Raw genomic sequence first — 128,071 nt, forward strand, 5'->3', positions numbered from 1 at the left:
CAGACATTGCTAAATGTCCCCCGAGAGACAAAAATCACTCCTGAACCACTGATCTAGACAGTCAATATTTTCTTAATATAAAAAGTGGGGCTGGGCGCGGTGGCTCATGCCTGTAATCCCAGCACTTTGGGAGGCCGAGGCAGGTGGATCACGAGGTCAGGAGATCGAGACTATCATGGCTAACACAGTGAAACCCCGTCTCTACTAAAAATACAAAAAATTAGCCAGGCATGGTGGCGGGCACCTGTACTTCCAGCTACTTGGGAGGCTGAGGCAGGAGAATGGCATGAACCAGGGAGGCGGAGGCTGCAGTGAGCAGAGATCGTGCCACTGCACTCCAGCCTGGGCGACAGAGCGAGACTCCGTCTCAACAACAACAAAAGGGCGGGGGGAGCAACAAGCAACTTCAGAAAACGAAGTCCCTTTCAATGAGTACCCACCTTCTGTGGAAAAACCTCAAGCTCACTACTCAAATGCAGCCTGGAACAAAGGCCCTGGCAACCCTGCCATCCAGCTGGCTTCTCTCAGTGAGTCACACTCAGAGATTTCTGGCGCCGCTGCCACTCTCCCCACCCCCTCTCATGCAGAACAATGGGTCTCACTCTGGCTCTGACCTTCTTCACACCCAGCACTTTACTCCATTTTCCTGGACTGGGAAAGCCCTTTATGTTGTGGGCAACTTTGTTTGTGCTAAGTCAACAGAAAATGCTTCTTGGCCTCTACCCTCCTGAGAGCACATGGTGCATTAATAAGTTTAACCCAGAGTTTCCCAACCTTGGCGCTACTGACATTTTGGGCTGGCTCATTCTTTGCTTCGGGGGCTGTCCTGTGTGTTGTCTGATGTTTAGCAACATCCCTGGCCTCCATTCACAGATGCCAGGGGTAACACCACACCTGGTTGTAACCAAAACTTTCTCCAGACATTGTCAAATATCCTCTGGGGAAAAAAATCACCCTCGGTTGAGAACCATCGTCAACTCCTACTAGGAACCACTGAGGTTAGTAATATTTTTATTATTATTTTTATTTTTTATTTTTTTATTTTTTGAGACAGTCTTGCTCTGGTACCCAGGCTGGAGTGCAGTGGCACTATCTTGGCTCACTGCAACTTCTGCCTGCTGGATTCAAGCGATTCTCCTGCCTCATCCTCCCGAGTAGCTGGAATTACAGATGCCCGCCACCACGCCCGGCTAATTATTTTGTATTTTTAGTAGAGACAGGGTTTCACCATGTTGCCCAGGCTGGTCTCGAAATTCTGACCTCAAGTGATCCACCTGCCTCGGCCTTCCAAAGTGTTAGGATTACAGGTGTGAGCCACTGTGTCCAGCCATATTATTATTATTTTAGAGATGAGGAAATCAGGATTATGGAAGTGTGATGACTTGTTCGGGTATAAGGGGCAAAGTCAGGAATTGGAATTTCTCCCAAGCCAGTGATTTTCTTTTCCTTTTTTTTTTTTTTTTTTTTTTGAGACGGAGTTTCGCTCTTGTTGCCTAGGCTGGAGTGCAGTGTCATGATCTTGGCTCACTGCAACCTCGGCCTCCCAGGTTCAAGCAATTCTCCTGCCTCAGCCTCCCGAGTAGCTGGGATTATAGATGCCTGCCACCACACCCAGCTAATTTTTTGTATTTTTAGTAGAGACGGGGTATCACTGTGTTGACCAGGCTGATCTGGAACTCCTGACCTCAGGTGATCCACCTGCCTCGGCCTCTCAAAGTGCTGGGATTACAGACATGAGCCACTGCGCCCGGCCTAAGACAGTGATTTTCAAATTCACTAGCTGATAAACGTCACTGGGGCCCTTGCTAACAGAGGCCTGGCCCCATGCCAGACCCACTGCATCAGAACCTTTAGGAAAGGGGCCAGGAGTTCTATACTCCCTACAAGATTCCTTTCCTGACAACCTGCAAGCATCAATATTTAACAGCCAATATTCTCTGTTTTTATAGCTTTTCTCACATGAGCCCCCACTGTTTATTTTTTACCTTTTGTTGTTGTTGTTATAAATGAGACAGAGTCTCATTATGTTGCCAGGTTGGTCTCCAACTCCTGGGCTCAAGTGATCCTCTCACCTTGGCCTCCCAAAGTACTGGGATTATAGGTGTGAGCCACTATGCCTGGTCTTTTAAATTTTTTTAGAGTTGGGGTGCACTGCCTATTCGTAGGAGTGATCATGGCACAGTATAGCCTTGAACCCCTGGCCTCAGCCTCAGAAGCTGGGACTACAGACACACTCAGGGTGTCCAGCTTGCCATTCCCACTTCAGAGAAGAAACTGAAGCACACAGAGATTGTGACTTGCCCAAAGCCTTTCAAAAAGTGAGAATAGGCCGGGTGCAGTGGCTCAAGACTGTAATCCCAGCAGTTTGGGAGGCTGAGGTCGGAGGATCACTTGAGCCCAGGAGTTGGAGACCAGCCTGGGCAACATGGCAAAACTCCGTCTCTACAAAAAATACAAAAATTAGTCAGGTATGGTGGCACTCACCTGTAGTCCCAGCTACATGGGAGGCTGAGGTGGGAGGATTGCTTGAGCTTGGGAGGTCATGGCTGCAGTGAGCCATTATTGCACCAGTGCATTCCAACCTAGGTGACAGAGGGAGACCATCTCAAAAAAAAGAAAAAAAAAATGAGGCTGGGCACGGTGGCTTAGGCCTGTAATCCTAGCACTTTAGGAGGCTGAGGCAGGCGATTGCCCAAGGTCAGGAGTTTAAGACCAGCCTGGCAAACATGGTGAAACCCTGTCTCTACTAAAAATACAAAAATTAGCTGGGCGCGGTGGCACCTGCCTGTAAATCCCAGCTACTCGGGAGGCTGAGGCAGGAGAATCACTTGAACCTGGGAGGCAGAAGTTACAATGAGCCGAGATTGGACCACTGCACTCCAGCTTGGGTGACAGGGTGAGACTCTGTCTCCAAAATAAAAAAGTGAGAAGAAAAATAAATAAAATTTAAAATAACAAAAAGTAAGAAACAGAAACATACACACACACAAAACCAAACAAAAGAAAACAAGAAAAGGGAAAAATGAAACAAACCAGAAAAAACAAAATGAGAAGAATGTAGACTGTCATCATGTGCCTCGGCCATCCCTCCGGGAAAATGTCTTGGAGCTGGGATTCGTGGATAAACAAGATAAACAAGATGTATACATTTTCCTGTGTGCTTGCAGCTACACACACACACACACACACACACACTTGTGCATGCATTTGGACACACAACCACTGGGGCCAGAGAGAGGCCCAGCCTCCCCTTAGACACATTGTTGTCCAATGTCCCCCACCCCCAGTTGGGGTTCTGTAAGTAAAAAAGAAGGAACAGGATGAGTATTCAACAGGCAACCTTTAGGTTTTCCATGGACCTCACCTCATTTGATAGAAAAGTTTCTACAGCAAGTTCATTGGCAGGACTAGGCCTTGAGCCCGCTCCCTGGGCCAGCGGACTCCACACCACCTGTTACAACTGGAGATTGAGTGTCTGCCGGAAGCTGTTTCCTGGGGAACTGCAGCCAGCTGCTGGCCGCGTAGGAGCTCTTTATCCCCCACCAACTCACCTCCCTGGGATCTACCCAGGACCTGCCTGCACCAGGGCACTTGCTGCCCATTGAAAGTCCTCATGAGTCATTCTCCAAGGTTCCAAGGGAAAAAAACCTCCTAGATAGGGGCCCATCCCAGAAAGAAATAAAACGTTGGCCCAGGGCCGAGACTTTCAGAGAAACCAGCTGGCCTGCTTGTGAGTGGGAGGTTGGGGGGGTCACCTTGAACCGAGGTCTCTCTGGACAGAACTGTTTTCTTATTCAATCATTCATTCATCATCTATTTATAGACATGACATTTATTCGTGGATTCAGCTAATATTTATTAGGAGGGGCAAAATAACTCTCACTTCTAACCTGCACATTTTTGAGTTGTTTACATTCATTATTACACAAGTATGTGCTGCTTTCATTTTTTTAAGCTTTGCTTTTAATTAATTAATTAATTTATTTATTTAGCAATCCCAGGATGGAGACAGATTTAATTATTTTAAAATAACAGGCCAGGCGTGGTGGCACACACTTGTAATCCCAGCTACTCAGGAGGCTGAGGCAGGAGAATCGCTTGAACGCAGGAGGTAGAGGTTGCAGTGAGCCGAGATCATGCCACTGCACTCCAGCCTCAGCCACAGCCTGTCTCAAAAATTAAAAAGAGAGAGAGAGAGAGATGCTGCTTTCTGATCCAGAGGACATACATGCCCCACTGGCAAGACAGAAGATCCTCAATTCGGACAGCTACCTGGAGAAGTTGACCTCTAAGCTGAAAACTCAAGGATGAACGTTGCCAGGTGACAGGGAGGAAATTACCAGAAATGGTGCTCTGGGCAAAGGGAACAGCATGTACAAAGGTCAGGAGATCATGCTTTTTTCCGAAAATGCAAGTGTTTGAGACCATACTGTAGGAAGTGGGAGAGGAAGTGATGAGCTCAGAGAAAAAGACAGAAAGGCAGGGAGCCCACTTAAAGGAATTGCTAATTAACCACCCCCATTCCACTCTTCCCGCCCACCTCCCCACCCTCATCCCACTCCTAGGACCATGACTCAGTCATGAGGTTTTCACACTCTCTCACTTTAAGCTGGGCAGTTTCTGTTTCTCAGCCAATGTGTCATTCATCAGCAGATCATGTCATCCCCCCCAATCCACAGCATGGTTCCAGAATATCAGCTGATCCTCATGAATTGGACCACAAATCTTCCAGAGTTTTTTTTTTTTTTATTTCTTTATTTTTTGAGACGAGGTCTTGCTCTTGTCACCCAGGCTGGAGTGCAGTGGCGCGATCTCAGCTCACTGCCTCCGCCTCCCGAGTTCAAGCAATTCTCCTGTCTCAGCCTCCTGAGTAGCTGGGATTACAGGTGCCTGCCACCTACACCCAGCTAATTTTTGTAGTTTTAGTAGAGACGGGGTTTTGCCATGTTGGCCAGGCTAGTCTCAAACTCCTGACCTTTTGATCTGCCCTCCTCAGCCTCCCAAAGTGCTGGGACTATAGACGTGAGCCACCATACCCGGCCACTTCCAGGGTTTTACAAGGCGAAAAAAATCTTACATTGAAAATCAAGGGAGCATTAATAAATACTATAGCACTGGGTGCATTGCCCACAGATAGGCAGGCAAGTTTTGTTCAACTGGAGGCACTTTATGACTAGGTCTAAAGTCGCCATTTATCTGACATTGTCCTATCTCTAGCAGCTGGGTCTCATTTCATGCTCAGAGGAAACTTACGAGGAAAATGCTTTTGCTATCCCCACTTCACAGAAGAGAACTGAAGCCTAGAATGTAAGACACTCACCTCAAATCTCATATACCCGATCACTTTTTTTTTGGAAACAGGGTCTCAAGCAGCCACCCCGACTGGAGTGCAGAGGCTGGAACACAGTTCACTGCAGCCTTGACCTCCCTGGGATCAGGTGATCCTCCCACCTTAGCCTCCCGATTAGCTAGGACTACAGGTATGCACCACCACACCTAGCTAATTTCTGTATTTTTTTTTCCGAGACGGAGTCTTACTAAGTTGCCCAGGCTGCAGTGCAGTGGTGCAATCTCAGCTCACTGCATGAGATTGTCTGCTGGGTTCAAGTGATTGTCTTGCCTCAGCCTCCCAAGTAGCTGGGATTACAGGCATGTGCCACCACACCCGACTAATTTTTGTATTTTTAGGTATTTTTAGGAGAGACGGGGTTTCGCCATGTTGACCAGGCTGGTGTCAAACTCCTGACTTCAGGTGATCCACACACTTTGGCCTCCCAAAGTGCTGGGATTACAGGTGTGAGCCACTGCACCCGGCCGCCTGGCTAATTTTTAAAAATTATTTGTAGAAATGAGGTCCTGCTATGTTGTCTAAGCTGGTCTCTAACTCCTGGGCTCAAGAGATCCTCTCATCTCGGCCTCCCAAAATGCTAGGAGTATAGGCGTGAGCCACTGTGCCCAGTCATGGTCTTTGTTTAATCTTTACAATAGAGCATCCCCATTTACGATATGGGAAAACAGAGGCCCAGAGAGTTGAAGCAACTTGCCAGAGACATAGCAAAAGTAAGGGAGTGCTCCTACACTGCTGATAGGAATGTAAAGTGGGGCAGCCACTTTAGAAAACAGGGTAGTAGTTCCTCAAAAGGCTAAACAAGCCGGGTGCAGTGATCCAAGTGCCTGTAATCCCAGCACTTTGGGAAACTGAGATGGGAGGATCACTTGAACTTGGGAGTTCGAGACCAGCCTGGGCAACCTCGATAGTGAGACTCCGTCTCTATTGAAAAAAGAAAAAAAAGTGTAAACATAGGGTTACCATATCATCCAGCAATTTTCCCCCTAGGTATATGTCCAAGCATTGAAAACATACGTCCTCACAAAATTTGTACATGAAAGTTCACTGCAGTATTATTCATTATAGCTCAAAGTGAAACCAATCCAAATGTCCAACAACTGATAGATGGATATATATATTTTAGACAGAGTCTCCCTCTGTCACTCAGGCTGGAGTGCAGTGGTGCAGTCTCAGCTCACTGCAGCCTCCACCTCCTGGGTTCAATCAATTTTCCTGTCTCAGCTTCCCAAGTAGCTGGTATTACAGGTGCCCACCACCACACCCAGCTAATTTTTCTATTTTTAGTAGAGACGGGGTTTCACCACATTGACCAGACCGGTCTTGAACTCTTGACCTCAGGTGATCCGCCTGCCTCAGCTACCCAAAGTGCTGGGATTACAGGTGTGCGCCACCACGCCCAGCCTATAAATGAGTAAATAAATGTATGTATCCATACAATGGAGTCTTACTGAGCAATAAAAAGAAATAGAGGCTGACACTTACTACAATACAGATTAACTGGAAAAACATGTTAAACAAAAGAACTGGCCGGGTGAGGTGGCTCATGCCTGTAATCCTAGCACTTTGGGAGGCAGAGGTGGGCAAGAGTTCAAGACCAGCATGGGCGACACAGTGAAACCCCATCTCTACTAAAATACAAAACATTAGCTGGGCGTGGCAGCGCGCACCTGTAGTCCCAACTACTTGGGAGGCTGAGGCAGGAGAATTGCTCGAACCTGGGAGGTGGAGGTTGCAGTGAGCTGAGATCGTACCACTGCACTCCAGCCTGGGCGACAGAGCGAGACTCCGTCTCCATAAAACAAACAAAAAAACGAGCAAAACACAAAAAACAAATGAACAGCGTAAAGGAGCATATGTTACATGATTTCATTTATGTGAGATGTCCAGTATAAGCAAATCTGTAGAGGCAGAAAGTAGATTAGTGGTTGCCAGGGCAGGGGGACTTGGGAGAAAATGGGGATTGACTGCTAACGTGTATGGGGTTTCTTTTGGGAGTGGTGAAAATGCTCTAAAATTGATTGGGGACTTGGTTGCTCAACTCCAAATGTATGAAAATGAAAACCCATGAAATCATACACTTTAAATAGGTAAATTATGTGGTATCTGAATTATATCTCAGTAAAGCTCTTACAGGAAAATGTTTTAAAAAGTAATAATAATAGGGGCCGGGTGCACTGGCTCACGCCTGTAATCCCAGCACTTTGGGAGGCCGAGGTGGGTGGATCACCTGAGGTCAGGAGTTCAAGACCAGCCTGACCAACATGGAGAAACCCCATCTCTACTAAAAGTGCAAAATTAGCCGGACGTGGTGGCACACACCTGTAATCCCAGCTACTTGGGAGGCTGAGGCATGAGAATCGCTTGAACCCAGAAGGTGGAGGTTGCAGCAAGCCGAGACAGCACCACTGCACTCCAGCGTGGAAAACAAGAGGAAAACTTTGTCTCAAAATAATAATAATAATAATAATAATAATAATAGGCCCCAGCACAATGGCTCACGCCTGTAATCCCAGCACTTCGGGAGGCCAAGGCAGGTGGATGACTTGAGGTCAGGAGTTCGAGATCAGCCTGGCCAGCATGGCGAAACCTGGTCTCCACTAAAAATACAAAAATTAGCCTGGTGTGGTGGTGCATGCCTGTGGTCCCAGCTACTTGGGAGGCTGAGACAGAAGAATCTCTTGAACCCGGGAGGTAGAGGCCACAGTGAGCCGAGATCACACCACTGCACTCCAGGCTGGGTGACAGGGCAAGACTCCATCTTAATAATAATAATAATAATAATGGGGTAGGCTGTGATCATGACCTAAACCATGATCTATGTTTGAACATCTGCACTTACTATGTACTCAACTAGCCTGAGCCAAAATGAGCAAGGAGGGGAACAGAATATATTAGCTCACACAGTTGAAAAATCCAGGAGTATTTCAGGCATGGCTGGATCCAGGAGCTTAAGTAATGTCAGTGGGACTTTGTCTTGCTCTTTTTCAGATTTGCCCTGTGCTGCCTTCCTTTTCAAGTAGGTGACAAAAATGGCCTTGGCAGGTCTAGACTGCTGAGCTCTTACTACCCTGAGGGAGTATCTTTTTCCTTATAGTGTTTAGTAAAGATCTGATGGAAGGTTCACACTGATCTGACTGGGGTCACTTTTGAATTAATCGCCATAGCCAGGATAATTTTCTGCTCTGGTGGGCTAAGACTGGGTGATACGACCCATTCTAGAGCCAGGTTTGTGGTCAGCTTCACCCAAACCATATAGATTATAGGGGTGGGGTAGTTCCCCAAGGGAAAATTAGGATTCTGGGCAGGCTCAAGTCACAGATACCCACAGTATTTGGACACTGTGGACCCTGCTGCCCAGGTTTGACCCTTGCTTTTTCCACATGCCAGCTATGTGACCTTGGCGAAGTTCTTTTTTTTTTTTTCTTTTTCTTTTTTTTTTTTCCTGAGATGGAGTCTCATTCTGTCACCCAGGCTGGAGTGCAGTTGTGTGATCTTGGCTCACTGCGACCTCTGCCTCCGGGGTTCAAACGATTCTCCTGCCTCAACCTCTCAAGTAGCTGGATTACAGGTGCCTGCCACCACACCTGGCTAATTTTTGTATTTTTTGGTAGAGACGGTGTTTCACCATGTTGGGCAGGCTGGTCTCAAACCCCTGACCTCAGGTAATCTGCTCGCCTCAGCCTCCCAAAGTGCTGGTATTACAGGTGTGAGCCACTGTGCCCAGCCTCCCCAGATTATTATTATTGTTATTATTTTTTTGAGATGTAGTCTCACTGTGTCACCCAGGCTAGAGTACAGTGGCGCAATCTTGGTTTACTGCAACCTCCGCCTCCCAGGTTCAAGCGATTCTCCTGCCTCAGGCTCCTGGGTAGCCGGGATTACAGGCGCAAGCCACCACGCCAGGCTAATTTTTGTATTTTAGTTAGAGACGGGGTTTCACCATGTTGGCCAGGATGGTCGCGATCTCCTGACCTCGTGATCCACCGCCTTGGCCTCCCAAAGTGCTGGGATTACAGGTGTGAGCCACCGCACCCGGCCCCCCAGATTATTCTTTACAATGGACAATCCACAGCCACAAAGCTAAGAGCCAGGTGCTTGGTTTTTCAATTTTTTTTTCTTTTCTTTTCTTTTTTTTTTTTTTTTTTTGAGACGGAGTCTCGCTCTGTCACCCAGGCTGGAGTGCAGTGGCGCGATCTCGGCTCACTGCAAGCTCCGCCTCCCGGGTTCACACCATTCTCCTGCCTCAGCCTCCCGAGTAGCTGGGACTACAGGCGCCTGCCATCACGCTCGCCTAATTTTTTGTATTTTTAGTAGAGACGGGGTTTCACCGTGTTAGCCAGGATGGTCTCAATCTCCTGACCTCATGATCTGCCCGCCTCGGCCTCCCAAAGTGCTGGGATTACAGGCGTGAGCCACCGTGCCCGGCCTGTTATTTTTTCTTTAAACAGTTAAGAGGGTTTCAAGGAATCTCTCCTTAAAGGCAAAGACCCTGCCCAACTGAGTGTTGAGGCCTTTGTAGTGGACTGACCTGGGTTAATTTCTGGCTCTGGGTTCTGCCTTGGGCAAATCACTTTCTTTCTCTAAGCCTCAGTTTCCTCCTCCATGCAATGGGCAGAGTAGAGGGGAATAAATGAGAATCATCTCAAGTATTGACTAGCTCAGCACAGTGCCTAGAATCTGTGTCTAATAAGTGAACTTTTATTTTCCCTTTTTTTTTACTTGTTTATTTGACTACATGAATACCTTCAAAAAGTACAGAGTGAAAGTAAAGAGTGAAAAATGGATGGGTCTCCCTTCCTCCCTGTTCCTTTACCCACCCACTTCCCTTTCAGAGATATAATCAGGATTACAGGTTTCAAAACGGTTTTGAATTTATAGGACTATAACAAGAATAATTCAGAGAATTCCATATACCCTTTACCCAGAATCACCTGTCTTTACTACTTTGCCATGTTTGTTTTATTATCTTTTCTTTCTTCATGTGACTATGTTTATTATTTATTTTTCTGAACTGTTAGAGTATAGTTTTCATACATCACGCCACATTTACCTCTTAATATTTCCACATATGTTTACTAAGAACACGATATTATTTGCTGTAACCACAGCACTGTTACCAAATTCAAAAAATTTACCTTGATGCCCCATTTACCTCATAATATTTCAGCATGTATTTCCTAAGAACAAGATATTATTTGCTATAGGCTGGGCGCAGTGGCTCACTCCTGTGATCCCAGCACTTTGGGAGGCTGAGGTGGGTGGATCACCTGAGGTCAGGAGTTTGAGACCAGCCTGACCAACATGGCGAAACCCTGTCTCTACTAAAAATACAAAACTAGCTGGGTGTGGTGGTGCACACCTGTAACCCCAGCTACTTGGGAGGCTGAGGCAGGAGAATCGCTTGAACCCAGGAGGTAGAGGTTGCAGTGAGCTGAGATTGCACCACTGCACTCCAGCCTGGGCAACAGAGTGAGACTGTCTCAAAAATAAAATAAAATAAAATAGATATTATTTGCTGTAATCACAGCAGTGTTACCAAAAAATTTACCTTGATTACCATCCATACGCCAATTTTGTCATTTGTGGTAAAAAAAAAAAAAAAAAAAAAAAAAAAAAAAAAAAAAATTCCTTACAGCTTTTTCCCGCCTAGTGCAGGATCCAGTTCAGGACCATGTTTTGTCTGTCTTTTTTTTTTTTTTTTCTTGAGACGGAGTCTTGCTCCGTCACCCAGGCTGGAGTGCGGTGGCACAATCCTGGCTCACTGCAACCTCCACCTCCTGGGTTCAAGCAATTCTCCTGTCTCAGCCTCCCGAGTAGCTAGGACTGCAGGCGCCTGCCACCACGCCCTGCTAATTTTTGTATTTTTAGTAGAGATGGGATTTCACCTTGTTGATCAGGCTGGTCACAAACTCTTGACCTCAAGTGATCCACCCACCTCGGCCTCCCAAAGTGCTGGGATTACAGGCGTGAGTCACCGCGCCTGGCCTAATTGTCTCTCATCTGAAATGATACCTCTGCTTTGCTTTGTCTTTTATGACCTTGACATTTTTTGAAGAATACAGGCCAGTTATTTCATAGAATGTTCCTCATTTGGGGTTTGTTTAACAGATTACCCCAAATTTCTGTAGGATAGGAATTCAGGAAGGGCATAGTGGGGAAAAATTCTATCTGCTCTAAGGCTCACTCCTGTAATGCCAGCACTGAGGCCTCAGCTGGAAAACTCAAAGGCTAGAAGCGAGAGTTACCTGAAGTCTCACTGTCTGGCAGCTAATGCAGGCTGCTGGCTGGGGCTTAGCTGAGGCTCCACACACAGCCTCTCTACGTATCCTGAGCTTCTTTCCAACTATGGCGGCTGGGATGGAAGGGCAAGCATCCAAATGGAGAAAGCCATACTGTTTTTTTTTTTTTTTTTTTTTTTTTGAGACGGAGCCTCGCTCTATCGCCCAGGCTGGAGTGCAGTGGTGAGATCTCAGCTCACTGCAACCTGTGCCCTCAGGGTTCAAGTGATTCACGTGTCTCAGCCTCCCAAGTAGCTGGGATTACAGACACCCGTCATCATGACCAGCTAATTTTTTTGGAGACAGAGTTTTGCTCAGTCTCCCAGGCTGGAGTGCAGTGGCGTCATCTCAGCTCACTGCAACCTCCACCTTCTGAGTTCAAGTGATTCTCCTGCCTTAGCCTCTCGAGTAGCTGGGATTACAGGTATGTGCCACCACGCCCAGCTAATTTTTGTATTATTACTAGAGATTGGGTTTCACCATGTTGGCCAGGCTGGTCTCGATCTCCTGATCTCAGGTGATCCACCTGCCTCAGCCTCCCAAAGTGCTGGGATTACAGGTGTGAGCCACCGCACCCAGCCACTAATTTTTATATTTTTAGTAGAAATGGGATTTTGACATGTTGGCCAGGCTGGGTTTGAACTCCTGACCTCAAGTGATCTGCCCATCTCGGCCTCCAAAGTGTTGGCATTACAGGCGTGAGCCGCCACACCTGGCCTGTCAATATTGTTTTAATGATGGTTGCTCCTTCTCAGGCTTTCCTCACATACTTTTTTTTTTTTTTAGACAGGTTCTGGTTCTGTCACCTAAGCCTCCTGAGTAGCTGACATTACAGGTGTGTGCCATGAGCTTGGCTAATTTATTTATTGTTTTGTAGAGATGGAAGTCTCACTATATTGCCCAGGCTCATCTCAAACTCCTGGCCTCAAGCATTCCTTCCACCTCAGCCTCCCAAACGGCTAGGATTACAGGTGTGAGCCACCACACCCAGCCCTCCCTCATACATTCAAATGGCCAACTCCCTTGGCTTCCTCAAGTCTTTGCTTAAATGCCACCTTCTCAGGAAGTCATTTTCTGAACACTCTATTAAAAATTGCAACCTGCCCCCAAACACGTCTTGCACTCACCATCCCTGTCTCTGCTTAAATTTTCTCTGTAGCACTCATACCATCTAACATACTGTGCATTTACTTGTTTATTTTTATTTTTTTGAGACAGGGTCTCACTCTGTTGCCGAGGCTGGAGTGCAGTAGTGTGATCATGGTTCATTGTAACCTCTGTCTCCTGGACTCAAGCAATCCTCTCACCTTAGCCTCCCAAGTAGCTGGTACCACAAGTGCACATAATCACACCTGGCTAATTTTTGTATTTTTTGTACAGAAGGGGTTTCGCCATGTTGACCAGGCTCATCTCAAACTCCTGGGTTCCAGCGATCCACCCGCCTCAGCCTCCCAAAGTGCTGGGATTATAAGTGAACCATCATGCTGGGCAATTTATTTATTTATTTTCTGTTTCCCTCTACTAATGAATCAGCTCCAGGAGTGCAGGGACCTTGTCTGTTTTCTACACAGATGCGTTCCCAGCACCTAGCACAGTGCCTAGCAGGTACGTGAATGAATGAATGAATGAATCCATGCATGCATGAATGAAGTATCTTTGTACAAACCATGAACCATGTACATGTTAGGTGTCTACAACTTGTTTGAATTAATGAATAAAAGAACAGGCAAGGCGCGGTGGCTACACCTGCAATCCCAGCACTTTGGGAGGCCAAGGTGGGCGGATCATCTGAGGTTGGGAGTTCAAGACCAGCCTGACTAACATGGAGAAACCCTGTCTCTACTGAAAATAGAAAATTAGCCAGGCCTGGTGGCGCATGCCTGTAATCCCAGCTTGGGAAGCTGAGACAGGAGAATCACTTGAACTCGGGAGGCAGATGTTGCGGTGAGCCGAGATCGTGCCATTGCGCTCCAGCCTGGGCAACAAGAGTGAAACTCCGTCTCAAAAAAAAAAAAAAGAAAGAACAGACAGCACCAACCCTCCTTGTAAGTTCAATATGAGGTTGATCTGAAGCTGCCACCCAAGGCTACTGATCAAAATATCCTTCTAAACAAGTCTGTCCCACAGTCCCGGCGTCTGATAATATGGACAGTCAGGCTGGCTGGCACCAGACTGGACCCAGATGAAGGAATGGAATCAGGCCACATTACAGGGGCAAGAGGAGCCTTGTGGCCAGAGGCTCTAGAGGTCAGCAGCAAGTCATGCATCTGAAGAGGAAGTTGATTGCTGTACCTCAAGCTGAAACAGAAACTGCGGTGGCTAGCAAGGAAGGGTCCCCACCTGTGCGCCTCAGCCCCTCGGCCATTGCCAGCTTCCAACAGACCACAGAGACTTTTGGGGGAAAACTTTTTTATTGAAGTGTAACAGACATACAGAAAAGTGCACAAATAAGGAAAGTGCACAGGGGAGCGATGGCTCGATACATTTTCACAAAGGCAGACAGCGGGGTAACCAGCCCCCAGCTCAAGGAACAGAACATTCCCCACCCCGGAGAAGTTCCCTTCAAGTCTTTCCCATCCTAAGCGATAACCGTTATCCTGATTCCAACAGCAGTGACGATTTTTGCCGTTTTTTGAACTTGATGAAATGGCAGCACGTAACATGTATTCTTTTGTGTAAGACTTACTTACTACAAATTTTGTATGTTTGTAGCAACAGCCTTTTGACCCTGTCTCTTCCTCCATGCCCTCAAAGAGAAAAAGGAACCTAATAATAACACAAAATAAAGCGAAAGAATACTTGCTTGACTGGTTTAAATGTGCCATCTGGCTGGGCACGGTGGCTCACGCCCGTAATCCCAACACTTTTGGAGGCCGAGGCGGGTGGATCACTTGAAGTCAGGATTTCGAGACTACCCTGGCCAACATGGTGAAACCCCATCTCTACTAAAAGTACAAAAATTAGCCAGGCATGGTGGTGGGCACTTGTAATCCCAGCTACTTGGGAGGCTGAGGAAGGAGAATCGCTTGAACCTGGGAGGCGGAGGTTGCAGTGAGCAGAGATCGTGCCACTGCACTCCTGCCTGGATGACAGAGGGTGACTCCATCTCTCAAAAAATAAAATAAAATAAAATAAAATAAAATGTGCCATCCATTCTTTCATGCTTCAGCCACCCAGTGGGCTGGAACTGTTACTGCTTCCATTTCAAATATTGGGAGGCTGAGGCACAGAGAGGTTAAATAATTTGCTCAGCCAGGAAGTGAAGGTCTGTATTTAAAGCCAGGTCTCTCTGATCTCCAAGCTCATGTTCTAACCCAGCATACACTCCTTATCAATAAAATGACCATGTATTGAACACCCTCTTTGGACTGAATACTATACTTCAACTTTATGTCCATTGTCTTATTTGATTTTCCCAGCCGTTGATGAGTAATATACCATTATCCTTGCTTAGCAAATGATGAAAGCAGGGTTCAGAGAGGTTAAGGAACTTTCCTAACGTCATACAGCCCAGGAAGGCATGAAATAAAAATTTAAACTCTATTTTATTGATTCCAAAGTCCAGTGCAGAACGATATCAGTACCCAGCATTTATGCGCATCTTTCAAATATGCCTTCTGAGGCCCTGCAGGGTGGCTTATGACTGTAATCCCAGCACTTTGGGAGGCCGAGGTGGGTGGATCAGTTGAGGTCGGGAGTTCAAGACTAGCCTGGCCAATATGGTGAAACCCCATTTCTATTAAAACTACAAAAATTAGCTGGGTGTGGTGGCACACACCTGTAATCCCAGTTACTTGGGAGGCTGAAACAGGAGAATTGCTTAAACCCCGGAGGCAGAGGTTGCAGTGAGCCGAGATTGCACCACTGTACTCCAGCCTGGGTGACAGAGCAAGATTCTGTCTCAACAGAAACAAACAAACAAAAACAAATATACCTTCTGAGTTTTTCAAAAAAGAGACAACAATAGCAGTTACCTTTTATGGATCATCTCAGAGTCAGTTGTTTTGGTCAAAGATTGCAAATGATCCCTTAATTTGTGTTCTTGTCTTCTCTCTCCTAGTAAGAGTATACCTGATTTTTAGCTTGGCACATGGCTTCCCATGGCTTTACTACCTATCTCAGCCTTCCTTGCAGCTAGGGGTAGCCACATGACTAACTTATAGCCAGTGAAGAACTGTTCCCCGACATGCCCACATGGCTCATGTCAACCCCAGCATTACATCATTTGTTTAACCTCTCAGTTTCTCTGTCTTGGAAATAGGGATTTAAATATTTATTTAAGCCAGGTGTGGCTGAGGTGAGAGGATCACTTGAGGCCAGGAGTTCGAGACCAGCCTGGGCCACACAGTGAGACCCCTGCCTTTACAAAACAATTTTTTAAAAAAATTAGCTGGGCATGGTGGCGTGTGCCTGTAGCCCCAGCTACTCAGGAGGCTGAGGTGGGAGGATTACTTAAGCCTGAGAGGTTGAGGCTGCAGTGAGCCTTGATTGTGCCATTGTGCTGCAGCCTGGATGACAGAGTAAGACCCCATCTCAACATATGTGTATACATCTATCTATCTATCTATCTATCTATAGCTATATCTGTCTCATCTCTCTCTCTCTCTGTCTATATATATATATATATATATATATATAAATATGTTCTTTTTTTTAAATTTAACAAAAGCAGGAAGTAGACAGACACAGTGGGTGGTTCATGCCAGTAATCCCAGCACTTTGGGAGGCCAAGGCGGGAGGATTGATTGAAGCCAGAAGTTTGAGACCAGCCTGGGCAATATAGTGAGACCCCTAACTCTACAGAAAGTTTTAAAAAAAAAATCAGCTGGGTGTGGTGGTATATGCCTGTAGTCCCAGCTTCTTCACATCACTGCACTCCAGCCTGGGCAATAGAGCATAACCCTGTCTCTTAAAAACAAAAAACAGGAATATATGTATTAGAGTCACCTTGAGTGTGGATTGGGAGAAGAAGCTAGGACAGGAAGGACACTAATGGGTTTGTGTTGGGTAAACAAACCCTGTTTATTGGGAGACCACCTGCTCCAGAAGAAAAGACACCAGGTGAAGACAGGAAGCTGGGTGCTGCTAACTGAATGAGCTGGGACAAGGCCCTTCCCTTACCTAGGGATAGATAATAAAAAATATTTTATTGTATATTTTTAAGGTAGTAGTTCCTTGTCTGCAGAGTGGGGATTTAGATTACATCTATCCTTTTGGTTTTGTCTACTCACTATGAATTCCCCTATCATAACAGCATCCTAATTTCTCTGGGAGCCCCCTTCTTTACTCCCTGTCCATGTGAAAGGCATGCAGCACTAATTTTATCCTTGGTTCCAGGAAGGCCAAATGCTCCATGCTGGCCAATCAGCACCCCTCATTTCTCTGCCCATAGGGATTGGCTCAGAAATGGGCACCTGCCCCAAGTGGACCAGTGAGTTATCCCTCAGGTTTTTACTGGGATTGTTTTGCTTCTGCTGCGCTAGGCTGGTGTGAAGAGGGTCTGAAGCTCAAAGGTAGCCACCATTGTGAGAGTGAGAGAAAGACTGAGCCCTGATAACTTATGAACCCCTGAATCCAGCTGTACCTGAAGGCAGCCACATATTCCTGAACATGTTATTCTCCATGAGTCAATATGGTTCCTCTTTGTTGTTTTTTTGTTTTTTGTTTTTGAAATGGAGTCTCGCTGTCACCCAGGCTAGAGTGCAGTGGCACCATCTCAGCTCACTGCAACCTCCACCTCCCGGGTTCAAGCAATTCTCCTGCTTCAGCTTCCTGAGTAGCTGGGACTATGGGCACGTATCACCACGCCCAGCTAACTTTTTTGAATTTTTAGTAGCAACAGGATTTTGTCATGTTGGCCAGGCTGGTCTGGAACTCCTGACCTCAAGTGATCCACCTGTCTTGGCCTCCCAAAGTGCTGGGATTACAGGCATGAGCCACTGCGCCCATCCTCAATATGGTTCCTCTTTGGACTTAAGTCACTGTAGCAGATGACGTGGCTTCTGTGTCCATATCCCCTTGGCATTCATCCTTTTGACCCACAGTGAGTGGATGGCTTCAAATTTCCACGCCTATGTTTGCAGCCTGAGGGCTTTGCTCTCATATACACTCTGCATACACAGTCTGAGAATGCTGGGGGCTTCACCCTCCCCTACAAGCAGCCCTTAACCAATGAGTGACAGGGGCTGGTGGATAAATGTCCCCACTCCCTTGCCCTTCACCTGGATAATTCTGAGGTGTATTGCACTCTGTGTCCCACAGTTCCCCAGCAGGGTTGAGCCCCAGCTGCCCAGAGTGATAACCTGCTCAGTAACTTACCTTCTATTGGCTTCTTTCCCTTCCCTGTCCTACTTCCCTCCCCGACCAGAGCTTCCTGGGATCATTTCTCAAGTAAACAATTTAATATCTGCACACAAATCCTTGTCTCAGATCTGCTTCTGCAGGAAACCAACCTAAACGTTTCATAAGATTGGTTTTCTGTCACGCACAGCTAAAGCTGCTCTGGCAGACGCATGGTTCAAGAATTCTTTTAAAATATTTGCCTCATAACTGTATTTTTCCAGCCTGCTTTTCAGCTCAAAGGAAGTATATGCACTGTGAGTTGACTTATCAGTGTGCATAGCAGAAAGGGACCCAGTAAGAGAAAGCCCCCTGAGAGGCCCTGGGACAGGTGAGTGATCCACCCTGGCTGCCTCCTCTCCACCTCATTCTCACACACTAACCTTTCCCAAGCCTTTTCATTCCAAGGCTCCTAGCCAGCGCCCCCCACCTGCCTTAGGAGATAACCCCAGTTCCTTCCTCGGATTCTTTCATCTGCAAGGCCTCAGTGTTCTTGTCTGGCCAGTGATAAGGACATTCAACGTCATTTTCCTGTCCCTGACCTTTGAAAGAACCCTACCCATCCGGGGCCTGTGATGTAGACTCAGACTGAGATGTTCCATCTTGGGGATATAATCAGTGGGAAAGAGAGAGATTCCTAAGAGGTCATCATTCATTCATTCATTCATTCATTCAACAAATATTTATGGAGTGCTTGGGCAAGGAATTCTAAATTGCAGAGTCAACTAGAGCCAGCTTAAGCAGATAAGGATTTTTTTTTTTTTTTCTAAGATGGAGTCTTGTTGCCCAGGCTGGACTGCAGTGGCACAATCTCGGCTCACTGCAACCTCCCTCTCCAGGGCTCAAGTGATTCTCCTGCCTCAGCCTCCCAAGTAGCTGGGATTACAGGTATGCACCACCACGCCTGGCTAATTTTTTGTATTTTTAGTAGAGATGGGGTTTCACCATGTTAGCCAGGCTGGTCTCAAACTCCTGGCCTCAAGTGATCCACCTGCCTCGGCCTTCCAAAGTGCTGGAATTATAGGCATAAGCCACCGTGCCTGGCCCACAAAGGGATTTATGAAAGGTAGGAAGTACTCTAGATGTTAAATAGCCACAAACGGTGCAGCCAGGAGCATCGATGCCAGGAGCAACACTCACCTTCACTGTTGAACTGTTCTAATCAGAATATCACTGCTGCTGCTGCCCCCCTCTCCCCAAACTCAGGACCTAGGTAGCTAGAGACAGGCTGCTAGAATTGCCGCATGCTTCCCCAGAAGGACCAGATACCTCTCCCACTGTGCTTGCCAGAAGACTCCACCACTTGGCATCCTTCTGCTTGCTTCTGTCTCCAAGGCTTACTAGGGGAACCCAGATCACATAAGGCACTCTTGCTGCAAAGAAATCTCAGAATGTAGTTTTTCTCTGTCTGGCCTTTACAGTACAGGAGGTCACATTAAAGGGGAATGGGATAGGTGAGTGAGCCAATCTGTAGTATCTGCCATAGGCTCACAACAATGATAAAGTCAGGGCTGGGCACAGTGGCTCATGCCTGTAATCTCAGCACTTTGGGAGACCAATGTGGGAGGCTCCCTTGAGGCCAGGAGTTTGAGACCAGCCTAGGTAACAGTGGGAGACCACTCCATCTCTACCAAAAAGAAAAAAATTAAGTGGTGGTGTGTGCCTGTAGTCCCGGGCTGAGGAGGGAGGATTGCTTAAGCCCAGGAGTTCGAGGCTACAGTGAGCTACGATCGCACCACTGTACTCCAGCCTGAGCGACAGAGCAAGACCCTGCTCTAAAAAAGAAAAATTAAAATAAAAAAATTTTAATGATAAAATCAGAAGAGTCCCCTGCTTTCCAGGAGCTCACCATTGAGAGGAGGATATCAACACCAAGCAATTCCAGGAGGGAGAGCATTCCAAAAGGGAAATTATAGACAGTTACACACACATAGACCAAGAAAACTCAACCTATTCTAACAGGACCTCCTGAAACAGGTGCCGTTGTACATGATGTGTGAAGGTGTTTAGAGGCTAACCAGGCAAAAGAAGGGCAAGAGGGAACAGCACTTCAGGCAAGGGAAAATCTCATATGCAAAGGTCCAGTGGCAGGGAAGGTGAGGGGTGCAGGAGGAAGTGAGAGAAGGCCACTTCTCTCTGACTGGAGAACAGAGAACAAGGGGAACAGAGGGAAGGAAGAGGGGCGGTAAGGGAATAGACCATGACCTTGTGGTCCATGATGTGGAATTCAAACTGTCTCCTAAGGCCAGTGGTGACCACTGAAGGCTTATGAGTAAGGCAGTGACATAATAGCAACTGCTACTATTTATTTATTTATTATTTTGAGACGGAGTTTCACTCTTGCTACCCAGGCTGGAGTGCAATGGTGTGATCTTGGCTCACTACAACCTCTGCCTCCCAGTTCAAGCGATTCTCCTGCCTCAGCCTCCCAAGTAGCTAGGATTACAGGAGCCTGCCACCACGCCCAGCTAATTTTTTGTATTTTTAGTAGAGATGGGGTTTCGCCATGTTGGCCAATCTGGCCTTGAACTCCTGACCTCAGGTAATCCCCCCACCGTGGCCTCCCAAAGTGCTGGGATTACAGGTGTGAGCCACCGTGCCCTGCCTGCTGATATTTATTGACCACTTATTCAGTGCCAGACTTTTTTCTAAGCTGCTAACATGTATCATTTAGTATGTATTTGCAACAACCCTGTAATTAAGGTTCTCCAGACCACGAGCAAATTACTCAGCCATTCTGTGCCTCAGTTTCCTCATATGCACAATGGGAGTAATCATAGAACCTACCACAAAGAGTTAGTATGAGGGTTACAATGAGTGCTTGGCACATGGGAAATGCTGTGTATGTATTAGCTTTTGCTACTATTATTCCCATTTTATAGATGAAAAAGCTGAAGCCCAGAGAGATGAATCAGTTTGTCTGAGGTCACACAGCTAATGCTAATAAGGCATAGAATGAACAGGACAGGTGTGGGTGGAAGTGCTGGTGGGCGTGGAGAAGCCACATCTTCATCCTAGGAGTGATGGAAGTGTGGACCACCCATTGGGACCCATGTGGCCAGCCTCTGTTCTGACTGGTCAGTGCCTAGGTCATGCCAGTTCTTAAATATTTCATTATCACCCCGTTATTACCACATATATGACATTGTTTTGTGGATTTAATATTTACACAAATGGTATCATACTAAATGTTAACTTCTGCAAGTTCCTTTTCTCACTCAACATTATTGTATGTTTAAGATCTGTTTAGATCTAGTTCATTCATTTTATTTTCTTTTTTAGAGATGGGGTGTCACTATGCTGGCCAGTCTGGTCTTGAAATCCTGGGCTTAAGTGATCCTCCCACCTCGGCTTCCCAAAATGTTGGGATGACAGGCGTGAGCCACCGTGCCCAGCCATTCATTCATTGTTTTTTTTTTTTTTTTTTTTTTTTTTGAGACAGAGTCTCGCTCTGTCACCCAGGCTGGAGTGCAGTGGCTCACTGCAACCTCTGCCTCCTGGGTTCAAGCGATTCTGCCTCAGCCTCCTGAGTAGCTGGGACTACAGGCACATGGCACCACACCTGGCTAATTTTGTATTTTTAATAGAGAAGGGGTTTTGCCATGTTGGCCAGGCTAGTCTCAAACTCCTGACCTCTCAGCTGATCCACCTGCCTTGGCCTCCCAAAGTGTTGGGATTACAGGCGCGAGCCACGCCATTCATTGATTTTAATTGCTCACTAGTATTCCTTTACAGGAACACGTCATGGTCTCCTTGCCCACTATCCCATGGATGCCTATTTAGTCCACTGCACTTTGGACCCATTGTAGGCAAAGCTGCCACACCCAACTTTGCATATGTTGGAGCTTCTCTAGGGTGAATACCAGGAAGTGGGATCACTGGTCTCAGAGTTCATACGTTTCAACTGCCAAGCAGCAGTGCATGAAGAGTTCTTGTTTCTGCACTTCCTTACCGATGAAAATAATACCACTACCCCACATGACACTTACTATATACCAGGCATCTTTCTAAACATCTAACATGAAATAACTCATTTAACCTCTCAAAAAACTTTGAGGTGAGGTACTATCATCATCTCCACTAGATAGATGGAGAATGAAGACACAGAGAGGGCAAATAACTAGCCCAAGGTCACTCAGCTAGGAATAGTAGAGCATGGCATGAACCCAGAGAGGCTGGTTCCAGAGCCTGGGCTGTTCATCACTCTTGTAGGCCTTGGAATTTTCTGGTTTTCAAGTTGCTGCCAGTTTATGGCTGTGAAATGTCTCTAAGTGCTTTAAGTTGCATTGCCTGCTTAGAAGGGACCTTGAGGACCTTTCCATCCATTTTTTGGCCAATCCAGCATCCTCTTCAGAAAAATGCCTCTTTCTAGCCTTGGCTGTCCCTGAGTTTCTGATCTTTTCTGCAAGTATGCCTGGAGGCCAGGACTTGGGGCGGGGCCTGGCACAGTGAGGGCACTTGGTAAAAATGTACCAGATTCACCAGGCGTGGTGGCTCATGCCTGTAATCTCAGCATTTTGGAAGGCTGAAGCAGGCAGACTGCTTGAGCCCAGGAGTTCAAAACCAGACTGGTCAGTGTAGTGAGACCCTATCTCTACAAAATAAAAATTAAAAATTAGCTGGGCGTGGTGGCACATGCTTGTAGTCCCAGCTACTCAAGAGGCCTCTGAGATGGGAGGATGGCTTGAGCCCAAGAGGTCGAGGCTGCTGTGAGCTACGATTGCACCACAGCACTCCAGCCTGAGTGACAGGGCAAGACCTTGTCTTTGGGAAAAAAAAAAAGTGTTCACTTTGGCAGCGCATATACTAAAATTGGAACAATACAGAGATTAGCATGGCCCCTGTGCAAGAATGACATATAAATTTGTGAGGTGTTCGATATACAAAAGAAAAAAGAAAAAAAAGTGCCAGACTGACTGGTGGTGTCTTTCACGTCTTTCACCCTCTCTTCCTCCTGGGAGGCCAATGCTGATGAATAAAGCTTCTGCTTAAGTCACTGGCCCACATCTGTGCTGTGCTGGGCACGCACAGTGGCCCTTTTGCCTCAAGCTCATTTCCTCTTCTGTTATCTGACCCTAATCTAGTTCATGATCTGACCTCATCTCCTTCGACTCTCCTTGTCTCTTGTTTCTCATGAACCCCACTGGCTGTCCTCCTGTCTCTTCAGTGGCCAAGTTCATTTCTACCTCAGGACTTTTGCATGTGCTGTTTCCTCTGCCTGGAACACTCTTCCCGTAGTGGCTCCAACTCATCCTTCAGGCCTCAACTCAAATGCCACCTCCTCAGAGAGACTTTCCTGATCACTCTGTTTAGAAGAAACAGAGGCATGAAGAGATTGAGCATAGTTGTCAAAAATTGTACAGCTGGTTTATTGATGAGATTTTTGAATTATGTTATCTTATTATGTGCCTATATTTCTAAATTTTTTCTACAGTGGTGATGTATTCCCTGTGTGAATTTTTTAAACCTCAAATTTAGGCTGGACATTGAGGCTCATGACTATAATCCCAGCACTTTGGGAGGCTGAGGCAATAGGATCGCTTGAGCTCAGGAGTTCAAGACCAGCCTGGGCAACATAGTGAGACCCCATCTCTACAAACGATTTTAAAATTAGCCAGGAATGGTGGCATGCACCTGTAGTCCCAGGTACTGAGGAAGAAGAGGTGGGAGGATGTCTTGAGGCTAAGAGTTGGAGGCTGGAGTGAGCTATGATCACACCACTGCACTCCGGCTGGGATAATAGAGCAAGACTGACTCTTAAAAAAAAAAAACAGGCCAGGCGTGGTGGCTCACGCCTGTAATCCCAGCACTTTGGGAGGCTGAGGTGGGCAGATCACGAGGTCAGGAGATCGAGACCAACTTGGCTAACACGGTGAAACCCCGTCTCTACTAAAAATATTTAAAAATTAGCCAGGTGTGGTGGCGGGCACCTGTAGTCCCAGCTGCTCAGGAGGCTGAGGCAGGAGAATGGTGTGAACCCAGGAGGTGGAGCTTGCAGTGAGCTGAGATCGCGCCACTGCACTCCACCCTGGGCAACAGAGCGAGATTCCGTCTCAAAACAAAAACAAAACAAAACAAACAAAAAAAGCAAAAAAGAAAGACCTCAATTGTTGTTGTTGTTGTTGTTTTGAGATGGAGTCTTGCTCTGTTGCCTAGGCTGGAGTGCAGTGGCACGATCTTGGTTTACTGCAACCTCCGCCTCCCAGGTTCAAGCAATTCTCCTGCCTCCGCCTCGAGAGTAGCTGGGATTACAGGTGCCCGTCACCATGCCTGGCTAATTTTTGTGTTTTTAGTAGAAACAGGGTTTCTCCCTGTTGGCCAGGCTGGTCTCAAACTCCTGACCTCAGGTGATCCGCCCACCTTGGCCTCACAAAGTTCTGGGATTACAGGTGTGAGCCACCACACCCAGCCAAGACCTCAAATTTAAAATGAATTAAGAGCCAATCCTGAGAGAATACGAATGAGTGTCTGGGGCTCTGTTTCTCAAGCCTCCTGGGTCAGGATAAGATCATAGCATTCTTCATCCTCCGTGATTTCCTTACTGCCCACTTTCCCACGCCTTTCCATCTGACGATCGTCCCTCTTGGCTCTGAATCAGAAGGCTGAAAGCAAAGCGTAGGTCCACAATCCTCTCTGATAATCAGCCTCGCCTTCCCTACAGATGTTTCTCATTGCAAAATGGGAATAATGCCAGGTGTGGTAGCTCACACCTGTAATCCCAACACTTTGGGAGGCCGAGGAGGGAGGATCACTTGAGGTCAGGACTTCAAGACCAGCCTAGCCAACATGGTGGAGCCCCATCTCTACTAAAAATACAAAAATTAGTTAGGTGTGGTGGCGTGCACCTATAATCCCAGCTACTTGGGAGGCTGAGACAGGAGAATCACTTGAACCTGGGAGGTGGAGGTTGCAGTGAGCTGAGATTGTGCCACTGCACTCCAGCCTGGGTGACAGAGGGAGACTCCATCTCAGAAACAAAAGGGATAATAAAAGACCTACTTCACAGGGATTCAGCATGATGGGGCTGAAAGACATTTGGCGGAAGGAAGACTATTGCTGTGTGGGAACCGTACTGTGTGGTGAGTTTGGAGTCAGATAAACTCTGGATCAAAGGCCAGCTCACTGTGTGATCTCAGGCAACTCAATCTCTGAGCCTCACTCTCTCTGTAAAATAAGGACAATAAAAATACCTACTGAGTTATTTAGAATGCCTTTCACCAGAAAGAAGTGGGTAATAAAACTCAAGCGTGCTTTACTGGAACAGGCTCCCCTGGCTCCCCACACAGGACACTTCTAGGACTGGGGAGCAGGAGATCCAGCAGCCTAGTGATCTCATCCTGGAGCCAGGCTTTTTCCATGTCTCCGTCCACAGTGTTGGTTTCATCCTCAGGCTGGTCCTCCTCGTGATCGCAGGATGACTGCCAGGAGCTATCAGGGCCACGGGCATCCTCTTTCATGTCTGGTAGGAAAATAGATTCACTTCCAGGCCATCTTCCTGGAAGAGTGAGGAAGAACTTTCCCAGAAGCGTCTGGCAAACTTCTCTCCACTTCTCATTAGCCTGAGGTAGGTCAGAGGCCCATTCCGAAACCAAACTCTGGCAAAAAGATGCAAGTCTCATGATTGGCTTAGACTCATTGGTTCCAGTGCCTGTGGCTGGGCTGGGATGGAGGTCGAGGAGTCAGTCAACAACATTGTCCTCTCTACCTGCCTCAAACGGTTACTGGGAGAAGAAAATGAGATCATGCTTGCAAAGCTTAGCATACAGTAGGCGCTCAACTAATAATAGCTCTTATTACTATTACAGGCTAAGTATCCCTCATCCGAAATGCTTGGGACCAGAAGTGTGTCAGAATTCAGATTGTTTTGGATTTTGGAATATTTGCATTATATTTACCAGTTGAGCATTCCTAATCTGAAAATATGAAATCCAAAATGCTCCAGTGAGCATTTCTGTTGAGCATTACATCAATGCTCAAAAAGTTTGGGATTTTGGCACATTTCAGATTTCAGATTTTCAGATTAGGGATACTCAACCATATTATTATTATTTTCTTTTTTGAGACAAGGTCTTGCTGTGTCTCCCAGGCTGAGTACAGCAGTGCGATCTTGGTTCACTACAGCCTCAACTTCCCAGGCTGAAGTGATCCTCCTGCCTCAGCCTCCCGAGTAGCTACCTGGGACCGCAGGTGCCACCACACCAGGCTAATTTTGTTTAGTTTTTGTAGAGAGGAAGTCTCACTATGTTTGCCAGGCTGGTCTTGAACTCCTGGACTGAAGCGATCCTCCTGCCTGGGCCTCCCAAAGTGCTGGGATTACAGACATGAGCCACCGCACCCAGGCTTCAACAGTATTCTGATTATTATCAACATCACCATCATCCTTTGGGGGCTTTGATGTCAGGCAGGCTCTGATCAAATCCCAGTTTCTCCACTTCTTAGCTGTGTGGCCTTATGCAAGTTGCTGAGCTTCAGTTCCACCCTGCAAAATGGGAATGATAAGTGCTCCTATCTCTTGTCATTACTGTATGGCAATAGTTAATGCTCCGTATGTGCCGATAATGCATTCCTTTGGCCTTCCCATTAGGAATTTGGGTGGCCTTTTCCTGCCCTCAGTAGATGTGATTCAGGTGAGGGAGACTCTCCCTTCTATTCCAGAAGTGGGCACATTCTCCTCACTTGAATTCCTGAATCCCTCAGGTCGATATGATTGGTTCAGGGAGCCAGAGAAAGAGAGTCTGTCTATCCTCTAGAATTGCTGGCTGGAAAAGTGGAAGCTAGGAGCTGCGGGAAACCATCTTGGGGAGAGCTGGCTCGAAGTGGAGCCAACAAGAGAGGAAGCAGAGATGAGAGATGGAGAGAGGCAGAGGACTGTTGACTCTGTTGAGCTCCTGGATCCAGCCATGCCTGAATCGGATTTACCACTGGACTTTTCATTATGTGAGCCAATAAATTCCCTTTTTTTTGTAGAAGAAGCCAGTTTGAGGCGGGGGTTCTGTCACTTGCAGTGATGTGTGTGGAGTCTAGTCCAGACCAGGCAGGATGGGGAATTAGAAAAGGAGATAGTCCTCTGAGGGCAGAATTATGCCTACCTAAATCAGCTTGGTATTCCAAGAGTTTTGCCCAGGCCAATGCATAGAATGGAACTCCAGAAGTATTAGGAGTTAAAAGCATAAATAGGCTGGGCCTATTTGTGCCCTATAATCCCAGTACTTTGGGAGGCCTAGGTGGGAGGTTCGCTTGAGTCCAGGAGTTCAAGAGCAACGACAACAGCCTGAACAACACAGTGAGACCCCATCTCTGCAAAAACAAAAATAAAAAATTAGCTGCGAATGGTGGTGTGCACCTGTAGTCCCAGCTACTGGGGAGGCTGAGGTAGGAGGATCGCTTGAGCCCAGGAGTTTGAGGTTGCAGTGAGCCACTGCACTCTAGTCCGGGTGACTGAGCAAAACCTCATCTCTAAAAGTAAAAAAAATAAAAATAAGAACACAAATAGAGTCTAGTGAGTATCCCTCCAGACTTCTTCTCTGTGCTTAAATAGTCATATACAAACACAGAAGAATATTTTTACAAAAATGGAAGCACACTCTACATTTTCAGTTCAAACACTCCCTCCCCAGTGACCACCCCATCTGAAGTGGCTCCATCTCCATCATGCTTTCTTGCATGCTAGCATTTTTCATTCCCTAAATTAACTTATTCAGAGCAGACATTTTTCTCTGTTTGCCACTGCTGTGTCATCAGTACCTTTCACAACTGGCCAAGTATCCAATACACATTTGTTGAGTAAGTATCACTCTGTAGTTTGTGTGTTTGTTTTAACTTGTAGCGAAGTAGACATGGATCTGCTTTGACCTTTGAGACGAATGCATGGAGATCTATTGATCGGATGGGCCACGTTTGTTTCCCACACTTCGTTGAAAAATTGGGGGTGAAAAAAACTGGGAGTGAAAAAATGGCCAAACCAAAAGAAGGGTGAGTCATTCCCTCCTACCCCAAAATACAGAGGAGAGGGTGAAGAAGGAGGACCGCCCCTCCTCGCTCCAATAAAGCCTTTAACAGGCCCATCCTGATTTACAGGGAGCGGGCTTGGTTTCCTGTTCAAGAATTTCCAAGGCGAAAACAATCCTCAAACACATGAAAATGAGGTTGGGCAAATAACTCATTGATGGTCTCAACGCTGGAGGGCAAAGTTGTTTATTAAGCTCCCGACCCTCAAAGGGAATTACTCACATTTTTTTCTTGATTATAAAAGTAGTATTCCAGCCTGGGCAACAAGAGCGAGACTCCATCTCAAAAAAAAAAAAAAGTATTGGCTCATCACTATGAAAAAGCATTTTCAGAGAATACAGAAAAGTGTGAGGAATAGAATAAAAAACAGTCATAATTTTGGAGCATTTTGTAAGTTAGCCCATAGATTTTTTAAATGCATACACGTGTACTTAATTCTAAAGTGAACCTGTGCTATCTTTTTATTTAACAGTAATCCTAAGATTTATTGAGTATGTACAATGCATATGCTAGTTGCTCTCTGTGTATTAATCCATTTTATATTTACAGTAGTCCTGTGTGATAAGCACTATTATTAACTCAATTTTATAGATGGGGAAACTGAGGCAGAGAGTGGTTAAGTGATTTACCCAAGATCACACAAGGTGGCCAAGCTGGAATTCAGAAACAAGTAATCTGGCTTCAAGGCCCATGACGTTAACTGTTATACTACATTGCTAAGGCAGAGCAGAGACCCCTCCCAAGTTAATACCCATAGATATGAGTCATCCTTTTTAGTGCCTGCACTTATTCTTCTATTACTAGATAATTGGGTTTTTTCTAGTTTCCCCCTCCTAGGAAACAGAGAGAAACTTCCCTTTTGGGCTTTAAATTAGACAAGAAAATATGCGGTTAGATGTCACCACAACTTGTACTTCTTTTTTTTTTTTTTTTTTTTGAGACAGGGCTCGCTCCGTCACCCAGGCTGGAGTGCAGTGGTGCGATCACAGCTCACTGCAGCTTTGACCTCCCAGGCTCAATCTATTCTCCCGCCTCAATCTATTCTCCCACTTCAGCCTTCTGAGTAGTTGGGACTACAAGTGCACACCACCGTGCCTGACTATTTATTTTTCTTTTCTGTAGACATGGGGTCTCACTGTGTTGCCCAGGCTAACAACTGCTATTTCTAACCCAGGAGAAGCAATGAAGGGCTCAGCCCTACTTTGAAGCAATCGCCCCATTATGCACATATATATTGACTGGGGGAGGTTATTTTATTTAAGAAACATCCATGAAGTACTTATGTGCCAGGCAGACATGGCTTCAAGAATTTCTGAATAGGCTGGGCACGGTGGCTCATGCCTGTAATCCCAACACTTTGGGAGGCCGAGGCGGGCGGATCACGAGGTCAGGAATTCGAGACCAGCCTGGCCAACATGGTGAAACCCCGTCCCTACTAAAAATACAAAAACTTAGCTGGGCGTGGTGGTGGGCGCCTGTAATTCCAGCTACTTGGGAGGCTGAGGCAGGAGAATTGCTTGAACCCAGGAGGCAGAGGTTGCAGTGCAGTGATCCGAGGTCACGCCATTGCACTCCAGCCTGGGCAACAAGAGTGAAACTCTGTCTTAAAAAAAGAAAAAAAAAAGAAAAGAAAAAAGAACTTCTGAATATTAGCTCACTTCACCCAAAAATAATACTCTGAAATACATACCAGGGAAACTGGGGCACAAGGGGGTTAACTTGCCCAACATGACAGAGGCAGTAAGTGGCAGTGCTGAGATCTGAACCCCGGAAGCTTGGCTCCAGTGTCTGGGTTCTTAACTCCCAATCAGCCTCTCTGTCTACCCCTTGGCCCAAGAGAGCTGGCCCGCCCTGGGGTACTCAAAGCAAACCCACTTTCAGCTGAGGACTGAAGGCAGCAAGGTGAATATATCTATTTTTCCTTTTAAGTGATACTCATATATTAGCTCACAGTTCTGTAGGTCCTAAGCTCATGCAGGCTCTGCTGTGTTATACGTTCAGGGCATCACATGGCTGAAGCAGAGATGTCAGCTCACTGGAGTCCTCATCTGGAGGCTATGGGAGGAATTGGACTCTTTTCAGATTGTTGGCAGAATTCAGTTCCTTGCAGTTGTAGAACTGAAGCCCCCATTTCCTTACTTGCGATTCTCTCTGCAACTAGAAGCTTCCTGCATTCCTTGTCCTGTGGCCCCTTCTTTTTTTTTTTTTTTTGAGACGCGTCTCGCTCTGTTGCCCAGGCTGGAGTGCAGTGGCGCGATCTCGGCTCACTGCAAGCTCCGCCTCCCGGGTTCACGCCATTCTCCTGCCTCAGCCTCCCGAGTGAGTGGTGCCCGCCACCACGCCCAGCTAATTTTTTTTTTTTTTTTTTGTAGTAGAGACGGGGTTTCACCATGTTAGCCAGAATGGTCTTGATCTCCTGACCTCGTGATCCACCCATCTCGGCCTCCCAAAGTGCTGGGATTACAGGCATGAGCCACCGCGCCCAGCCTATATCTTTTTATTTATGGCAAATATTTTAACTGTCCCACAGATTTGTCTTGAATAAGAAGCAAAGAGACGGGAAAACCCCTTAGAAACAGGTGTGTAATGGGACTTTTCTTTTGTTTCCGTTTTGGTTAAGGGCTCCGTGCTGAGGTACTGTGGCTCTCTCTAGAGACAGCTAAATGTCTGCTGAGTTAGAAAAGGGGAGACTTCCCCAAACCGTCTATGAACCCTTAGCCCATCACCTGTCTTGAGGGTGTACCGGGAAGACTTGAGGATTACTGAGGGGAAAATAGAGGTTATGGAGAAAGTTTCCCCTTCATTGAAAATGCCTGGGCCGGGTGCGGTGGCTCACGCCTGTAATCCCAGAACTTTGGGAGGCCGAGGCGGGTGGATCACCTGAGATTAGGAGTTCGTGACCAGCCTGGCCAACGTGGTGAAACCCCATCTCTACTAAAAATACAAAAAATTAGCTGGGCATGGTGGTAGGCGCCTGTAATGCCAGCCACTTGGGAGGCTGAGGCAAGGAGAACCCAGGAGGCAGAGATTGTGGTGAGCCAAGATCGCGCCATTGCACTCCAGCCTGGGCAACAAGAGTGAAACTCCATCTCAAAAAAAAAAAAAGTTTGCAAAAATAAAAAAATAAAAAATAAATAAAGGGCCGGGGACAGTGGCTCACTCCTATAATCTCAGCACTTTGGATGACAGAGGCTGGCAGATCCCTTGAGCCAAAGAGTTCAAGACCAGCCTGAACAACATGGCGAAAACCCGCCTCTACAAAAAAATACAAAAATTAGCCAGGCACAGTGGTTGTGCCTGTAGTCTCAGCTACTTGGGAGGCTGAGGTGGGAGGATCACCTGAGCCCAGGAGGTTGAGGCCAAAGTGAGCAGTGATTGCACCACTGTACTCCAGCCTGGGTAACAGAGTGAGAACCTGTCTCAAAAATAAAATACAATAAATAAAAATTAGAAGAAGAAATAATTGAAAATTCTGAAAAACATAAAATAAAAAAGACAGTTTCCTTGGAGTTTTCTGTGCTACTGTGGACATAGTACATAGTAGGTGCTTAATCCATACTTAATGATTTATGTCAGGTGCTAGTCTAGGTACTAGACCCCCTGTGAGCCTAATGGGGATGACAGGTCACAAGGAAGTAAATTTGAAAAAGAAACAACATTGTTCTAAGTGAAAGAAGCCAGTCATAAAATGCCACAGATTTTATTCCACTTACATGAAATGTTCAGAATCCGTAAATCCATAGAGACAGAAAATAAAGTAATGATTGCCAGGGGATGGGGCAGCAGGGAGTGACTGCTGATAGGTGCAGAGGTTCTTGTTGGGGTGCCAGAAATGTTTGGGAATCAGACAGTTGTGATGGTTGCGTAACACAGTGAATACACTAAATCCCACTGAATTGCACATGTAAAAATGAAGTTTTTGTTATATGAGTTATATTTCAATATTTATTTAATTTAATTTAATTAATTAATTTATTTTTTGAGACAGTCTTACTCTGTCACCCAGACTGGAATGCGGTGGTACGATCTCGGCTCATTGCAATCTCCACCTCCCAAGTTCAAGTGATTCTCGTGCTTCAGCCTCCCAAGCAGCTGGGATTACAGGTGTGCACCAATACACCTGGCTAATTTTTGTATTTGTAGTAGAGATGGGGTTTTGCCATGTTGGCCAGGTTGGTCTCGAACTCCTGACCTCAAATGATCCGCCTGCTTTGGCCTCCCAAAGTGTTGGGATCACAGGCATGAGCCACCGTGCCGGGGCCATATTTCAATAATAATTTCAAATATGTTTTTTTAAAAAGGACAAAACAGAGTAACTTCACATAATAGGTACCATGAGGACAAGAGAGTGAAATGCTGGAAGATGCAGTGGCTGGCTGGGGCAGGTGGGAGACGGCCTCAGTCAGGTTGCTTCCATTGTATGGGATCTGAATTATGACTAGGAGGCAGCTCTATGTATATCTAGAAGGTGATAGACAAAGGAACAGCAAGTGCAAAGGTCCTGAGGTGGGGAGGAGCATGGCATGTTCAAGGAGCAGATAAGTGAGTTGGGATGCAGGGGAAAAGGGACAAGAGACCCCTTCAGGGAAAGGGAGCTGACCAAACAGGGCCTTGCAGACTGCCAAGAGGAGTTTGGGTTTTGTTTGCAGTAAAATGGGGAGCCGTGGGATGATTTTGAGCAGAAGAGTAACATGATCTGATACATACTTCAAAAAGACTGCTTGGGCCAGGCACCGTGGCTCATGTCTATAATCCCAGCACTTTGGGAGGCTGAGGTGGGAGAATCACTTGATTGAGCCCAGGAGTTCAAGATCAGCCTAGGCAACATAGCAAGACCCCGTTTCTACAAAAAATAAAATAAAACAAAAAATTAGCCAGGAACGGTGGCACATGCCTGTAATCCCAGTTACTTGGGAGGCTGAGGTAGGAGGATGGCTTGAGCCAGAGAGGTTGAGGCTGCAGGGAGCTGTGATCCCACAACTGCACTGTAGCCTGGGGACAGAATGAGACCCTGTCTCTCAAAAAAAAAAAAAAAAAAAAAAAAAAGACTGCTTGCACTGTCATTGTAAGGTAAATACAGCTACAGACATACAGATATTTTGGTCAAAGATAAACCACAAATACAATGGTGGTGTCATGAGGTTATAATATGATACTTTTACTGTGCCTTTTTTGTGTTTAGATATGTTTAGACACACAAAATCTTGCCATTGTGTTACCATTGCCTGGAGTACCCAGTACAGTAACATGCCGTACGGGTGTGTAGCCTACGAGCAATAGGCCATACCATAAAAGCCTGGGTGTGTCATAGGCAACATCATCTGGGTTTGAAGAAGTCTGCTCTAGGATGTTCGCACATCAAGATCGCCTGACCACACGTTTCTCACAATGGATTCCTGTCCTTAGGTGATGCATGACTGTGGTAGGCAGGTAGGAGTAGAAGCAGAAAATGTAAGTAAATCCGTTTGACACTGTGCTTGTGACCTGCAACACTCAGTTACTGCCAGTCATCTTTCATAAACTAGAAACAAGCCAGCTTGTCATATTTATTTCAATACAGAAAGTCAAGGCCGTGGGTATTTTAATCTTTCTGTCTTGATGCTGCCTCACCTCCCTGTTCTGAGTCACCAGCCCTGTGGATTCTTCCTCCTCCACCCTCACCCGCTTTGTGTCCTCCACACTGTCCCCACCCTAAGACCTGATGACCGATAGAAACACTTGCATCCTTGGCTTACCTTTTTTCTTTCCCCCTTTAAAAAATATCATAGTTTTGGCTGGGTGCAGTGGCTCACGCCTGTCATTCCAGCACTTTGGGAGGCCGAGGCAGGAGGATCACTTGCACCCAGGAGTCTGAGGCCAGCCTGGGCAACATAGTGACACACTGTCTCTATTTTTATTTTGTATTTATTTATTTATTTATTTTTGAGACAGAGTCTCGCTGTATTGCCAGGCTGGAGTGCAGTGGCATGATCTCGGCTCACTGCAACCTCTGCCTCCCAGATTCAAACAATTCTCCTGCCTCAGCCTCCCAAGTAGCTGGGACTACAGGTGCACACCACCATGCCCGGCTAATTTTTGTATTTTTAGTGGAGACGGGGTTTCAACATGTTGGCCAGGATGGTCTCAATCTCTTGACCTCATGATCCACCTGCTGCAGCCTCCCAAAGTGCTGGGATTACAGGCGTGAGCCACCGCACCTCGCCTATTTTAATTTTTTTAAAAAAATCATATTTTAGTACCTGTAGTCCCAGCTACTTGGGAGGCTGAGGCAGGAGAATTGCTTGAATCTGGGAGGCAGAGGTTTCAGTGAGCCAAGATCACGCCACTGCACTCCAGCCTGGCAATAGAGCGAGACTCCGTCTCAAAAATAAATAAATAAATACAAAATAAAAATAGAGACAGTGTGTCACTATGTTGCCCAGGCTGGCCTCAGACTCCTGGGTGCAAGTGATCCTCCTGCCTCGGCCTCCCAAAGTGCTGGAATGACAGGCGTGAGCCACTGCACCCAGCCAAAACTATGATATTTTTTAAAGGGGGAAAGAAAAAAGGTAAGCCAAGGATGCAAGTGTTTCTATCGGTCATCAGGTCTTAGGGTGGGGACAGTGTGGAGGACACAAAGCGGGTGAGGGTGGAGGAGGAAGAATCCACAGGGCTGGTGACTCAGAACAGGGAGGTGAGGCAGCATCAAGACAGAAAGATCAAAATACCCACGGCCTTGACTTTCTGTATTGAAATAAATATGACAAGCTGGTCTGTTTCTAGTTTATGAAAGATGACTGGCAGTCACTGAGTGTTGCAGGTCACAAGCACAGTGTCAAAGGGATTTACTTACATTTCAAATGACGTGTCATTTGCAGAAAAAAAATATTAAAAATACAAATAAGCAAAAGGAAAAACAATATCCATGACCCACAATTGAGAAATAACCATTATCGAAACAATATTTCAATATGTTACTCCTGTCCTTTTTTATTTCTTGGTTTAAATTTTATTTGTATTGAGGTCATACATGCACATAAATTGAAGAGTCAAATTTTCTAAAAATAGGAATCCCCACTTCACTCTCTCCTCTCATTTCTGCCTCCCCAAAGATAATCACTTTGAGCTGATTTTTTGGGTATTTAACTCCATGTCTTGGAATAACATGCTTCTATCGCCACTTCTTAGTTTTTCTGTTTTCAGTAAAATCTGCTTTCCCACTCTGGGCAATAAGGGTTCTGCCCTCTTTCCCTCCCCTCACCTGCCCAGCCCATGCAGAGACCCTTCCCATCCTTTATTCTCTCAATATAGTTATATGGTTATTCTTGTGAGATTGACATTTACAGTCTACATTATTGTGACTATGTAAATGCCATTCACAGCTGAGCTCCGTGGTAAACTATGATGACCTTTACTTTTCTCCTTTTCTGCAACTTTTCATTTTTCTTTTCTTTTTTTTTTTTTTTGAGATGGAGTCGCCCTCTGTCGCCCAGGCTGGAGTGCAGTGGTGCGATCTAGGCTCAAGGCAACCTCCACCTCCCAGGTTCAAGTGATTCTTCTGCCTCAGCCTCCCAAGTAGTTGAGATTACAGGTGTGTGCCACCACGCCCGGCCAAAACTATGATTTTTTTTTTTAAAGGGAGAAAGAAAAAAAGTAAGCCAAGGAAGCAAGTGTTTCTATCGGTCACCAAGTCTTAGGGTGGGGACAGTGGGGAGGACACAAGGCGGGTGAGGGTGAAGGAGGTTTTGAACTCCTGACCTCAGGTGATCTACCTACCTCGGCCTCCCAAAGTGCTGGGATTACAGCTGTGAGTCACCATGCATGGCCTGGAATCTGGATTTTTTTCACAAACTTTCTCAGAGAATTACACCTGACTCCACTGAATTCTACAAGCCCAGATTTTCTATTTTTGCTTAGTAATTCTAGTGCCTGTTACGTGCTAAGTGGCCAGGGCCAGATTAAAATGTTAGCATCCAAAGGTATTAAAGAAATTATGCCCCACTCGTTCCCATGTATAAATCAATATGAAATGATAATAAATAGCAAAAATACATGAAGAGGGCTGGGTGTGGTGGCTCACGCCTGTAGTCCCAGCACTATGGGAGGCCAAGGCGAGCAGATCACCTGAGGTCGGGAGTTCGAGACCAGCCTGACCAACGTGGAGAAACCCCATCTGTACTAAAAATACAAAATTAGCCGGGTGTGGTGGCATATGCCTGTAATCCCAGCTACTCAGGAGGCTGAGGCAGGAGAATCACTTGAACCCAGGAGGTGGAGGTTGCAGTGAGCCGAGATTGTGCCATTGCACTCCAGCCTGGGCAACAAGAGTGAAACTCCGTCTCAAAAAAAGAAAAAAAAATACATGAGGAGAAGTCCAACAGATCTTATTTTTCCTATGGCGTGGTGGGTAGGATAATGGCCCTCCAAAGATGGCCACGTGCTAATTGCTGGTCCCTGTGAATATGTTACAGGGCAAGGACGAATTAAGATTGCAGATGGAAATAGGGTGCTAATCAGCTGACTTTGAGATGGGCAGATTATTCTGATTATGTAGGTGGGTCCAATGTAGTCAGAAGGGTCCTAATAAGAGAAAGAGGGGCTGGGCACAGTGGCTCATGCCTGTAATCCAAGCACTTTGGGAGGCCAAGGTGGGTGGATCACCTGAGGTCAGAAGTTCAAGACCAGCCTGGCCAACATGGTGAAACCCCATCTCTACTAAAACTACAAAAATGAGCTGGTGTGGTGGTGGGCACCTGTAACCCCATCTACTTGGGAGGCTGAGACGGGAATCGCTTGAACCCCGGAGGCGGAGGTTGTAGTGAGCCGAGATCATGCCACTGCACTTGAGCATGGGCGACAGAGCAAGACTCAGTCTCAAAAAAAAAAAAAAAAGGGGGGGTGGAGGGGAAGAGGAAGAGGAAGACAAGAGAGTCAGAATCAGAAGCAGAGCATGGGGTGAGGCAGTCCTTGGCTTTAAAGATAGCGAGTGGGCCATGAGACATGGGATGCAAGCAGCCTCTAGGAGCTGGAAAAGGCAAGAAAGTTTATTCTCCCCTAGGGCCTCCAGAATGAATGTGACCCTGCCAACACCTTGATTTTAGCCCAGTGAAAATCTTTATCTTCTAACCTACAGAACTATAAGATAATTCATTTGTGTTGTTTTAAGCCAATTCCTTGCCATAAAGCTCTTAAAATATATCCCCTTTTGGTTCTGCTTCCCTGATTGAATCCTGACTGATACACATGGTAACCAATTTGATTCCCTGTTTAATAAAAGCATTAAAGATCAAATTCTTAGCCAGGCACAGTGGCTCATGCCTGTTATCCCAGCACTTTGGGAGGCTGAGGCAGGTGGATCACTTGAGGTCAGGAGTTTGAGACCAGCCTGGCCAATATGGCGAAACCCTGTCTCTACTAAAAATACAAAAATTAGCTGGGCATGGTGGCACACGCCTGTAATTCCAGCTACTTGGGAGGCTGAAGCAGGAATCGCTTGAACCCAGGAGGCAGAGGTTGCAGTGAGCCGAGATCGTGCCACTGCACTCCAGCCTGAGTGACAGAGTGAGACTCCATCTTAAAATACAACAACAGGCCAGGCCTGGTGGCTCATGCCTGTGATCCCAGCACTTGGGGAGGCCAAGGCAGGCCGATCACGAGGTCAAGAGATTGAGACCATGCTGGCCAACATGGTGAAACCCTATCTCCACTAAAAATACAAAAATTAGCTGGGCATGGTGGCGCATACCTGTAGTCTCAGCTACTTGGGAGGCTGAGGCAGGAGAATTGCTTGAACCTGGGAGGTGGAGGTTGTAATGAGCCGAGATCGTGCCATTGCACTCCAGCCTGGGCGACAGACACTCCATCTCAAAAAAAAAAAAAAAAAAAAAAAAAAAAAAAAAAAAATCCAAAGAAGAATGGTATTTCATGACATGTGAAAGTAATGCAAAATTCAAATTTCAGTATCCATAAAGTTTTGTTGGAACACAGCTATGCCTATTTATATTATTTATGCTGCATGCAAACTACAGAGTTGATTTGTTGCTACAGAGATAGTAAGGCCCACAAAGCCTTCAGTATTTACTGTCTGACTCTTTACAGAGACTGGTCAGGGAGGGCTTCCCTGAGGAGGGGACATTTAAGCTGAGACATGAATAACAAGAAGACTGGAGGTAGCGGGCAGAGCTGTCTAGGCAGAGACAACGGAGAGCAAAGGCAGTTTTCTCTCTAATCTTGTAACAGTCTTCTAAAGAGAAGCGTTATTAAAGAAAAAAAGAAAAAAAAATTGAGGGGGCCCTGAGGCTCTGAGGGTGCTGTAGTCTCTCAGGGTCACGGAGACTGTAGGTCCTGAGGAGGGGTTGGGAACCAGCACTGTCTGGCACCAGAATTTGTGCTGCCTTATGCTGCCTCCTTCTCGGCCTGACACAGCACTGGAGCCCAGAAACTGCATGTTGAATGGCTTTATTTACCTTCCTTGGGGAAGGACCAGGGATTTTAGATTCATTTTCAGGAATAGGTGAGAAGAGCCAAGGACTCACCCATGGGCATGAGAGCATGTTCTCTGCAGCCTCATGGTTAGTGGTAGGCCCAGAGGAGGCCAAGGGCAGTAGGCAAGACAACAGATAGAGAAGAGTAGTGAATTCCAGCTATGTGGAGTTTCCAGCTTGGCGAATTCCAGCCATGTGGGGTTTATTGGTGCTGGTAGAAAATGGTAGCCTCAAGCCCTCAGTTGACAAGTGTGGCCAGAGAGAACCCCACTCTCAATCCTTTGTAGACCAGGTCATTCCCGCCAGGCTCTGTGCTAACGGAGGAGAGTAGGTTATTAGTCCCATTTAAGAGCCAGAGAAATTAAGGCAGTGGAGAGTAGCAGGGCTACTGGTTTGAAAACACTGGCTCTGTGCCTGAATCCCAGCCTTGTCATTTGCTAGCTGTGGGACCGCAGGCAAGTGCCTTGATTTCTCTATGTCTGTGGATAATGATGGTATCTACCTCAAAGCTATGTAAAGAATTAAGGAAACAATAGCCCAACACCACACCTGCAGGAAGGAAGCAAGTTTATTATTACTCAATAAACATTGGTGGATCCTGATGACATTCTCTCAGTCAGCTTTAGCAGTCTTACGAGACTGCAGAGGATGGAGAACCCAAGGTTAGAGCCAGATTTCTTCTCTACCCAGTTCCTTGGGGCCAAAACCCTGACACCATGCTTAACTCCTCTTTTATACGCCATAGTCCGTCAGCAAACCTTGTCTTCAGTATGCGTCCAGGAGTCCAACCATTCCTGCCACCTCCACCGTATTACTTTCATCCAGACTGCCATCAGCTGTCACCTAGATTATTGCAAAAGCCTCCTTGCTGGCTTTGGGGCTTCCATCTTCTCTCTCTCGCCAACCCCCAGTCAACTCCTAACAGGCAGCAAAGCTTAGGTTACTTCTCAGTTCAAAACCCTTCTAGGTGTGCTAGAATTAACTGATTTATTTACTCAATGATTATTTATTATTGAGTGTCTACTATGTGCCAGGTACTGTTGTAGGCATTGCAGATAAAATGGAGAACAAAACAGACAAAAATTTCTGCATTCATGAAGCTTCCGTTCTCATGGAGGGAGATGGTTAACAAACAAGTGTATGAGTAAAACATATGGTAGGTTAGGTGTCATGTGGAAAAATAGTTTAGGGAAGGCGGGGGGCCTTGGATTTTAAGTAGGGTGGTCAAGGAGGTCTAACACACAAGATAAGGGTTAAATAAAAGGCCAAACGTAGGAGAGGTGGGAGCCAAAGAGCTACCCAGAAGAAGAGCATTCTAGATAAAGGCTCAGTAAGTGCAACGGTGGAAGTATTCCTGGTGAGTCTGGGACAATAGTGGAAAGTCAAAGTGTGTGGGAGGGGAGATATAGAGCCCCATGCCCCCCTCCCACACACTTCAGAGGGGAAAAGGGGGAAGGATTGAGTCCTGTACATTCCCCAAGTTTTTTTTTTCTCTGGAGATTGGAAGCCATTGGAGGGTCTAAGCAGAGGAGTGATGAGTTAAGGGATCACTCCAGCTGCTGTGTGGAAGTCCGTAAGGAACAGGGGTGAGTCAGAGACCCTGAATGGAGCCGTTGCAATTATCCAGATGAGACAGAGTGCCTTGGATCAGGAAGGGAGGTAGCAACAGAAGCGGCCAATAAAGTTCAAAGTCCTCAGCCCCAGTCCTCCCGATGGGGGTCTCACCTACCCCTCTCACCTCACCTTGTTCCTCCCTGCATCCCCACCCCACCGGTCACTGCTAGGCACATAGAAGCATCTACTAAGCATGTGGTGAATCAATGAACTGCTTAATGAATGGTCCACCCCTAGATCATCAGCACCCATTTTAACGCTAGGCATATAGTCTGAACTCAACACATGTTTACAGATGGAATGCTGCACAGTCCTGCCAAGTCCAGGCGGTTGGTTATTCCTCTCCACAGCCGAAGGAAACTAAGGCTCGGGTTGGGGAAGTGTCCCCCTGGGGTCTCTCCGCTTAGGCTGCAGGCTGGGCATCCTTTTTCAAACTCTTTGAGCACAGCGAAGTCGAGGGCACTGGGTGGAAGGTGCTTGCTTGCCCTCAGGGTGAGTCACAGTGACCTCAGAGGAGTTTCCCCAAAACGTCCCCGCCCTGTGATGGGGAAAAGCCGGAATCTCTCGGTCCCAGGTGGTCATGTGGCCCAGGCCGGACAAGCGTCCCGAAAGCCCCGGGAGAGACTAAGAAGCAATCCTCCCACGCGCTTTCTCCCACCCTCGGGCCACTGAGACGGAGGGACAGAGGGCCGCCCTCGCGCGGCCGAGGCCCCGCCTCCCGCTCGCCCGCCCGCGCCTCCAGCGGAAGCCGGAAGCAAAAGCGGGTCCTGCTAGCCCCGCGGCTCCGAACTCGGTGGTCCCGGAAGCTCCGCAGGATGGGGGAGAAGATGGCGGAAGAGGAGTGAGTGGGCTTTTTCCCGGGCGGCGGAGGCGGCAGGGCTGGGCCCCGGCGGGTGACAGCGAGCGCCTCAGGCCGCCCTCCGGCCCCGGAAGGCGGAGCCTCTTTTGCTGGTTGGCCAGGACTGACCAAGCCGGTGCCTACGAGGAGGGCGGGATGGGCGGGCCTGGGCCCAGGTGGGCCTTGCTTTCCCCTGGAGGTCGGTCCCTCGAGCTGGGAATCTACTGCCCAGCGCAGGCCCGGAGAGCCGTCTTGCGGAAAATACAAACCATATTTACTTTCCCAGTTTTCGGTAATCTCATGGTTACTGAGCTCTCTTCCGCCTCCTCCAGGAAGTCGTCCGGGTTCTCCACACCCACCTCCTACGTAGCCAGTCGCCTCCTCTATAACGATCAGTTTTCATGTCTTTCTCCTTCACTAAGTTTCATTTAGTCATTAACTGTTAGCCATCTACTCAATTCCAGGCTCTGGGCAGGTGGTAGGAAAGGAGGCCGACCAGGAGCCGCTCTCTGGGAGCTTCCATTCTAGTGGGAAAAGAAGACCATAATTAGTCAAGGTGGTTTCAGATCGTGATTAATTAACGTTCTTTGTGCCTAGTGTTCCATTATTGGAACGCTAAGCATGTGGGAGTTATTTATATCCTACTGCTCAAGGTCATCGCCAAGGTCTGATTTTTCTCACGTCTGCAGTTCTAAAAATTGCAACCTCTGGCATGAATGGGTTAAGTGTTCTGAAGGAAGCAAAATAGAGTTAAGGTTGGGGAGTCCACTCAGGAAAAAGTGACATTCAGCAGAAACTTGAATGACCAGAAGGAGGGATAGGAGAAATAACATCAGGTTCAAAAGGCCTGGCTCAAGAAAGAGTTTAGTGCTTTTGAGTGACAGGCAGCATGGCTGGTGTGTAGAGAGGAAGGGGGTTAGCTGGACAAGGGGAGATGGGGAAGGACGGGCTGTGTCCTCCAGGTACTTTTGGGCAAGTCCAAAAGTCATCTCCATACCTGCAGGGCAGAGTCTGTTGCAGATTGTAGATGCGCTCTCACTGTTTGTGGAATGAGTATGTGAAGATGAATAAGGAACCCCTTCATTGATACTGGAGTCCTTCACCTGATAACTTTTCAAATATATTTCTTGGCCATGTGGGGGTCATTTCATGTAATCAGTTATTTATTGAGCAGCTGCTCCATCCCAGACTAAACGGCCTCAGCAGCACAAAATAAAAGAGGCAATATAGCCCAGCGATTTCAAGTTTGGGTTTTCAGCTTGATTCTGCCACTCACTGAGATGTTGGTGAAGTTTTGCAACCTCCCTGAGCCTTAGTTATGCGTGAGTAAAAAACGGAAAGTAATCATACCCAATCAGACATGTTATACCTATTAAATGAGAGGTAGTGTGTTACCTAGTTTCTGGAATAAAGCAATGCTCAGAAAATAATAACTTTTGTAGTCACAGTAACAGTTATTATAGCAATATTGTAGTAGTTCACAATCCCAGCACAGTGTGAAAGAGCTGTGGGAACATACGCAGTGGAGTGGGTAAATTCGGGTGTGGTAAGATGGGGTAATAGGAGGTGACATTTGAGCCGTTTGAAATCTGAGAGGGATTTTGTAAAGTAGGGTAGGGCATGCCCAGATCAACAACTGGGCAAATTCAGGTGGCTTCTTCAACTTGCAGAAATAATGCCAGGAAAATAATGTAAATTGGAGAAACAAAGGTGCTAAGTAAACAGTGTTGGACCTTGGAAAGTGATGAGACTCCAGTTTGCCTCCCTTTAAATCCCCCAGTATTTGCCAAAGAGCAGGCAGCATTTCATTTCTATACGAGCTCTGATTCCCTACCGTTCTTGTCCTCTAAGTGGCTGTATTCAAAAGCACCAGAGGCCACTGGTACCCTTGTGCTGTGCAGGCAGGGATTTTCTTAGTAAGTTTCTCTCGAAGGCCTGCCTGTTAAAGACTTCTGAATCCCATAAAGTTCTTGGACAGCTTCTCTTTCTGGTGTGAGGTGTGTGAATTGATGTTTTGGGACCCTTTTCCATTATCTAATTATGCTTTCTATGTCCTCCAGGAGGTTCCCCAATACTACTCATGAGGGTTTCAATGTCACCCTCCACACCACCCTGGTTGTCACGACGAAACTGGTGCTCCCGACCCCTGGCAAGCCCATCCTCCCCGTGCAGACAGGGGAGCAGGCCCAGCAAGAGGAGCAGTCCAGCGGCATGACCATTTTCTTCAGCCTCCTTGTCCTAGGTGAATATGGACACTGTCATCCCCATCATCTGCCATCCCGTGTCTGTGTGCTCGGTCTGTGTGTTTAACCCTGTCACTCCACTTGACTGTCAAGTTTTCCTCCCATTTGGTTTTCATATCAAACACTGAGGGAACATGATCAGTTTATAACATCATTAACAGGAAACTCTCTTCTTTATAAAATCATGGTGCTTAGCAAGTTCTGAAGAGCTCTTAATGTAATATCTTAGCCTTTGAAAGAAGGATTAAAAAAATTTTGGCCTAGAAAGAATCTTGAGGCCTGGCGCGGTGGCTCAAGCCTGACATTTCAGCACTTTGGGAGACTTGGGTGGATCACTTGAGGTTAGGAGTTCAAGACCAGCCTGGCCAACATGGTGAAACTCTGTCTTCACTAAAAATACAAAAATTAGCTAGGCGTAGTGGTGTATGCCTGTAATCACAGCTACTCAGGAGGCTGAGGCACGAGATCACTTGAACCTGAGAGGCAGAGGTTGCAGTGAGCCGAAATCACGCCACTGCACTCCAGCCTGGATGACAGAGTAAGACTGTCTGGAAAAAAAAAAAAAAAAAAAAAAAAAAAAGAATCTTGAACATCTAGTTTAATGGATTTCAAGTTCTACTCAAAGGAGTATGCGCCTGTGCAGGGGATGAAGGAGCAGGGGGTGGGGTGGCAGGAGGTGGGAGGAGTCAGATGGGAGAATATCTGACCCCCTGCTCCTGGCTTCAATCAGAGCAGCATTTTGTGTTCATATTTATTTGACTTCCATGTGAATTTTATTTAATGGTTTTGCTGCTGATTGAAAGAGCAGAAACCCTTGCCCCAGCACCCTGTTTTCCTTAACCTCTGTCATTCTCATTAACCATGGTCATGACTTTTGCCATATCTATGCACCACCTGTATTGTTAATTTAGTTATGTACTATTTTTGATTAAATGCATTCACTCTCTGAAAACCTCATTTTGGGCCGAGTTTGGTGGCTCATGCTGGTAATACCAACACTTTGGGAGGCCAAGGCAGATGGATCACTTGAGGTCAGGAGTTCCAGACCAGCCTGGCCAACATGGTGAAACCCTGTCTCTACTGAAATTACAAAAATTAGCTGGGCGTGGTGGTATGTGCCTGTAATCCCCGCTACTCAGGAGGCTGAGGCAGGAGAATTGCTTGAACCTGGGAGGCGGAGGCTGCGGTGAGCCAAGATCGTGCTACTGTACTGTAGCCTGGGCGACAGAGTGAGACACTGTCTTAAAAAAAAAAAACAAAAAAAACCAAAAAACTAATTTTGTTCAACCTTCTCTTTTAGTGTGTGAGGAAATTTCAGCATAGAGAAGTCAGGTGGTTGTCATACCGGGCTGATATAAGACTAGAGACTGATAACCAGGTTACCAGATACCAGTTGAGAGGTTTAGATAAAAGACAAAAACTTAAATGCCTCCCAGTGTGCCTCCATCTCAAAAAACAAACAAACAGACAAAAAAGAAATCCAGTTGAAACTACACAACCACTTTTGATTAGCTAAGGAATAAATAGCTTTGAGTTTGACCCAAGTTCAAATTCTTTTTTTTTTCTTGAGATGGAGTCTTGCTCTGTCGCCCAGGCTGGAGTGCAGTGGCATTATCTCGGCTCACTGCAAGCTCTGCCTCCCGGGTTCACGCCGTTCTCCTGCCTCAGCCTCCCAAGTAGCTGGGACTACAGGTGCCTGCCACCATGCCCAGCTAATTTTTTGTATTTTTAGTAGAGTTGGCATTTCACTCTGTTGGCCAGGATGGTCTCAATCTCCTGACCTCGTGATCCACCTGCCTCGGCCTCCCAAAGTGCTGGGATTACAGGCGTGAGCCACCACGCCCAGCCAAGTCCAAATTCTTGTTTGGCCGGGCGCCGTGGCTCACACCTATAATCCCAGCACTTTCGCGTGGATCATCTAAGGTCAGGAGTTCGAGACCAGCCTGGCCAACACGGTGACTCCATCTCTACTAAAAATACAAAAAATTTTAGCCAGACGTGGTGGCGGGCACCTGTAATCTCAGCTACTCGGGAGGCTGAAGCAGGAGAATCACTTGAACCCGGGAGGCAGAGGTTGCAGTAAGCCGAGATCGCACCACTGCACTCCAGCCTGAGTGACAAGAGGGAAACTCCATACCCCACCCCCCCAAAAAAACAAAAACAAATTCTTGTTTGAAAGTGAAACAAGCATTTCATTTGCTGCTTTTCTTTAATGATACCAAAGTCATACTCCTAATGAGATTAGGTCTTTTCAGAAAGTTAAAAGGTGCAACTGTTTTTTTTTTTTTTATTTCTCTGATGTGTATTAGGACTGTTTATTAAGGAAAAGTATAACTTCTCTTACATTTATATTCTGTCTCTGGTGAGTGGTCAAAGAATTTTAATAATACACTTGAGGCCAGCGATTTGAGACCAGCCTGGGCAACATAGTGAGACTCTGTCTCTACAAAAAATAAAAGATTTTAATAATACGGTCTTTTTATTTGAAATCCTAGGACTCATCCTTGTCTGTCATAGTTTTAGAAACTTTTAAACCGATACTGAAAAAGTACACAGACCAGAAGTATACAATGTCTTATATAGATTTAATACACCCTGGTAATTTTTTACCCTGTAAATGTAGTTGAATTCTATTTCTAGGGGATTACTTCAACAATGAAGGACTCTCTTTTGTTTTATTTTCTTTTTCTTTTGTGATAGTAGTCGAAGACAAAGAAGAAAAGCATTTCTTTTCTTGATTGAGAAATCTTTAGTAGCTGAAGTCTTCCTTCAGGATTAAGGAGTATTATTAGTCTATTTACACTGCTGTCAATTTGATATGTTAGACAATATAAAAGGCGGGCCTGGAAAAAAAAACTTTTGTAATCACTTTTTTTTTAAGGGAAATTGAAAAGTATAATATGACTTTTAAAGTAACTTCCAGGGCGTGGAGCATTTAAGATTAGCTGAACAAAAGACCACAAAACAGGTTTCTATAATGTACTTTTTAAACCAGGCAAAATCCTGCCCAGTGTTAATACATCTTTGGGGCCAGAAAGGCTGAACTGGCTGTATATTTCTCTTGGATTGCCCTCTCCAAACAGATTATAAACCTAGACTCTAGAGTCACACCAATGTTAGATGGCTTTCATTTTCACCTAATCAGATTCTTGATAGTTTATGAGTTAGTGTCTCTGCTTATGTGGAGGTTAGCATGTATTACCTAAACAGAATGATGCTTTCTTTTTAAGTAAATTTAAGGCATTGTTTGCCTGTTGCATGTTATTTTATTCCTGATTAGATATCCAAACATTGAATTTTTTTTTTTTTTTTTTTTTTTTTTTGCCCTGAGATGGAATCTTGTTCTGTTGTCCAGGCTGGAGTGCAGTGGCATGATCTCACCTCACTGCAACTTCTGCCTCCCGGGTTCAAGTGATTCTCCTGCCTCAGCCTCCCAAGTAGCTGGGGTTACAGGTGCTCGCCACCACACCCAGCTAATTTTTGTATATTTAGTAGAGATGGGGTTTCGCCATGTTGGCCAGGCTGGTCTTGAACTCTTGACCTCAGATGATCCACCTGCCTCAGCCTCCCAAAGTGCTGGGATTATAGGCATGAGCCACCACACCCAGTTCAAACAATGTAAATCTGATGGTGTTTTAAAAATTGCTGTTATTAGGTAACTTGCTAATTCATGAATAAATGAACTCAAGTGAATTAAGGGAAATTAGCCCATAGTTTATTCTAGACCTCAGAACTCCTGACCTGGAATTCATTTGCCACTTTTTGTTACTCTTTTAGTTAATTCAAATGAAATGGTAACTTTTGTGTCCTGTAAGCACATGACAGGATTACAGTGTGTTCCTCTTTGTTGAGAAGGGATGACAAAACTCTGTAGTTACTTTTGATTTTTAGAAGCTTGAAATCAGTTGACTTGCATTTAACCGTTGTTGATCTTTGACTCCACAAGAAAAAATGGGGAATCATTGTTATTTACGTACACTAGATTAACAATTAACATTATTTGACACATACATTTTATGGGCCTTGAAACTTAATGGAGTTATTATGATTGATATGTGTTTTGTATATTTTCCATAGTCATTACTCCAGGCATGAAAAATTGAAAGCACACCCTCCATACCACACAGAAGTGTTTGCCCTTTCTTGCTCGGTTTTTTTCCAAGTGTACTTGAAAACGTGCTTGTTTTTGCATATACAGATGTATATTCGTAAGTACATGCAGAAACACAAATAATACATGTTTGGAGTTGCGAATTTGTTTTGACATAAATGGGGTCCCATAACTTGCCTTTTCATCTCACAGAATGTCTTGGAGATCATTGTATTGGTATTTTTTCTGTCTACCTCATTCTTTTTTTTTTTGTAGTAAATACGTAACATACATTTACAATTTTAACCACTTTAAAATGTACAGTTCAGCAGCATCTAGTACATTCACAATGTTGTGCAGCTATCACTACTATCTAGTTTCAGAACATTTTCATCACCCCAAAAGAAAACCATTAAAAGCAGTCATTCCCCATCCCTCCCTTTTCTAGTCCTTGGCAACCACTATTCTGCTTTCTGTCTCTAGGAATTTGCCTATTTAGAATATTTCATATAAATGAAACCATATAATATGTGGCCTTTTGTGTCTGGTTTCTATTACTTAGCATAATGTTCTCAAGATTCATGTTATAGCATATGTTAGAATTGCATTCCTTTCTATGGCTGAGTAATATTCCACTGTATGGATATGCCACATGATGTTTATTCATTCATCAGTGAACATTTGGATTGTTTCTACCTTTTGGCTGTTGTGAATACTGCTGCTGTGAACATTTGTGTATAGGCTTTTGTGTGGATAAACGTTTTTATTTCTTTTGGATATATACCTGCAAGTGGAATTGCCGAGTCAAACGGTTACTGTATGTTTAACTTTCTCAGAAACTGACAAATGTTTTCCACAGGGGCTGCACCATTTTACAAGGGTTCCAGTTTCTCCATGTTCTTGCGAACACTTGTTTTCTGGTTTTAAAAAAATGATAGACTGGGCGTGGTGGCTCATACCTGCAATCTCAGCACTTTGGGAGGCTGAGGCGGGCAGATCACTTGAGGCCAGGAGTTCGAGACCAGCCTGGCAATATGGCGAAACCCTGTCTCTACTAAAAATACGAAAAATTTAGCTGGGTGTGGGCGTGGTGGCATACACCTATAATCCCAGCTATTCGGGAGGCTGAGGCACTAGAATCATTTGAACCTGGGAGGTGGAGGTTTCAGTGAGCTGAGATTGCACCACTGCACTCCAGCCTGGGTGACAGAGTGAGACTCTGTCTCGGGGGAAAAAAAAATTATAGCTATCCTAGTGGATATGAAATTGTATTTTTGTTTTTTTTGTTTCTTTGAGATGGAATCTTGCTCTGTCTCCCAGGCTAGAGTGCAGTGGCATGATCTTGGCTCACTGCAACCTCTACCTCCTGGGTTCAAGTGATTCTCCTGTCTCAGCTTCCCATATAGCTGGGATTCAGGTGCGCACCACCACACCCTGCTAATTTTTGTATTTTTAGTAGAGACGGCATTTCACCATGTTGGCCAGGCTGGTCTTGAACTCTGACCTCAGGTGATCTGCTTGCCTCGGCCTCCCCAAGTGCTGGGATTCCAGGTGTGAGCCACCGCACCAGGCCCTCACTGTATTTTTAAAAAAATCTTACATGTCCTTCCAGTGAATCATTGTAGTTTGATTTTAGTTTCCCTTGTGACTATTGATGTTGAGCATCTTTTGTCTATTCATGTCCTATGCCCGTTTAAAAGCTGTGGTGTTTGTCTCTTGGCTGTTGAGTTTAAGAGTTCTTTATATATTGTGGATAGTACACCTTTATCAGATATATGATTTGCAAATATTTTCTCCCCTTCTATGGATTGTCTTTTCTGACTTTATTCTTTTTAATGGCTGAAGGCTATTACCTGGCATTGATGAGCCTTATATTAACTCTTTCTGTTAATAGTTTCCCCTTTTGCTCTTAAAGCCGCAAAGAGTTGTTTGATCTATTTATGAGAATAACTTAAATTTTTAAAAATCTAGCTTGGTACAAAGGAAGAGCAGAAACTGGTTCAACTCTCTTGGTCTATTTTCTGTCCACTTATGTGCTTATTTGCCGTTTTTTGTTTTGTCTAGACATTGGGCATGTTCATTAGTCACATGTTATGTTTATGCACTGGAACTTTTTTCTTGCCATTAGTATTTAATGTAGGATTTCTAACTAGGTTAAATATTTATATAAAAATAACACCACAGATTGATAGTTTAAAGCACAGAATGAAAAGAGGACAAAATGTCTACATTTACAACACTCTGGCCACCTGGTGTTTTTTGGTGGGATTAAAGAAACCTAATTTGTCAATGCAGCCTCTGAGGGTGACCAGTTAACAGGCATGTGGATTGTTTAAACATTTCCTTGAAAAAAATAACAAAATTAATGTTAGTCCTGTTAATACTGTGGTTGATGAGCTGGTATACCATCTAGGTGCCCAATAAAAGAAAGACATGCACGCTAACATTTGGATTAGGAAATTGCATTCAGGAATAATTTTTGTGAAGTACCCATTTTTTTTGCCGGGGGGTTGGGGGGGCCAGAAATATCCCTTTCAAATAGTATTATTTTACATCTTCTTATTTTCTTTCATAACAACACCTCTGTGAGGAAAGTTAGACATTATTCTCTTTTGGAGGTTGAGGAATGAAGGCATCCAGCCAAGTGGGAGGTGGTGGGGTATGCTGTGGTTAAGAGCACAGATTTGGAATCTGACTCAATACTGCAGCACCTACCAGTGGTGTGACGGGGGCTGTGATGTCTAGAAGCCTCAGTTTTCTGATCTGTAATCAGAGAAGATAGTGGCAATGACAGCTAATTCCGAGGGAAGTTGGAGGATTAAATGAGAGAGTATTTGGGGTGTTCAGCCTAGTTCATGGCTCATGGGAAGCCCTCAGCCGATGGGAATGGCAGGACACAGCTGCACCCAGCTGGGGAGCAGGAGTGTTCCATATTCAGATCTCTGATGTTCTTGTCACCAAACCATTTACTTTTTCCTGTTTGTAAAACCCTTACTTCCCTCTATGTTAAGAGCCAGTCACATGATGGCAAAATAATTTGTGTCAATGCAATCTGTTGCAGTTACATTTATGTAAAAGTGATTGATTTCATTGACTTCCTCTTCACCATATAGTGTTCCAGTTGATAATCACTTCCAAAAAGTTGAAGACCATTTCTCAGAATCAGAAAAATTTGAATAATTTTAAATAATTGTATAAGGTTTAACAGCTTATATAAAAAAATAGGTTCCTGGCTGGTCACTGTGGCTCACGCCTGTAATCCCAGCACTTTGGGAGGCCAAGGTGAGTGGATTGCTTGAGCCCAAGAGTTGGAGACGAGCCTGTGCAATGTGGCGAAACCCCATCTCTACTAAAAATACAAAAAAATTAGTTGGGTGTGGTGTCATGTGTCTCTAGTCCCAGCTACTTGGGAGGCTGAGATGGGAGAATCACCTGAGCCTGGGAAGTTGAGACTGCAGTGACCTTAGATCATACCACTGCACTCTAGCCTGGATGACACAGTGAGACTCTGTCTCAAAAAAGTTAGATTTCTGTTCCTCTTCCAATAACTACTGGGAAACAAACTAGTTCAGGCAGACAAAGAAGTATAGAGAAAATATAATAAACATTGTAAATGTACCTCCAGTTTAAGAAATGAGACATGAAAAACACAGCTGAAGTTCACTGTGTTATTCCAATTGTCCATTTCTGTGAGGACCCCCCCAGAAATAACCACTGACTTGAACTTGGTGTTTATCATTCAGAATTGGGTGTTTTTTTTAAAACATTGTATTTTTTTTTTTCCCACAGCTATCTGCATCATATTGGTGCATTTACTGATCCGATACAGATTACATTTCTTGCCAGAGAGTGTTGCTGTTGTTTCTTTAGGTAAGTGTGTATTGGTGATTCCATAATAAAAGCAGTAACAATAACTACCATTTTTTGAGTGCCTCTTTAGTGCCAGGAACCACAAGAGATGCATCACATCCCTGATCTCATTTGATCCTCGCTGCAACCTGCCCTAAGGGTGTTATGATCCCATTTTACAGATGAGGACACTGGGGCTCAAGAAGGGTAGTGACCTCCTAAAGGTCATGTAGAAGCCCAAAGGCCATACAGCTCTGTACAGCTTAAAGGCCCTTTCTTAGCCTTTTGCTTCTGGTAGAACTACCCTTGGGGAACATTGACCTCTACTGCTAGGCTAGGCTGACATCCAACTCAACTAAGATAAGCAGTGACACTTCATAGAGTCACTCAATTTTATAGACAGAAGGGACTCTGACTTTACAGTTTAGGAGGAAGGAATGGCTCACTTAATGCCAGAGTCAGGTCTAAAGTCTTCAGAGAGCATTGTGCTCTACCCCACTTACATTTCTGTTTTGTTTCCTGTGCCAATTAACTGTTGAGATCTAGTTGCAGTGAATGAACCCGTGTAATAACAGGTGTGAATGCACACACAAGTTCATTGAAGTGGTTAGTGAAGGAAGAAGTGGGGAATTTCCGTAAGTGTAAATTCAAGGCTAAAATGTGGGTGGAGACATGTAAGGCACAGTAAATAAAGTCTTACTAAGGTCAGCCAAAGCTTTTTATCAGTTTATTATGTTGCAGTCACTTTTACTAGTTTCTACTTGCCTACTGATGGTATTTAATTTTTCCTGATCACTGCTGATGTTTAGAAATTAACTTTCATTGCCTGGTAGATCTTTAGTGGAGTAGTAATTCTTTCACAAGATAGTTATTGTTTAGGTTAGCTTTGGAAATGATTGTTTAGACTGTTCACTAGCCTCCCCCTCCTCCCATCACCCCAGCAGTCCTACTACCTTGGTTCAGACTCTCCTGTATTTTCCCTGGACTTCAGTACTAAGTGCCAGATCCTGGCTTGTGAGGCTTCACATTGTCATCTATCTCATTTATGCCTTATGACCTCCAGGTGATGCCGTATTTTAAGGAATGGGCACCACTGGATAGTGTTGACCTTGAGTACAGGTTTCAAAACCAGTTTTACTCAAAAAGTTCTTGTTCTGTTTTTAGCATGTTTTTTAGCAATATATCTTGGTAGATTCTAACAACCTTAGCTAGTAAGATAGTCATAGAGCTCTAAGAATAGGAGCCTTGCTCATTAACATTCCTTTCTGCTATTAGGCATATTGAAAAGAACCTATGTGACTAATACCCATAATTCTGGGACATTCGGTAAAGGCTTTAAGAACTACTCCAAGGAATTTACAGTTGTGTGGTCAGTTTTATAGCTTCTTAAATAAATTTGTTATCAAAATTATGGTTGGTGTGTATTTAGATATTATACACATGAAAATTAAAATGATAATTCTTATAATTTCGTTTGGAATTTCAAGCTCCTCATGTTTCTTGAATGTTTGGGTAACTGCAGCTTGCTGAACACCAGTGCTTCTATTAGGACTTAGAGCAGACATTGTTGGTGGCTTACCAAAGAGTCATTTCCCCCTTCTTCTTTGAAAATAGAACCCCAAATTTGATCAGGTATCTTGCCACAGTGTGCTCAAGGAAGATGGGCCCCTCCAAGTCAAGATTGGTCTTTGCCATCATGTTAATTTCACTCTTCTCTGCCAATCATTAGTTGAGAGGGGTGGAGGCGGCAAGGCAGTGCGAAACCCAGTTCTGGCCAGTGACACCAAGGGGAAGCGTGATGAGGTAGTGGGTCCTGGAAAATATTTTCCTCTCAGATAGTAATGAGAAATTTCCTCTTCATTTCTTTGATGCTGCTGAATGAGGGTGTGATGCCTAGTGGACTGGTAGCCATCTTGCAACTACTGTGGCTCAAAGACAAAAGCCAGAATGCTAAGGATTGCCAAGGGGACAGATGGGAATCCCAGATTATTGATAGCATTGTTGCTTTGTTGAGTTGATAGCCCTGAAACTTCCTATCTTAGTGCTACCTTTTATATGAGATAATAAACATCTATTAGCTGTTGTTGACTTGGAATAAAGAAAAAACCAAAACCAACAACTATTGTTTAAGCCATTTTTAGTCTAGGTTCTTTTACTTGCAACTAAAAGCATCTTAACTAACATAGAACTCTTTCCATTCAAGGGACAAAACCCAATTCAAAAGAAAATAAATTGGCCAGGCGCGGTGGCTTACGCCTGTAATTCCAGCACTTTGGGAGGCTGAGGTGGGTGGATCGCCTGAGGCCAGGAGTTCAAGACCAGCCTGGCCAACATGGTGAAACCCCTGTCTCTACTAAAAATAGAAAAATTAGCTGGGCATGGTTGCAGGTGCTTGTAATCCCAGCTACTCTGGAGGCTGAAGCAATAGAACCACTTGAGTCCAGGACGCGGAAGTTGCATTGAGCTCCAGTCACGCCAGGGCACTCCAGCCTGGGTGACAGAGCAACACTCTGTCTCAAAAAAAACAAACAAATAAACAAACAAAAAAAATTGGTGGGGGTAGGGGCGCTCACCTCTTGACTCATGTAACTGGCAAAACTACAGGTAGTATTAGCTTGAGACTTAGCTGAATCAGGTCTCCTGGACCCAGTTCTTCTCCATGCCTCAGCAGTGAATCCCTTTTCCCCGGCTTCGCTGTCAGGCAGGCTCTCTTGCTGTGGTACTCTGATCCGCTCTCAGACAGGCTCTTGGTGTGGTAAGCCCTTAAAGCAGTAACTGCAGTGGGAGAGAGGACCTCCTCTTCTTTCTGGCACCAAAAGTTACAGGATGAACTCTGACCACCTGGCGACCTCAGTTGGGAGTGGGGTGGAATGGTGTTGGGAGTCAGCCAGAGCGCTCCATCTACAAGGTTCATTTCTTCACTGATGTTGCAGAAATAATTGTAGCCTGAATAGCCAGGTCTTGGGAGAAGTGATGGAAAGGCAGTCTTGCTTTCAATGCTTACTTGCTAACTCAGGTGACTGGAAACCCAAGAGCACTTCCAGGGAGAGTGCTGAGGTCCAGAAAGTACTTTTTAAAAATTTTGTTAGAAGACATTTGGTTAGAATTTGTAAATGCTGACATAGCTATCAAAGTAATTCTGTATTTCATAAAGCTAAAGAAATGGAAGGAAAATGTTTTTCCCCAGCTGGAGCAAAGTGTAACAAAATATTGAGATATCTACCATTTCAAGAATTTCCAACTTTTGTGCCAAAAAAGAATCTAGAAGAAGTTGCCAGAGAAAGTATGGTTTTCATTCTTTCAGGGATAAATTTTCCTCTCCTGCCAGAAGTTGCTTTGTAGCTTGCAGTCATTTCGAGACATTACTGGTCTTTTGCTTTATAGTTAGGTGTTCAGCGTTCCTAAGAAATTCTCAGTATAGAAAAGGACCATCTGCACTCCAAAAGCACATGTCCCCTCCTTCTACTTTACTGTATTTTTAAATGAGTGTCTGTCTGGCCACTTTTCATTCTTTATAAAAATACAGTGTCAACCTGAAGTTCTAAAGAGTTCCTTGGCCCCTGTTCAAAGCTTTCAGGATACTTTCTATACTTTATGGAATTCTGTAGTTTGGGCCTTTTAAAAACTAATTTCTTTTGCACAGTTAAACAACTACTATATATAGAAAAAAGAAAAATCCTGTTTATTGACAATTATTTTTATCTTGTTTCATTCTCTTCCAGTCCATGTGTAGACATGTCCGTATGTATTAGATGACTTTATATAGTTTAATTTGAGTTTATATCATTTTTTCTGTTCTTTCCATGTATTAGTTGAGTTCACATATTTATTTATTTATCTTTTTTTTTTCAGACAGAGTCTCGTTCTGTCACCCAGGCTGGAGTGCAATCACGATCTTGGCGCACTGCAACCTCCGCCCCCTGGGTTCAAGCGATTCTCCTGCCTCAGCCTCCTGAGTAGCTGGGATTACAGGCACATACCACCATGCCTGGCTAATTTTTGTATTTTTAGTGGAGACAGGGTTTCACCATGTTGGCCAGGCTGGTCTCGAACTCCTGACCGCAAGTGATCTGCCTGCCTCAGCTTCCCAAAGTGCTGGGATTACAGGCATGAACCACTGTGCCCGGCCCATATTTATTTTTTTACTGGCTGTGTAATGCTGATTCATGTATATATTTTAGGCTAAAATTTGTAAGGAATGAAAATGAGGCTGGGTGCAGTGGCTCATGCCTGTAATCCCAGCACTTTGGGAGGCCGAGGCGGGCAGATCACCTGAGGTCAAGAGTTCGAGAACAACCTGGCCAACATGGCGAAACCCCATCTCTACTAAAAATAACAAAAATTAGTCAGGTGTGGTGGGGCACGCCTATAGTCCCAGCTATTCAGGAGGATGGGGCAGGAGAATCACTTGAACCTGGGAGGCAGAGGTTGTAGTGAGCTGAGATCGCGCCACTGCATTCCAGCCTGGGCAACAGATAGAGACTGCATCTCGAAAAAAAAAAAAGAAAAAGAAAATGAAATACTTGTAAGCGTATGGCCAGCATCCTCTGTTGAATAATACCAAAGACAGGAGTTTCCCCCTAACCCCAAAAATCATGCTTTATTTTAGAGTGAGAAAAGGCCAGATTAGGGTTATAAGTGGAGGGCTGGAAGTTTGACTTTCAGTTGCCAAAGTTTAGCCTTAATACTGCTGATGATTAGAAAAACTGTGATTTAACTTACAAACTAGATTTGATTGAATCATTGGGTAAATAGAATATACAAAAGTGCTCCCCTGTCATAACTTTTTAAACCATATTTGTGCTACTTAATTCTATTCCTTCTTGTTTTCTACTAAAATATTTTAATTTTTTTGTTTTTTAAGGATAGTACTTTTGGCCAGTTACAGCTCTTTCAGAATTTGTCTAGCAGGCTTTCTGGTTTTTGTTGGAAAGCTCCCGTACCCCCACCAAAAAAAAAAAAATTTTTTTTTTTTTTTTGAGACAGAGTTTCACTTTTGCCACCCAGGCTGGAGTGCAATGGCACGATCTCGGCTCACTGCAACCTCCGTCTCCCTGGTTCAAGTGATTCTCCTGCCTCAGCCTCCCGAGTAGCTGGGATTACAGGTGCCTGCCACCACGCCCAGCTAACTTTTTGTATTTTTAGTAGAAACGGGGTTTCACCATGTTAGCCAGGCTGGTCTTGAACTCCTGACATCAGGTAATCCGCCTGCCTCGGCCTCCCAAAATGCTGGGATTACAGGCGTGAGCCAATGCACCCCGCCTAATTTTATATATATATATTTTTAGTAGAGACGGGGTTTCTTCGTGTTGGTCAGGCTGGTCTTGAACTCCCGACCACAGGTGATCCACCACCTTGGTCTCCCAAAGTGTTGGAATTACAGCCGTGAGCCACCGTGCCTGGCCAAAAAATTGTTTTTAATTAAAAAAAAAAAAAAAAAAAGGGCCTGGCACAGTGGCTCATGCCTGTAATCCCAGCACTTTGGGAGGCCGAGGTGGCCGCATCACCTTGAGGTCAGGAGTTTGAAACCAGCCTGGCCAACATGGCAAAACCTCATCTCTATTAAAAATACAAAAATTACCCAAGCATGGTGGCATATACCTGTAATCCCAGCTACTCAGGAGGCTGAGGCAGGAGAATCACTTGACTCGGTAGACGGAGGTTGCAGTGAGCCAAGATTGTGCCACTGCACTCCAGCCTGGGTGACAGAGTGAGACCCTGTCTCAAATAAATAATAATAATAATAATAATGTATTAATATATTTTACACATAGCATGGCACACAGTATGGATACGTGTGTGTGTGTATGCATTTATTTCTTTTTAACACAGTGCAAATACATAGGTGTGTGTGTATGTGTATATATATATATATTTTTTTTTTTTTTTTTGAGAGAAAGAGAACTTGTGCTGGGATTCTACACTTTGTAACCTGATTATTAATACATTTGAGGATGTTTTCGGTGGCCCATGCGTCGGGGATGATTGGATAGTAAGATGGGGACTGTGAGTTCGCTGCTCAGCAACCTGGTGTGGGGGAAACTCGGCTGGTATCCTCCTTCACCAGGAAAGATCGTTAATCCACCGAAGGACTTGAAGAAACCTCATGGGGCCGGGCGCGGTGGCTCACGCCTATGATCACAGCACTTTGGGAGGCCAAGGTGGGCGGATCACGAGGTCAGGAGGTTGAGACCATCCTGGCTAACATGGTGAAACCCCGTCTATACTAAAAATACAAAAAAAAAAAAATTAGCCAGGCGTGGTGGCAGGCTTCTAGTCCCAGCTCCTCAGGAGGCTGAGGCAGGAGAATAGCATGAACCCGGGAGGTGGAGCTTGCAGTGAGCCGAGATCGCACCACTGCACTCCAACCTGGGCAACAGAGCGAGACTCCATCTCAAAAAAAAAAAGAACCTCATGGAAAGAAATGCTTCTTTGTGAAATTTTTTTGGAACATAAGATCATGCCTGGATTAAAGTGAAACAGCTGAAGCCATATCATGCTCATAAAGAGGAAATGATGAAGATTCTCAAGGGTAAACTATTCCAGCAAGCGGTGGATGCCGCCAAAGAGTTTCTCAGGAGAGCCCAAAGGGAAAGATCAGACGTCATCCCACAATTCTGCTGATGACAAGAATCGGCTTAATTCCAGTGAGGAGAGAAGCAGGCCAAACTCAGGTGATGAGAAGTGCAAACAGCCTGTCTGAAGGAAAAGTGAAGAAGATCATGGGAGATGGAAAGAAGGGGGTGTCTTCGGGCTCTTCAGAGACAGGCTCCAAATCCCCTCTGAAAAGAATCCAAGAGCAAAGTCCCCAGAAGCGGGGTCAGCCCCCAAAGAATGAGAAGAATGTCACCATCCTGGAGTCCGGTACCTTGAAGTGGATGATGGCCGGACCAGTGGCTGCATTTAAATGGCAGCCGACCAGAAGCGAGCCTGTTAAAGATGCAGATCCTCATTTCCATCATTTCCTGCTAAGCCAAACAGAAGCCATCTCTGTCTGTTACCAGGCAATCACAAAGAAGTTGAAAATATGTGAAGAGGAAACTGGTTCCACCTCCATCCGGGCAGCTGACAGCACGGCCGTGAATGGCAGCATCACAGACAAAAAGATGGGATTTGGGGGCCTTGGTCGCATGAGAAGTGGAATCGTCTCTAACTTGCTAAAAATGGGTCACACAGTGACTGTCTGGAACCGCACTGCCAAGAAACGTGATTTGTTCATCTAGGAGGGGGCCTGCCTGGGAAGAACCCCTGCTGAAGTCCTCTCAACCTGTGACATCACTTTCGCCCGTGTGTTGGATCCCAAGGCGGCCAGGGACCTGGTGCTGGGCCCCAGTGGTATGCTGCAAGGGATCTGCCCTGGAAAGTGCTACGTGGACATGTCAACGGTGGACGCTGACATAGTCACTTAGCTGGCCCGGGTGATTGCGTCCAGGTTGGGGGGTTGCTTTCCAGAAGCTCCCATCTCAGGGAATCAGCAGCTTTCTAATCACGGAATGTTGGTGATCTTAGCAGCTGGAGACAGGGGCCTATAGGAGGACTGCAGCAGCTGCTTCCAGGCAATAGGGAAGACCTCCTCCTTCCTAGGTGAAGTTGGCAACGCAGCCAAGATGATGCTGATCGTGAACATAGTCCAAGGGAGCTTCATAGCCATGATCACTGAGGTGCTGACCCTGGCCTAGGTGACAGATCAGGCCCAGCAGACACTCTTGGACATTCTCAATCAGGGACAGTTGGCCAGCATCTTCCTAGTCCAGAAGTGCCAAAATACCCTGCAAGGAAACTTTAAGCCTGATTTCTACCAAAATACATGCAGAAGGATCTCTGCTTAGCCATTGCGCTAGGCAATGTGGTCAACTGTCCGACTCCCATGGCAGCTGCAGCCAACCAGGTGTACAAAAGAGCCAAGGCACTGGACCAGTCCAACAATATGTCCGCTGTGTCCTGAGCCTACATACACTAAGCCGTCGGACCCCCCGCCCCTAGCCCTCTAATCTCTCCGCTAACTCCCTCTTCCTCACATGGGGTCAGGGGCCTGGGACTTTGCTCTGGACCAGCCCACCTGTCTCCATTTCCTTTTACACAGACTTTGAGACTTGCCATCAGCACAGCACACAGCAGCACCCTTCCTTTGAGGCTGGGATGGAGGAGACGAGTGTCAGCAGGATTGGCTCATGGGAAAGCTCTTGAGCTGGGCACTGGCCTCCACACGAGGAGGTGGCTGTGTGTGCACATACACACATACACACACACACACACGAGGAGGTGGCTGTGTACACACACACACACACACACACACACACTCTCTCTCTCTCTCTGTCTCTCTCTCTCTCTCTCACCCCAGGATAGAAACTGCCCAGAAACAGCTGCCTGGCTTTTTTTCTTCTTCCAAGCTTGTCTTATCTCAAACCCCTTCCAGTCAAGGAACTAGAATCAGCAATGAGAGTTGGAAGCCTTCCCACAGCTGCCCCCAGAGCGAAGAGGCTATAGTCATGTCCACGTCCCCCACTGAATTCTCTGCAGGGAGAGGACTTGGGCCCAGATGAGCCAGACCAGACTCCAGACGGAGGGTCCCGTGGGGCCCCCAAACTCAGGTGATGAGCTGAGAAAGAGAAAGATGTTCACGTCTAAGCGTCCAGTGTGCACCTAGCACTCCTTAGACGCCTTTGTGAACTGAAAAGAGACTGGCAGAGTCCTGCGAAAATGAGGCCCTGGCTTTCCAGGGAGTATGGTGAGCATCTGGCCTTCGCTGCCTCGAAGTGACACCCCAGACACCACTGCCACAGTGGGCGCTTGCCCCGCCCTGGGCTGTTCTAGTATTTGGATTTGCATTCCAGTCCTTGGGAGGGGGTCCTCAGGGTCATTAGTGAGGAGCCAAGAGGAGTGGGGTTGGGGGACACTCCTTCCTGTTTCTGTTAGGCCACAGACTCTTCACGTGCCTCTGAAGAGCTGCTCTGACCTTGGTCTCCTCCCCGCAGTCCCACATTCTCCAGCCTGCCCAGCCAAGCCCCCTGCATGCCCACTGCTCTCTGTCCTCCCTTCTCCCCGCCTTCCTCTCATGGAGACAGTATTTCTTTCTGTCTGTCTGTCCCTTCTTTGGCCCAGACCCAGCCTGACCAACGATAAGCATTTCTTAGGCTCAGCTCTTGATATGGAAATGAGTGTCTTCACTCCAGCCAGCATCATGGTCTTCGGTGCTTCCGGGCCTGGGGTCTGTCGGGGGTGAAAAGAACTGGCCTGACCTACCTGAACTGACTGACCCTCTGGGGTGGGTCTGGGACGGGTCTGGGACATCCTCGAGGCCCTAGCATTTCTCCTTGGATAGGGGACCAGAGGGCGCTTGGGATGTTGCATAAGAACAGGAAGTCACCCAAGGGATGTCAATTTCTTATCCCTCTGCATGGGTTGGATTTTCCAAAATCATAATTTGCAGAAGACCAGCACTTATGGTGGAATGTATATTATAAGGCAGCCACACTGGGGCAGGGTCCCTCCCCTCTCCCCACTCACGGCTTTGGCCCTTTCACAGATTAGAACCTGGGTTAGAGGATTGCAGAAGACGAAGTGGGAGGGCAGGGAAGATGCCTGTCAGGTTTTTAGCACAGTTTATTTCACTGGGATTTTGAAACATTTCTGTTTGAACACAAAGCCTGTTCTAGTCTTGGCAGGACACATTCTGGGGGTGGGGGTGGAGGAAGATGTGGTAATGTAACCGGTTAGTCAGTGTTGTCTTAATATTGTTGACAATTCTGTAAAGTTCCTTTTTATAAATATTTGTTAAGCTGCTTCACCTTTGTTTTGAAATCCTTTCCTTTTTTTTTTGGAGACAGAGTCTCACTCTATCACCCAGGCTGGAGTGCAATGGCGTGGTCTCAGCTCACTGCAACCTTCCCCTCCCGGGTCCAAGCGATTCTCCCACCTCAGCCTCCCAAGTACCTGGGACTACAGGCACGTGCCACCACACTCCGCTAATTTTTGTATTTTTAGCGGAGACGGGGTTTCACTATGTTGGCCAGGCTGGTCTCGAACTCCTGACCTCGTGATCCGCCCACCTTGGCCTCTGAAAGTGCTGGGATTACAGGTGTGAGCCGCCGTGCTCAGCCTGTCCTTCCCTTTTAAGAAGAAAATGTAACACTTGTGAAAAAGCTTGTAAGACAGCACTTCCCTTTTTTTCCCTTTAAACCTTTAAATGACAAATCTAGGTAATTAAAGTTGTGAATTTTTATTTTTGCTTTGTTTTTAATGAACACTTGTCTTTCAGAATAGGATTGTGTGATAATGTCTAAATGGCAAAAACAAAACATGATTTTGCACAATTAACAAAACTACTGCAAGAAAAATAAAACATTTCTTGGTAACAAAAAAAATTAATACATTTGAAACATTTTTCATGTAACCTTACTGACCAGGAATACTTATATTTTACAGTCATAATGGTAGCCCTGCAGTGCACTCTGGGAGTGAGCGAGCGAGCATTGGCAGTTCATTGTAGTAGTGTAGGCAGCCTGCAGTAGTGCAGTCTCCTGTGTCTTTAGCATGATGAGATGGTAGGATGCACCCGAGCCAATGGGCCAGCATCCTTACTGGCCCTAAGCTCTCAGAAAAGCTTCTTAAACTCTCTGAGCTTTCCTACAGTGTTCTTTTGAGGATTAGAAGTAATTGAAAGTGACAAATCTGAAAGAAGCAGCTCAACAAATAATCATTAATTGCTCCTGATCCTCTGAATGAATTGAGGGGTGTCCTTAATTAGTTGTATGCACAAAGATCAACTAGGAGCAAAGGAAAATGTTAGAACTTGTGTTTCTATTTATTTTTAACCTCACTCTTTTACAATTTCTATTTTTTTGTGAATATTTTTAAATATAAGCTGGGCGCAGTGGCTCACGCCTGTAATCCCAGCACTTTGGGAGGCTGAGACAGGCGGATCACCTGAGGTTGGGAGTTCAAGACCAGCTTGGCCAACATGGTGAAACTCCGTCTCTGCTAAAAATACAAAAATTAGCCGGGCGTGGTGGTGCACGCTTGTAATATTAGTTTGTCTCTCTCTCTCTCTCTCTCTATATATATACACACACACTATATATATATATACACACTGTATATACACACTATATGCACTATATATACACTATATATACACAGTATATCTATATACACACACTATATATACAGTGTATATATATGTATACACTGTATATATACACACACACACTATATATATGCCATATATAATATCTGGTGGCCAGTTGTGTGAAATACATTCATTTTCTCTGTTGGGTAGATTGATTTGACCTAACTTTGAGCCTCAATCTCAAGAGGTAAAGTGGTAGTTTGCCAGTTTAATGCTGCACAAAGGATTATTTAAGTAATAATAACAATAATATCACATTGTATTTTACAACGCTTCCTAGTACATCATAAATAATAAAAAGACGCAGGCTTGGGCAATAGAATAATTACTGATTTTTAAATGTAACTGCTTCATGTGTGATTATAAACGAGGTAATCATGGCATTAAGGTTTGGTATACATTTAGAAGGGAAAAAGAAAGTTGAGGTTTTAGTAAAGCAGAAAAACACTAAGCTTTAAAAATGAAGCCTGAAACCATGGAAAGAGGTTTAACTTCCCTAGTAATCAGGATGATTGCTGAATGCAAATTGAATCAAATACAAATTGAAACATTAAAGTACAATTTTTTGCCCACTATGTTGGCAGAAATGTTAACATCTGATGATTATCCAGCGCGACTGAGGATGTGGGACGCTTTCTTGTGGAAGTGTAAGTCGGTACAACCACTTTGGAGGATAATTTGGCAATATTTTCAGAGTTAAAAATGCTCATGCTTTGTAAACCTGCCATTTGTAGTCTCTGGATCTGCCCTAGGGAGATAGTCTGGGTTTTTGTGTTTTTTTTTTTGTGAATGTCTTCCACAGGGAGATACTCTTAACACAGAGTGGCATGTACAAGCATGTTCAATGCAGCACCACTGTTAATAGCAAACAGTTGGAGGCAACCATCAGTGGGGCAATGGTTCAAAAGGTTGTGATTTTAAAAAAAAGGTACAATATAATTCACATATCATAAATTTCACCATCTTAAAGTGCACAATTCAGAGTTTTTTAGTATATTCACAGAGTTGTACTACCATCACCTCTACCTAATTCCAGAACATTTTCATTACCCCAAAAAGAAACTCATACCCATTAGCAGTCACTCCCCATTTCCACATTTCTCCCTTCTCCCATCCCCTGGAAACCACCAATCTACTTTCTGTCTGTGAATTTGCCTGTCCTGGACATTTCATATAAAGAAATAGAGTCATACAATCTGTGGTACTTTTTATTTGGCAACAGCTTTATTGAGATGTACTTTGTATGCCACACAATTCACCTTTTTTTTTTTTTTTGAGATGGAGTCTTGCTCTATCACCCAGGCTGGAGTGCAGTGCTACAATCTCAGCTTACTGCAACCTCCGCCTCCTGGGTTCAAGCGATTTTCCTGCCTCAGCCTCCCCAGTAGCTGTAATTACAGGTGTCCGCCACCACGCCCAACTACTTTTTTTGTATTTTTAGTAGAGACGGGGTTTCACTGTGTTGACCAGGCTGGTCTTGAACTCCTGACCTCAGCCTCCCAAAGTGCTGGGATTACAGGCATGAGCCACCACGCCCAGCCAATTCACCCATTTTAAATGTACAACAATTTTTAGTATGTTCAGAGTCGTGCAGCCATCACCACAGTCAATTTCAGGACATTTTTATCACCTCAAAAAGAAACCACATGCCCTTTAGCTCTCCTCCCTATCCCTGGGCAACCATTACTGTCCCTGTAGATTTGTCTATTGTGGACATTTCATATAAACGGAATGGTAAAATATATGGTCTTTTGTGTCTGGCTTCTTTCACTTGGTGTATTTTCAAGATTCTTCCATGTTCTGGCAGGTACAAGTACTTCATTCCTTTTCATTGCTGAATAATATTACATTGTATGGATATACCACATTTTGTTTATTCACTCATTAGTTGATGGACATTTGGGTTCTTCCCACTTTTTTTTTGAAACGGAGTCTCACTTTGTCACCCAGGCCGGAGTGCAGTGGCGCAATCTCAGCCTACTGCAACCGCCGCCTCCCAGGTTCCAGCGATTCTCTTGCCTCCCAAGTAGCTGGGACTGCAGGTGCATACCACCATGCACAGATAATTTTTGTATTTTTAGTAGAGACGGCGTTTCACCATGTTGTTCAGGCTGGTCTTGAACTGACCTCAAGCAATCCACCCACCTGCGCCTCCCAAAGTGCTGGGATTACAGGCGTGAGCCACCACACCCGGCCTCTTTCCACCCTGTGACTGTTTGAAATACTGCTGTTAGGAACATCTGTGTACAGGTTTTTACATGAACATGTTTTCAGTTTCTTTGAGTAGAATTGCTGGGTCATAAGGTAACTTTTGAGGAATTGCCAAACTGTTTTCCATGGTGGTTGCCCCATTTTACATTCCCATCAGCAATGAGTGCGTGTTCCAATTTCTCTATATCCTTGCCAACACTTATTTCTCATTTTTAAAATTATAACTGTGAAAGGAAGACAAATCTTGGGACCCTAAAATCACTAAGCTAAAGGGAAAAGTCAATCTGGGAGCTGCTTAGGACAAACCTGCCTCCCATTCTATTTCTAAAAAGATAGCTACTAAGATAAAAAAGTTACATACCTCCCTCTCAATTTGTACACAAGAAAATCCTTGTGGACAAAGGACAGAACTCAAAGTCACCCCTCTCTTTGTTGAGATAAATGCATATCTGATTGCTTCCTTTGGAAAGGCTAATCAGAAACTCAAAAGAATGAAACTGTTTGTCTCTTATTTATCTGTGACCTGGAAGCCCCTTCCCTGCTTCTAGTTGTCCCACCTTTCCAGACCAAACCAATGTACATCTTACACTGTTGATAGATGTCTCATGTCTCCCTAAAATGTATAAAGCGAAGCTGTGCCCCGACCACCTTGGGCACATGTCGTCAGGACCTCCTGAGGCTGTGTCAAGGGTGGTCATCCTTAACGTTGGCAAAATAAACTTCCTAACTTGACTGAGACTTGTCTCAGATACTCTGGTTTACATAACCATCCTAGTGGGTATGGAGTGGTATCTCATTGTAGTTTTTATTTGCATTTCCCTAATGATTTATGATGTTGAACATCTTTTCATGTGTTTCTCAGCCATTTGTATATCTTCTTTTCCAAAATATCTATTCAATTTATTTTTTATTATTTTTATTTTCATTTTATTTTATATAATATTTTGAGATGGAGTCTCACTCTGTCCACCAGGCTGGAGTGCAGTGGCATGATCTCAGCTCACTGCAACCTTTGCCTCCTGGGTTCAAGCGATTCTCCTGCCTCAGCCTCCTGAATAGCTAGGATTAGAGGCGCCCGCCACGCCCGGCTAATTTTTGTATTTTTTTAGTAGAGACTGTATTTCACCATGTTGGCCAGGCTGGTCTCGAACTCCTGACCTCAGGTATCTGCCCGCTTCAGCCCCCTAACGTGCTGGGATTACAGGCGTGAGCCACCACGCGCGGTCGGTTCTGTGTGGCATTTTTATACTATCCTGCCCAGCTATTAAAAGGAATGAAGCAAATCTATACATAATAATCCCTGACTAGATCTCTAAGACTTAATGTTGAGCAAAATAGCAAGTAGTAGGATGATACATTATACTACCATAAATTTTATATAAATAAATACACTCAGGTGTGCCATGCATACACTTACACACACACACACACAAACACTCACACCCTGGTACTGTTCAGTTAAATATATATATGTAAGAGGATAGAGAAGGGCCTGATATAATATTTCCCAAACTTTCCAAGATAGTTTGTTACCTTGGGCCAGGAAGAGAGAGAACGAAGATGGGGGTGGAAGTGGGGTATGATCTAAAGGGGTTTTTGTCTTATTTATGACATTTTACATAGTATCCGCATACTATTTGGCCAATAAAACATGTAAAAGCTCCTTAAAATGTAATTACAACCTGAAAAAATAAGAACATGGGAGCTGTTGGGGAACTGTAGCAGGAGATGGGTTCGAATCCATGCTCCATGCCCCCTGGCAAGGGAATGTGTATTCATTGACTCCTTTTATAGCTCAGCTTTATTTTGTCTTGGGTCCTTCCTCTTTTTCAAAATAATTTTATTATTTTTTAATACTATATAACAATTCAAATAGCATGGAGGTTTATAAAGTGAAAATGAACTTATCTCCCCTCTTCACCTGAAACTACCCACCCTGAGATAGTGTTAGTGCACGTCCTTTTCCTGCTCAACTTCTGTGTTCTGGTATTGTCTCCTGCCCACCTAGTAAGCTATGCTTCCATCTTCTCGTTGATGGCGAAAGCTCCTTCCTCCATGGGAAAGTGAAGTCTTCGTTTTGAAGCATCCATGGAATGGCCTGCAGGCTTGCTTTGTGTCACCTCCTACCCGAGATTGTGATTGTGTCACCTCCTACCGAGATTGTGAACTCCTACCCTACAATGAGTAGGTCTGGAGTTCTACTTGGGCGTCTTTATTTTATAAAAAGTTCCCATGGTGATTCTGGTGAACCAACAGAGGGTTAAGAGTCATTTATCTAGGGAGTAGCAGAGCAATCATAAATTGTGCCCATGCTGCTGCTTTGAGAATTATTTTTGGTAGCCACTTTATGAGAGTGATGAGCCTGTCAGCTTTATGGAAACATGCCTGAACTTAGATGGTCTGTTTTCTTCCAGGAATTTCACAGAACTTTTACTTTAGGTTATTTTCAGCATTTGTGTTTTTCTAGCTAAATATTCAACATGGAACTGCTGTTTGAGTCTGAGAAAGTGATCATAGATTCTTTTTTGAAAATGATGGAAATAAACAGTACACGGCAAACTTAGCTTGTAAACTCTGCATTTCACATTGAAAATGGGTGGATATAGTAAAAATGATAGGCGGTAAATCTTCACCAGGCAGAGTGTCCTTGGGTCTTGCTTTAAAATACTTTTCCTCCTCCACAGCCTGACTTTTGTATTTCATTTTAGTGTGTTTGCCTGAGATGTGAGTGAGAAATTCATGTGATAGATGTCTCATGTCTCCCTAAAATGTACAAAACGAAGCTGTGCCCCAACCACCTTGGGCACATGTCGTCAGGACCTCCCGAGGCTGTGTCATGTCTTAAATTTGAGTAATCTTTCTCATATCTTAAATTTATGTTAAAGTTTACATTTTCTCTTGTAGGTATTCTCATGGGAGCAGTTATAAAAATTATAGAGTTTAAAAAACTGGCGAATTGGAAGGTAGGTTTGCCGTTTGGTTGTTCTTAATTTTAGTAACATTGATCATTATGCTGGCTTTTTTGTAATTACTTGGCTATCAGTGGAGTTATTTATATTATTATATTATATATCCCATTACTTTTTAATTTTTTTATTAGATACAGGTTGATGCCTTTACATCTGAGTTTTTGCAAAAGCATAAGTCTCATGCTGTTTCAAGTGAACATGGGCGCCAATGTCATTTTTTTTTTGTTATTATACTTGGCATTTTTGTAATCCTAGACTAACCTACTTTTTTAGGCAGGAAAATTCTCTAATTAGCATTAAACATTAAATACTGTTTATTGCTCCCAATTCCATTTTGACAACTGAGGATAATAAAACATACTTGTCCAGTACTGTGAGACACAGTACTTTATATATTGTAGCTCATGTTATTCTCATGACAGTCATGTGAGGTGGATTGTCTGGGTATTGTAATATCATCACCTCGTTTTTACAGATGAAAAAAGTGACACTCAGGGAGATTGGGATGTATTCAGTGTCACAGAGCTAGAAAGAAAGTGGCCGAGTGGAGTCTTGTGTCCAAACCCTCTGGCCTGAATATGCAGTGTTTTCTCCACCATACCACCCCGTCCTCAGTTTGCTGATATATATACCCTTGTGTTAAAGAGGTTGTTAGAGTATGAACATCATCCTGGGGTGCAAGTACTCAATGAAACTGGAATTTCAACATAAACTTGAGTATCCATGTTGAGTAGGGCGAGATTAACAAGTATGCTACAAAATTGATTTTGTGGAGGGAAATAAGATTCATTTCAAAATAATAAAGAATTATATGGCTAAAATTGATCACATTTAAGCCCTTCCTACTTTGATGAAGCTCCTAGGTGCTAGGATTAATTGACCTGTGAAACTGTAGAGTGTAAAATTAGCAAGACAAACCTTATAGACTAACGTAAAACACAATTTGAAGCTGTTATAAATAGTAGTAATGAAATATTTTATATATTAAATAAATTTTCAAAATGTATATTGAGCTCTGGAGAGTGATAAGACACACCTCTGCTGGGGAGGCCCCACTGGAGCGCATTGCATGTGGGATCTCTGCCTTCCTGCTACTTGGTTACATTTAACCACCCAAGAGTGGGTCATGACTGAAGAGCCTTTTTCTATTCCTAGGCTGGATATAGCCTGATGTGTAGATTTTGCCCACTAACCCATTTTGTTTGATCTGATTTAAAAATCATTTGATCAAGGCTGGGTGTTGGCAGCTCATGCCTATAATCCCAGCATTTTGGGAGGCCAAGGTGGGTGGATCACCTGAGCTCAGGAGCTCGAGACCAGCGTGGGCAACATGGTGAAACTCTGTCTCTAAAAAAATACAAAAAAAAAAAAAGATCAAAATTTGAATTGACTTTAAAACAATTAAAAATTGTTAGATTTTGGGCGGGTGCGGTGGCTCATGCCTGTAATCCCAGAATTTTGAGAGGCTGAGTCGCGTGGATCATCTGAGGTCAGGAGTTTGAGACCAGCCTGGCGAACATGGTGAAACCTCATCTCTTCTAAAAATACGAAAAAGTAGCTGGACGTGGTGGCACGCACCTGTAGTCCCAGCTACTTGGGAGGCTGAGGCAGGAGGATCGCTTGAGCCCAGGAGGATCGCTTGAGGCTGCAGTGAGTTATAATTGCACCACTGCAGTCCAGCCTGGGCAACAGAGCAAGACCCTGTCTCTAAAAAAAAAAAAAAAAAGTTGGGGCAGGCTTCCTGGAGGAGCCTGCATTTGTGGAGAGTCAGAGTGAGAAGCAGGATACCTGCCTGGAAACCAGATGTGCAGGGAGCAGTGGGAAGTCAGAAAAACAAGAGGAGCTGGTGGTTTCTTTCCCTGAAGTTCTGATTCCAAACTGACCTGCTGGGTCTGCCTTCTACCTGTATTATCATGTGCTTAATATTTTTCTATCAACTTGCTTTTTAATTATATGTATATATATATATAAATTATTTATTTATTTCTTATTTTCTTTTTTTGAGACAGAGTCTCTCTTGGTTGTCCGGGCTAGAGTGCAGTGGCACGATCTCGGCTCACTGCAACCTCTGCCTCCCGGGTTCAAGTGATTCTCCTGTCTCAGCCTCCTGAGTAGCTGGGCAAGAGAACAGGCATGTGCCACCATGCCCAGCTAATTTTTGTATTTTTAGTAGAGACAGGGTCTCACCATGTTAGCCAGGCTGGTCTCGAACTCCTGACCTCAAGTAATCCACCCACCTTGTCCTCCCAAAGTGCTGGGAGTACAGGTGTGAGCCACTGCGCCTGGGTGTGGCTAATTTTTAAAAAAATTTTTTGTAGAGACACGATGTCACTATGCTACCCAGGCTGTTCTCGAGCTCCTGAGCTCAAGTGATCCTCCCACCTTGGCCTTCCAAAGTGTTAGGATTACAGGATTGAGCCACATGGCCTATATATTTATTTTCTTTTTTTTTTTTTTTTTTGCTAGGGAGTGGTGGGGAGCAGAGTCTCACTATGTTATCCAGGCTGGAGTGCAATGGCGTGGTCTCAGCTCACTGCAACCTCTGCCTCCCAGGTTCAAGCAGTTCTCCTGCCTCAACCTCCTGAGTAGCTAGAATTACAGGTGCCTGCCACCACGCCCGGCTAATTTTTGTATTTTTAGTAGAGATGGGGTTTCACCAAATTGGCCAGGCTGGTCTCGAGCTCCTGACCTCATGATCCATCCACCTTGGCCTCCCAAAGTGCTGGGATTACAGGCATGAGCCACCACGCCTGGCCATGTTTATTTTCAAGGCAACATTACAGTACTATTTCAATTCAGAAACTAATATTGTTTTGTAAACATGATAAAAATGAAGTAGTACAGATGCCTGCTGAAGCATCAGAGGTCAAGTCTGCTCTCTGTCGAGGGAGATCAGCACGTTGGAGAGAGCCCTTAGAAGCGGTATTGCCATCCTAAGGTGTCTTGGATTTATTTGGGCCTGAAGAAATAATCAAAAGGGGCTGACTCTCTCAATCCATGAGGTCAGTGGTATTTGACACACACTGCTCAAGTGCCACCTAAAATCACCTCAGAGCATTTTGGGGGAGCCATTGCCAAAAGGAACTGTAACACTATTTCCCTGAAAGGCAGTGTGTTCATAAGGGCTGCAGTAACAAATTATCAAAAACTAAGTGGCCTAAAACAACAGAGATTTGTTTTCTCACGATTCTGGAGGCCAGAAGTGAGAAGTCAAGGTATCAACAGGACCAGGTTCCCTCCCAAAGACTCTAGAAAAGAATTCTTTGTTGCAGCTTCCAGCTTCTGGTGGCCCCGGTTTTCCTTGGCTTGTGGCCGCATCACTCCTGTCTTTGTCTCTGTGCTCACATGGCATTCTTCTCCACGTGTCTATGTGCCTTGTTCTGTCTCTTACAAGTCGATGTTTGCTGCCTTTGGCCTTCCCTTATCCAGTGTAAGGTCATCGAGATCCTTACCTTCATTAGATCTTCAGAGACCCTATTTCCAAATAAGGTCACACTCTGAGGTTCCTGGTGGCCATGAATTGTGATTGGGGTTGGGGGACACTATATAACCCCACTATAGGTAGATTCTCCTTTTTCCTGGGGTGGGGGGGGCTAGTTTTTATACCTCCAAAAGGCTGTATATAGTGGTCCTGCTGCACAGATCCTGAGAATAGGTTGCCCCGTAAAACACAGAGCTCGGCTCATTTTTTTTCACACAGTCCCAGTCTGAATCATGAGCTTGAGCTTGTTGTACATGCTGCTATTTTAAGACTTAATAAGGCATTTCAGAAGTCATCATTTGCTTCTATTTTGAGCCTTTTTTGAATTTCTTTTAGTCTTTATGGTAACAGCTGTACATTTGTAAGAATACATTTAGGCATTCTTTGGAATAGGCATTTTGACAAGAAATCAGACTGTCAAAATTGTGACATGGGAAAATATTCATATGAAAAAGGGCCTGATTTTGCATTTTTAAATAGACTGTGTATTACACATAACCATTTTGGGCTTGAGGACCAATATATATTTCCCCAAAATTCTACCAACAACTAGAGAGATATATTAATAATATAGAAAATGAAATTGTTATTGTTTCACCCCTCCAAAGATGGCTGTATTCTAGAAACACCTTTCATAGTGGCACTTAATAATCAAATCTGGAAGCATGGTGCTATGGTTTGGGCATTTGTCTCCCCAAACCTCATGCTGAAATTTGATTCCAGTGTTGGAAGTGTTTGGGTCATGGGGGTGGACCCTCATGGATAGACTGATGCCCTTGCTGGGGGAGGGAGGTGAATGAGTTGTTGCTCTGTTCGTTCCCTATACAGCTGGTTGTTAAAAACAGCCTGGTCCCATCCCCGCCCCTGCTTTCTTCCTCTCTTGCCATGGATCTCTGCACACTCTGGCTCCCCTTCTCTTCCCCCATGAGTGGAAGCAGCCTAAGGTTCTTATCAGATACCCAGTCTTGAACTTTTCCAGACAGCAGAATCATGAGCCAAATAAATGTTTTTCCTTTGTAAATTACCCAGCCTCAGGTATTTTATAGCAAGACACATGGTAAGGGGCTGTCTTTGTATCGAAGTCTCAAGTCGAAAGAGCATCCAGTGTGGACTGTTTTATCACATCAGACTTTGGAAAATGGCAGAGTTGTCTGTGATAAGCAGAAAGAAGGCAGAGCTATTTTAACCATATATAGGATTTACTGTTCCTCTGAGTGGATTGTTTTAGGGCTTGCCATTACCTTTTTCCTGGAGGATTCCAATTTGTGGAGTTGTTTTTGAAAGTCTGCAACCAGAATTGAAATTTTCTGTATTCAGATTAATTTTCTTTCTGTACTAAGGAATAAAAAACATACTACTGTGTATGTGTGTTTGGAAGTAGTTTGTTGTGCTGTTTCTTTTCACTGATCACCTTTAAAATCCTTGTCTTGGCCACGCATGGTGGCTCATGCCTGTAATCCCAGCATTTGGGGAAGCTGAGGTGGGAGGATTGCTTGAGGCTAGGAGTTTGAGACCAGCCTGGGCAACATAGCGGGACCCTGTATCTTAAAAAAAAAAAAAAAAAAAAAAAAAAAATTAGCCCAGCATGGTAGCACGCACATGTAGTCCCAGCTACTCAGGAAGCTGAAGTGAGAGGATCACTTGAGCCCAGGAGGTTGAGGCTACAGGGAGCTGTGATTGCACCACTGCACTTCAGCCTGGGCAACAGAGCAAGAAAGACTCTGTCTCAAAATAATAATAATAATAATAATGATAAAAATAATAAAATACAGTTTCATTTTTTTTTTTTTGGTGGGGGAATCTCTCATTCTGCTTGATTTTATTATCAGGTAGTTATTTAAACATTATATGTTTCCACTAGGCCAGGCCCTGAGAGAATAATTATTTTGGCTCTTTATTGATTAATTTATTTCTTAATTACACAAATTCCATGCCTCTTAAGATACTCATTTTCTATTTACAGGAAGAAGAAATGTTTCGTCCAAACATGTTTTTCCTCCTCCTGCTTCCCCCTATTATCTTTGAGTCTGGATATTCATTACACAAGGTGAGACTCAGGCACACATTGGTGCTTTGGTCTGGACAGTTTCTCATGTTTGTAAGGCAAGTTCCTTAAAAGCTTGGGTATAATTTAGCAGCAGCAGCAGCAGCTCTGCTCCTTCCTGGTTGTGCTCAGTGGAAGGTGGACTGCAGTGCCTGACTTCTGGAGAGGAGCAGACATGATGAATTGGCTGCTTTAATGGTTTCAGGCAGTGTGGCTCACTGAGCCAGTGTTTGCCATAAATGGGTGCTTTGCCCAGGAAGATGGCTGAAGTGATGTTAAGTGGCTCACAGATGATGCATTGACTCGTCTTCCTGGACACAGACTGATAGATGTAAAGAGGATAGACTGTGTCCTGGGACGATGGGGACATGTGCCCCAGGACTTTTGTTTCTTTCAGCTCCCCCACTGGGGCCTTTCTAACCTTCTCAGGCCCATCCATCCTTCCATGTCTCCCTCTCGGTGCCCTCCCCTGGCCTCAGACCCCAGCTTGATATTCCCCTTCATCCCTCAACCTCTATCGCTCCTCACCCACTCCCTGGTCCAGCTTCTCCTTCCCAGGCTGGAGCCCCATCCTTCCCTGCCTAGTCCCACAGTTGCGTGCCCATTCTTGCCTCCCTGTCTTGGCGAGCAGTGGCACTGGCCCCTACCCACTTCTCTGCTTTGGCTTGGCCTTGACGGCCATTGCCTTGCAACTCCCAGTGTGAGATTTTTTTTTTTTTTTTTTTGAGATGGAGTCTCACTCTGTCACCCAGGCTGGAGTGCAGTGGCATGATCTCGGCTCACTGCAACCTCCACCTTGTGGGTTCAAGTGATTCTTCTGCCTCAGCCTCCTGAGTAGCTGGGATTACAGGCACACGCCACCTTGCCCGGCTAATTTTTGTCGTTTTAGTAGAGACGGACGGGGTTTTACCATGTTGGCCAGGCTGGTCTCGAACTCCTGACCTCAAGTGATCCACCCACCTTGGCCTCCCAAAGTGCTGGGGTTACAGGCATGAGCCACCACACTCGTCCCCTAGTGTGAGTCTTTCTGCCTGAGCAGGAGCTTCTCACTTTTAAGCCTGCTTGTGTGCGTGCATGGTTTTTTCCTTGTCTGTGAGTTTTCTTTAAACATAAATGTATTTAAGTTTTAAAATAAAGTGATTCAACTTAAAATACTAGTATTAATAATACAGCAGCTATTTTGTGAACGTGATTTTTTAAAAAACTGTGAAGATTGGAAAGTTTAGGCCAGCCCTTGGAGAGAGAAAAGCCAGAGACACAACACAGATCTAATCATGCGCTGCCCCCTGCAGGTTTCTTTTTGGTAAAGTAGAAACCAAAAACCCCAAAACCCTACCTCCCAGGGTGCTTTGAGAGTCACACTAGATGAAAGAACGTAGGCAAAGCACCACCCACCACACTAAATAAATGGAGTGCTGCTGCTTGTTATTAATGATAAAAATGTCATTTATTATTAATAACAATATTACCACCAGTAGTAGTAATAATAATTTATTAAGCTTAATATGGTCGGGCCCAGTGGCTCATGCCTATAATCCCAGCACTTTGAGAGGCCGAGGTGGGTGGATCACTTGAGGCCAGGAGTTCAAGACCAGTCTGGCCAACACGGTGAAACCCCATCTCTACTAAACATACAAAAATTAGCCGGTCGTGGTGGTGCGTGCCTGTAATCCCAGCTACTCTGGAGGCTGAAGCATGAGAATCATGAGAATAGCTTGAACTCGGGAGGTGGAGCTTGCAGTGAGCTGAGATCATGCCACTGCACTCCAGCCTGAGTGATAGAGGGAGACTTTGTCTCAAAAATAAATAAATAAAAATAAACTTAATTTGTCGTTGACATGGTATAAAATAAATACATAATTTTAAAAAATGAGTTAGATTTGTCTAGAAATGTTTGGTAAAAACATAGAAATTAAGTCTTTAATTTTCCTGTACTAAAACAAAAGTATATTAAGATGTTCAGCCCAGATTTTTTTTAAGTTATTATTTTATTGTGCATCTATCCAAAGAAAAAGTGAAAAGGAAATTTAATGTAAAAAATATTCGCAAGTCTTACAAACTGTTACTGACATCAGATAATTTTTAACAAGGAAACATAAGTTGAAGGTCACCATGTCTTTCCTTTCACTTTGTAAACAAATCTTAACTGTAAGCAGATATGAAAATATTTCAAAACATGCTGAGGAAATTGACTTGATTTTGACTTAAAAACATGACATTTTGAATATTAGAGCATGTAAAGTTTTTATTTTCTGTTTTTTTTTTTAAGAGGGAAGGAAGAGAAACTTGTTCAAAATTTGAGGAAAGTAATAGTTTTTTAGAAAAACATTTTGTTGAAGATGACTTTCCAGCAGAAAATGTGACAATTTATATGAAAGGGACTGATAGGATTATGAAATGCTACTTCTGAAACTTCTATCCACTTTCTACCCTCCCCCAAAGATGATAGGAAGTAAAGTTTGAATATTTTGTTTTAATATTGTGATATTTGCTAATGTAAATTTGGACTTAGAATACAGATTACAGTAAGATTATCATCAGTTGATATGCATTAGCTAGGCAGCAACTGGTTCTTTGAATTACAAATATTACACAAATCACAGGATGTTAATTATGTCAGAGAGAAACAGATAAATTTGCTTTATGTAGCAGAGGAAAGTTCTTGTATTATGGTAACTTTAATTTGGGTAAATGTTCAGGATCCAGATTAATATTAACCAAATATATAAATTATATCAACATTAGATCTCTGCAAACAGGTCAAAACTGATTAGTCTGTTTTTTTTTTTTTTTTTTTTTTTTGAGATGGTGTTTTGCTCTTGTTTGCCCAGGCTGGAGTGCAATGGCGCGAACTCGGCTCACTGCAACCTCGGCCCCCTGGGTTCAAGCGATTCTCCTGCCTCAGCCTCCCGAGTAGCTGGGATTACAGGTGCCCATAACCACACCAGCTAATTTTGTATTTTTAGTAGAGATGGGGTTTCTCCATGTTGGTCAGGTTGGTCTCGAACTCCTGACCTTAGGTGATCCACCCGCCTTGGCCTCCCAAAGTGCTGGGATTACAGGTTTGAGCCACCGAGCCCAGCCTAATCTGTTTTTAAATAACAAAAGAAAACAGCGATTTGCAAAGAGCAACTCATAGATTGAAAGCCCTTTGTTTTGAAAAACCAGATCATTGTGTTTTAAAATTCTTTGTGCAGTAAAGACTGATATGCCAAACAAAGGAATTGAATGTCAGATGATAGGCAGCCAAGTCAAAATTGCAGCTTCTAGGAGGTGGGCTTAGTGGGGCAGTCAGTGTTCAGCTGAGGACACTCTTTCACAAGTGGGCTTTAAAATAGCAGGTCTCGATGTCCATGGTTTGGTGATTTCTGAGCTAAAAACAAGATTCTTGTTCACAACCACAATCGGGGGTGATCAAAGACTCTTGGTAGCTCCTAAGTGGAGTTCATAGGGTTATAATAAATAGCTTAATTTCCTTAATTTTATGGAAATTTGAAAGATGCTACCATGCTGCTTGGACTTGAATATTTTATCTTAAATGCTGTGAAGTATAGATAGAAACATTTTATCTGACATAGTTAATGATGATACTAATAGAGTGAAGTAAAATTGTTTAAAAGACCTGGCCAGGAAAAAGGAATATCTGATAGTGTATCTTGGTATCCTAATAGTGTGGACTTTGGATGTGAAACACAGTTAATTCCTTCAGTGCCTGTCTGTTGGGCATCTTCCATCTGACGGGCATTATGTCAGGGACCGTGTTGTGCGAAAGCAGGTGGGGTCATTGCCCAGAATGAGCCTGCAGCTTCATGGGAAGGTAAGACATCAGTACATGAATAAGTGCAAAATTGCAGTCTTGTCAACCGCTACAAGAGAGGGTGACTGTGCACTGAGAGCACAGACTAGGATCTGGGAAGAGTTGAAATGTCCTGAGATCTTGGGATGATGAAAGCTTAACAAGCAAAGAGGGAGCACAACCTGCTCGAAGCCACCAGTGGGACTGGAACCCAGAGAACAAAGGCGAGCATGGTGCCAGATGAGCCCAGAGGCCTCCCCAGGAGTCAAATCATTCAGGGTGGGGGCTAGCTGCATTTTAAGTGGAAGTAGGGGTCCAGGTGAAGGCAGCACAATCAGATTTGTCTTTTGGGAAGATCATTCTGGAAAGACGGGAGAGTGGAGGGAAAGGGGCCCTGGGGGGTTGAGGAGACTTGTGCGAAGCTATGCGGTGTTCCAGATGAAAGATGGTGTGAGTGATGGGACACTGCAGTAAGTGCGGGGGTGCAGGAAGACTCCCAGGCTCCCAGCTTGCCACACAGGATGGGCAGTGGTGCCTTTTACAGAGAATCAAGTCTGCACGGAGGGCCAGGTGTGCAGGCCGTGCCTTCACTGACAGGAATGGCTTTTCTAACCATTTCCCTGATTTCTGCTCTTTCAAACAGGGTAACTTCTTTCAAAATATTGGTTCCATCACCCTGTTTGCTGTTTTTGGGACGGCAATCTCCGCTTTTGTAGTAGGTGGAGGAATTTATTTTCTGGGTCAGGTAAGAAAATCATCTTTGAAACACTTTGAAAGTCTTACATTCTTAGAGCTAGTGCAGGGAGGTGGGAAGGTGAAATGGGGCCACTTTGTGGGGCCTGGGTTTCACCCTTAAGGTAAATTCCTTCTGGAAGGAAATCCTAGCTTCATATGAGGCACAGTAGAGGCATGCTAAATTGTTTCAAAGTGTCCTCCAAGACCTTTGGTGTCTGGAATTGAGTAAATCTTTTCCATAATCCCCCCCAAAGTATTTGAGTTTATTTGCAAACCAATACTGTCTTAAATTAGAATACCTAAAAATGAAGCCAAATATATGCCATCAAGAACTTCAAACAGTTGTGTTGTCAGGTAGACTGAATTGGGGTTGAATGCTGTTTTTTGATAAAAATTTGTATTTAAAAAATCAAAGATGTGCTTTTCTGCTGGCATTGGAGAAATAATAAAATCAAAGGTGATGCTGAATCTCTTCACTCAATTCTAAGCTGTCTACCTGTAGAATTATATACTCTGGATTTTCCACAATTGCTAAACCACTTCCCAGTGGCATCAGTTGGGTGGTCTCTACTTTAGACTTCAAATTAATTTAGACCAAACATCCCTAGGAAGGTAGTATCTGTAGTTTTGTATTATGCATGTCCATGCATGTCACATTCTTTTCCTTTATTGTCAGTTGCAGAAAGTTTGCCTGTCTCAGTTCTGAAAATTAAGTTGAGGGTCAGGTATCTGAGTGACTGGCAGATTTCTTTAACACATCAGCTGCTTTCTTCTCTCAATAGCCAAAGCCCATTCCATCGGATTTTCACCTATATTGCAGCTTTGATGGCACCAGAATAAATCTGTCTGTCATGCAGCTTTCTTCATTGCTCAGCTTCTAGTATTAAGTAAGAATAAACTTAAGGAAACTACAGTTAATTGGGCTTGAAGAATGTACCATTCTTTTCCATACTCTCGTTGCATGCTGATGGAATGCATGTTTCAGCTAAGGCTTAGGAGCCTTTATTTTTCAAGTGGTTTGGGAACTGAAGATTAATGTCCTTATTAGTTTTAATAAAGCACTAATGGACATTTAAATCTTGGCTGTTCTCCAGGGTTTTTTTTGTGTGTGTCTGTGTGTTTGTGTGTTTTATTTTACAGGCTGATGTAATCTCTAAACTCAACATGACAGACAGGTAAATCCTTCATACTGTAACACCCATGCGACTGCTTTTCAGACAGGGGAAATGTTTCTCCACATTGCTTCCTGGGTGTGGTACTGTTCTGTTCTCTCTCTGTGTATTTATTTTTGGTAAGGATTTCTGCCATAGAATCTTACTCTGAGTTAATTTGTATCTCTGAAATGAATCAAAACTATCCTAAAGACTTTTGAAGATCCCTAGTGGGGCATTGCTGATTGGAATGATTTAGTTTAAGCTTGGGAGGGAGTAACTCTGCTCAGCTAACTGCCCTGCCTGTGTGCACGCGTACACTGTACCATTGTCTTCTTATTATTTACAAGACTTTTCAGTCACCGTAACAAAAAGTCTTCTTGACAGATTAGAGATGGAGAGGGGGAGTGACGGAGAAACTTTCCTCTGGGATTCCCACGAAGCCTGTGGTGGGGGAAGCAGGGCCAAGACCTCTATTGTGGATATTGTAGAAAGCCCCTCCATCTGAAGCCACTCCCGTGAGCACTTCCCATGAGCCCCGTCCAGGATTTCCCAGAATTGCATAGTGAGAAGCAACCTCACTAGGTTGAGGCAGTTGTCTCTCAGAAGGTACCAGATCTAGTGCTGAAAAAGTGCCCATGCTGAGCATAGTCTGGGTTCCCCCCTCTGAGAGCGGACAGCCTTGCTCAGTGTGTCTGCATTTGGTCTTGTGACATGGCTGGGGAGCTGGGCAGCAGGGTCACATGTTCGTCCCCAGATCCTTGCCGTGGGGCCCGTCAGAGCTTTCAGGATTTAGCAGCAGTTTAGCAGCTTGGGACTAGAATCTGGGAGCCCTTTTCATGGGAACTGTGTCTCTGATAACAAATCCAATGCTATTTCTACCTCCACTCACCACCCACCCCAGCCCAGGACAATTTTGGAGCTTTTGTTGTAAGACAGTTTTGATACATAAACAAGTAGTCCTATTCCATGGGAGTTGGAAATAAAGCAGAACTGATGTCCTGTGTTTGGTAGGTATTTTGCAAATAAAAAGAAATGCCCAGTAAAGGAAGGTATCACAGTATTCAAACCTTCCACTTGTTTTGGGGGCAACTGGTTAGAGATACAGAAAATGCTGGATAACTTCCTGTGAAGTTGAATTGAATCAGTGGTTGGGATGTTCAGGTGGAGGACAGGAAAGGAATTGCCCTGTAGACACACTGACTTAGAGCCGGGTAGTGTTTTCCTCTCCATGTGCAGAAGTTTCCTTTGCTGTTAGAAAGTGACGATCCCTCAGATGGGGACTGCTCTGGGGTTGCAAACCCACACAGCCGCAGGGCCTGGCAGAGCACTTAACAGAGGGAAGCTGGCCAGCTGTGAGTCTAGACGTGGGGCAGCGGCCAGTGGGAGAACACACCCTGTATGAAGGGACAGCCACTTCTCAGCGCCAACTCATGATTACCATGTGGAAATCTGGGCCCAGAATTGGTGGCTATTTTAAATACTTTTTTTTCAAAAAGAGGCTGGGTTTCTAGATTTTTATAGGGAATTTTCCAGTTTTTCAATGTCGACAACTTGCTCAATTTTTCACAAATACCATGCAGACCAAACATGAGAGGGGACCACAGACTTTTTGCAACCTCTGCACTGTAGAAAACATAAAAATAACTTTGTTGCACACGTTTTGTTTTGTTCTAGTGATATCTTGTTGGAGAGAGATTTCACTCTTAGAGATCCTGAATTATTTCGCTGCCTTAGTTCATTTCTTTTTCATTTTGTTAATGTTGCTATCTTTTGGGGCTATGGGATAAAGAAAATACATTTTTAAGTTGAACTTCTGGCGTTTAAAAGGCGAGGTCTTAAAGATGTGAAGTGGAACAGCTGACAGCCAGGTGAAATAACCGTTTTTCCATACAGACCTCTCAATGATTCAGCAGTTTGTATTTCAGACTTCTCATCTTCACTGTCAGAAATACTCTGCCTCAATTTAGATTCCCAAGCAAACTGTGTAACATGATTTATACAAAGCATTTCCCCCAGCCTTTTGTTTGTTTTGTTTTTTTCAGTTAATTTAGAAAGTTTATTTTGCCAAGGTTGAGCATGCGCACCCGTGACAGCCTCAGGAGGTCCTGACGACATGTACCCAAGATGATCAGAGCACAGTTTGGTTTTATACATTTTAGGGACACATGAGACATCAGTCAACTTATGTAAGATGGACGTTGCCCCAACCTTTTATTATGAAAAATTTTAAACATACAGAAAAGGTGAAGCATTGTGAAGTGAATACCCATAAACAAATTTTTAAAATATAAAAGGTGTATCCTGCAGGGGTAGGAGAGGCACAGGACAGGGAACTTGGGAGCCTGTGGTGGGCCTGCGCTTCACTGAGGCTGGAGTATAGTGGCATGATCACAGCTCGCTGTAGCCTTAAACTCCTGAGCTCAAGCTGTCCTCCTGCCTCAGCCTCCCGAGTAGCTCGGACTACAGGTATGTGGCACCACTTCCGGCTAATTTGTGTGTGTGTGGAGATCAGGTTCTCTCTCTATTGCCCAGGCTGGTCCTGAACTCCTGAGCTCAAGCCATCCTCCCACCTCAGCCTCCTAAAGTGTTGGGATTACAGGCGTGAGCCACTGTGCCCGGCCCAGGATACACTTTTTAGACATCATCCTCCTTCCTTCACGGACTCTGGTGTTGGGGCTGTGGTTGATGAGAGTGAAAATAAAAGAGCGACCAGAAGCTCTGTCTGTGTTGTGGTGCAAGGGCCTGGGGACCAGCCACCAATAAAATAGGATCTCCCAGATGGGCAGTTGTTTAGTGGAGTTACCTTCCCTTTCTTCCTTCCCTTTCTTCTTCCCACCTGCCTGCCTGCTTGCCTTCTGCAAGTGTCTCTGGGCCATGCCCAGTACAGACCCTGGGAATTCACCCATGACGAAAATTCAGCATCCACTCCCTTGGAGCTCACAGGCCTGTGATGACCTCTGTGAGGACAGGCGAAGTCTGGGAACTGAATCCTCAGCCTGGGATCCGGAGGCACTCTAGGTTAATGCGCATGAGTCACATTCACAGGCAGCTACCATGAAAACCAGAGGCCAGATGATTGACTTCTGAAGAGAACTGTACCTGGCAAGGCAGCCAGGCATTTCCTCAGTCAGCTCTCCTCTCCCTGACCCTGCAGCCAAAAGATCACCCATTGAAGGCTGCTCAGCCGAGCATCCTTTTCCCCCTAGACCCAGGCTTGGTGAGGGTGGGAAGCTCAGGGCAGTCGTCTCTGGCTGATGACTGACACAGGCTGGCCATTGGGTCTCCATGTTTTGGCTGGTGTTGTGGAAGGGGGCAGACCCACCATTCTGCTGCCCTGGAAAGAAAGTTGCAACAGGCATGGCACAGAGGCTTGTGGGAAAATCACCAAAGGGCAGGGAGAGTGAATTGTCCAGGCTCATGTGGCACATGAGGCCCCTTGAGGGAGCTGGTCCTGCCTCCCTCGCCAGCCTCTTAGGGCTCCTGCCACTCGCCCCACCCCCACCACCACATGCACCTTCCTTCTGTTCCTCAGGCAGCAGGCTTGCTCCCACCGCAGGAGTTGCTTGCTGTCGCCTCTGCCTGCAGCTCTTGGCCTGGCCAGCTGCTTCTTAACATGTAGGTTCTTGCTTACATGTGTCATCCCTTCACAGAGGCCTCTCCAGACCGCCCCATCTAAGTGGCTCCCACACCCACACCCCCACCCCACCTTCCCACGTCACCTCAATTGATTTCCTGGGTCACACGTGGTATTGTCTGAATTTGCCTTCATCTCTGGGTATTGCTGTATCTACTGTTGGGGGTAGGAGTACCAACTCTGGGCAGATAGCCTGGCTCTGCTACTTGTTAGCTGAGTGACCTTGGACAAGTTACTTCATCATCCCGTTGTCCCTCGGTTTTCTCCTCTGTCATCGGGGCAGTAGTAGCAGTCTCATACAGTCACTGTCTGGATTGTTGAGTCACCGTATGTGAAGTGCTTAGAACAGTGCCGGCCATGGTAGCCTCCATTCCTGAAACATGTTAGACAATCAGCACATATCTGCTGGGGGTGATAAGATCTTCACGGGGACTGTCAGTGAGGTCACTGGCCCAGTTGGGAGATGGCCTCAGTGTTTCTCTCGGCTGTCTACGCCACTCACCCCCAAAGCACACTGGGGTTGCTGCTGCTTTTTGACACTTTCTTAGATCTTGCAAATCTGAGTGCAGGCTGGGGTCAGTCACAGACAGCATTCCAAGGGGCTGGTGGCGAGGGGCAGAGCAGAGGTCAGATGCAGGAGCTCATGGGCCATTTGGCTCCAGCTGCTCTGACCCGTGGAACTGGGCGGTGTATGATAAATATATCTAAGCAAAAGTCTCCCTTCCATCATTGGTCAAAGTCAAGTCTCCGTGCTGACACTAGAAAACCAGGCCATTCCTAACAACTCAGTTTAGAGTGGGCCTTTCATATTCCACCCACAAAACAGCAGATAAGTGGGGAAAAAATACGCTACCTTCAGCTCTAGCGTGTAGTATTGCTTTCTGTTAAATATGGCCTTTGACTTTAATGCTTTAATATGTGGACCAAGTGACACACATTACAGAATCTCCCCTTCCCTCTGTCTCTTACAGTTTTGCGTTTGGCTCCCTAATATCTGCTGTCGATCCAGTGGCCACTATTGCTATTTTCAATGCACTTCATGTGGACCCCGTGCTCAACATGCTGGTCTTTGGAGAAAGTATTCTCAATGATGCAGTCTCCATTGTTCTGACCAAGTAAGTACGGGGGCAGAGAACAGACTTTTTTCATGTGACAGAACTAAAGGTCCTTGTAACAAAGGGGCAGATATTTCTACACAGCATGTGTACAGTTGCTTGTCCTCTGGGTGATCAGTTCACCCACTCTCTTTCTCTGTATTTCTGTCCTGACAAGACTTGATGTGCTGCAAGAATATGGTCAGGTTCCAGGGGTGGTTAAAAGAGGAGAGTCCACCTTTTTTTTTGAGACAGGGTCTCGCTCTGTCACCCAAGCTGGAGTGCAGTGGCTCCATCACAGCTCACTGTAGCCTCAACCTCCTGGGTTCAACTGATCCTCCCACCTCAGCCTCCCGAGTAGCTGGGACTTACAGGCACGTGCCATCACGCCCAGCTAATTTTTTAAGAAGTTTTTGTAGAGATGGGGTTTCGCCATGTTGCCCAGGCTTGTCTTGAACCCCTGGGCTCAAGCAGTTTGCCCACCTCAGCCTCCCAAAGTGCTGGGATTACAGGTGTAAGCCATTGCTCCTGGCTTTGCCCACCTTTTTCGACCTGCCTTTTAGTAGTGGTTTCTGAGCCCAGCTTGTCGACATCACTGAGGGTGCTTATTAAGTGTGACATTCCTAGGCCCCACCCTCAGAGCTTCTGATTCATTTGGTCTGGGGTGAGTCCCAAGACCACGGGTTTTTAATAAGTTCCCCAGATACGATGAAGCGGCCTGTTCAGGGGTCAGTGTTTGGGCAATATTATTGGCGACAAAAGCAATAGAGGCCCCACTAGCTGATGCATGTCACCTTCCTTTTCACAGCTTTAAAATAAGGTAGGAATGCTGATAGGAGCCCTGCCTTAAGATGCTATTGTGTAAACTCTACTTTGGAAACTACAATTTGTTTTCAAATATTTGTTGGTATTACTGCCCTAATTGATGGGATCTGAGAAGTTAAAGATGAATAATAAAATGTCAAGAAGTCATTGGGGGCCAGGAGCAGTGGCTCAGTCCTGTAATCCCAGCACTTTGGAAGGCCAAGGCGGGCGGATCACCTGAGGTCAGGAGTTCAAGACCAGCCTGGCCAACATGGTGAAACCCTGTCTCTACTGAAAATACAAAAATTAGCTGGGCTTGGTGGCGGGTGCCTGTAATCCCAGCTACTCCGGAGGCTGAGGCAGGAGAATCACTTGAACCTGGGAGGCGGAGGTTGCAGTGAGCCGAGATCACACCACTGGATTCCAGCCTGGTGACAGAGCGAGACTCCGTCTCAAAAAAAAATTTAGCTGGGTGTCATATCACGTGCCTGTATTCCTAGCTACCAGGGATGCAGTGAGCTATGATGGAGCCATTGCACTCCAACCTGGGCAACAGAGCAAGACCCTGTCTCAAAAACAAAACAAAACAAAATCACTGGGAAAAGGAAATGCATTTAAGATAATCTCAAATATATTTTTCTGATGCAGGGATATTTCCTTGAACTCTGCATTTTATGGTGGTCATTAACAGGCAGGCAAGAAACCCAAAGAATTTTGCCAAAACACAGATGTTTGAGACCAGTCTGGACAACATAGCAAGACCCCATTCTCCCACCTTCCCGCAAAAAACTCCAAAGCACGCGGAGAAAAGAGCCCTGGATAATGTATCAAAAATGAGCTAAGAGAATCTTAGAGGCCAGTGTGTGTTCTGTTAGATAATAGAATTTCCATTTACCTGAATACTGACTTACTGCCTTTGCTAAAGCATAACCACTCTGTGGTAGCTGGCATTTTCTTAGAAGTTTTTTTATAGACTATATTCAGAATTCTTATGTTGGAATAAAATGCCTCAGCCTAGGACTAGATTTGAGGACTGAATAGTTAAATAAGGTACTACAGGGCTGGGCGCGGTGGCTCACGCCTGTAATCCCATCACTTTGGGAGGCTGAGGCGGATGGATCACTTGAGGCCAGGAGTTCAAGACCAGCCTGGCCAACATGGTGAAACCCCATATCTACTAAAAATACAAAGATTAGCCAGGTGTGGTGGCGCACGCCTGTAATCCCAGCTACTCGAGAGGCTGAGGCAGGAGAATTGCTTGAACCTGGGAGACAGAGGTTGAAGTGAGCCAAACTCACATCACTGCATTCCAGCCTGGGCGTCAGAGTGAGACTCTGTGTCAAAAAAACAAACAAACAAAAGGGTACTATGAGAAAAGCATCCAGCAATGGGTAATGTGACATCCTTTCCTTTTCTTTCCCTGCCCCTAGTTGCTGTTTTCACCACATTTGCCCAGTTTTTGCCCTGTTTTTGCCCTTCCTTTGCAGGAGGAGCTTACCAAATACTGCCTGATGGCAAGAGGTGCTCAACAGGCCTTAAAAAACAACCAAACTTATAAGTATTTTTGTTATTCTAAATGTAGTACATATATTCTTACAAAATTTAGGAAATACACAAGCAAAAAAGAGAGAAGTATCACATACATTGCTACTACCTAGAGATAATTATGGTTGATAATTTGGTGTAAATATATATACATTTTATTTAAATAGGCTTATACCCAAAATATTGTACTCTATTTTCCATTGAACACAATTGATAAAACAGTCTTCTGGAAAATAATTTTACTGGTTACGGTGTATTTCTTTTTCTGGGTTTACTATGATCTACTTAACCAATTTCCTACTATTGGCTTTTTCATGTTTCTCTTGGCAGAAATTTCTATAGCTTTATTAGGATATTATCAAACATCATGCCACAAGACCTTTAAAAAATCCAATGGCAGTATTTTTTCTTATTTAAGATCTACTCTGAAAGCTGCCTAGCATTCTGGTTTTTACTTTTATCTCGTATCCTGGCTACACATATTCAACATTTGTGACAAGGAATTTTGCCTAACTTGGAGGTGACATCATGAGTTATTTTTATGCATTGGGAGCTAAACTCAATTGCTTTGTCTCTGATTTTTTTAAAGAAAAATAATTTTTCAGAGGTAGGATCTTTTCTGAACTTTTCCAGTTGTCTCTATTATAAAAGCCAAAGATAGGAGACTTTTTCTATTTAAGATGGGAAATGATGGAGTCATCGTCGGTAGCCAGAGGTTCTTACTGGAAAAGTGCTTTGGAAACCCAAGATGGGGCCAGGCATGGTGGCTCATGCCTGTAATCCCAGCACTTTGGAAGGCCAAGGCAGGTGGATCACCTGAGGTCAGGAGTTTGAGACCAGCCTTGCCAACGTGGTGAAACCCTGTATCTACTAAAAATATAAAAATTAGCCCGGCATGGTGGTAGGTCCCTGTAATCCCATCTACTTGGGAGGCTGAGGCAGGAGGATTGCTTGAACCTGGGAGGCGGAGGTTGTAGTGAGCCAAGATCGCACCACTGCACTCCAGCCAGAGCGACAGAGCAAGACTGTCTCAAAAAAAAAAAAGAAAGAAAAGAAACCAAGATCGTCTGTGGTAACAGTTCCCACGGTTGGATCTGTGGAGCATGCATGTATAGTTTCCAGCCTCTTCCTCTACCAGCAGCACTGCCACTGCTGAGACCCAGGCTGGCTTGAGAATCAGCCTCACAAACTCTCCAGCCACGGCTGGTCATCTGCCATCAGCATTTGGTGAGGGACCTCTGTGTGCCAGACACTGCTGAGAGCCAGGTGGATTTGACAGTCGGTCCATGATGGGCAAAAGATGCCTGTAGAGAAGTGAACCTGGTGCCTTAAGCATGAGGGGGCTCAATGACCAGACCATGAAGGATATGAGGAAGGCTTCTCAGAAGGAACGTCTTGTGAGCCAGGCCTGGGAGGCTTATTTTCAGACAGAAGATACAGAAAAGGGGCATGTCAGACTTACCCCCGCCTCCCCCTCCACCTTTTTTTTTTTTTTTTTTTTTTTTTTAGTACAAAAGAAAAATATGCTCCTGGGAGCTGTTGTCACCTTTCCTTGGTTATCAGAATCATACCTGGTTTTGAAGAGGTATACTTCATAAACGATCATCTCCAAAGTGAGCTGACACATTTATCTTTGCAACTGAATATGTAAATGAATTACCCCCCTTTTTGATGTTGTTACCTTCATGAATGCCAGAAAGCAAATGTCTTCTGTTTCTTCAGTAACTTGAATTCATTTTCAGCTTTGATTTGTTGCTATGATAGTGTGTTCTTAAAGTCACTGCTGTAGAGGAAACCTTTTGTTTTCTCCAGCTACAGCTTAAGCTTATGAAATGGACCCTGAAGCAATACTCCCTTTTATTCTTTAAGGTATGAGAAACATGACCTTAAGAAACAAAATGTAGAAAATTACCAGGCCAGAAAGAGTCCAAATTCTACTTTCATTACCTGGAGTTCAGAAACCATTGCCCCAGCCCTGGATCTGCTGTTAACCCTTTGTGTGACCTTACCCAGTGACTCACTCTCTTTGGGCCTCAGGCTACTCTGTATAAAAAGCAGTGAAACCAGCCTGGGTACCTGCTGTGGTAGTGATGTGGGCTGAGGCTGGGCACTGTATGTGTGTGACCTGCAGATCCATTTTTGGGAACTATGGGTGATCATGGCCTTCAAAAGCACTTTTCCAATATGAGCCCTTGTTGGCTGCCACATTCCTCAAGGTGGGATGTTAACCTGTGATCTGCTAGAAAGAAGGGGGATTGGGGAGATTGTTTGTTCAGATGAGTCTGCAAAGCTTTCACGTGAAGAAAGTTAGATTTCTTTTTTGCAAGACTTCTCAGACCTTTATTATGTTATTTTGGGCTGTGAATTTCCTCGAAAGGCTTTCTGAGGTTATTTGACCAAGCTACCTTTTCATCTTATTCTGCTTTAAAATGATACCAATCCTGGGGCCTGGCATGGTGGTTCATGTCTGTAATCTCAGCACTTTGGGAGGCCAAGGCAGGTGGATCACTTGAGGGTAAGAGTTCCATACCAGCCTGGCTAACATGGTGAAACCCCGTCTCTACTAAAAATACAAAAAAAAATTAGCTGGGCACGGTGGTGCGCATCTGTAGTCCCAGCTACTTGGGAGGCTGACGCAGGAGAATCGCTTGAACCCTGGAGACAGAGGTTGCAGTGAGCTGAGATCGCACCACTGCACTCCAGCCTGAGCAACAGAGCGAGACTCCATCTCAAAAATAATAATAATAATAAAATGATGTCGATTCATGACATGGTGATTGATGAAGCTGAATATTACTGTTGACTATTCTTTGTTTCATTTACTGAGTCAACAAAAAGGTATTGACTGTCTTTTGTGTGGGAGGCTCTGCTTTAAGCCCCGGACATAAGGCAGCGAACAAGTTGGACACAGGCTTCATCCTCATGGAATGAGGCACGACAGTTTCCCATGCTGTGAAGGAGAAGTCAAGCACCATGACAACCTTTAAATGGGCAGGCCTGCGTGAAGGGATCAGGGCAGGTGTGCCTGAGGGAGTGGCACTGACCCTGGGTTCTGAGGGATGAATAAGGGAGTTAGCTGGGGCAAGGAAAAGTGAATGGTGACCACCTGGGAGGTGCCAGTGACAGTGTGGCCCAGATGTTTAGATTTGGGGAGAGGAGGTAAGGTCAGAGAGGTATGGCAGGCAGGAGCCAAGTCAAACTAAGACTGGGCTTCCTGATAACGTTGGGAAACTGAGTTCTGAACAGGCTGGTAACCTGATCAGGTGTGCCTTTGAAAAGGATCAGTTAGGGCCTGTATTTCTAGCACTTTGGGATGTTGAGGCAGGCGAATCACTTGAGCCCAGGAGTTCGAGACCAGCCTGGGCAATATGGTGAAATCCCATCTCTACAGAAAATACAAAAACTAACTGGGTGTGGTGATGTATGCTTGTGGTCTCAGCTACTCTGGGGCTGAGGTGGGAGGATCACATGAGCCTGGGAAGCAGAGGTTGCAGTGAGCTGAGATCACGCCACTGCACTTCTGCCTGGGTGACAGAGTGAGACCCTGTCTCAAAAACAAAAAGAGGGGGATCATCTAGGCCACTGAGTGGACAACGGGGTTGGTCTGTAGGAAGGCAAGGATGTCTAGAAGGAGATCAGTGAGACTTATCCCTGGGAGTAAAGGGCAGTAGGGGAGGGAAGAAGGGAATGGATTTGAGAGACAGGAGGAGGATATTTAATGAGAATAACTCGATGTTCATGGTGTAATGGTTTTATCTTTAAGGACAAAACCAACAATTGAATTTAATAACATCTGACATTTTACTTTGTTCTGTTACAGTAAAAGGAAAGTTCTTTCTTTCATTTCTTCCTCCTTAATGTCTCCTAAATCTTCCCTCTCAGCCTGAAACCTCAGACATTTCTTCTTTGGGTAGCTCCATTCTAATCTGACTTGCCATAGCCTCAATTTCAGGTTTTATCACAGGATTTCTGTACTGAAATCCTTCCTATCGACTCCCCAGGCCTTCAAGCTGAAATACCAGCGCCTTTCCTGGGCTCTTTCCTGTCCCTCTGCCACTCTTCTCACCTTGCCTCCTGCCACTGTCCCACCCCCACCCCACCGCTGCGTTTTAGCTGCACTAATCTCGGTACTTGAAAGTTCCTACAATGGGTTGCATATGCATGGGCTCTCTTCCTTTGCAGATGCTGTTCCCTCACTGGGTGCCTTCCCCCATTTCTTCACCTGGGCAAGTCGTCTTTATCCCAAATCTAAACCCAGCCCCCCGCCTTTTTTATTTTTTATTTTTTTGAGACAGAGTCTTGCTCTGTTGCCCAGGCTGGAGTGTAGTTGTGCGATCTTGGCCCACTGCAACCTCTGCCTCCTGGGTTCAAGCGATTCTCCTGCCTCAGCCTCCCGAGTAGCTGGGATTACAGGCGTGTGCCACCACACCCGGATAGTTTTTGTATTTTTAGTAGAGACGGGGTTTCACCATGTTGGCCAGGCTGGTCTGAACTCCTGCCCTCAAGTGATCCGCTCACCTCGGCCTCCCAAAGTGCTGGGATTACAGGTGTGAGCCACCACGCCCGGCATCAGCCCACATTTTCTCAAGCACCTTCCTTGAGCCCGGCCAGTCTGAGTTAGTTACCTAGCCACCCTGCTTTTCTATAGCCCTCTACCCCTCCCGCAGATTGTCATTAGTGTTCATCTTGTTTTTCTCCCTCATTAGCCTGAGGGGAGGAGCTCCTTAAGGGCAGCAACTTTGCTCTCATCTCTGAACCCCAGAAAATAACAGTACCTGGGACAAAGTAGGTGAACAATAAACGTTTGGCTGACTGAATGAATGATGGTATGAATGAATGAATGAGCGAATAAGCAAGAAATAAGTTTTAAGTTAATTTCTAAGAACTTTGTGTATATAACATTTTAATTTATTTCTGTTTTCTTTCATTTCCTAGCACAGCTGAAGGTTTAACAAGAAAAAATATGTCAGATGTCAGTGGGTGGCAAACATTTTTACAAGCCCTTGACTACTTCCTCAAAATGTTCTTTGGCTCTGCAGCGCTCGGCACTCTCACTGGCTTAATTTCTGCATTAATATCCTTTTAATGTGATGAACATGCAGGGTTAAAATTATTCTTGATAACTTCTGTCTCTAGCCAGTTTCTCCTGTTTTTTAAGGGGGCCAATTTTAGATGAAGATTTTGCTTAAAGGAGGATTTTTTGCTTAGTTTTTGTTTGAGAAACACTCCAACTCAAGGATTTTTTAATCTAACGTGAAATTTAGGATGTCACTTTTCAAAGTTTAAAAAACATGTACACTGTTGGATATCAGATGTGATTTTGGGGACCTCTCAGTTCCCAGAGTATGATAACCACACTCCGATGATTTTCGTTTTCTGCCATCTTACTTTTCACATTTGGAAAACTGGAAATTAATTTTCTTTGAAAATGTCAAATAGACCAGGTGCAGTGGCTCATGCCTGTAATCCCAGCACTTTGAGAGGCTAAGGCCGGAGGATGGCTTTCGCCCAGGAGTTCAAGACCAGCCTTAGCAATGGAATATAGTGAGACCTCATCTCTAAAAAATACACAAATAAAAATAAAATGTCAAATAGAGAAAATTTTTATCCCACTGAAAGTGTTTATCCAGAAGGATTGCAAAAGGGGCTTTCAAAGTGTTATTTGCACTGATTTTGTTGTTTAACAACCAATAAGCTTTTCCAGCTGGAGATGGAAAGAGGCTTGTTAAGGCCAATGTCACCTTTATTGCTGTAGAAATTTCATTATGTTTAAAATAGTAACAGGCAGTAGACCACTTCGGTGCGCACCTAAGCCTACATCTCAGGGAGATGGCCACCTGGCCCGCCTCCACGAGCAGTTTGTGTCACAGATGGCCGGAAGAGACTCTTTTGCCTGGTTACAGGCATGTTTTTCTGCCATCCTGTTGAATTTTCCCATCAACTCCTTTGTCCAGAAGTCTAAGGGCTCTATTGAGTTGGCTGACAGCTTCTCATATTGTACCAATAAACAGAATGGAAAAGAAAATTTTTTCCAGTTCAGTATTTTCCTCTATATTTATCTTTTTCTTAAAAAAAAAAAGTATCTATCAAAATGAAGTGGAGCAAATGGGTACTGTGGGCTCCAGTATAGGCATTGTGAATGATGTTTCAATATATAGAAGGCTCTCTCCTTTCACAGGGGCATGAGTTTGGAAATCTCCAGGAATAGGAAATACTGTGCTTCAACAGGGCCTCGAACCTCAGTTTGAACAGCGATTCACACTAGTTGTCTTTGACTCAAAACTGATGAGGAAAGCAAGATGGGTAGCATTAGTGATCTCATCCGATGTTGTTGGAGGAGTGGGGGTGATACCGGCCCTGGGAGGAACCTGGCCAAGTGAGCTGTCCTTGGTGTGTCTGCAGCCCCAGCTTCGCGCCATGGCCCGGCACATCCCCAGCCCTCTAAGTCAGCGTTTTTAAATGAGTTGACTTAGGTTGATTTTCATCTTCCACCACCATTTATCTCTGGAATTTACATTTCTTAGTGTTTTGTCAGATTCCCTTTCTTATAGCAACAGTCTCCCTACAAAGGAAAAAATCCATAATGACAAATTTCCATTTGTAACCTTGGGACATTCTAAAATCTTCTACATCTGTTGTTTACTTCATATATTTGGAAAGCAGCAGTTTTGTGACTTCTCCACATCTCCCATCAACTCTCCCTCGATTCTCCTTCCTTGACAGTTGTCATTTACGTGCTGAAGCATATTGACTTGAGGAAAACGCCTTCCTTGGAGTTTGGCATGATGATCATTTTTGCTTATCTGCCTTATGGGCTTGCAGAAGGAATCTCACTCTCAGGTAAGTGACAGAGAGCCTGAAAGTGCTGTGTTGATGGCATCTTGTCCTGCCTGGGGAAAGAGGCTTTGTCAGTTGGGTCACTTTTAGTCACAAGAGACAGTCACAACTCAGAAGAGCTTAAGTAATAAAGGAAATCTACTGGTTCCCTAGAAACACATCTGGATTTAGGCCTGCCTGGATCCAGGGGCTCAAACAGTCACATTGGTGTCACGGTCACATTTTCTCTTAACCTGCCTTCTCTCATTTAGCCCATCAGTCCTGTGAGGCTCCCTCAGAGGAGGGTAGCCTGTAGGAGGGAGGTACTGTGAAGGTCCCTGTTTTACTGATGAGAAAACTGAGGTTGAGTGAGATTAAGTAAATTACTCAAGGTCACAGCTGGGATTGGTGGAACAACGATTCAAACTAGTTGTCTTTGAGTCAAGAACTAGTGCTTAGAACCCTCTAATACAACTCCCTCCAAAACAGATCATCATGAAACCATGTACTCAGTGCTACATAGAGGGACAAGCAAAGTGTGGTGGTGGCGTAATGTTGGGCGTTTATTGGACACACTTTACCAGTATTCAATTTTTTTATGCTGCTACCAGCCCTGTGAAGTAGGTACTAAGAAGTTGTCATTAGCCCAAAGCTGCACTGCACAGGCAGTGGTGGCAGTGAGATTGACAGTGGAAGCCCAGAGCCTTTTCCCTGCACCCCATTGGAGGAGGGCACACAGCTCTCAGCAGCAGAGACGACTCTGATGCGGCCCTAGAAGATGATGCTCACCAGCTGGAGGAGGGGTGGCCACTCACAGCGTAATGATCTTGGAGCCGTCACCTGGTAATCACTCAGCAGCCCCATCAGGCTTGGCTTAGTTGGGCTTTCTGCCTACAAGTGGCAGTCAAGCTTGCGTCCACAGCTTGTTACGTTGTAAGGATGTTGACCTGAAAATGGAGCGTGACTCACCCCTGTTCCTGTGTGAGGGGGCAGCCAGTTGGGAAGGGCTCTGCCCTGGAAGTCTGATCCCATCCTTTGAGTGAAGGCCCTTCAGAGGCCTTGTTCTGGAAAGGAGGCACTATTGCAGGGATGTTTTGATCTGTGCCACAAGATGGCAGAGATTTTCTTTTTTATTAACTTCGTTGAGGTATAATTTACACACAATACATGGACCCGTTCTAAGTATATAGTTCCATGAATTTTTGCAAATGTGGACAGTCATAACTACCCCCACAGTCGAGGTGTGGCATGTTCTTATCGCCCAGTGTGGCTCCCCTGTGCCCTTCTGCAGTCAGTCCACCTGCCTGTCCTGAGCCCTGGCACCCACTGATCCTGCACTGTCATTGTAGTTTAAATGAAATCATGTGGTATGTAGTCTTTTGTGTCTCCTCTCTTTCAGTTACGTTTTTGAGAGACATCCGTGTTTTTGCGTGTGGCAGTAGTTTATCGTTCTTATTGCACCACAGTTTGTCTGTTCATCATTTGAAGGGCATTTGGGGTTTTCCGGATTTGGGCTAAGAACAGTGTGCATGTGTTTTCATTTATCTTGGGTAAATACCTAGGATTAAGGCTGCTAGGTCATATGGTAAGTACATTTTTACTTTTTTAGAAACTGCCTAGTGTTTTTCGAAGTGACTGTATCATTTTACATTCCTCAGAATGTATGAGAGAGTGCCAGTTGCTTCATATTGCCACCACACTTATTTTAATTTAAAAAAGTTTAGCTGTCCTGATAGGTGTGTAGCAACTGCATTTAGATGTGCTTTGGTGTGGTTATTTTTATATTCGCCTTGGGTTCATTGAGTTTTTTGGGTTTATAGTTTATATGAGTTTATAGCTTTCATCAAATTTGGTAAGCTTTTGCCCATTTCTTTATCAATATTTTTTTGTTCCGCCTTCCTCTTCCCCTTGAGACTTCAGTTTACTCCAGTTATGAGAGGTAGCATGCTATTGGCCCACAATATGCTTTGCCTTTTTTTCTTTTTTTCCCTATGTGCTTAATTTTGGTTATTTCCTGTTGCCGTATCTTCAAAGTCACTGATCTTCTGCCATGTGGAATCTCCTGCTAATCCTACCCAGCGTATTTCTCATTTACATATTTTATAATTCATCTACAGCAGATCCCTTTAGGTTATTTTCATTTCTTCCATTTCTCTCTTCATCATATTCATGTTTTCTTCTATATTCTAGAGCATATGAAACATAGAAATTTCTGATAGCTGTTTTAATGTCCTTGTTTGCTAATTCCGTCATCTCTGTCAACTCTAGGTCTGTTTTGTTGTTGATTTTTCTTGTGCTTATAGGTCACATTTTCTTGCTCTTTGCTTGTTATTAAGTTTTGATTGGATGTCAGTCATTGTGAAGTTTTATGTTGTTGAGTACAAGATTTTATTGTATTCCTTTACAGAGTTCTGGACTTTTCTTTAAAAAAAAATTTTTTTTTTTGTTTTTGTTTTTTGTGTTATTTCTGGACTTTTCTTCTGGCATGTATCTAAGTCTCTTGACATCAGTTTAATCCTTTTTGAGGCTTACATTTAAACTTTTTTAGGGCTGGTGCAGAGTAGCAGGGCCCTAACTAAGGTGTCTCAGGTACCGTGAGCTCACTCCACTCTGGCTGGTGGGAACACAAACTATTCCCACCCATGTCAGCTTCTGGAATTGTTCAGCCTACTTCTTTTTAATCGTTCTTTCCCCAGCTTCTTGTTTCATCCGACATATTTACTGATCAGTATCAGTCAAAGACTCAAGGGGACTTTACAGTAGATGTCCAAGAGCTCTCTTTCTGTGCAGCTTCCCCGACTCAACAGGACAGCCCTCTAAAGCCTCAGCCTCAGGCAGTCAGCTCAGCAGGGGGCCTAGGGAAAGAGTGGCCACCTTTGTCTCCCTTCCGGCAGGAATCACAGTCCTACCCTATCTTTTGTCCCATGTCAGAAAATAGTTTTGTTTCATATCTTGTATCAGGTTTTCTAGTTATGTAGAGCAGGACAGTGTTCTGTGTAGCAGTAATTTCTTCAGACGCAAAGCTGAAGGCCCAGTGGTCTCTAGTGACTCAGTTGACAGAACTTTTCTACCCAGTCGCTATCCGGAGTCACACGTGGGTGCTGCATGAGCAGCACAAGGAGGAAGCAGAGTGGACTCACCATTTTCAGGGTTTTGTTTTTCATCGCAGACCAGTTCACCAGGGTAATTCCATCCTGGTGTCTGCCATGAGGTTCCCTTTCTTTACTGAATGTTGGCACTTACAAAAACGTTACCTGTGAGTCATTCGGCTCTAGCCTAGCTATTTTTACATCTGTTTTTCTAAATTGTTCCTCTACCCACTTGAGAAGATCATTGAGTACCTGTTGGCAAAGATGTGTTTCATGCATCTGTTTGGAATCTGTGATTAAAATAAGGGAGTGTTTTTCTTACCTTCTTTTCAGACTGGCAGTGTTTCCTGTTGAGAGGGGTTTCATTTCCTTAGGGACCTTGCTCCACACACAGCAGTGCAAGCCAGGAACACCAGATCTGCCTCTGGGTGAGGGAACCTGCTCTGTCCGCACTTTGCCTTTTGGGTATTTGTCACACAGGGTTTTCAGAGAGGGGCAGGATGGCCCTGTGTGGTGTGTGGACGCCCCACATTGCACTGTGAAAGCACAGATGGAAAGCGTGGTTTCTGCTGTCTTCACCTTCCTTTGTGTGCTCCCCTTTTCCTGACTATCACAAAGGACTGATCTCAAGTGGTTCCCAAGACCATGGAGCAGGACATTCTCTTCCTAGGAAGTGGGAATTATTTACCTAAATCCACATGTAGGGAACACAGTTGCTAAGGACTGGGGCTGGATAACAGACAGACTTGGATTTGAATCCCAGCTCCACCTCTTATTGGCTGTGTAACCTCAGATTACAGACTTAACCACCCCATGCTCTACTTCCTCATTATAAAATAGACAAAAGGGCCAGCCTGACGCTTTTGCTGAGGAGTGGGGAGCGATGCAAGTGAGAGTCCTGACGGGGCATCTGTGCCACTGCTGGGGTGGCCAGAAGTCCTGGTTTGCCCTCTGTCTCAATATGATGAATTAATAATATCCCCTTTTATTCTAAAAAATGTCCTGGTATCCACAGCAAATCAAACAGTCTCCCTAATTATTACTCAGCAAGCGTTAGCTATTCTCAGAATATTCGTTCTGACTGTATCCATGTTAACTATTTTTATTGTTCAGTCAAGCCAGTTTTGAGGGCCACTTTGGCCTCTGACACTAAAGATTCAAAGATGAATAGACCCCACTTAGGCAGAGCAGTTAGCGAACACTGGGCTTGCAGGGGATGGGAGAGAGTGACACTCTGTCAAGGTGAGTCACAGAGGAGGGGACTTTGGGCTTGAAGGATGAGTTTGCAAGATTAATCATGAGATAACTCTTTCTTGCTTTCTTGCTTGCTTGCTTGCTTGCTTGCTTGCTTGCTTTTCTTTTCTTTTCTTTTCTTTTCTTTTCTTTTCTTTTTGAGGCGGAGTTTTGCTCTGTAGCCCAGTCTGGAGTGCAGTGGTGCCATCTCGGCTCACTGCAACCTCTGCCTCCCAGGTTCAAGCAATTCTCTGCCTCAGCCTTCCGAGTAGCTGGGATTACAGGTGCCCACCACCACGCCCGACTAATTTTTTTTTTGTATTTTTAGTAGAGACAGGGTTTCACCATCTTGGCCAGGCTGATCTTGAACTCCTGACCTCGTGATCTGTCCGCCTCGGCCTCCCAAAGTGCTGGGATTACAGGCGTGAGCCACTGCGCCCGGCCGACATAACACTTTCTTAAGATGTTGGCATGGGCCAGGCGCAGTGGCTCACACCTATAATCCCAGCACTTTGGGAGGCCAAGGCAGGTGGATCACGAGGTCAAGAGATCAAAACCATTCTGGCTAATATGGTGAAACCCCGTCTCTACTAAAAATACAAAATATTATCTGGGCATGGTGGCACGTGCTGGTAGTCCCAGCTACTCGGGAGGCTGAGGCAGGAGAATTGCTTGAACCGGGGAAGCAGAGGTTGCAGTGAGCCGAGATCCTGCCACTGCACTCTAGCCTGGCGACAGAGCAAGACTCCATCTCAAAAAAAAAAAATAAAATAAAAATAAAAAGATACTGGCATGAAGTTGGCCAAAGATAGAATGTATGGTGCAGTGCTCTTCTGCACAGATATCTAAGGAATTCCATTGCAGCACTGCTTGGGAGAGAAAAACTGGAAGGAACTATATGTTCATCAGTAATGGAAAAGATCAAATTCCAGTCCATTTGCACTATGGAATCCTGTGCAGCCACTTAAAAAATGAACTTGACCTGTCTGTACTGCCATGGAAAGAATTTGACATATTGTTAAATTTTTTAAAAGTAAGTCGAAAAATCAAACTCTCGCCCATTCAAGGAATATTTATTAAATGTCCACCCTATGCTGAGAACTATCCTTGCTGTTGGGGCTACATTTATAAACAACACAAGATCAGTTTCCTTTTCTTGCAGAAGAAAGCCAGAATTTAAGCAAACCCATACAACAATTCCAGGTGGCAAGAAATGACAAGAAGAGAAATTAAAGCCATGTGACAGAGAGTGGCATGTGGTAGAGAATGGATGGGATCTCAGGCAGTCAGGGAGGTCTCCCCTGGAGGTGGCACTGGAGCCCAGACCTGTGTGGCGAGAGGAGCCAGCCCAGGGACGCTCTAGGGAAGGAGGGTTTTGGCAGCAGGAACTGCAGGAGCCAGGGGTCTGAAGATAGATGTGCGGGAGTGTGGCATGCTCCAGGAAGAGAAGGAAGACCAGTGTGGCCAGGACGCTGCCTCACAGGTTCTGCAGGCCTGAGAAGGAGCTGGGTTTCTAGTATATGCACCACGACAAGAGAGTTGGAAGCCCTTGAAAAAAAATCACTCTGCTGGTAATAGGCACCATATATGTGATAGGATCCTGTTTATTACTTTAGTTTTATTTTATTTTAATTTTATTTTTTGAGACAGGATCATGCTTTGTTACCCAGGCTGGAGTGCAGTGGCACAATCACGTCTCACTGCAGCCTTGACCTCCCCAGGTTTAGGTGATCCTTCCACCTCAGCCTCCTGAGTAGCTGGGACTATAGGCACGTGCTACCACACCCAACTAGTTTTGTATTTTTTGTAGAGCCAGTCTCACTCTGTTGTTCAGGCTGGTCTCAAACTCCTGGGCTCAAGCAATCCACCCACCTTGGCCTCCCAAAGTCCTGGGATTACAAGTGTGAGCCACCATGCCAAGCCTATTACTTTCAAGATAAACTTTATAATCACATGGTAAAAGAACTGGCAGTCTGCATATTGAAGTGTTAATAGTAGTTAAGAGTAGTTACCTCTGAGCGGGCAGTGTGAATAGATTCTCTTTTACTCTGTACCTCAGTGAGTCTGAATGTTTTATGGCAAAATATGTTTATTATTGAGTAATTAACACAGCGTACTCATTATGGTTTCACTCAGCCCTCAAGAAGTATGTCATATTTTACATACAGTAAGGCACGGTACAGTGTAAATTGTACCATGATACCTTTTCACTGCCTTTTGGACTTGAATCCCATACTGTCTTCCTTTATTACATCTAGAACAGTGGATGTAACCATAAACAGAAGTGGATTTCCTCTCTCCCTTTCTTCTTTTCTGCCATTCTTCCTTCAGGAGGCTGAACGCTTTTGCTGCATTTGCTTTCTTAAACGATTTTGCCTAATTCTTGAAGGAAATTCTTCCTTAAGCGTATTTTTTTAAATACCATGCCTTTTACCTCACTTAAAAAAGTTATCCTGGTTTGCACCAACCACCGCTTTTGTGTTTCTGTAGCCTGCTCCACTGGCCGCAGATGAGGGTGATGTGGGTGGTGGAGAGTCCCCTTTGCTTCTGGAGGGCATATGAGGCAGATACTTGAGCCATCCCTCTGGCTTTTGTGCCTGCTGCTGACCCTCTTTCCTTTCGCCTAGAACTCAAGGTGCCCTGACCCCACACTAGCCCAGGGTAAAGCCCTCTGGGATTGTCCAGATGGCCCAGTGCCAACAGTGGGTCAGGTGCACAGGTGGCAGCTGTGGTCCAGTCTCAGCCCCCAGACAGGGCTTACTTATCCATATAGAAAAATCCAAAATGTTTGAATTTGTTGCCATCCTTAAAGATGGAGATTTCCTGTAAGGAAAACCAGAAGGAAGACTGGTCCATGTTAGATCCTCAATCCCACAGGGCTACTGTCAGCCTTTGTAGACAGGCTGAGCCGAGACTGCGCCTCTAATCCCAGCTGCTTGGGAGGTTGAGACAGGAGAATCGCTTGAACCTGGGAGGCGGAGGTTGCATTGAGCTGAGATGGCACCATTGCACTCCAGCCTGGGTGACAAGAGTGAAACTCCATCTCAAAGGAAAACAACAACAAAAACACTCTTGAGCTTCAAAGAGCCCTAAAGGAGCAGGTAAAGAAGTCTCCTACCCTCTCATTTTCCTTCGCCCACCATGTCAGGTGTGTCTTACAGGAAGCATGGCTGGAATCTCCCTGTAGGGGAAACTGAAGAGCAAAGGCATTTGCTGTTTCCTAAGAGGGTTAGGAGATCAAATGTCCAGCTCCTGCTGTCACTCAGCCAGCCCATACCTGCTGGGGCAATACAAAAAAGTAGGTTTCCTATATTTTGTAGGGTATTGTGTTACAGTAAGCTTAGCAGTTGACAAGTCTGTAATACAGTGCTGTGATTTTCACCCTTTTTTTTTTTTTTTACAGTTTTTTGTTTGTTTGTTTGTTTTTGAGACAGAGTCTTGCTCTGTCACCCAGGCTGGAGTGCAGTGCCGCAGTCTCGGCTCACTGCATCCTCCACCCCTCCAGGTTTAAGCAGTTCTCTGCCTCAGCCTCCAGAGTAGCTGGGATTACAGGCGTGTGCCACCACGCCCAGCTAATTTTTTGTATTTTTAGTAGAGACGGGGTTTCACCATCTTGACCAGGCTGGTCTTGAATTCCTGACCTCGTGATTCACCGCCTCGGCCTCCCAAAGTGCTGGGATTACAGGCATGAGCCACCGTGCCCGGCCGATTTTCACCCTTTTATACACGGAAAGTTTGCCAGATAGTCACTGTTTTCACAAAATGGCAGAAGTGAATTAAAACTTTGCTTTTAAAGTTTGACTTGCAGTTAGTATATCTTGGCAGCTTATTTGATGATTTTTAAAAACAATCTCAGCTTCCTTACATGAAATAGAGACCCCTTTCCTGCTCCCTATGCAGGGAGATGCTGAGAAGAGACCTGTGAGTTCCTCAGGAGTGACTGAGGGCAGCGGATGAATGTCGAGGCTCAAATCCTGTGTAAGCACAGAAGGTTGTACACACCCTCGTGCAGGGCTCTGAAGAAAAGATGCATTACCTTTTTAAATAACAGTTCATTATTATGGGAAAATTCAAAGTTAAGGAAAAGTATTTTAAAAGTCCATCAAAATCCACACATTTAGCTGGGTGCAGTGGCTCACACTTATAATCCCAGCACTTTGGGAGGCCGAGGCAGGTTGGATTGCTTGAGCTCAGGGGTTTGAGACCAGCCTGGGCAACATAGTGAAACCCCATCTCTACAAAAATACAAAAATTAGCTGGGCGTGGTGGTATGTGCCTGTGGTCCCAGCTACTTGGGAGGCTGAGGTGGGAGGATTGCTTGAGCCCAGGAGATGGAGATTGCAGTGAGCTGATACGCCATTGCACTCCAGCCTGGGCGACAACGCGAAACCCTGTCTCCAAAAAAAAAAAAAAAAAAAAAGAGGCCGGGCATGTTGGCTCACGCCTGTAATCCCAGCACATTGGCACAATCCTGAAGTCAGTAGTTCGAGACCAGCCTGACCAACATGGAGAAACCTCGTCTCTACCAAAAATACAAAAATGAGCTGGGCATGGTGGTGAACACTTGTAATCCCAGCTACTTGGGAGGCCGAAGCAGGAGAATTGCTTGAACCCAGGAGGGGGAGGTTGCAGTGAGTCGATTTCACGCTATTGCACTCCAGCCTGGGCAAAAAGACTGAAACTCCGTCTCAAAAAAAAAAAAAAAAAAAAAAGAATCCACACATTCTCCATACACAGATTCTTAGGCTCCTTTCTGCCCCCCAGAGTGGTTTGCTTGCCCCCCTTATATAGTCATCCCTCAGCATCTGTGGAGGATCAGCTGTAGGACTCCCCACGTATAGAAAATTCATAGGTGCTCAAGTTCCTTATACAAACGGTGCAGTTGGCCAGGTGCAGTGGCTCACACCTGTAATCCCAGCACTTTGGGAGGCCGAGGTGGGCAGATCACCGAGGTCAGGAGTTTGAGACCAGCCTGGCCAACATGGTGAAACCTCTTCTCTACTAAAAATACAAAAAATTAGCCAGGCATGGTGATGCGTGCCTGTAGTAGTCCCAGCTACTCAGGAGGCCGAGGCAGGAGGATCACATAAACCTGGGAGGCAGAGGTTGCAATGAGCCAAGATCGCACTATTGCACTCCAGCCTGGGTGACAAGAGCAAAACTCTGTCCCCCCCCAAAAAAAGGGTGGGGGGGTAGTGCAGTGGGCCCTCAATAGCCACAGGTTCCACATCTGCCAACCCTATCCCTGGATGTCAGTGATGGTCCACACCTTTTTAGCTTTGGTGCTGTGAAGGGGACTTTACATGGCTTATTTTCACTCACCCTCCTAACAGTTCTGTGAGTGGCTACTATTAGTCCCACTGTACAGAAGTGGAAACTGAGGCTCTGATGGGGGATATAATGTGGCTCAAGGTCACCCAGCTAGTAATGAGGCTGCCAGAGCGAAGGGACCCATAGTATTTTTTCTGAAGCCTCTGGGAGGCTTCAGGAATTCATTTATTTTCCTTTTTCTTAAACCCTCTAATGCTCTAGGCCCCAGGGCCTTGCAGGCATTGTGAGATCTGAGTTGGGGATCACACGGCAGTGCTTTCTGTTCTGTTCTCTCCCTCTCTAGGCATCATGGCCATCCTGTTCTCAGGCATCGTGATGTCCCACTACACGCACCATAACCTCTCCCCAGTCACCCAGATCCTCATGCAGCAGACCCTCCGCACTGTGGCCTTCTTATGTGGTGAGTTCTGCTTCTGTGTGGCCATGAGCAGGCCCACCCAGAGCTGATCTTGCTTCCTTATCCTGTTTGAGAAGTCAGTTGAGACTTTCCCTGGCAGCAGGGCAGCAGCTTCTCAGAGCCAGATCCCTCACTCCCTTATCTTTTGTTTGTTCCTCTGGCTTTGAAATTTCATAAAGTAAACCAAACACCTAATAAATGAACATCTGGTGCCTACAATTTAAAGACCAAAAATAGTGAGAACCAATTATGAACATTTGATACGTGCATTTTTAATGTATTAATGTGACATTTCCATAAATGTATTCCTTGGAAATAAAATATTAATGATGGTTTGGTGAAAATGGCTCCATAGTCAAGCAAGGCATGGGGCTCACACCTGTAATCCCAACTGCTTGGGAGACTGAGAGGATCACTTGAGCCCAGGAGTTCAAGGCTTCAGTGGGCTATGATCTTAAAAAAAAAAAAGAAAGAAAGAAAGAAAGAAAAACATAAAGCTTTTGTAGTCAAACAAGAGTTTAGGAAATCCTGGTTAAATAAAATTTAACATTTATGAATTGCCAGACTTTTCAGCAAATAATGGATTGTCAAATCCTTAACGGGGGATATAGTTATAGAATTTTCCAAACTTGTCCACAGAATCCTTTATTCACAAGAGCAGCCTGAGGGACATCACTCGGGGACAGTTCGCAGTAGAGGTGTCATTTGTTGGGCTGGGATAAACCACGATGGCTTTGTCTTTAAGCAGTTTGTTCAAGCTCTTGTTCCCCCACGCTCAGACATACCCATGTATCTCCCCACCAACTTTATACTTGGAAGTGGTTGGAGTCGGGGAACAACTCTCACCATGTCCCTTTAAGCTGGCCCCCAAGTGACTTTGCCCTAGCTGTCATCAAAATCACCCCTGGCATTTTGAGGGACTTGTCTCTTTTTTTTTTTGAGATGGAGTCTTGCTGTGTCGCCCAGGCTGGGGTGCAGTGGCGTGATCTCAGCTCACTGCAAGCTCCGCCTCCCGGGTTCATGCCATTCTCCTACCTCAGCCTCCCGAGTAGCTGGGACTATAGGTGCCCGCCACCATGCCTGACTAATTTTGTTTTTTGTATTTTTAGTAGAAACAAGGTTTCACTGTGTTAGCCAGGATGGTCTCGATCTCCTGACCTTGTGATCCGCCTGCCTCGGCCTCCCAAAGTGCTGGGATTACAGGCAAGAGCCACCGCACCCGGCCACTTGTCTCATTTTTAATTGCTACTTCCACACTGTTAGCGTGCTAGGAGGCAAAGGCAACCCAGGCAGAAACTTCAGCAGATAAGGAGGCTCAGGTGAGGAGTAGTCACATGACTTGCCCATGGTCTCATGGCCAAGAAGTGGGTATGCAGGCCAGGTCTCTTTATTCCTGGGCCAGAGGGTATTATTTGTACAGCACCTCTCTCAGAAAGCCAGGCTACAGATTCTGACCCTGAGCCTCCCAGTTAAAGACACATAAAGCAAATCATCCATCCAAAAAGATTCTATTTTGTACCCAGCAGTTTGGCAAATGTTAAGTTTGATAATACCCACTTCTGGCCTTGGCGTGTGGAAAACAGGCCTACTGGAATCTTTTCTGGAGAGTCATTTGCCACGTCTGTCTGAATTTAAAAGGCACGTGCTCTTCGGCCCAACAGTCCAACCCTGTGGAATTTAGCCCGTACTGGGGTGTTTGTTGAACCTCTCAGAAATAAAAACAGTCTAAATATCCATCCATAGAGGATTGGGCATTAGCATTAGAAAAATTGTCGAATTTTGACAATTTGTCAAATGTGACAGAAAAACTGTCAAATTTCTCTGCAAATAAACATTATCCCGCCCAGGGAAGATGATAAACACAATTCTGCCTGTTTGCTGAACACCTTCATTAGCAAGGGTCCCAACTGTGGCAAAGTGGCAGAAATTCAGAGCAAATGGATACCGTGATGTATCCAGATCCTGGAGTTGATGCTGTTAGGGAAAAGCATCCACTAGATCTGAATGTCTTCTAAATGTGCTCATTTGGAAAGATCACACAAATATTAGATAAGAAAAAAATTTCAAAGAGAGAAGGGGGGGTAAATTCTCCAGCTTGTGGACTTGTTTTAAACTTGGGTACCATTCAAAGGAAAAACATTGTTAGAATGTAAAACAGCCTTGCTGTTTGTGATCAACTATGTTAAAATACAGTTTTAGGCCAGGCGCGGTGGCTTATGCTTGTAATCCCAGCACTTTGAGGGGGGCCAAGGTGTGCGGATCACAAGGTCAGGAGTTTGAGACCAGCCTGGCCAACACAGTGAAACCCTGTCTCTACTGAAAAAAAAAAAAAAAAATTAGCTGGGCGTGGTGGCGAGCGCCTGTAATCCCAGCTGCTTGGGAGGCTGAGGCAGGAGAATCGCTTGAACCCAGGAGGCGGAGGTTGCAGTGAGCCGAGATCGTGCCACTACATTCCAGCTTGGGAGACAGAGTGAGACTCTGTCTCTAAAAATATATATATACAGTTTTAATCTCTTTAGTCATTATGCTGTTCTGAGGGCCATCACAGTTTAAGCAGAGAGCCTAGTGTTAGAAATTTATAAGGTGCTTTTTCTTAATATATACAAGTTTGTGTGACAGAGAGTAAATATTGGGCTCTTTTTGGCTTGCAGAGTGGAGCCAGGAGTTAGCAATGAGTCTCACTCTGCAAATCCTGCTGGGTGTGAGCTGTGTTCTAAACCTTGTGGCAATGTTAAATATATTAAGCTAATCATGTGGAAGTTAACCAGAGGCCCCTTCACATTTGTCATGTGGCGTCTGCAGTCATTTGCTCTGAATTTTTGCCACTTTGCCGCAGCTGGGGCCCTTGCTAATGACAGTGTTCAGCAGATTGACAGATTCTTGTGTTTATCATATTCCCTGGGTGGGATCGTGTTTATTTGCAGAAGTATTTGACAGTTGACTCATTACATTAAGAGATTTCTGAATACCAGGGACATGTAGCTTATGTAATAGAAAAGAATGAGAGAATTTAAGCACAAGTTTGACCAAGATACTGGCTGCAGGATTTTCAAGAAAATAAGGAAAGTGTTGTATTGGATTCTGACTGTGAATGTTTGCTTGCTTAATAGTTTAGTACCATATTGGAATGAAATCATTGGGGTTGAATAATCCATTCTTTGGTTTGTTTCAGAAACATGTGTGTTTGCATTTCTTGGCCTGTCCATTTTTAGTTTTCCTCACAAGTTTGAAATTTCCTTTGTCATCTGGTGCATAGTAAGTATTTTCCTTTTTTTTTTTTAAATTTAATTACTTATTTGTAGATCAATAAACACATGTTCCGGATTCATTTATGTAACTGTTAACTGTTCAAAGTCAACAGCTACATAGACACTCTTTTGTTTAAAGTTTCTTTTGTTAAAAAAAAAAAATCACAAACATACAGTAAGGGGGCAGGGGTAGAATTAAGTGAATAAATATCCCCAGAAAGGACTTTTGCTTGTTTTTTAAGATTTTTAATGGCCTTGAATATTATGGTCTTTAAATAAAAGTACAGGTTTGTAAGTTTTTGTGTGAGGAGGTAAAAGCAGATTTCAAAATTGAATATGTAATCGATCATAACCATGTAAAAATATTATGCACAGAAAAAAGAAAATATGTATAGAAAATATAGCCACGTGTTCACAGTGGTCATAGAGTTGGGATTTCTTTCTCTTTTCTGCTTTTTCTGGATAATTTATTATGTACTTCTTACTGCAGTTTTCTTCAAATTTGTCTATTTATATTTGTCTATTTGTCTGTTTATAAGATATTCTTCCTGCAACCTGGGTACTTCCATCTCTGTCAGCAAGAGCTCATTGCTCTTGGTCACTGTTATTTGTCCTCCAAACTCAGGTTTCAGGGCAAGAGAGAAGCAGCAAAAGTCCTTTACAGAAAGTATAATAGCCTAGGCTGGGCGCGGTGGCTCACGCCTGTAATCTCAGCACTTTGGGAGGCCGAGGCTGGTGGATCATGAGGTCAGGAGTTTGAGACCAGCCTGGCCAACATGGTGAAACCCCATCTCTACTAAAAATACAAAATTAGCCGGGCATGGTGATATGCGCCTGTAATTCCAGCTACTCAGGAGGCTGAGGCAGGAGAATCGCTTGAACCCAGGAGGCAGAGGTTGCAGTGCAGTGAGCTGAGATCATGCCATTTGCACCCCAGCCTGGGCAAAAAGAGCAAAAGTCCATCTCAAAAAAAAAAGTATAATAGCCTTTAGTGTGGCCACTGGGGAAAAGGGACACATTTGATCAAACCTGAAACAAGTGTAGGCATGGAAGATTGGATTTCAGTGGGTGAAACAGGGAGGTGACTATTTCAGCCACAGGTTGGGAGGAAAATGAAAGGATGCCCTGGGGTGACAACTCAGTTTTCTCTAAGCAGTTAGGCCCAGGCTGGCCCTGCAGCTAGTGGAGATGGCCTATTCAGGTGGGTTACAGTTCCTGCCCTGTAAACTCAATTTAGTGGGCAAGAGCATGGGCTTTGGGGTCTGAACCAGATTTGAGACTTGGATCCATTACTTCCTGCCTTGTCAACTTGGACCAATTACTTCATCTCTCTATACCTCAGTTTCCTTGTCTATAAACTGGAGACAACAATACCTACTTTGTAAGACCTTTGCAAGGATTTAAATTTAGCAGGATAATGCATGTAAAATGATTAGCATGTTGTCTGGCATAGAAATGTTTGATGATTGGAAACATTTACTCTTGGCCAGGCATGGTGGCTCACGCCTATAATCCCAGCACTTTGGGAGGCTGAGGCGGGTGGATCACTTGAGGTCAGCAGTTTGAGACCAGCCTGGCCAACTTGGCGAAACCCCGTCTCTACTAAAAATACAAAAATTAGCCGGGCATGGTAGCACACGCCTGTAATCCCAGCTACTAGGGAGGCTGAGGCAGGACAATTGCTTGAACCCGGAGGCAGAGGTTGCAGTGAGCCAAGATCACGCCACAGCACTCCATCTCAAAAAAAAAAAAAAAACTCTCAAATTCATGCTTGTTAAAGGAATAAACTTAAAGCCTAAAGAATGTACTGTACATGTCTATATCATCCTTTTCAAGTAGTTATGGTGAGAACCAAGATGAAGAAAATGAAAGTAAAGTAATAAATGTCCTAAGAATCCACTTAGATAAGATTTAAACTTTAGGCTGGGTGCAGTGGCTCACACCTGTAATCCTAGCACTTTGGGAGGCAAAGGCAGGAGGATTGCTTGAGACCAGGAGTTTGAGACCAGCCTGGGCAACATAGCAAGACCTCATCTTTAACTAAAAAATTTTAAAAAGTAGCCAGGCATGGTGGTGCATACCTGTAGTTCTAGCTACTTGGGAGGTTAAGGTGGGAGGATCACTGGAGCCCAGGAGGTTGAGGTTGCATTGAGCCACAATCACACCACTGCACTCCAGCATGCGAGACAGAGCGAGACTTTGTCTCAAAAAAAAAAAAAAAAAGATGTAAACTTTACATAAAGCTGTACTTTGCCAAGACTAGCATGCCTTTGGAGATGGAGAGGAACCAAAAGCCACAGCAAGCAGCTGGCAGGCTAAGCCGGGGCATGTGGCCTCCTGATAGTCCCTACCTCTGCGTTCCTCTTGCTCAGAGAGCAGTGTTTCCATGCATGGGAGGTCCTTCATAGCTGCCCTCCTTTCCCTGAGGGAGAGGCAGAAACACCTTGTCTGTCCCCCTAGTGCTGGAATGATCAATGCAGGCCTGTCCCAAGGAGGGGCACCTTTGGAGTCAGGTTGCCCTTAAACTAATCTGTGAATACTTCTGTACAGCCTCTTGGCATTCAGTTTTGTTCTGCTGTCATTACTAAAGCCCTTCCTGATACCTCGTCCGTCCTCTCTTTTCTGGCTACTGAGAAAGGTAACGTACAAAGCTTTATCCTTTCCTAGATGCATAGAATCCCGCAGCTGTGGCAGCACGCCCATGCTGGGTCTCTGACGAGCATGGTGTTGCTCGTGTCTTTTGTGGCTGAGGGGAATACTGCATTTGTACGGGATGTGTTACACAGTCTGCATTAGCTTCATCCAAGAAGCTTCAGCTTGAAGAGCCAGATGTTTTCACCTAAGACTTAGTTTGTTGCTATCAACAGGTGCTTGTACTATTTGGCAGAGCGGTAAACATTTTCCCTCTTTCCTACCTCCTGAATTTCTTCCGGGATCATAAAATCACACCGAAGATGATGTTCATCATGTGGTTTAGTGGTAAGTCAAATCTTGGATAAATGGGGTGGGGAAGTACCTGTTAAAAGCACGCCCCATACAGGGAGAGCTGTGGTTCTCTGCTAGCGCCCTTGGCAAAACCACAAGTAATCAATACTCCCGTTTAATGGCACCCACTGCAATCAAGATGGTGCCCCTCACCATGGTGCTATGAAGTGGGTGAGGCTTGGTTGGAAGAGGGCAAACGTCATGCCCAGGGTCACGTGACCACTGGAGGCAGAGCAGGGATTTCTGCCACTCTCTTCTGAACACCATAGTGCAGTCCGGGATGCAGCTGGGCGTGCTTCAGCGCCTCCCTGGGGGTCTTGTAGGCTGAAGTGATAATGGTCTCAAGGTAGAAAAGGTGAAAGTTGAAACTGTTTCATACCTTAGGTTAGTTTTGGATATTTTTCCTTTTAGTCACAAAGTTCTAGTAGTTTAATTTGAATGTTTCAGTTGCTATTTAATCACTTTTTAAAGGACGGAAATGATTTCATACATCTTTGCTTCTAAAGAACTGGATCCATAGGCATCCTTAAATTTATTTTTGAGCAATACATACTGTTCTTTATGCTTTCTTGCTTAAATATTATAATTAAAGTATTTTCCGTGTGGGTTGGGTTATAGCAACACACTATAATGTTCTCTATCCAAAGGCATATCTGCAAGTTTGTCTCAGATTTCTCTTCTTTCAAAAGGCCATGTTTAAAAATGTATATGTTTCATATATATGTACGTATGTGTATATATACATATACATTTGTATATGGTGAGAAAAACTCATTTTTTTCCTAATCTCTTTTGCCAGTGAGGCAAACTACTTTGTAAATGGTTGCAGAAGTGTGTCAGAGGTTTTTGAAGTGATGTGGGCTATTTGGGAAGGGGGGCATGAGGATAAGAGAGCGTTATGGGGAAGGTTGGAGTGTATTTGAAATGGCGGGGGCTGTCGGCTCCTGTTCTCTCCCAGGCTCCCCGGGCTCTTGCTCTGTGGGTTTCCATCCAGGCTTTCCTGGATCCTCAACGAGGGGCACTGAACAGGCCTCTGCTACCGGCCCCTCCCATCATCATTTAAGCAATCAGAGCTTCTCCTCCTTCCCACAAAACACCAGCAACTTCAGCCAGAGTTCCTCCTCACGTCCCCCGCAGCTGCGTCCGCACCTCTTTCGCCATGGCCAGACCCTTGCGAGTGAGCCGTGCTCGCTCATTTTCTCCACTTCTTCACCGCCTGTCCACGGGGCTGGAATTGGCCTTGGCAGGTCACCAGTGACCTCCCGCAGCCAGACCTGGAGGGGAGGCGTCCGCCCCCATCCTAGCCTACCTCCTTCCCACTGCCCCTACCTTCTGGCGAGGACCACTTCACTCTCTTCCCCGGCCTCTGGGCCATGCTCCTCCTTTCTCTCCTTTGACGTCTCCTTGGGCTCGTCCCCCTTCGCTGACCCCTCAAATAGTGGCTTCTTCAGGACTTGGCCCCAGCCCCACTTCTGTTCATGTGTTCTGCACTTCACCGAGTGCGCTCACCCGTCCACTGGCCTTCACTTCCACCTAGTCCCAAAGCTGTTCCCGCGAACCCAGACCTCCCTCTGGGATCCGTACTCCTGTTTCCAGCTGCCTGTTTGGATGCCGTGGAGATGCTGTCATCCCTATGCCTTTGCATCCCCCTTGCCCAAGAAATCCTACTTTGAATTGCCCCGTGGCCTGGCTAGCCGGTACTAAGCACTTGCTGGGTACACACCCTGTTAAAGCACATTACATGTCCCGTGTCACTGAATCCTCTGGCCTGTGACAGGTTTAGAGAGGCTGAGAGTCCCTTATCCTCACCATGTCTCTGTATTATGTGCCCTTTGCTCTTGCCCTGCCGTCTCCCCATCTGGGTCTGGCCTGCAGCAGTCTGGCTGCCCTACCCCATGGTGATGTGAGCCTCCCCGCTTTCCTGTCTGGGGAAGGTCCTGGTGCTGTCTGCACCATGCCCCCCAACCCCCCACCCCCCTCCCCCCACCATCTCTTCCAGGTAGCATTTCACAGCCCTCATTTGCTGTGTCTCCTCCCAGCTGCTCTAGGAGCTCCCCAAGGGTGGGGCTAGGACTGCCTGTCCCCTCCGTATGGCACCAAGGAAGCCAGGAAGCTTCTAACAGAGGAATGTGCTGTTTTCCAGCTCAGTCCATGCCCCTCAGTTGTGCCCTAGTAGCCTCACAGAGGACCAGCCAGCCTGTCATTACCACCTAAGCAGCCCACAGCCCCATCAGTGCCACCAGGGGCCTCCACAGGGACAGCATCTCGAGATAGGAGGGGTACTGGACACATTGCATCTTGTGCTGTTGTGGGTATTAGTTGAGTGGCCCTGGGCGGGCCATGCTGCTCTTGGCCTCCATCCCTCATCTGTGTGTTGTGGACAAGAGTAGCGCTGCTTGGTGAGGATTCCTGTGAAGATCCAGTGATGCTCTGCACGCTGAGCACCTGCCCAGGCCTGGCGCACACACAGGGAGGGCTCAGCCCACAGCAGCTGTCCTGCAGTTTCCAAGACACGAGCATCAGGCTTGCTAAGTCCTCCCGCACCCGCATCTGGGGCTCTGTAGCTGGGGCAGGCCACCTCATTTGATCTGCCAATGTTGGAATGGAGGTGAGTCTGTGGTCCCCACATCTCTGCCACCTGCTCTTTACACCCCAAAGCCTCACAGGGTGAGCACACACTCTTCAGCAGGGCCATTAGAATAGTCAGCTGGTCGTGGTGCTGGGCCGGCTGGATTTCCAGGGAAGCCAGCCCATGAAGCTGCTGCCTCTTCACTGTGTCCTCTCACACTGTTTGCTGTCACCCAGGCCTGCGGGGAGCCATCCCCTACGCCCTGAGCCTACACCTGGACCTGGAGCCCATGGAGAAGCGGCAGCTCATCGGCACCACCACCATTGTCATCGTGCTCTTCACCATCCTGCTGCTGGGCGGCAGCACCATGCCCCTCATTCGCCTCATGGACATCGAGGACACCAAGGCACGCCGCAGGAACAAGAAGGACGTCAACCTCAGCAAGACTGAGAAGATGGTTAGTACCATGCGCCTGTGGGGGTGGGGCAGGGGGCTGGCCTGCTACGCAGCTGGTGGTCCCCACTGTCAGGAAATGGGGAGATGAGCCTTGCTTTGAGGATGCCCAGCACCTCCACACACATGTCACACACACACACACACACATACACACACCGGTCATCCCCCCTGAGAAGGAGGTGATGGAACTTGAGTTCTGAAGCATGGCTCTTGGGGTGGGGGTGTCTGGTGGCCTTGTGACCTGCCGCAGCCAGGGGGGCTGTGGACGACCCCATCTGCTCCCTCTCTGAAGCTCCATGGGGCACCACAGGAGTCTGGACCTGTGCCACTCTCCCAGCAGTGCCTCTGCCCTGCCAGCAGCTGAGACACCTGTCAGGGCCCAGGTTTGAGGGTTTCAAAATCCTGTCATTCCCCAGTATGGTTTTACTAAAAACCACCTGTTGGGGGCCTGAGGAGGGGAGGATGTCTTGCGGTGGCTGTGAGGGCCGTGAGAGGGGTACTCCCCCAAGGACAGACATGGTGTGGGGCTGGAGGTACCCAGGCCCCAGCTGTAGGGAGAGCTGAGGTTCTGCAGCCTGCCCACCTCTTCTTCCTACAAGCCACCGCCCCTGCCACCAGGCTGCCTTCCCGCCCTGTCTTCACCCTCAGGACCCCTGTGCAAAGCTAGGCCCTCTGACCGAAGCAGAGGCTGCTGTAGGCTCCAGCCCAGAGCATCCCCTGCTGATCACCATGCATTTCTGGACATGCATCTCTTTCTAGTTCCCGTATTCTAGGCCTCAGTAACTTTAATCAGTCATCAGAGGCCCAGGAGTCCTCACGTGGCCATCCACGGCTAACACTGGAGTCAGGGCTGGCAAGACCATGGCCTCCAATCTCCATGCTCGGCTGGGCCCCTCACCCAGTGCAGTGCTGCTGGGAGGAAACTTCCAGATGGCTGTGAGGCCTGGCTCTGCAGAACTTCCATCACACTAAGAGGCCCTTTGCCCCCACCCGCTATCTACCAACTTTTTTGTTTTTCACAAAAGCTCTAGCTTAGGCCTTTCTGGGTATCAGAATCGGTGGGGGGCTTGCTACACACAGGCTGCTGGGTCTCACACCAGCATCTCATAGGTATGGTATGGGGTCCGAAAGAATTTGTGTTTCTTCTTATTTATTTTTGAGACAGGGTCTCACTCTATTGCACAGGCTGAAGTGCAGTGGCGTGATCGTGGCCCACTGCAGCCCAGACCTCTTGGGCTCAAGCGATCCTCCCACCTCAGCCTCTGGAGTAGTTGGGACTCCAGACAGGCGTGACCCCACCCAGTTAATTTTTTCTTATTTTTAGTAGAGATGGGGTCTCACCATGTGGTCCAGGCTAAGAATTTGCGTTTCTAACAAGTTGCCAGGTGGTGCTGCTGCAGCTGATCCTGTGAACACGCTTGGCGAAGCACAGCACTAGCAGAAACAGGACAGCTCCTCTGAGGATGAACCGCTGAGTTTCTGGAATGTTTTCTGTGGCAGTCAGTGTGCTTGCGTTTTCCTTGGATGATCTCAGATTGTCCCCATAGCCTGCCAGAAGCTGGCGCTTTCATTATACCCACTTTGCAGATGAGAGTGCTGAGGCACCAAGAGAATCAGACAGCTGTGGGCACAGACTCCCGAGCCTGCCCTCTTTACTACCACGCTGATCAGCAGTCCTCAAAATGGGCTCCCCAGACTAGCAGCATCACTGGAAACCTGTTAGATCTGCAGATTCCCAAGCCCATTCAGACCTACTGAATTAGCACCTCTGCAGGTGGCTGCGGTGGGCTCAGTATTTTGTGGTTTCACAGGCCCCCCAGGTAGATTCTAATACAGACCAGTGTTTGACAACCACTGCTTCACGGCATCTAAATGCCCTCCCCTCCCCGGCCATCCTCTGCCCTCCCTGCACCTGCCCCGTCCCCCTCCCCACCACCTGCAGTGAAGCTGCAGAGCACACTTCACTGTGGCCCCACTGAGACTCCTCCAGAAGAGCAGGCACTGCACTCAGAGCCTGTCTGCTTTGCTCCTACCTATGACCCAAGTCCTGCCTCTTTACCTCCGTCTCTCCCCTCTACATGGGGTCCTTTTCTTCGTCCCTCCCCAATTCCTACAGGATGTGTCCCTCTCCCCTCTCCTCTCTTGACTTGATTGGCAAAAGCCTGTCCACGGTGGAGTCCTAGCTAATAGAGCCACAGGCAAAGAGACAAAAAGCCTCCCTGTGCGATTTGCTGCTAATGAAAAGCCCAGAACAGCAGTTCCAGTCCTGGTTGCATGATAGAATCACCCAAAAGCTTGAAAAGCTTAAAGACCAAGCCCCAGCCTGGCCCAGTCCTTCTGTTTCAGCTGTCCTAGGTGGGGTCCTGGGCATCCATTGTGCCCTGATGGACGTTCCTGCCTCCCTGCAGGCTCCCAGGAGGCCGTCTGCTGCCCATCACCCTGCATTGATGGTCAAGTGAAGTTAGGGTTGGGGACACTGGCGGCCTAGGTGGTGTGGGGGCTTCCAGGAGGTGCCCCCCGATGGTGCCAGCTGGTGGCCGTCGGGCCGCCTTTCCTCCCTGCTCAGGGCAACACTGTGGAGTCGGAGCACCTGTCGGAGCTCACGGAGGAGGAGTACGAGGCCCACTACATCAGGCGGCAGGACCTTAAGGGCTTCGTGTGGCTGGATGCCAAGTACCTGAACCCCTTCTTCACTCGGAGGCTGACGCAGGAGGTGGGATACCGGCCAGGCCACACTTTCTGGGGGTCCCTTGCCTGCCTCCTTCAGGACCTGCGGTGGCCCAGGGTGGGGTGGAGGAAGAGTGGGGAGGCAGGAAAGCTCACGTGGGCCCGCCAGGCCGCCGCCTCCCGATCTGGAGGCTGGACGTGCTTGTGGAACTCAGCATCTGCTGTTTTTCCTTCGCTGCCACATTTAGTGCGAGGTTAATAATAGATTTGTTAACACAGTTTGGTTTTCCTGGATGATAGACTCGGGGTATTGATCAGCTACTGAATCGGAGCTGAGGAATTTCAGACATACCAGGGCCTCAAGCTGTGGCCCAAGTCTGCCCCCAGCTCAGGGCTCTGGTTCTGTCCCTCGGGGCACTGCTGGCCTCTCTTTAGTTGGAGGCCTTGGGTAGGGGTGGGGCTCTTCCCGCTGCTGCCCGCTTTGTTTCTGAGCAGGCCCATTTTCCACTCTCCGGCAGGCCTGAGAGCTGCCGGTGTGTGCTCTCTTCCAGGAGCCAGGCAGCTCCAGTGACTGTGACCACGACCGCTTCCTTCTCCAGCATCCTGTGCAGTGGATGCAGCTGTGTCCCTGACAGCTGAGGAGATGGAGGCCCAAGGGGGTGCAGTAACCCCGCAAGGTCACAGCCAATATGGGCATAACTGGGAGCAGAGCTAAGTGTGTCTGACTCCAGAGACCACATGTTCAGCCTCAAGCCATGCTCCCTCCTCCTTTCTGAATGACACCTCCTGTGACCTCCACCCCCACGAAGAACAATCCCAGCTCAGTTTGTTCAATTGAAACTGAAGTTGCCTGTGGCCATCACCCTGCCTCCCACCTCCTCCCTAGACACCCCACACAAAACACCCAGCAGCCTCCCCTCCCTTCCATGGCCCTGCCCCTGACGCCCTGACGGCTTGGTTGTGTCTCTCGACCCAGGACCTGCACCACGGGCGCATCCAGATGAAAACTCTCACCAACAAGTGGTACGAGGAGGTACGCCAGGGCCCCTCCGGCTCCGAGGACGACGAGCAGGAGCTGCTCTGACGCCAGGTGCCAAGGCTTCAGGCAGGCAGGCCCAGGATGGGCGTTTGCTGCGCACAGACACTCAGCAAGGGCCTCACAGAGATGCGTGCATCCAGCAGCCCCTTCAAGACATAAGAGGGCGGGGCGAGGTACTGGCTGCAGAGTCGCCTTAGTCCAGAACCTGACAGGCCTCTGGAGCCAGGCAACTTCTTGGGAAACTGTCATCTCCCGACTCCTCCCTGAGCCAGCCTCCGCTCAGTGTGGCTCCTCAGCCCACAGAGGGGAGGGAGCATGGGGCCAGGTGCCAGTCATCTGTGAAGCTGGGGCACCTACCCCCCCACCCGGAGGACCCCTGCGGCCCCCTGCCTAGAGGAGCACCATCTACAGTTGTGCCATTCCCCAGCCACTGCCTTCATGCTGCCCCCGCCGGACTGGCAGAGCCAGGGGTCAGCCACCTGCCTTTGAGTCATCAAGATGCCTCTGCAGCCACAATTCTGACCTAAGTGGCAGGGCCCAGAAATCCTGAAAACCTCCCGCTGCCTTTTGTGATACTTCCTGTGCTCCCTCAGAGAGAAACGGAGTGACCTTTTGTCCTTTACCTGATTGGCACTTCGCAGTCTGTCTCCCTGGGTAGCAGACGGCGGCTGCCCTTCTCTGGGCATGTTCTGAATGTTTACACTGGTACCTTCTGGTATCTTCTTTAGAGCCCCCTGCAAGCTGCAACTCTAGGCTTTTATCTTGCGGGGTCAGAGCGCCCTCTAGAGGGAAAAGCTAGAGGCACAGGGTTTCTGCCGGCCCACAACTGCTGTCTTGATTTGCATTTTACAGCAAAGTGCTGAGAGTCTCCAGTCGCCTCCTGCCATCTGATCTCCCTCCCCACCATTCCCGTACTCGGTTGTTCTTTTGTCTAATCGGAGGCCACTGTGCTGAGGCCCTGCAGTGTCGGCTCACTGCTGCCATCTTCGCTGCTAATCAGGGTTCCATCCTCTTTCCCCTCTCCCAGTTCCCTACCACGTTGGATCCCATTCGTCACCCATGCTAGGGTCCCCAAAGCACTGGGGCAGGGGCCAGAGCAGCAGCACCCAGTTCTCCCTCCTCTACTCTGACCTGGGGCCCCAGCATCCTGGAGCACACGCTCCACGCACACACACCCCAGCCCTGTCCCAGGGGCCTGGCCCCCTCAGCCATCTCAGGGTGAGGAGCTGCCAGTCATGTCCAGATGGAATGACTCCCATCCTCTCCTCATCTCCCCTTTGACGAGCCTCAAACTGCTCAGCTCATCAAAGAGCCATTGCCAACTTCCGTATGTGGTTCTGGGTCCCAGGGAGCCTTGGAACCTGGCACCCTGGGGTGGTTTAATTCATCATTAAGAAGCATTCCTGCTTCTCAAGGGACACAGTGGCCTGCATGGGCCAGCGTGGACCCTGGGCTGATCATGTGCATTCCTGCTTCTCTGGGGACACAGTGGGCCCACATGGGCCAGCATGGACCCTGGGCTAGAGCAAACACATCTCCATCTCTTCCACCTCAGGCAGTGTGGCTCCAGATGTCAGGAGGGACTGACCTCAGGACCTTCCAGGTTCCTCTGTGCCAGGAATGAGAGGCCAGGCCCGATCCTACCACCTCGCCTTGACCCTGAAGTCAGAGCAGGCCAGCCGAGCAGGAAGCACACTGTTTACTTTTTGCATGAAAAGTAAATGTGTACTTGATAGAGCTAAAATATGATTTTTTTTAATTCCTCAACCCCATAATTTGAGCCATTGCCTTGCTTAATTTTGGTCTCCACCATTTCCTTTTAGTGGAGAAGAGAGGAAGTCAGAGGGTGGGGACCTTTGCCTGCCCCTGGGCGAGTGGGGGCAGGGATCTGAGACCAGATTGTTCTCGCGCCCCTGCCAGAACTCACTCTCCCCTGAAGTTTAGGGTCCCATCTCCCAGATATAAGTTGTTTTGCAAACTCAGTTTGCCAGGATTTCTTTCTTTCCTAATCTTAAATTCACAGATAAAGCAATGAAAAGAGTCAGATCCCATTTCCGTCTGCCCCCTCGTCACCAGGTGTGATAGCCCTTAGCCACGTCACACCTGGCCTCACACTTTCAGCTGAGACTTGAAAACGATGCTGTGGCGGAAGAGCATGTGGGGCTTGGTGGAGGGGCCCCAGGATTTGTTGGGGGCAAAGGGGGTGGCGGGACCGTTCCCAGGAGGTACCAGCACCTGCCTCGATCTCCTCTGAGCCTCTTCTGCCCCCTGTCGGCCAGGTGAGGTCAGCAGCCTGGGAGAGTGCCCCCAAGAGATGAGGGCACCCCGTGTTCCTTGGCAATCTTGGCTCACCTTGGTAACAAAAGGCCATAGAAGTCTGTTTTTCTGGGTCAATTTTTTTTGCCTGAGAATAACAAATTGCTGCTGTCTACCTTTAGCACACCCAATAATTCTATTTGGGGCAGTGAATGCATAGAAGATATAAAAATACGCAGCTTAACTATATCTTCCTGCGTGTGTATTTATTTTCTTCTGGGTCTAGGCCATGGTACAGGAGAACTGTGGTGTGTAGGAGGAATACTTCAGGATGAGTGAAGGCTGGAGCCAGGGAGCGCTGGAGGAAACCAGCCCTTTAGCCAGCAGCCCCTCCACCACAGGCGCTGCTGTGTAGAACGAGTTCTTGGAATGAATCCCATGCTTTCTGCAGCCTGTAGTTGTTATGACCCCTCGGAACAACCACCCCCTGTGGCTTGTGTGAGGTCTCGCAGGGAAAAGGGCTGGCTTCTAGGTCCCCGAGGTAAGTGTGCAGGGGGATGGGCCAGGGCCAGGCTAAGGGTGGCTCAGTTCCATCATCTGCAGGTCAGACACACTGTCCAGAGGCAGAACTGAAGCCCTCTCGGCCCCTACCCTAAGCCAGCCACCCCTCTTCACAGTGGGTGAGCTGGGCCGGGCTGGCTGGCATGAGGCCAAGGGGCAGGCCTGAGCGCCAGAGTCGCCCAGGTTAGCCCACAGGATTCCTTTGTGTGCCATGGAATGCTGAAAGATGGGTGACTGGGGACCCTTCTTAAAACCTTTGGCAAAGGTGCCATCGGCAAGGCTTGGCCTCATGAAGTCTCAGGTCCCTGTTCCCGCAGGGCGCACATGCTTGGAGAGTCCTCAGCAGGGTAGCCGAGGCCAGGCCACTTCTGCTGAGGATGGGGCAGGCTGGGGTGTGGGTGTGGCCTGGGGTGGCTCAGGGCTGGAACTGCTGCCTGATTCCTGTGTGGGGAGAAGCTCAGTGGCCGTTTGCTGCCACTGACAAGGATTTCACATGCAGAAGAGAAAAGGCCCCCCTCCACCCCCCGCATTCCCTGCCGAGTGAGTGCCAGTGTTTGCTGCCCTTGCTGGGGGCGGGTAGGAAACCCTGAGCTTCCTGATGCGGAGTCATGAAGCAGAGTCCTCGGGAAGGCATCTCCACAGCCCCGGGTCCTCTGTCTAACGCCCTCCGTTTCACGCCCTCCATCTCACAGTCAAGATAAAGGCCTCGAGAATAAAGAGCCAGCCCCCTTCCATTTAGTCTCCTGCCATTTCCCAAACAGTTGTCCAACAGTTAGACATTGAGGGGCTTCACTGTTATCAGGCATGTAACAGAAGGAGAAAGACTAACACACACCCCCTGCCCCATCCCATCCCCCTCTCCCGAGCTATTTTCTTGCTGTGGCCTCTGGTGCCCTTGAGTTGGTCTCCCCGGCTGCTCTGCGGGGGCTTCACTGGCTTCGGAGTGAGCGCGAAATGCTGGTGAGCAGTGGGCCTGTGATTGGATGGGAAGATGTGCATCCGTGGTCAAAAGTCAGCTGCCAGCCCTGCGGAGCCAGAGCCTCAGGCTGGGATGGGGAGGCCTCCCTGCTTCCACCTGCATGGTGGGCATGGCCTGGCTTACACCAAAGGCTTTGACGGTTTCTCCAAGTAGGGATCTGCAAATCTTGAATTGTCCTCAAAATGACGAAGCTTGAATTGTCCTCAAGATGGATGTGAATCTTACATTCCTTTTCATCATTTCCTTTGTAAAAATGACGAGTGCTGGGTTTTTGTTTTAAGAAGCATTATGAAGGCCAGACTTACTCATTTTTCTCCCCCAAGTGAGCTGCAAGAGGCCCGTTAGGCCCCTGTTTCCTGAGCAGTGATGTGCTGCTCTTCTTGGTGGGGCTTTGGGCTGGGAGGGGAAGGCGGGTCAGAGATGGGGGACCTGTGGCTGCCATGCAGGAGCCCCTGCGTCATCTCGTTGGACTCTTTAAGGGAGTCAGGAATAGATGTATGAACAGTCGTGCCACTGGATGCCTATTTAGAAATAAAGTGTATGCTGCTGAATTGGAGCCAGTGTCTGTGTTCATGTTCAGGTGGCTTTGCAGATGCGCAGGTCACACCTCCTAGACTGGGCTCTGTGGCACACAGCTACCCAGCCCCTGGGCCGGTGGCAGCCATGTCACCAGGAAGTACAGTGCTTAGGAGCAGGGCTGGGTCAGGCTGGCCTGCGTCTGGTTCCCACCTTTGGCCCTCAGTGAGGAGCATGTGAGGCTCAGCCCCTAGCCAGGCTCAGCTTCTCCTCACGATGCTGGGAGCCCTTCCTCCCTGGGTTCGCTGGCTGTTTGCCCAGGCTGCAGGGCCGCCTGACCTCCTGCTCGGGGCTTACAGATCAGTCCCCCACAGGCCTTTGCCTGATGGTGGAATGGGGAAATTCTGTCATTGAACCTGCCCTGCCGCAGGAGCGGGGGCATCCATAGCCTCTGATCAGAAGTGGTGGCATGTGGGGCAAGAAGGGTCGTGAGTTCATCTATACCCCCATGTACTTCCAAAGGCATCCAAGCTGCTGAAGGTAACAGGCACGAACTAAAAATGCATGTGATGTAAAATGAAACCAGTCAGGAGAAGCTGTCCTGGCCCCAGCCAGGGGGCAAGAGCTGAGTTTCCTGGTTCCTTCCCACACTGTGCTTCAGCCCACCCCAGGGGAGACTCCCGAGGCCACAGTGGGCTCCCCGTGGCCCGCTTTTGGTGGAAACCCAGATTCAGAGAAATATTTCTCCACCATAATAAAAACTGCAAGTGTGATGACAAGTGGTAGCTGACACTTGGCCTCAGTGTCAGGGAGGCACCACGAGAGTGATAAGGACTCTGGCTAACAGCAGAATTTTCCAGGCCAGCCCTGCCTGCGAGGGCGGCTGGGAAGTGGAGCTGCGCTGTGCTGAGCAGAGTGTCAGCTGGGACGGAATGGAGTGCTGGCAGCAAAGGTGGGGGGTGGTCCTGAGTGGGCACCTCGTTCCCACGGAACAGGGTATGTTTCATTTGTATTTCAACCTTCTCAACTCCTAAAAAAAGCTCTCAGGGTAGAGGGGAGCAATCGAGGCAAGAAATATTTTCCTTAGAGGCTAGAAAGCTGGCGGGGGGTTGGAGGGTCACGCACAAAGTTAAGGGTCCTATAACCCCCGCTTATTATTCCACAGGGCACTAGGGGAATGAACCTGGCCTGGAGTGGGGCCCCACTGCCTCTTGGAGGCAACCCCCCACCCCAAGCAAGGGACAACACAGCCCTCTGGCTCTAGCCAGAGAAGATGTGAGACATGAAGGGCAGTGGGGGTCAGGGGCCAGGGGCCAGGGGCCAGTACAGTCATCTCAAGGCCCTGGGTGACAGTAAGTGCCCCGTAAATGAGGGTCCTCTTTGTGAATATTTATGGACCTGCAGGAGAGCAGGCAGGCATCAGCCACACTCCCCCTGCCTGGGGAGGCCGCCTGGCAGACCTGGGGGGTCTTAGCATCAGTTGGGACCAGTCTGGTGCTGGGGACAGAAGGAACCTCTGCGCATACAGGCAGCTGCCAGCTAATACCCTGATGTAAATGGGGAAGAAAATAAGTCTTTGCTTACAGAAAAAAAAGGGCACAGAAATGTAGTTGGTTCATTTTGTGGCGAAGATGAGCCATACGCTCCTATCTGCTGGTGGGAGGGCAGCTGGCTCACACTCTCCAGAGGACACTGTGGTGACAACTCTCCAAAGCCTGAAAACGGCCCAGCAGTTCCACTCATGGGGCAAAAGGAAAGTGCATGAAAACTGCACTCCAAGAATGGTCATCCCGGCAATATCTGAATGAGGATAAATGGAAAACAACTTCCTTGTCCATGAATGAGGGACTGGTGAGATAAATGATGATAGAATATTTACCAACAGCTCAAGATTCTAAGGATGTGGAAAAAGGTTTAGAACGTTATCAGACCAGCATTTTACCACCTTTAGGGAGAGAGAAACATTTCACCCTCTCCTTAAATGCTGTTTGAGATTTTAAAATGACTAAAAATGAAAGTAGAAATTTTAGTACATCCTTTTATAAAAATACACACACTGGTACTCCAGCACGCACCCATTCATCCCTAATATGGAAGACCTGGTGGTTCCTTTCAACCACCACTTCTTCCCTGAGCCCTGTTGTCTTTGCTAAGAGAACCCATGTGGTTCGTGTAATGGGTGACTGTATGCTTCAAGGGGAAACAGAGCCAGTTCTCAGTTCAGGTTGTTCCTGGTCATTCCCTCTACTTGTCTGAGATTGGCTGAGGAATGGGTCTGTGACCTTATTTGGCAGGAGAATGAAGCGATTAAAAAAAACAAAACAAAACAAAAAACGAAGTCTCGCTCTGTCGCCCAGGCTGGAGTGCAGTGGCACCATCTCAGCTCACGGCCACTGCAATCTTCGCCTCATGGGTTCAAGCGATTCTCCTGTCTCAGCCTCCTGAGTAGCTGGGATTACAGGTGCCCGTCACCACGCCCAGCTAATTTTTGTATTTTTAGTAGTGACAGGGTTTTGCCCTGTTGGCCAGGCTGGTCTCGAACTCCTGACCCCAGGTGATCCGCCCACCTCGGCCTCCCAAAGTGCTGGGATTACAGGTGTGAGCCACCGCGCCTGGCCTGAAGCAATCTTTTGAGGAATTTCTAAAACTTTCCTTACTCTCAAAAAGACACTCAAGGAAGGGACATGTTCTCTTCCCATTGTCTGACCTTTGCCTCCCATTACTTGAGGATGTAATGCCTCTACCTGCTGCAGCCATTTGGAGACCAGGAGGGAACACCTTGCCACCATGCTGAGGATGGCAGAGCAGAAAGACAGAAGGCTTGTATGTTGTTAAGGACACTGCTGGAGCAGTGAATTAACCAGTCCTGGAACTGACCTCCCTCTGGATCTCATTACGTGGGGCAATACATGTTCTGTATCTGCCATTTCTGGTTGGGTATTTTGTTACAACAGAAATAATGCTGTTATAACTTCATGAACTGAGAAAAGCAGATTTCAGAACCATATCAATAGATGTGGCTCTATAAATTAAATTAGCAGTATGTGTATATAGGAAAAAAATCTTAAAGGATAGACATAGAGTTTTAACTTTGGTTCTCTCCAAGTGGAAGGATTATAGGTAATTTTTTTTTTTTTTTTGAGACGGAGTTTTGCTCTTGTTGCCCAGGCTAGAGTGCAGTGGCACGATCTTCGCTCACTGCAACCTCCATCTCCCAGGTTCAAGAGATTCTCCTGCCTCAGCCTCCCACGTAGCTGGGACTACAGGCCCCTGCCACCACGCCTGGCTAATTTTGTATTTTCAGTAGAGACGGGGTTTCACCATGTTGTTCAGGCTGGTCTTAAACTCCTGACCTCAAGTGATCCACCTACCTTGGCCTCCTAAAGTGCTGGGATTATAAGCATGAGCCACCGCATCTGGCCGATTATAGGTAACTTTTAAAATCTTGCTGTTTGCATATATTTTCTATTTCTCTCATAAAGAATATTTATTAATTCAATAATAAGGAACACACATGTTCTTTGACCAGAACTAGAGGAGCAGTGCATTAGATGGAGTGACTTGAAGGCCCCTAGGGAAACAGGTGAGGGTCCAAACTGATGCAGTCACCACGGAGAGGCCTGTGGCCCTTCCACCCACGATTCCTCTTCTAGCCCTGGGGCAAAGATTGGCAAATTACTGCCTGTGGCCCAAATCCAGCCCGCCTCCTGTGTCTGTACTACCTAAGAGCTAAAAATGGTTTTAACATTTTTTAAAGGTTGGGGAAAAGAACAGAAGAGTAAGGCCAGGTGTGGTGGCTCACACCTGTAATCCCAACACTTTGGAAGGCCAAGGTGGGAAGACTGCTTGAGCCCAGGAGTTTGAGACCAGCCTGGGCAACATAGGGAGACCCTGTCTCTCTATATATAATTTAAAAAAACTAGCCAGCATGTTGGTGTACACCTGTGGTCCCAGTTACTCAGAAGGCTGAACCCAGGAGGTCAAGGCTAAAGTGAGCTGTGATCATGCCACTGCACTGTAGCCTGGGTGATAGAATGAGACCCTGTCTCAAGAAAAAAAAAATCATAGATTCACAAGAAGTTGCAAAAAAAATAGTACAGAAAGGTCCCATGTACCCTTCCCCCCGTTACCCTCAGTGGTAACATCTTGCACAACTACAGAATAGTTTCACAACCAAGAAACTGGCATTGCCACAGTCCACAGATCTTGTTCCAACTTCATTAGTTTTACAGGCACTCGTGTGTGTGTGTGTTTAGTTCTACGCAATTTTATATCGTGTAGATTCGCATAACCACCATCACAGGGAAGTTGCCTTTTATAGAAGTATTCCAGCTGCCAAACAAAGAAGAAATCATTGAATTGGAATATCTCTATTTTGTAACTTCCAGTGAAATAATGGATCTAAGTGGGAAGTAACAGCCTTAATAGCTGCTAATTCCCCAAAGGGAGAGAACTCGACATAATATGCCTCCTGATAAGAGAATACGCATCAAGTATTCTTACCACAGAGATCAGACCCAAATCCAAGCAAACCCCAACAGCCAGCTACCATGCAATACATGCACACATTCAACACCCTTTCACGATCGAAACACTCAACCACCTAGGAATAGAGGGAAACTACTGCAACACAATACAGGCCATCTAGGATAACAGCTGACAGCATACTCAATGGTGAATGACTGGAAGCTTATCCTCTAAGATCAGGAACAAGGCAAGGATACCTACATTCACCACTTCAATTCGACGTAGTACTGGAAGTTCTAGCCAGAGCAATTAAGCAAGAAAACCAAAGAAAAGATACCCTGGTTGGTAAGGAAGAAGCTAAAATTATCTCATGGATGACATGATCTTATATGTAGATAACCCTGAAGATTCCACAAGAAAAAAACTGTTCAAACTAATAAATAAATTCAGCAAAGTTGCAGGATACAAAGTCAACACACAAAAGTCAGCTGCGTTTCTATAAACAGTGGACAATCAGAAAAGGAAATTAAGAAAAAAATCCCATTTATAATAGCATCAAAAAGAATTAAATAGGAATAAATTTAACCAAGCAGCAAGAAAGACTTGTACACTGAACACTATAAAACATGCTGAAAGAAATTTTAAAAGACACAAATAGGGCCAGGCATGGTGTCTCACGCCTGTAATCCCAGCACTTTGGGAGGCCAAGACCTCCCAAATCACTTGAGGCCAGAATTCAAGACCAGCCTGGGCAACACAGTGAAACCCTGTTTCTACAAAAAAAATTTAAGAATTAGCCATGCGTGGCACATGCCTGTGGTGCCAGTTACTTGGGAGGTTGAGGTGGGAGGATCTCTTGAACCAAGAGTTCAAGGCTGCAATGAGCCATGACTGCACCACTGCACTCCAGCCTGGGTGACAGAGCGAGACCCTGTCTCAAAAAAACAACAACAAAACGATCTATACTGCCCAATGTGGATCTACAGATTCAATGCAATCCCTATAAATGGTATTTTTTACAGAAATAGAGAAATAAAACCATCCTAAAATTCATATGGGATCTCAAGGGACCCTGAATAGCCAAAACAATCTTTAAAAAGAACAAAGGTGGAGGCGTTACACTTCATGATTTCAAAGTATATTACAGAGCTACAGTAATCAAACTAGTGTGGTACTGGCATGAAAACAGGTATACACTCATAGACCAACGGAATGGAATAGAGAGCCCAAAAATAAACCCTCACATATATGGTCAAATGATGTTCGACAAGAGTACCAAAACCACTCAATGGGGAAAGGACTGTCTCTTCACCAGATAGTGTTGGGAAAACTGGACATTCATAAGGAAAGGAATGAAGTTAGACCCCTACCTTATTCTGTATACAAAAATTACCTCAAAATAGATAAAAGACCTAAATGTATGACCCAAAACTATAAAGACAACTTAAGGGGAAACTTCATGACATTGGATTTGGCAATGATTTCTTAGATATTATACCAAAAGCATAGGTAGTAAAAGCGAAAATAGACAAATGGGATTACATCAAACTTTTTTTTCTTTTTTTTTTTTGAGACAGAGTCTTGCTCTGTTATCCAGGCTGGAGTGCAGTGGTGCAATCTTGGCTCACTGCAATCTTTGCCTCCTGGGTTCAAGCGATTCTCCTGCCTCAGCCTCCTGAGTAGCTGGGATTACAGGCATGCACCACCACACCCGGCTAATTTTTGTATTTTTAGTAGAGATGGGGTTTCACCATGTTGGCCAGGCTGGCCTCAAACTCCTGACCTCAGGTGATCTGCCCGCCTCAGCCTCCGAAAGTGCTAAGATTACAGGTGTCAGCCATCACGCCCAGCCGACTACATCAAACTTTTAAATTTTTGCACATCAAAAGAAATAACAGTATGAAAAAGATAACCTATGGAATGGGAGAAAATATTTGCAAATCATGTATCTGATAAGGGATCAATATCCAGATTATATAAAGAACTGCAAATAAAAAACAAAAAATTTACCCAATTAAAAAGTGGGCAAAGGGCTGGGCACAGTGGCTCATGCCTGTAGTCCCAGCACTTTGGGAGGCCGAGATACGAGATAATTTGAGCCCAGGAGTTTGAGACAAGCCTGGGCAACATAGAGAGATCCCGTCTCTATTTTTAAAATAACAAAAATTAAAAGTGAGCAAAGGACTTGAATAGACATTTCTCCAAAGAAGATATATAAATGGCCGAAAAGCATATGAAAAGATGCTCAACATCACTAATCATTAGAGAAATATGAATCAAAACAATAAGATATCATCTCACCCCATTAGGAAGGCTGCTATAACAACAAACAAACCCCAGAAAATAACAAGTGTTAGCAAAGAGGTGGAGAAATGGGGACTCCTGTGCTGCGGGTGGGAATATAAAACGGTACCGCTGGCCGGGTGTGGTGGCTCATGCCTGTAATCCCAGCACTTTGGGAGGCCGAGGCAGGTGGATCGCTTGAGTCCAGGAGTTTGAGACCAGCTTGTGCAATATGATGAAACCCCATCTCTACTAAAAATACAAAAAAATTAGCCAGGCATGGTGGCGTGCCTCTGTCATCCCAGCTACTCTGGCGACTGAGGTGGGAGGATCACCTGAGCCTGGGAGGTCGAGGCTGCAGTGAGCTAAGATCATGCCAACTGTATTTTAGCCTGGGTAATCGGAGTCAGACTCTATCTCAAAAAAATAAAATATATTAAGTTCAGGGGTACAATACGAAAATTAATTAAAATATAAATAAAAATGATAAAATGGGTACAGCTGCTATGGAAACAGTATGGAGACTCCTCAAAACATTAAAAATAGAACACCGTATAGTCCTGCAGTTCCACTTGAACCGCCTCCTCCTCCTCACATAGGACCCGAAATGTGTTACCAGTGGAGATTCGCATGTCTGAAAACCTGGACCTACTCCCATCCCTTAAGCTCACCCCTGCCTTAAGTGATTTCCTCTCATCTCTCATTTATGAAGCTGCAGCCTTGAATCATTCCCATAAGAAGTATTTATTTTTCTACTTTTGCACAATATGTGCAAATAAACAGTAGGAAATTGGAGGTAAACAGAGAGAACAACTACTCCCAGTGCTAAAACAACAAGCAGGCTGAAGTAAACATTTAGGCTCTGGCAAACTCTAAAGGACAAATAATCCAGTTTCCTCAACAAACACGTCGCAAGAAAAAAGTTAGATGTGAAGGTAATACTGTCTCAGCCTGTTCAGGCTGCAAAATACCACAGACTGGGTAGCTTTTATACAACAAAAATTTATTTCTCTTAGTTCTGGAGGCTGAGAAGTCCAAGATTAAGGCACTGGTAGATTCAGTGTCTGGCAAGGGCCCAATTCCTGGTTCACAGACGGTCAGCTCGCTGGGTCTTCCTGTGCTGGGAGAACTCCATTCTCTTCAGCCCCTTGTAAGGGCACCCATCCCATTCGTGAAGGCCCCACCCACATGACCTAATCACCTCCCAAAGTGCCCTCCTAATACAAGCACACTGGGGGGATTAGATTTCAACGTTTGTTTTTTCTTGGGGGGACATATGCAGTCCGTAGCAGGTATCATGTTTTAAAAGCCCTCGTCTCTTAGATAAACACTGAAAAATTCACAAATGAGACAGACATCTAGAATTTGCTTCAGAAGAGTTCAGGAGCAGGAAAGTGGATGGCCAGGGTAGAGACAAAACCAGATTGGCCACAAGTTGGTAACTAACTGTTCAATTGCTGAAGCTGGGATTCATTATACTAAGTATCACTTTTTTGCTTTTTTTTTTTTTTT

At 45.9% G+C, this 128,071-nt stretch overlaps 1 protein-coding gene, 1 long non-coding RNA gene, 2 other non-coding genes and 1 pseudogene across 11 annotated transcripts; 4 read left to right on the plus strand and 1 right to left on the minus strand.

Moving 5' to 3' along the window:
- Nucleotides 1–22,749: 22,749 nt before the first annotated feature.
- On the plus strand, nucleotides 22,750–22,853 carry LOC112206628 (U6 spliceosomal RNA). Its single transcript, XR_002941036.1, has one exon. It is a non-coding gene; the product is annotated as a U6 spliceosomal RNA (small nuclear RNA).
- Nucleotides 22,854–25,195: 2,342 nt separating this feature from the next.
- Nucleotides 25,196–30,236, minus strand: LOC134809185 (uncharacterized). 2 transcript variants are annotated; one of them, XR_010154282.1, is made up of 4 exons: nucleotides 30,115–30,236; nucleotides 29,927–30,030; nucleotides 28,198–28,256; nucleotides 25,197–26,446 (listed from the first exon to the last, which is right to left on the minus strand). It is a non-coding gene; the product is annotated as an uncharacterized LOC134809185 (long non-coding RNA). The 2 variants fall into 2 exon arrangements; XR_010154281.1 differs by lacking the exon at nucleotides 28,198–28,256 and having other exon boundaries at nucleotides 25,196–26,446.
- A 10,415-nt stretch (nucleotides 30,237–40,651) lies between these two features.
- Nucleotides 40,652–119,849, plus strand: SLC9A8 (solute carrier family 9 member A8). Of its 7 annotated transcripts, none has more exons than XM_514716.8 (16): nucleotides 40,652–40,893; nucleotides 42,951–43,132; nucleotides 51,013–51,093; nucleotides 67,316–67,374; nucleotides 72,825–72,908; nucleotides 77,345–77,446; nucleotides 78,577–78,611; nucleotides 83,196–83,339; nucleotides 90,603–90,741; nucleotides 92,402–92,507; nucleotides 102,420–102,536; nucleotides 105,706–105,788; nucleotides 108,649–108,760; nucleotides 111,572–111,792; nucleotides 114,358–114,504; nucleotides 115,435–119,849. In XM_514716.8, exons 1-16 carry the CDS (start codon nucleotides 40,868–40,870, stop codon nucleotides 115,540–115,542), a joined length of 1,746 nt encoding a protein of 581 aa, XP_514716.3. In that variant the 5' UTR covers nucleotides 40,652–40,867; the 3' UTR covers nucleotides 115,543–119,849. The 7 variants fall into 7 exon arrangements, 5 of the variants coding, with proteins under 5 accessions (XP_514716.3, XP_016793608.1, XP_009435685.1 ...); XR_010154284.1 differs by having other exon boundaries at nucleotides 40,666–40,893; nucleotides 114,200–114,504; XR_010154283.1 differs by having other exon boundaries at nucleotides 40,666–40,893; nucleotides 113,170–114,504; nucleotides 115,435–118,002.
- LOC112206569 (U7 small nuclear RNA) lies at nucleotides 55,950–56,011 on the plus strand. The gene has a single exon (XR_002940988.1). It is a non-coding gene; the product is annotated as a U7 small nuclear RNA (small nuclear RNA).
- LOC100615099 (cytokine-like nuclear factor N-PAC) lies at nucleotides 57,500–59,032 on the plus strand (annotated as a pseudogene).
- Nucleotides 119,850–128,071: the final 8,222 nt, after the last annotated feature.

This window comes from Pan troglodytes, chromosome 21, assembly GCF_028858775.2.
Source record: "Pan troglodytes isolate AG18354 chromosome 21, NHGRI_mPanTro3-v2.0_pri, whole genome shotgun sequence".
Classification (NCBI taxonomy): Eukaryota; Metazoa; Chordata; class Mammalia; order Primates; family Hominidae; genus Pan; species Pan troglodytes.

Excerpts from the sequence above, each read along its gene's own strand:
- SLC9A8 (XM_514716.8), top strand. The coding sequence starts at position 40,868 with ATGGGGGAGAAGATGGCGGAAGAGGA. Across the intron at positions 72,909-77,344 it reads CTGGATATTCATTACACAAG|GGTAACTTCTTTCAAAATAT; the intron begins GTGAGACTCAGG and ends TCTTTCAAACAG. Across the intron at positions 105,789-108,648 it reads CCTTTGTCATCTGGTGCATA|GTGCTTGTACTATTTGGCAG; the intron begins GTAAGTATTTTC and ends TGCTATCAACAG.